The 144,179-nt window shown below is 32.5% G+C and overlaps 9 protein-coding genes and 4 pseudogenes across 18 annotated transcripts in view; 2 read left to right on the top strand and 11 right to left on the bottom strand.

The window, feature by feature from the left end:
• Positions 1-7,238, top strand: part of LOC100777077 (exocyst complex component SEC8) — a 28,787-nt gene extending 21,549 nt beyond the window's left edge. Inside the window, exons 21-27 of the mRNA XM_003555396.4 lie at positions 622-802; positions 907-984; positions 3,442-3,543; positions 3,662-3,736; positions 6,449-6,544; positions 6,629-6,678; positions 6,747-7,238. Coding sequence (XP_003555444.1) covers positions 622-802; positions 907-984; positions 3,442-3,543; positions 3,662-3,736; positions 6,449-6,544; positions 6,629-6,678; positions 6,747-6,834 — 670 coding nt within the window. The 3' untranslated portion in view covers positions 6,835-7,238. The remainder of the gene's footprint in view (positions 1-621; positions 803-906; positions 985-3,441; positions 3,544-3,661; positions 3,737-6,448; positions 6,545-6,628; positions 6,679-6,746) is intronic.
• Positions 7,239-12,632: 5,394 nt separating this feature from the next.
• Positions 12,633-16,662, bottom strand: LOC100777593 (putative ribosomal large subunit pseudouridine synthase SVR1, chloroplastic; annotated as a pseudogene).
• A 753-nt stretch (positions 16,663-17,415) lies between these two features.
• Positions 17,416-28,362, bottom strand: LOC100778131 (glycerol-3-phosphate dehydrogenase SDP6, mitochondrial). Its single transcript, XM_003555397.4, has 6 exons — positions 27,883-28,362; positions 25,743-26,216; positions 25,071-25,402; positions 24,508-24,668; positions 24,029-24,287; positions 17,416-17,899 (listed from the first exon to the last, which is right to left on the bottom strand). The coding sequence occupies exons 1-6, from the start codon at positions 28,241-28,243 to the stop codon at positions 17,600-17,602; spliced, it is 1,887 nt and encodes a 628-aa protein (XP_003555445.1). The 5' UTR covers positions 28,244-28,362; the 3' UTR covers positions 17,416-17,599.
• A 5,536-nt stretch (positions 28,363-33,898) lies between these two features.
• Positions 33,899-38,364, bottom strand: LOC100778516 (uncharacterized; annotated as a pseudogene).
• Positions 38,365-43,134: 4,770 nt separating this feature from the next.
• Positions 43,135-65,180, top strand: LOC100778670 (protein MOR1). 3 transcript variants are annotated; one of them, XM_006606205.3, is made up of 54 exons: positions 43,138-43,551; positions 43,751-43,856; positions 43,955-44,078; positions 45,363-45,442; positions 45,535-45,712; positions 45,810-45,874; positions 46,715-46,797; positions 46,907-46,992; positions 47,087-47,200; positions 48,560-48,679; positions 49,478-49,580; positions 50,047-50,183; positions 50,507-50,572; positions 50,665-50,782; positions 51,827-51,867; positions 52,189-52,260; positions 52,352-52,459; positions 52,557-52,662; positions 53,316-53,428; positions 53,517-53,604; positions 53,746-53,846; positions 54,604-54,711; positions 54,817-54,922; positions 54,999-55,078; positions 55,683-55,832; positions 55,961-56,036; positions 56,238-56,362; positions 56,457-56,567; positions 56,646-56,795; positions 56,905-56,979; positions 57,071-57,152; positions 57,244-57,353; positions 57,430-57,528; positions 57,620-57,694; positions 57,782-57,877; positions 57,964-58,065; positions 58,182-58,283; positions 58,451-58,633; positions 58,719-58,830; positions 59,090-59,166; positions 59,239-59,318; positions 60,250-60,309; positions 60,429-60,555; positions 60,702-60,824; positions 60,904-60,984; positions 61,076-61,234; positions 61,368-61,526; positions 62,120-62,217; positions 62,312-62,468; positions 62,551-62,667; positions 63,433-63,528; positions 63,873-63,944; positions 64,073-64,358; positions 64,450-65,180. In XM_006606205.3, exons 1-54 carry the CDS (start codon positions 43,392-43,394, stop codon positions 64,725-64,727), a joined length of 6,081 nt encoding a protein of 2,026 aa, XP_006606268.1. In that variant the 5' UTR covers positions 43,138-43,391; the 3' UTR covers positions 64,728-65,180. The 3 variants fall into 3 exon arrangements, with proteins under 3 accessions (XP_014628109.1, XP_014628108.1, XP_006606268.1); XM_014772623.3 differs by lacking the exons at positions 63,433-63,528; positions 63,873-63,944; positions 64,073-64,358; positions 64,450-65,180 and adding an exon at positions 62,978-63,396 and having other exon boundaries at positions 43,135-43,551; XM_014772622.3 differs by lacking the exons at positions 63,433-63,528; positions 63,873-63,944; positions 64,073-64,358; positions 64,450-65,180 and adding an exon at positions 63,191-63,395 and having other exon boundaries at positions 43,135-43,551.
• Positions 65,181-67,650: 2,470 nt separating this feature from the next.
• LOC100779576 (uncharacterized) lies at positions 67,651-71,012 on the bottom strand. Of its 2 annotated transcripts, none has more exons than XM_003556200.5 (8): positions 70,774-71,010; positions 70,491-70,564; positions 70,207-70,248; positions 69,626-69,667; positions 68,873-68,956; positions 68,255-68,342; positions 68,023-68,120; positions 67,651-67,938 (listed from the first exon to the last, which is right to left on the bottom strand). In XM_003556200.5, the coding sequence occupies exons 1-8, from the start codon at positions 70,937-70,939 to the stop codon at positions 67,921-67,923; spliced, it is 612 nt and encodes a 203-aa protein (XP_003556248.1). In that variant the 5' UTR covers positions 70,940-71,010; the 3' UTR covers positions 67,651-67,920. The 2 variants fall into 2 exon arrangements, 1 of the variants encoding a protein (XP_003556248.1); XR_420389.4 differs by having other exon boundaries at positions 67,887-67,938; positions 68,023-68,161; positions 70,774-71,012.
• Positions 71,013-72,189: 1,177 nt separating this feature from the next.
• Positions 72,190-76,644, bottom strand: LOC100306573 (uncharacterized). 4 transcript variants are annotated; one of them, XM_041013384.1, is made up of 5 exons: positions 76,431-76,644; positions 75,001-75,333; positions 74,335-74,422; positions 73,002-73,068; positions 72,190-72,593 (listed from the first exon to the last, which is right to left on the bottom strand). In XM_041013384.1, exons 2-5 carry the CDS (start codon positions 75,175-75,177, stop codon positions 72,584-72,586), a joined length of 342 nt encoding a protein of 113 aa, XP_040869318.1. In that variant the 5' UTR covers positions 75,178-75,333; positions 76,431-76,644; the 3' UTR covers positions 72,190-72,583. The 4 variants fall into 4 exon arrangements, with proteins under 4 accessions (XP_040869318.1, XP_006606269.1, XP_025983344.1 ...); XM_006606206.4 differs by having other exon boundaries at positions 75,015-75,333; positions 76,431-76,641; XM_026127559.2 differs by having other exon boundaries at positions 75,015-75,352; positions 76,431-76,641.
• Positions 76,645-85,119: 8,475 nt separating this feature from the next.
• LOC100780116 (probable cysteine protease RD19D) lies at positions 85,120-87,880 on the bottom strand (annotated as a pseudogene).
• A 1,717-nt stretch (positions 87,881-89,597) lies between these two features.
• On the bottom strand, positions 89,598-91,209 carry LOC121174310 (extensin-3). Of its 2 annotated transcripts, none has more exons than XM_041013382.1 (2): positions 90,150-91,209; positions 89,598-89,940 (listed from the first exon to the last, which is right to left on the bottom strand). In XM_041013382.1, the coding sequence occupies exon 1, from the start codon at positions 91,055-91,057 to the stop codon at positions 90,179-90,181; it is 879 nt and encodes a 292-aa protein (XP_040869316.1). In that variant the 5' UTR covers positions 91,058-91,209; the 3' UTR covers positions 89,598-89,940; positions 90,150-90,178. The 2 variants fall into 2 exon arrangements, with proteins under 2 accessions (XP_040869316.1, XP_040869317.1); XM_041013383.1 differs by having other exon boundaries at positions 90,179-91,099.
• Positions 91,210-96,773: 5,564 nt separating this feature from the next.
• On the bottom strand, positions 96,774-97,397 carry LOC113000732 (extensin-3-like; annotated as a pseudogene).
• Positions 97,398-110,286: 12,889 nt separating this feature from the next.
• Positions 110,287-114,953, bottom strand: LOC100780268 (protein indeterminate-domain 5, chloroplastic). Of its 3 annotated transcripts, none has more exons than XM_003555400.5 (5): positions 114,575-114,953; positions 114,413-114,448; positions 114,085-114,251; positions 113,263-113,662; positions 110,287-111,556 (listed from the first exon to the last, which is right to left on the bottom strand). In XM_003555400.5, the coding sequence occupies exons 3-5, from the start codon at positions 114,221-114,223 to the stop codon at positions 110,413-110,415; spliced, it is 1,683 nt and encodes a 560-aa protein (XP_003555448.1). In that variant the 5' UTR covers positions 114,224-114,251; positions 114,413-114,448; positions 114,575-114,953; the 3' UTR covers positions 110,287-110,412. The 3 variants fall into 3 exon arrangements, with proteins under 3 accessions (XP_003555448.1, XP_040869319.1, XP_014628357.1); XM_041013385.1 differs by having other exon boundaries at positions 114,085-114,294; positions 114,575-114,862; XM_014772871.3 differs by having other exon boundaries at positions 114,579-114,861.
• A 10,937-nt stretch (positions 114,954-125,890) lies between these two features.
• LOC100780809 (transcription factor WER) lies at positions 125,891-127,464 on the bottom strand. The gene is made up of 3 exons (XM_003555401.5): positions 127,294-127,464; positions 127,091-127,220; positions 125,891-126,771 (listed from the first exon to the last, which is right to left on the bottom strand). Exons 1-3 carry the CDS (start codon positions 127,427-127,429, stop codon positions 126,213-126,215), a joined length of 825 nt encoding a protein of 274 aa, XP_003555449.1. The 5' UTR covers positions 127,430-127,464; the 3' UTR covers positions 125,891-126,212.
• A 9,021-nt stretch (positions 127,465-136,485) lies between these two features.
• On the bottom strand, positions 136,486-138,225 carry MYB13 (transcription factor MYB13). The gene is made up of 3 exons (NM_001329089.2): positions 138,002-138,225; positions 137,775-137,904; positions 136,486-137,427 (listed from the first exon to the last, which is right to left on the bottom strand). The coding sequence occupies exons 1-3, from the start codon at positions 138,138-138,140 to the stop codon at positions 136,878-136,880; spliced, it is 819 nt and encodes a 272-aa protein (NP_001316018.1). The 5' UTR covers positions 138,141-138,225; the 3' UTR covers positions 136,486-136,877.
• Between the last annotated feature and the right edge of the window lie 5,954 nt (positions 138,226-144,179).

Consider the following 144,179-nt stretch of genomic DNA (forward strand, 5'->3'; position numbering starts at 1 on the left):
AATAAGAGGTATAAGCTGCTTTTCAAATACATTTACTTAATGTGGATGTTGTGTTAGCCAATGTAACACACACATTCAGAATACTGAGACCTTATTTTCTCCATTTCTTCTCCTCTGATTTCTGATAGATGCCACCTCATATATGCTGGGCCACAGCTCATGTGCGAAATGGGGGACAAAGAAATGTGAGAAGAAAGAGGTGGGTTCACATCGTTACAACCTTTCAGTGGGCAGCTGAGGCTGGGGAGCAGATTCAATTAGGAGTAGGATAAAAAGGAAAGGAGGGGGAGAAGAAAGAACTGAGTAGAGAGACCTGGGTGGGCGAGACCAAGGCCTCTTGAATGCCTTGGAACAACTATATTTCTTTTCCAAATTTCTGTTCAATATTTCCTCTGTAAATCCATGTTACTGATACTGATATTCCACCTATATCATGTTTGAATGATATAATGTAATCAGCATACATAACATTTTCTTTCCTTGATGAGCAGTATGTAGTTGGGTTTGTTTTACTGGTTTCATAAATGAGATAAATTGAGCATCATATGCTCAAGTAAGATCCCTCTCTTCAAAATATTAAAGCATTATTTGTGGTACTTTAAATTCTTTGTTAAATTGCAGGCTTGGACAGACAACTCAAAGAGCATCAAATCATGTTGGGGGAAAATACCATCACAGTCGTTCAGACAGTGCACCTACAAGGAGTCTAGCTTCATTTGCTCAAGATTATAGGAAACTGGCAATTGATTGCCTCAAGGTTTTACGCATAGAGATGCAATTGGAGACAGTATTCCATATGCAGGTTTGTCTCTCACTTGTGAGGTTATTTGTCTCTGTTGTTCAATTGAATACAAATTTGATAATTAAATGTGTCCAAACTTAACTGAGAATCACAATTTTGTGTAGGAAATGGCAAATACAGAATACTTGGATGACCAAGATGCTGAAGAGCCGGATGACTTCATCATTTCGCTCACTGCACAGGTGTGTCTTTCTATCTTTGTATGATTTGTCTTCATGAAGTTCTTAGTTGTATCCTGGGATGGATATGGAAATGAACCATTGGGAGTTACAAGAGTAATGTAATGTTGTAACTGGGCATGGTTTCTCATAGGTAATTTTCTGAGTTTCTGCACAGCCTTAGGATGTTTCATGATCATCCTGTTTTATACTCCTTCCTTTGAATTTTTCAAATTGATCTAATTTTGGGATAATTACAATTGATGAAATCCTATTTAACAAATTTTCCACTAGCACAAAATTAACCAAAGTCAGGATATACGGGGAAACTCAATTGGTATTCTGTTGACAATTAAACACTTTTTGCCCATGCATAATCCAGAATCAAGAAAGATGGTAAGGTTCTGGAAGAATATATTTTAAATGCTAAGAAGTAACTCATTGTGTTTTTTTTTTTTATCGGAAAATGTTAGTTTTGTTAGAAATGTCAATTGGGGGATTCAAACCTGTGACCTCTTCCCCCTCCCTTCTCCCTTCACCCTTCCCCAACCACTAGGCCAACCTTATATTCCCAAGAAGTAACCCATTGTACATTTCTAATAAAGCTCTTAAAATTTATTGCAAGTTTATTGAGCTGAAATTTGAACATGAAAGTGATAGCCATGTCAGTAGATGGTAGTGGATCTTGAGTGTATATTGCTATATACACCCAAGGTTTTTCCTTGCAGTGATTTGAGTTTTGAGGCTTGTAAATTCTAAATCCATTGATTCCTTCCATGAAACAGGAATTGTGGTTTGAGGTGTCTAAGATAGAGATATGGTTAATATTTAGTGCACATCAAAACATGTGACATCCCTTTTTCTATTAGAGGTCTGGAGAAGGGCTCTATTATTGATGGAAGCTTAATATTTAAACTTTAGGTTTGACATAGATCACTTAATTTGGCCACAACACCTATTGCAGTGCAACTTAGTTCATGAACTGGTGATGGATCCATGTCCATTTCACAGATTAAGATTTGACAATTTGTAAGTAAACATGACCAGTTTCTCTGAAGATTACACTAATACACGTTAGCCCTTTAGCATTTTTCCCACGGTTCCAAATTATGCTGCTTTAGCATTTCTCCCATGATCTACTTATTGCATTTATCACCATTCACCTCTAGATTGTCATATGTAAATAAGTAAAGAATAAAATGTAATTGAGAGAAACAACTAGACATGTTTCTATTATATACTAAATACTCTCAATACTAAATAACTTCTCTCTTGATAAATAAGATAATTTATATACGATGAATTTTATATATATATATATATAAATTGAGGATTTTGCACTTGCATCAGCACCTGCTTGGCCCGTCCTACACCATGACTTGATAGCCCAGGATAAGACAACCTGATAGATGCAGAGTGATTTACCTACCTCTTTCTAAACAAGAACAAGTCTACTTTTAGAATATATTAATTCAGCTGATTAGTGTATGATGACTAAAACAGAAGCTTATTTTTTTTCCCATTTCTTCTTTATCTAATATTGGTGTGATTGTTGAAATAGCTCTGTTGAAAGAGAAAAATAGATTCAGTAGACGATGAAACTGTGTTTGGAGCAGCTAAGATCATTACCAGGCCCATGGAATCAATCAAGTTTCAGCAGATATGGTGCTTGTTTATGATATGGGCAAACATGGAATAAGCTTTTCTGGGTGCTGGAGTTGTGTTTTTTTATTTTTTATTTGATGACTATGTTATCAGGAAGATAGATTCTCACAAATTAGGTTTAATGTTTTAGCATTTAAACAATTTGGATATGTTTTATGTTATTGTGAGATGTTCAAGCAGCTTAAATACAGCACATCCACAAAGTTGTTAAATTAAAGGGACTACAGATTAGAAGCTTCAGATTAAGGAGAGAAAATAGCCAAGGATCATATCCAGTGTTTGATTTTATCATGGGATCAAGAACATTGCATTCTGCTGAATGAATTTATAAATTTAATCATTATTTTTTAAAGAAGCTTTGCATTATGAATACTTTGTCAACTTGTCCTATGAGGTTTTCAGCATGAGATCCTAAAGGAATGTGGACTTCGAAATCTAATACTATATCATTGAGTAGCATATATGCATCAAGATAAGACAAGACCAAATGAAACCTTGACAACCTAGCCAGACTACATATTCCTTGACTAGGAAATGCAGGAATGACTAAAATACTGTTACAACACAAGGTGTTAAAGTTAAACTAAATAACTTGTAATAGCATCTTACTAAAGCTATTAATCCATAAATTCTAAATTATTTGATTTAGTACTGAAGACTATGAAATGTTAGTATCAACCCCAATTTTCTAAAGTAAACAGTCTACTACAATGTACTGATGAATTTCAGAAGGTTTGTTTTTCCTGTTTAGTGACTCAGATGTAGGATGTGCTTATGCAAGTCATACTGTATTTACCTTGTTAATGCAATCCCCAGATAACACGAAGAGATGAGGAAATGGCTCCTTTTATTTCAAATGCAAAGCGGAATTATATATTTGGTGGAATTTGTGGGGTTGCAGCAAATGCATCTGTTAAGGTGTGATTCTTTTTTGGAGTTTTTTCTTTAATGTTTGGAGCTGTATTTTCAGTTAAATCATTTCTATCACTTCCTTTCTTTCACTGCTAATGATAGAGTGCTCTTATTTACTTATTAGGCTTTGGCAGATATGAAATCCATAAATCTTTTTGGCGTTCAACAAATTTGTCGAAATGCTATTGCATTGGAACAGGTAATTAATGTTTCTCAGTGATATATATTGCCTGTTGCATATAACTTTTCCAGAATGTACAACTGTACTTTCAGAGAGAATTAGAACTTGGGAAAATGTAAAAAGCACATTGATAGAACTGGACCAGAACAGGGGAAAAATCGTTTTATTTGAATTAAAATGCTACAATACAAGGGTTACACACTCTCATGAATTCGAGGTCTCATCTCCCTCCTAGTATCTCCAATTTTCTGTCTAACCTCTAACTAACCCCTCCCAATGCTATTTATAGCCTCTTAACTAACTAACAATTGGTTATAACTAACTAACAGTTAGTTATCCTAGCATGACCAAGAATTCATAATGACCCTCATGAGTTCTGAAAGTTGTTTTCTGGATATCCTCTTCCTTCATTCGAATCTGATGATACCCAGAACGCAAATCTAGCTTGGAAAACCAATCAGTCCCCCAATTTCATCCAATAATTCATTTATAGTTTACACAGAATCTCCAACTCCCATCTTTTTTCTTAACTAAAGTAACTGGACTAGCATATGGACTAGTACTAGTTCTAATAATTCCAGCAGTTAGCATATCTCTTGCCATCTTTTCAGTTTCTTCTTCTGATAATGTGGGTATTTGTAGGGCTTTAAGTTGGGAATCTTGGTTCCCTCCTAGATAGTGATAGCATGATCTCTTTCCTGATGTGGTGGTAGCCCTTGAGGTTCCTGAAAAACCTGTTCAAACTGTGTCAGCAGTTGTACCACTAGGTCAGGAACTACTTCCACACACTTCTCTCCTTCCACCCTTTTTAATTCCACCATAAACCCTTGGTCAGACTCCAGCATGGTCCCCCTGATCATTTTCATGCTAATGGCAGCTTTTATCAACTCTGGTTCAACTCTCAATATGACTTTTCTGTTCTGCACTGGCACTGTTAATGTCAATTTCTCCAAATTGGCCTCAATTGCCCCCAATCCAGCCAGCCATTCCATTCCTAACACCAAATCCACACCACCCAATTCAAATAAGTAACAATTCTGTTTGAATTGTAAATCTTGCAATTCAATAGGCAAGGATCTACACACTCCTTGACACCTAACCTTGAGTCCATCTCCTACTTCTATAGAATATGGGTCTGTAGGGGTTACCTCCAATCTTATCTCCTTAACTAACTTCAGCGATATGAAGTTGAGTGGCTCCACAGTCAATTAGCACAATCACCCTTTTATTCTTAATTTTTCCTCACAATTTAAGAGATTTTCGGGTGGTAAAGCCTTCAATACTATGCAGGGATAATTGGTGAAACTCCCCCACCTCTTCTTCCTTATCCTCCTATTGCTGGCTCTTAGGATCTCCTTCCTCCTCTTCTTTCATAATCATCAATCTAAACTGTCTATTTTTGCACACATGTGTAGGATTATAATTCTCCTCGCATGGGAAACACTCTCCCTTCCTCATCTTTTCATTTACCTCCGCAGGAGACAAATTGTGGAACGTCCTTCTACCTATCCAACCACTTGTGCCTGTTCTTGCAGCATTCTGAAGGTCAGTCACCTTATTGTTTGCTGGCTGCCAATCACTTACCCACTTCTGCCCCAAATGAACATTTTTCTGCAAATTACTCCATTTACCATTACCCACAAGTAACTTCCCTAAAATTCTGTTCTTATCCTCCACTCTTTGGGCCTTAACCATGGCTTCCATCATGTTTTTTGGTTCATGAAGCCTTACTTCAATGCTAATCTCTTCCTTTAACCCCGTGAGGAACACTTCCACCAGAAATGGCTCCTCCAACCCTTTCACCAATCTAATGCACTTCTCAAATTGACCTATGAATCCCTGCACTGTCTATTCTTGTTGCAGTGCCAGCAGCACTTGAAAAGGATTTTCCAAGCTTGAAGCCTGAAACCTTTGGGTGACAGCAATCTTGAACCCATCCCAAGAATGATTTGGATTCCAAGATTCCCACCATTGGAACCAACCCAGAGCTTCCCCATCCATCGCGACCATTACCGCCTCCAGCTTGTCCTTTTCCCTAACCGCTCGTAACCGGAAATATCACTTGATCTTTGTCAACCAGCCCATTGGATCCTTACTGTCGAATATGGGCAATTCCAAATTCCTCCACCGATTGCTGTCATGTGCCACCATACCTTCATCTTCTCCGCTCTTGTCAACTACGTGCACATTCGTCTCAGGAGTTTTTTTCTCCCATGCCGCCGCCAACCTTTGGATCATCCCTTCAATCGAGCTCAGCTGCAATTCCACTGCTTCACGATTCTCCTCTATTGCTTTCTCCATAGCTTCCATGCATGTCTCCATTCTTGCGTTCGCCTTGGTCACCATTAACGATTCAACGCTCCAAGATCAGAGTTCTGATACCAGCTTATAGAACTGGACTAGAACAGGGGAAAAATCATTTTATTCTAATTAAAATGCTACAATACAAGGGTTACACACTCTGATGAATTTGAGGTCTCATCACCCTCCTACTATCTCCAATTTTCTGTCTAACCTCTAACTAACCCCTCCCAATGCTATTTATAGCCTCTTAACTAACTAACAATTGGTTATAACTAATTAACAGTTAGTTATCCTAGCTGTCCTACAACTGACAGCTCTCTAACTCTTCCAAGGGTATTTTCTAACATACACCTTTCCCCATCTATTTCCCCCTCTATCACACATAATGAGATTTGACAGCCATAACAATTTTGGATGGTGGTACAGGCATTGGCAGCTATTCCATCCATAAATAGTGAAGCAGTGCAACAGAGATTGGATCGAGTCCGCACCTACTATGAACTATTGAACATGCCATTTGAGGCAAGTCAACTCAACTAATGGCTTCCTCCGTGTTTGTAATTTTTGCCATGTCATCTTATCTTTATATTCCTATTCCTGTTGCAGGCTTTGGTTGCCTTCATTACAGAACATATACACTTGTTCACCCCTGCTGAGTAAGTATATGCAAATTTTAGTTGTCAATACCCTTTTATGGAATTATATTGACACAATATTTCTACAGGTATGCCAAGCTTCTTAACGTTCAGGTTCCAGGAAGGGAAGTTCCTCCTGATGCGCAAGATAGATTATCTGAAATATTATCCATGTAGAATGTTCTCTTTCGTTCCTATTCCAGAATTTTTGGACTGTTGGGGTGATTGCATCAATTATATTTCTGATTCATATTTCTGAAAAAATGATGATGCAACAAACCGATGCCGATGTCCGATCTTACAGCAAATTACAAGAGTAGACTACCAGTGAAAAGATGGTTTTGATTCTGCCCTTGGTGATAGCAATTCCATTTGCTCACTCAATTGTTGGTAATGTAATGGTGATGTCAATTTTGGTTGCCGTTGTTGCTTTCCTTTTGGGTTAAGTCGCTTGCTCGCTCTATTTTTTTGGGTTGAGTTTGGGTGTGATGAGCAATTTCATTGAAGTCAATATGAAGAACAACCTGAAATTCACATGTATATTTTTCACGCTAAACTTATTGTATATTTGCTTTCTTCAATTGTGTTGCCTGTGTAAATGAAATTTTGTCGAGGAGGGATTCCCTCTTGATTATTTTTATATCTGACTCGGATCTTCTTGAACTAATATTGAACTTTTAATAGCAATTAAAACACAACTAATATTCTATTATGGTCATGGAATTGGTGATCCATCATTAAAACCCCAAGTCTCAAATTCAAATGTGCATTTTCTTACCCTCGGTGATTTGGTAGGTTGTTGAATTTTGGGTGCTGTACTGAAAACAGTTAATGAAATTACCGAGCGACTGCTCTGCTTCGTTGCCACCCTAGCTAGGATTGCGGAGAATAAAATTTTAAACAACTTATCCTTTAAATAATAAAAGAAATAGTGAAAGATATAAAGGGAGAGATATTGTAGAAAATGTGTATTATTTGAATGAATAGAAATGAGAAAATTTGTTTTTCTTGGGTGAGTAGAAAGAAATAAAAAAATGTGTAAAGGCATTTTTATTTTTATATAGAGAAGAATAATGCGAGATAAAAAAAAAAGTAGTTGAGCCCCACACAACGTGAAGAGAAGTTTTGCTTTTACCACAAATTTTTATTATTGTGGATCTACGTGAAATTATTTTATTTTTATTTTTTGACAAATAAGTGAAATAAGAAGTTTCTATCTCCTTTCTTTCTGTTAATATGCGGATTAATCATTGAAAAAATGAGTTTAGTCTAACAAATAATATTTCTGGAAATATGTTTGATTAAACTGAAAAAAATAAACAATATTAAAAAAACCACTAAAAATTCAAGGAAAGAAATCTAGGAATTCAGTTTTGCTTAAACAAGTTAAGGCACTAAGAATGTAAAACTAATAACATATAATATACAGAGGAGGAAAAAAAATTATATACTGATATTGTATAATTTTTTATATAATTATCTAATTATAATTTATCACAGTAAATTTGTTAACTTTTAAAATAAATATCTTAAAATAATTTAAACGATAATGAACAGGCGCTCTAGGTTAAACTTGTATTATTTTACATACAGAGGCACTGAATCACCATTTACAACAATCTATTTATAATATATAAAAGCTGAACTATTTCATATTTTCATATTAACATTGTCACGTTAGCAAAAATGATGATGTGGAAGAAGAAGAGCATTCTTCTATTGAGTGATACTCACAATTTTCCAAAATCCTATACAATACATTTCAATTGAGTGATACTCACCTCCAAATGTCTCAGTCTTCTGCATTCCCTTCTACATACATCCTCTTCATCTCAAGGTTTTTCACATACAACTTCGTCCTCTCCTAGATCTTCAGCGCAGAAGAACCTTCTGAAATTCGACCGCTTCATTCATTCGCATTTCGCTTTCTTCAGATTTTCGTCAATATTAGAGATTCTACGTTCGCGATTATGATGACGATGATATAGCAACAGTATTTCGTGAACCATATCAGACGAATTTGGGGTTGTGCTAGCCTCTTCGCATCAAAGCCCGAATCGCACGACACTCCATGAAACATTGGTCAGACCCTCCGAATCGCACTCGATAAAAACTCGATCAAACGAATTTGGGGATGTGTAAGCATCTTCACATGAAAGACTGAATCACAGGACACTCCCCCAATCGTAGACACTCCATGAAACCTCGGTTAAACCCTCCGAATAGCGTGGCACTTGACGAAAACTCGGTCAAACAAACTTGGGGATGTGCAAGCATCTTCACATGAAAGACCGAATCGCAGGACACTCCCCCAATCGCATACTGCATTGTATATTGAGAGTCTCTCCACAATTGCATACTTCAAAGTTTTGGTCCTGCACACTGGCAAGACTTTTATATTGAGTTTTGTTGATTTTTATTTTCACTTTTTTGATATATTTATTTTTCTTATGCGTAGATTTTCCCATGGTAAAAAGTAATTTTGCTAAAAAATATTTAAAAGATTGATGCAAAGATATGAAAAGAGGGTAGACACTGCAAAAGCACAATATAACTTAGAAAGAAGGAGATAGCAGAGAGGTGCATCTAAATGATGGTATGTAAACAATTTATATTTCTTCATATGCAAATTATTTTTTGTATTAAATTGGAATTCAAATTCAAATTACTCATTGGAATTTAAATTCAAATCTAATAAACATAAGTGTTTGATTTCTATCCTCTTCTTTAATATTGACATTTTATAAGCCAGAAATCAAATGCACAAATAGGCACACACTTGTGTGAAAGTTGAACTATTAGTATTTTATATAATTTTAAGTGAATGTGAACTTTTGTTAGGCTTAATTAATAAGGTTGATGAATTTGTGTCTTCAAAATGTTCCTTTGTTTAAATAATCACATTGTCTCACTTTAGGGATACATATAGACATTTTAAAATATATTGTTAGTCATCGGTTGATAGCAACAAAACATGGTCCTAGAGAAAAATAATCATAAGAGTCAAAGGTATAACTCAAAGGCATCAGATCAACATCTGAAGGTGTATCACCCAGAAACTTAAAATACACTAATTTTAACAAATAAGTCATTATATATTTTTGTTAATTTATTTATCTCCATGTTTGTTAATGTATATGCATGCTTATTATATATGTTGCTTCATGAAATTTTATTTCACCTCTAAGAGTTCAAGGAGTTGGTTATGAGTATCACAATCTTTTTTCACTATTAAGACTCGCCTTCCTCTTTTAGAAGAGAAGTCTCTTAATACAGACTTGCAACTACAATCTACAAGGAAGTTTTTTTCTAACTCAACTTTATAGTTAAACAATGTTTTTCACAATTTATGAATAAATTTAAAATTAAATAAGATATGCTAAATTGTTCATTGCCGACAGGTAAAAAAAAGACCTCAAGGAATTGGTTATGAATATCACAATATTTTTCCAATATTAAGATATTTGACCAACGTGACAGAGGTCTTGGAGATGTTTGACCATTTGGTTAGGACACCTCTTTCAAGTAATTAATCTCCTCTCATTCTGTAGCTATTTGATATGGTTTAAATTATACTTTTTTATAATAATACAAATAAATTATTTAAATATTATTTAACTATAGTGAGCAACTGATTGTCAATTTTGTATCCCCTATTTTCATATAAGGTAATGTGTATTATATTATATTTTACCATGACAACCTAACCATGATTAGCATGACACAAAGCTTGCATAAATGTTACTTTTAAATGAATATACAATATCATGGGTGTGCTTGCTAATATGATATAATTTTAATATTTGGCATATGATACTTTATGAGTGGTTGATGTTCAACTGTTGGTTTGATCTATTGGTCTTCCACTGTCTTATTTCAAACGTGAATTTATGATTATTTTGTAACTTTGGCTATAATTTAATTTGGACTCAAGCATGTACTTTAATTGATTAGTGTGTAACAAAAATGTGTAGCAGTCACTTTGTTTATAATTAGTATTAATGCTATCATAACATTAGACCATGCTTGATCATGTTGTATGCAACTTAGTATCCATGATCCTTCTATTTCCTTTTTGTTTTTGTTCTAACAAAATATATATATGAAAACTAAAGCATTTTCCAGCGCATCCACCACCATGGTTATCAAGTTAATCACTTAGACTAGCCTGGACTTTGACTCAAGCGCCTACCGTAACTCCTGCTTCTTCTATAACTCCTACTTCGATTACGGCTTCTTGATGCATAAGGTGATCTACAGTATGATCAATCCCTATACTTTATGTCCCTTGGTGAGATTAACCTGAATCATAATAAAGGTGAGTGAGTATAAACACTCTAGATAATCAAAAATGAAATTTTAGCTAATGTAATAACAAACTTGTAATGTCGTCTTTGTCTTGGAGGAATAGTCTGGATTAGGTATCACCCAAAAACTTAAAATACGCTAATTTTAATAAATAAAGTCATTATATATTTTTGTTAATTTATTTATCTTCATATTTGTTAATGTATATGCATGCTTATTATATATGTTGCTTCATGAAATTTCATTTCACCTTCTTAATTTCATAAATTATAATAATAGGTCCAAATGTAGCAACACAACTTTGTCTCTTCCAACAAGTCAAAAGGTGCATCTTTATCATCCGATAAAAAAGATGATGAAATCTCACAAACTCATTTAAGAAAAAAGGCAAATAAAGAAGATGACAGAACTCAAAGTCCAAAGCTACAATTATCCAAGTCAAAAGATGTATCTTCATCATCAAAAGAAGAAGAAAGTCCATTAAAGAAAAATGTGAAAAAAAATTGTCATAAGCAAAAGCTCAAAGTTACCAGCATCCAAGAAGTCAAAAAGATGTATCTTCATCATTAAATGAAGTTTATTCAATCTCAGAAAGTCCATTAAAGAGAAAGACGAAAAAACAAATTGTTCTAACATCCTCTGAGGAGTCAATCTTACTTCAAAGTTTAAAAAGGAACATACCAAAGAAAACAAAATTCAACAACAGGTCGTCAGCAAAAGGAAATAAATACAAAAAGTATATTTAAACAAACAATTTTTGGAATTTTATTAACATAATTTTTATGTATTTTAACATTATGATTGACTATTTTTCTTTCATTATATATATTTCACATTATGTGTTTTAACATTATGTGCTTTATTATGTCAATTTCACTATATTTTTATATTACTCTTATAATATTTATGCATAATACTTATTTTTACCTTCACGTTACTCAACTTTAATTAAGTGGTCATACTCCAATTTTAAAATATTTCCTTATAAATATATGGATAAATACAAATTATCTTAATTTATATATAATTTTTTTAACTCATCTAACCGTCAATGATTTCAAATATCATTAATAATTATATTTTTAATTTTTATTTATCAATCAAATTATTTATTTAAATATTTTTTAAATTATTTATAAACCCCTGCATGACGCGGGTCTATGTCTAGTTTCAATAAAGATACGAGCAATCCCTGGGCATCACGTTCATAGGAAAAAAGTCATATCTCTTCTAAGCAGTGGTTTCAAATCTTCTCCCAGTTTTCACGTCAAACACTCCAGAAAGTAGTGTGCACTGCCACTATTCCAAATAATCTCCCAAGTAATGCACCAGGTATCAGAATTCAACAGCTCAAATCAAACAAGTGCTGACCAACACTTCGAAAATAGCTTCAGAGCTGTTCTGATCTGAATAAGAATGAGGAATGTTTCTAGCTCCAAAAATCTAAGAAGCAACTTTATTAGCTCTTCCACCCCAATGCGTTGAGATTCGTTGAATTTAACTCAATATACTTTCCTAACCTGAAATGCAACAGATGAAAAATATTTTAATCCACTTAATTACCAGGTAATTCAATTGAAACGTTATAGGAATTGTATTTGAATACTGCTATTACTACTAGATTTGAAGACTACTTCAAGAACTAAGGAAAATTAGAAGCATGGCAATTACCCGAGGTCTGGTGGAAGTCTAAACCCACCAATGCGTACTCGCTTTAATGAATGAATCTGAAAAACAGAAATAAGAAACCAATGCATGCAGTTAGCCATTTACCTGAAGGAGAAAATAAAAGCACTTAGCATGTTATTAATCTATAGATATCATACATGGAAACACTCCCGAAACTAAAATTCCCATAAACGCAAGCAGATACCACAAAAGACAAGGAGGAAGTAATCAATGTCAAGCCAAACCAAAAATCTTTAATCTGATCTTATTTTCCCGATGGATTTAACATAAGAATTTACTCAACATTACAAAACAGAAATAATGTCATACAACATGCAGAGAGGATTATATTCAATTAAGGTCAGAGAAGTATTCCATTTCCAACTGAGACAAATTATCAAAAGGCAAATCATGAAAGTGCTATCTAGTAACGAGAGTCAGCCTGATATATAAGCTTCCTCTGAAAGCATGATAATATGTTGAAGATATAACCATTTCAATAATATGTGATGTAATGAAAAATTATAATAGCATCACTAAATATCAATACAAGTTATGCCTACAAATACCAAAATTAAATAAACTCCTAAGAAATCTGAAGCAAAGAAGCAGTATCCAGTATGACTGGAATTGGGTTCACTAAATTTCATGATTTTATTGATTTTCACATATTGCATATGCCTAAGCATTAGTAGTTTTGGCCTTCTGGGGAAAGTTAAACAGAGTGCATGCATGATTTAAACTAACCTCAAGTCCAGCACTTTTGACGAGTTCACGAACTTCATGTTTCCTACCTTCATGAACCTATGAGAATCCAAATTAAAAGAAGCAACAAATGTCAGCTAGGTCTTCTCTTCATGATCGGATAAGTCTCATGCTCTAAAAAGTAGATAGAAAAAATTCAACAGACTAAAATGAAGTCATTTTGAGAAAATGACGATGTCAATATCCTGGCATTATTGCTTATATATATATATATATATACCAATACTCCCATGTGATATGTACAAATTCCCATTCAGGTCCAACAATATGTTCAGTGTTCACGTTCCAAAATATGATCAAACACTCAGAAACAAAAAAGGAAAACAGGATTTGTAATTGATGATTACTATGTCAAAGCCATTCATCTGAGAGTTCCCTTGCTCGGTTTTTATAAGATGGGCAAAAATTAAATCATTCAGTATTACCTGACTTAAAACACTTGAACTTATGAGTAAGATTAAAATGAGAGAAGATCATAATTTCTTATTACTTATTAGATAGAGAAAGCAAATTATGTTTCCTGCCTCTCCTAGAATCGACCCAAAGTAGTATTATATGAAGCACAGTCGATAGTTCCATACTTATTCTATACCATAGCCTACAACACTGTAATGTGCATTAAAAGGCATCTTCAACCATACACACCAAGAGATTGTGGTTTAAGTGAGATACTATGTTATCATCCGATAATGTGAGAATCACAAATTTACAACTAGTATTGAGTAGAGTAGTGTAACAGATATAGAAGATCAAAACAGATAAATAACCACAATGCGGATTCGAGCTCTTTGCATCTCTGGCTGATGTGGAAGTAACTCCACAACATCAGGTACACAATGGACACCCTCAACGGTTGTTCCCTCACTTATGGCTATTAAGTGCCTCTTGTGAACTAAACCATCGACTGTTGCAATGTATCTGATATAACAAATGAGATGTTTCAAAGAATGTGAGAATTTATTTGAAATTTGAATGAAGGACTTTCCTGGTCCCAGAAATAATAATAAAAACACCAAAAACAACATATAACATAAACCATACATTAAATCATTATACAATAAAGTGTTTGATTAGGATAGGATTGCCATGGGATAGGGAGAACATAATCATTTTCAATCATTTTGTGCAAGTAAACAGTAAAAAACTATGAAACACACAACAGCATCAAAATCATTTGAACCAAACTTCCCATACACAATGTGTTCACAACATCCCAAGAACCTTTAGAGAAGCATGAATTATTCCGTTGAGAACACACACCCAAACCAAACTCATTGACTCACTCTTTTGATAAATCCGATGAAGGATGTGAAAGCTTTTGAGCAAAATCTCCGGTAAAGTATAAAAAAGCATCATTGCATAAAGTATTAGATGAACAAATCATGTTTAAGATGTAATTTATCAATAGAATGGAGATAAAACTGCTATCACAGAAAATCATATACCATCATTAGTCACAATAATTAACCCAGTAGTAGCAACATCAAGGTGCCCTACAGTAAATTACCGTGGTGTGAGTACTCCTGGATGCTTTTTGCCCTGCAAAAAAAGAAAAAAAAATGTTTTTTATGTGAGAGACAAGACTTCATTAAAAGCAGAGAGAACTACAGACCTAGATCCTAAAAGAGATGGAAAATAATTTATCATCTCAAAAAGAGTTATCCAATTCCTTCACATAACTATTTCAGATCAAAGAATTAAAAAAAAAATCTACTATCAATCAAACATTAATTAATAAAGCTCAAAGTTTCACATACCCAATTCTTCAAGAAATCATCAAATAAACTAATCACAGATTTAGACTCATTCTCCCCTGACGAACATATATACCTGTGGAAATGCTATAGCATTTTCATCAGTTACAAATTTAGTTCATGCAATGTATACATACATTTAGGTCCTATCGGATAAACTTCTTCATAAGAACTTATAGGAGAAGAAATTAACAAAATAAAATGAATTGAGCTTTTTCTATAAGTTAAAATCAGCTGATACACTTGACTTTTTATAAAACTCTCTCATCTATCTTCTTCAAAAGTTGAAGTATATAAGCTGACCTTAGCTTATAAGAAAATCTCAATTCATTGTACCTTGTTATTTTCTTTTCCTGTTAGTACTCACTTACTTACAGAGACATTTATCCAAACAGAACCTTAACATACCCTTTGGGTTTGTTCAATGCCAGGTAAACCTTCTGAGGCTGCCTCTTCGGAAGCCGGCTCCCATTCACATAGATAACATCCTTCGCAGGATCAACTCTAGTCTTCAAAATGCAAAATAAATAAATTAAATTTAATACAAAGAAACCAAAAACCACGAAATTCACATTGGAGAAAATGAAATTAATTCAGTACAGGAAATAAACCAAACCTGAGGCGTATTACACACGGAACCATTCACCGTAACTTTCCCTTCGAATATAAGCTCTTCACAGCTTCTCCTCGACGCAACTGAAAACATTCACAGCAACAAACAACCAACCAACTCGTAATGGCAAATAACTAACTCCGTAACCGCCGTAACCAAAATTCCGTAACAAACTCACTTCCGGAGGCGGCGAGAACCTTGCTGAGGCGTGCCGCGGGGATTCCTTGATGTTTTGGTTGTAGAACCGCCGAGCCGCCTTGGAATGCTGCGGCGGCGCGGTGGCGCGAGCCTTTTGAGGTTTGGCGGCGGCGGTGGTTTTGGTTTGCTTATTGTCCTTTTTGGTTCCGGTTTGGGCGGTGGCGATGGCCTGGAGGAGGCTCAGGGAGGTTCGGATTGGAGCCTGAGGTTGCCATCCACGCCCCGGACGATCCACGGGATGAGGAGCGGCCCATCGGGATCGTTTGAGGCGTCGGGTTCGGGCTTGGGCTTGGGAGGAGCGAAGGAGATGGTGAATTCGATGGAGGAAGAGAAGGAACATGTGATGCGAGGGAGAGTGCGAAAGGGTGAAAAGTGTGTGTGGGATTTGGAGAAGCAGTGAAGTGAGAGTGCTGCAATGGCCGTTGTTGCACCCATAGCAAGTAAGAAGGATAAAGAGTGTCTCTATGTTTTTTCAGATATTTTCTAGTTATTATTTAAAAATAAAATAATAGTTTGTTTAAACGCCCCAAGTACCCCAGAAAACTCAATTGAGTTGATCCAATATTGCGCATGAAAAGCCAGAAAGCCAGCTACCAATCTCATTTCTCAATAGCTTTCCTAAAGTCCCTCAAGATGAGTAAACAACGTGCTATATATCTCTCCCATATTTATAACTTTAATTTAACCTCAAAAATTAGTTCATACGATAACCATGATTACTTTTAACTTATATACTTTATCATATCTCTAGTTGAGATAGAATCTAAATTTTTCCCAATATCTTTCATAATATGTCACTAGCTCTTAAGAGTCCTTGAATCTCCTCCAAATATCGATCCAAGAATGAGACAAAGAGCTCATGTTAGTTTTCAGTATCTTGATCGAAATACCAATCAATGGTATTCTTCGTAGAAATAACATTCTTGCTTATTTCGATAACACAGTTTGAGAATTACTAAATATAGGACTATAGGTATAAATTCTATTTTAAAGTTCATAGACAATGGTAGACAATAATTGTTTATATAAACTATTCTGTTGTAACTCAAAACTACATGTAGCACATCAAAATAACATTTTTTTTTGTTAAACAACCCATTAAATAACTCTCATTATAAATGTTGTAAATGAACTTACGTCTAGAGAAATTATTATTTTCCTCTGTTAGCAATCCAACATGTTATTGGCGCACTATCATATCAGGAGTGCCTACTTGTTCTACTGGTTTTCAAAAGACAGAAAAATAGATAAGTTGATTTTAATTTTTTAAAGAAGCTTAATATATTCTATTTTTTATTTATTTTCTTACAAGTATTTATAAGAAAATTTATGCAAACATCACCTAGTCCTTAATTAAATTATTTCACATAGACCGTAAATTAACAAAGAAAACATTTTATATCAAAAAGATAAAAAATTACTTGGGGTGATATTAGTGTTGGGTGAAACTGCTTCAGTTAAGGGAATTCTATTCTGTAAAACCCGTAATGTTAAAAGAACAAATAAATGTAAAGAATTACTTGGGGTGGGAGGGAAAAGCAAAAAAACAAAATACAAAGATCATTGGCAAAGTGGTAAACTAAAACATGGCCTTTGATTCCTTAATTTGATTGATGACTTAGGCAGAGGTACAAAGCTAACTGTGTTTCCCATCATGGAACTGAGCATTTTTGGAGGATTTAAAAGTCTTCAAAAACTCTGTAGCCTTCTCCAACTCTTCCTTCTGCTTTGAATTGTCCCACTTGTGCTCATTTGCCAATATTTCAATCACACGAGGCAATGCCTTTCGTGCTGCGTTAGTTTCAAGGAAAGCAAGACGAGTTCTCCTAGCAATGAAATCAATAGCAGATTCACAATATTCATTACGAGCACAGTACGCCACTTCTGCCTCCAGATAAGGGTAACCGTGGGCAAGTCGTTTACCCAAATTTTCATTCTAAACAGAAAAAAAAAAAAAAAAAACAGAATCAATTCTTAATACTTACGAAATACTGAAGCAGACTAGAACTCCTAGAACATGCATGAAGCCTCTTAACAGAGAAATATTGCCATCATACCAAAAAGATCCTTATTGTTAGATAATGCAATAACTAAAATGCACCATTAGGATCACGAGAGGATGTCTCACCATTTCACATATGCATAGACTGATGTATGTTTTGAGTAATAACAGAAGAACCAAAAGGAAAAAGAAACAAATAAGAAAACACCCCATGCTCATGTTCCAATCTCTGCTCTGGTGCAAGATTAAGAAATGCCGTCACATACAAGAGCATTTTTTGTTTTGGACCATAATCTTGAATTTATATTTATATACTACAGAAATCTCAGAGAGAGAGAGAGAGAAAATATCACTAACAGAGCGGGGTCAGGGAAAGGCTCATACCCTGACTTAGTCAACTTGCAGCCTCCAACAATTGGAGAAGAAATGGGATTGGCCTCATCCATTTTTGTTTTTCCCAATAAATCTCTAATGTAACTACACTGAGTCAGAATAAGAGCACCATTGGGCTGAGGTCTAACTTCAATTCCCAGAAAATAGTCAAGATTCCCCAGGTCTTTGAGTGAAAACTCAGTGTTGAGTTTGGTGACTAAAGACTTGATGAATATAGGATTGTTCCCGGTGACAATAATATCTACATACACAAGCATGTAGATAACAGTATTTTTGGAATCAGTGTAAACAAAAAGTGAGGGATCACACTTGCTGGACCTGAACTGAAACCGAAGAAGAGTGGCCTTTAGTTTATCAAACCAAGCTCGAGGAGCTTGTTTGACCCCATAAATTGTCCTCTTCAAGAACACCATTGAGAAAAGCATTATTGACATCTAACTACTGAAGACTCCACTTATGAGTTACAGCAAGAGAAAGAAGAATTCTGACAGTAACTGGTTTGATTACAGGAGAAAACGTCTCATTGTAGTCAAAACCAGGTTGCTGGTGAAAGCCTTTAGCCACTAGTCCGGCTTTGTATTTATAAACAGTGCCATTAGGATTTTCTGTGACTCGAAAAACCCATTTGCAACCCACAGGGGATCTATTTGAAGGAAGAGCAGTGAGAGACCAAATACCATTTTTCATCAAGGCCTCATACTCAGTTTTCATAGCTGCCAGCCATTGTAGATTAGAAAGAGCAGACTTTGTAGATCTGGGCTCAGCATGAACTAAAAGAAGAGTAGGCTGCAACCTGGGTTAAACTACACCAGCCTTGGCTTGAGTGCACATAGGATGAGTGTTATCAGGTCTGACATGAACTGCTGGAGCTGATTGAGAGTCAGCATCTGAAACAGAATTTGCTCCCACTGAAGTTGAACTAGCTGTTGAGGAATCATCATCCACTTGGCCTGCAGGAGTAGGGTTGTCAAGAGTGGGAGGAGTGACTCCTGTTGGAGGTGTAGACAGAACTGTTAGGGGCTGTTGAGAGGAAGAAACAGCAGCAGTAGTTGAGGATACTGAGTCTGGTTCTCCAAACAACCTAGGAAAAGGAAAGGTCAACTCATCAAATATCACATCCTTTGAAATATACATCCTGCCATCTTAAGCCATGCACTTGTAACCCTTGTGAGAGAGAGAATAGCCTAGAAAAGGGTACTCCTGAGACCTTGGTTGAAGCTTATTCTGATTGTAGGGGCGTAGGAGAGGATAGCAAGCACATCCAAACACTTTCAGGAACTTATAATCTGGGAGTCTGTTGAACAATTTCTGATAAGTCAGCTCCTGATTAATAGAGGATAATGGAAGGTGATTGATAAGATACAAAGCAGAAGTAACAGCATGGTCCCAGTACTCAAGAGACGACTTGAGATAACATAGTGAGGGCAGTTTCAACCATGTGTCAAGAAAGATGACTATTAGAAAGAGTACTTACATGAGATACACTAGGACTGATTCTATTTACACTAGGTGAAACAGAATCTAGAGAAGAAGTAGTTGGCACAGGTTCTGAGCCAGCAGCACAGATGGTATTGACAGTGAAAGAGGGCTGGAGTTGCTGTCTAGCCGGCTGAAGCAAATCAGGGAATAGATAGAGACCATCACAGCCTACCATCCCTTTAAGGAGCAACTCTTTAGAGACCTGAGATTTGACCAAACAGAATTCAGAATGAAACTCAAAAAATACAGAATTATCCGTACAGGATTAACTGACACTGATTAAATTTTTGGAAATGGAAGGAACAAACAGGAGGTTATGAAGAACAAGGGGAATTTTGGGATTAAAAGGAGATGAGAAGGAGGATAAACCTGAAGATTTGATATTCAAACCTTGACCATTACTATTAGAATGAATGTATAAAAATAACTGTTACAAACAGTTATTGCAGGACAGATAGACAGCTAACTAATTTTCTTTCACTAACAGAATTCTGTTAGTTAGTTGTTAGTTTAAAAGAATTCAGTTAGTTAGTTGTTAGTTTAACAGAATTCTGTTAGTTAGTTGTTAGTTAGTTTGTGATTAGCTTCAAGGTCTAGAAGTTTATAAATACCTCTTTTGTAACTGCATTAAAGACTAACTTTTTCAGAATCAATAATATCAGTTTTTCCTTTTTCTGTTCTCAATGTTTTCTCTTATTTTCTCTGTTCTCTCAGTTCTCTAAATCTGATATGGTATCAGAGCTTGTTTCTTCATAAAAGCTTTTCTCTTCATTTTATCGAGCTGCACCTTCACATCCATGACTTCCGCATCTCAAGGTTTCAGTTTGCATTCATTTCTGACAACGATAGCTGAGAAATTGGATGATTCCAACTATCTACACTGGCGACAACACGTCGAACCAGTCATTAAATCGCATAAGCTGCAGAGGTTTGTAGGAAGCAAGTGTGATCCCTCTTTGTTCATCTATACACATCAACAACACACTGTCTAGATTCTAGTTTATGTAGATGATATCATCATCACAGGAAGTTCTAACTCTCTCATTCAACAGCTAACTTCGAGATTGAATACAGCCTTTTCTCTTAAACAGCTAGGTCACTTAGACTATTTCTTGGGGCTGGAGATTAAGTATCTTCCTAACAGGTCTATTTTGATGTCTCAAAGCAAGTATGTCAGAGATCTACTTCATAAAACTCAAATGGCTGAGGCACACTCTATCTCTACTCCTATGGTTACAAACTGCAAACTGTCCAAACATGGAGCTGATCTATTTCATGATCCAACTCTCTATAGGTCAGTAGTGGGTGCCTAGTGGGTGCCTTGCAGTATGCTACCCTTACTAGACCTGAGATTAGTTATGCTGTTAATAAGGTTTGTCAATATATGGCTAATCCATTGGATTCTCATTGGGCTGTGATCAAAAGGATATTAAGATATCTCAAGGGTACTATATTTCATGGGTTATTCCTTCAACCTGCTTCTGTTTCAAAACCTATGGCACTCTATGCTTTCTGTGATGCTGATTGGGCATCAGATATTGATGACAGACGTTCCACATCAGGAGCAGCTATCTTTCTTGGCTCAAACTTGATATCCTGGTGGTCCAGGAAGCAAAAAGTCACGGCAAGAAGCTGAATATCGAAGTTTGGCCCAAACATCTACTGAATTAACCTGGATTCGAACCCTTCTAATAGAATTACATGTTTCTTTTCAAACTCCTGTGATTTACTGTGAAAATCAAAGTACAGTGTCCATAGCTCACAATCCAGTGTTCCATAGTAGAACAAAGCATATGGAAATTGATGTCTTTTTTGTAAGAGAACAAGTTTTGGCCAAACACTCTCAGTTGTGCATCTTCCTGCCTTAGATCAATGGGCAGATGTCTTAACCAAGCCACTTTCCTCAACAAGATTTGAAGCACTAAGGGACAAACTCAATGTGAAGCATTTTTCTGTAGAAAAACCTTCCCCTTGAGTTTGTGGGGGGTATTAGAATGAATGTATAAAAATAACTGTTACAAACAATTATTGCAGGACAGTTAGACAGCTAACTACTTTTCTTTCACTAACAGAATTCTGTTAGTTAGTTGTTAGTTAGTTGTTAGTTAGTTTAACATAATTCTGTTAGTTAGTTTGTGATTAGCTTCAAGGTCTAGAGGTTTATAAGTAACTGCATTAAAGACTAGCTTTTTCAGAATCAATAATATAAGTTTTTCCTTTTTCTGTTCTCAATGTTTTCTCTTATTTTCTCTGTTCTCTCAGTTCTCTAAATCTGATAATTACCAATTGTAATTTGATCTGGTTTGATGAATATTCTGAGAAAAAATTGTGATATCGTGAGAGGCCCCTGAATCAGGATACCAACTCGAAGAAGGGGCTGAAGGAACACTTGTCAAATTGGCTTAGGAAAATTAGTGTGCTGAGAGTCCTGATTGTACTGAGACTGATGAGACTGTTGTGTCTGATGGGAATTAGTGATTTGATTTTGACTTGGGTACTGGTTCTGATTGGAGTTAGCAGAGGTCTGAGACTGATTCTGATCAGGATATTGACTGGGATAATCCATAGGCTGAGTGGGAACATAATCATCATTGTGCCTATGATGACAGTAAGAAGCCTCATGACCATATTTATGACAGATTTGGCACCGGTTATGAGCAAATCGACCTCTGTCGCGGACACCACTGCGACCGCTTCGATTAAAATTTCGGCCGCTGCTGCCACCGCCACCATGGCCAGCGCCAACGTTAACGTACCTATTTCCACCATTGAAATACTTATAGTTCATGCCAGAGTGCGATGATGAACCAGAACCTTGAGTAACATAAGCCTGAGGATAAGAATCCTGGTGCACCGAATTGGGGCTAGAATTAGGTTTTGCTCCTTCATCGAGATTAATTGAAGCAACGGACGAGGCAAGTGATTTCTTGCAAGCGATTCAAGTCTCATGAACCAATAGAAGAGTCGCGACTTCACCAATAGACAGCGACTCAAACTTGCCACTCACAAAGGTGACGAGCGACTCAAACTCATCTAGTAAACCATCAAGAACGATGTCAACATGATCAGATTCAGACACATGCTCTCCAATCGACAAGAGAGAATCAATAATGGTTTGAATGCGAAACAAATAGTCAGAAATAGAACTATTGTTCAGAAAAATATTGCGTAAATCATTATGGAGCTGCCTCTTTGAGTGAAAGTGCGTGTGAAGCTGGTCCCAAAGATGCCACGCAGTTTTGCAACCAACAAGCCGCGGAAGTACCTCAGCAGAAATAGTGGACTGAAGCCATGACAAAAGGAGTTGATCCTGTCGCTCCCAAAGCAGAAACTCAGACAAAACAACACCTGCATCATGATTGGCAGCGGTGAGTTATCGAGGCGGAATCTGCGGTTCAATGAGAAGATGAAAAGGCCGATGTCCTTTGAGAACAGGTTCAACCTGTTGACACCAAAGGAGATAATTGGAATTGGTAAGCTTCTGTGAAATGGAGTGCGAAAACTCCTTCGTAGTGATAACCGCCGAAGAACCTAGCAGAGAGCCACCATTCCCAAGCAGAGGAGAGGGAGGAGGAGGAACAGAAGCGGAAGTGGAAGCCATGGAAATCGAAACAGAGCTCTATGATACCATATAGAAATCTTAGAGAGAGAAAATATCACTAACAGAATTGAGGTGAAGTGAGATATTATTCACCCCAAACAGAAACTGAGTACAATATAGTTTATATAGCAGTTACATAACTGTAACTGTCAACTAACTGAGTTATTTAGTGACAACTGCCAAACAGCTGTCCTAACTAACTGCCTAACAAACAGTCAACTAACATCACTGCCTAACTAATGTTAACCAACTATAGTTAGACTACCAGAGTGACATAACTGCCTAACAGCATGACTAAAAGAAAAGGAAGAGTTACACCAAGGAAGTATACTCCTATAGATACAGATAGTGTCGTATCCAGACAAAATCTGGCTCCATCTTTAAAATTCTGAAATACAAACTTAACAAAAATACAAAACAGCGCACTGTGTGCTTATTTAAATGTGAGTACTAGGAACTGAAAAGTTGATCAAATGACACCAAATCACAGCAGTTACTAATCACACATTCTATTTTACATTAAAATGCACTTGTATATGTTTGTTGCTCAACAAAACTAACAATAAGAAATATAAGTAATACAAGCAAACCTGAGCAATGGTAGCCACACGCTCGGCTAATGTTCCATATGCCTGAGACAAGTGCTTTGCAACAGCAGAATCCATTACCCCGGGAACAACTTTACCCCTATATGTACTTTTCATGCGCTTATACTGTTGAGCAAGAACTGTAAAAGAAGAAGGCTCCCACCCTTCACCACCAACAAGCCGGAGATTGTTGGTCACACATATACTGGTGGGGGTCAGCTTTCCAGACTTTATAGCTGCATTAACAGCATCTTCTGCCATGCTGAAAACACATTATAGTCAGAATAATACCAACGTTGCTGGAACGCTGATGAGAAAAAAAGGCAACAATGACTTAAACACTAGAAGTTAGAAAATAATTGAATATTACTCATTAGATAGAGTAATTAGATTACCAACATGATTAACAATATGCTTGGTTAGCAAAACAACATTTGAAAAAACTTCAGCAAAGCAACTTCAGCTGCCCATTAAATAATTACCTTCGATAGGTAGTCCACTTGCCACCAGTGATGGTGACCAAACCAGGGTAATCCTCCCAAACAACATGATCCCTTGAGATACTCTCAGTATTTTTGGCTGTTGGGTCCAATGCTAATGGCCGAATGCCACTCCAAGCAGAAAGAACATCAACACGGCGTACCTACCACCGCATTATTCATTCCCCATCAGCAAACAGTGTGGTATGGAAAATGCAATTATTAATTCTTTCAAAGAAGAAAAAAAAAAGACATGTAGATTGAGTGGATACTCACTAGTCACTAGCATCAATTTGCTTGCATATCAAAGGACAAGCCCCGTCAACGATAAAAGAAAAGGCAGGGGGTTCCCACAATTACCAAATTGAATTATTTAATTCTGAATCTAACATCAGAAATAAGAGAGAGGGAAAACACAATAACACCAAGCATAGCCTTTTCCTAGTAGGTGGGGACTTTATGAATCAAACATCATCATTGTGTTCTCTCCACACCAATTCTTCAGAAAATATAAGGGGGGAAAAAACGTGTAAAAATAGTAAGCTATATTGGCAGGAATAACATACTTTAACATTAAGGTAATCAGAGATGGCATCCAATATAAATTGTATTTCATCTTCATGTGGTTCTGGAAGATAAGTAATGCTAGTGCTAGAATCTGTAGTCCCAGCAACTGTTCTTCCCAGCCATGGCAGCATGAAAACAACACGTCCATCCTTAGTTTTAGGGACAATTAGGCCCATTCCTTCAGGAGAATAATAATCAGGGAGTATAATATGCACCCCACTGCTGGGAGAAATCATTTCCTGTGCATTTTTGTTGGCCATTTTCCTTATAGAGTCACAAAATGGCCCACCCGCATTCACAATTACCTTTGCATATGTATCAAACTCTTTGCCTGCAGCATGTAAAATAACAAATAAAGGTAGTTAACTATCAAGCAATAAATAACCAATATTTAATTTTGATTCCTAAAACTCACAGATTAAGATGTACTCCCCAAACTGTAACGTTCGTTTTACCATACATTCCACACAGATGTGGTTTAATCTAAACATCCACTGTAGGACAATAATGCTAGGGATTGCATGTGTATTACCTATAACATCCAAATCTGCTTAAACTACTGACATATATTATCCTAAATTTTCTGATGCACACACACACACACATAAAAAGGTAAAGAGTGAAAACCTTCAGTGTCTCTAGTAATAGATAGAAATAAAAGGATGTTTTACCAGTTAAATTGTCCCGAATTCGTGCACCAATTATCCGTTTTCCGTCATCGTCCTTCAGTAAGGACACAACTTCTGCATGGTTCAGCACTGCTGCACCAGCTAGAGCAGCAGTACAAGCCAATCCAACATTAAGCCGTGCATCATTCATCTGCCCATCATAATAAACAACTGTTCCCCTTAGGCTTCTATCATTTACCACCCTTGCCAGAGTGGGAAAGAGCTCAACAGACTCTTTTGTCGAATAATATCTTGATAAGTGCAACAGTTGTCTTCCGGCGACCAAATCATACATTTTCAAGCCCATCCAGTAGTACACTACTTCAAACCAGCTAAAACACGGTGTCATGCATGGCAATGCATGACATAGGTGTGGTGCATTTTCAATAACCTGTTTCCGCTCTTCAAGTGCATGAAGCACTAACTTGAATTGTCCATAGTCAAGGTTAAATACAGCTTTCTCCAGGTATCGAACGCCTAATAGTTCACAAAAACACCAACATATTAGATTTAGATAAAGTGTTTAGAAAAGTTAATCTAAAAAAAATAGAACAGTGCATAAATTTAATAAAACATTGCCCCAGAGAAATGAACTCTGGCAGTTCAGTGTCTACATTGTTAAGATACACACAGGCCTTCACAAATCTTGTGTCAAAAGTTAAAACTTGTAATCAAAGATGCTTCTCAAGCCTCTACGAAAAGGGAACCACAATCGTCTTTGACTTGGGTAACTTTAAAATCCCAGTGTGTTTCATTTTTTTTTAGTTTATCGAGTACATTTCATATTTTATCTTTCACTTGCAAAAACTAATTCAAAATCACAGTCAAAATTATCAATGGTGGATGGTAGCATATGGTGAGGCCAAAATTCTGCCATATAAACACTCCATTGCAGCCTAATATTCTGGCACCATAATGGGCCTCCCTTCACAAATTGCCTATGGCGGAGGGACTGAAAAACGCCACGTTATAGCGTTATGGAGGAGTTATAACGGTTATTTAACAATATTGATCACAGTTCTACCCAAATTTCCTTTCAAAGAACGACATCAATATCTGCATCTTCTGTTACAGCCATAGCATGTGCCTTTTTATCCGACCAATTTTTAAGTGAAGTATAACCTGTGTTAACTACAAAAGAAAATAATAACATGCTTAAGGATAACAACAACAAAAACAATATGGTATAATTATACTTAATTACATAATAAAAAATTCATCAAGAGAACAGAACGACTGACAGATCAACAAATGGAAGAACTCCAACTGAAAACCTATGCATAGGATGATCTCAAAATAGTTGCAGACAGTAGCCAACTTGATTCAGAAGAAAATTGATAAAGAATGATCTAAGTGTTCAGTTTTTACAATTTTTTAATGTCAATCATTTTGGCATCTCATCTCTTCTTTTTATTCTTAGTTCTTATCCATTCTCTTCCTTTCTTTTCCCATTTTCAAGGGCCTTAGAAGAATGAAGACATTTGATTATAGAAGCACCAATACTACGACAAGTCGACAACTACCAACTCTCTTAAAAGCTTATTCTGTTAGGTAGATCCCCATGCATGATTTACACGAAGCAAAGGAATAAGAGAAAAAAAATACTACTAATTATAAAAGCAACAGCGTTGAATTAGAAATCAGAACACCAATGTCCAATCTGGAATATACCACCCAGGTCAAACAGCTTGATGCTGTTCCACTTCCATGTGCATATGTTCAGTTTTATCATCTTCCTTTAAAAAACTCATTTTCCAATTCATTAATCATCAACATACATTATTCACAACCAAATGATGGTATAAAAAAAAAGACCAAAAAATAAACCACGTTAAACTCATAAACAAGGTTTCAAGAAACAGTTCGCCACACGCCGCCACGTCAAGGTTTATGGCAACCACGACTATGGCCGCATCAGTAATGCAATTCCCTGCAATGTCAAATATCAGAATGAAACGAAACCGCGACCACAATTTAAAACCTTCCTTCTAACAGAAGGTTCTAGATTCCAAACAGCAATTGCACACCGCGCAATTCGAAATCATTTGACAAAACAGAATAACGAAAATTCAATATACATCACTACTAAAGCATGAGTGACACAAAAATCAATACAAATCATAACTCATTTGCAGCAATGTACCTCCATGAAGGAGCTTCGTGGATCGCGACGAAGTTCCGGAGGCGAAATCCTCCCTCTCCACGAGCCCGACGCGGAGTCCTCGCGTGACGGCGTCGAGGGCGGTGCCGGAACCGGTGGCGCCGCCGCCGATGACGAGAACGTCGAGCGGATTCGACTTGCCGGCGGCCTTGAGCGCTGACTGCTGCGCCTCCCTGGCCGGCACGACGGCGCCGGGGTCGTGCACCTTCTTCCGGAGGGCCTCGAGGGGGGAGCCGCCTCCGTTGTCGCCGGCGGAGACGAGAGACGAGTGCAGGAAGAGGACGCTGCCGTACGCGCTGGCCGTGGCCGTGGCGACGGCGCCGAGTTTTCTGAGGCGCGTCATGTGTGCGGTGCGATGATGAAAAGCGCGGTGAGGAAACGGTGGTTAAGATTATTATTATTTATTAATTGAAGGAACAATAAAACGGTTTATGGAGTGGGGTTGGAAGTTGAAAGTGAGAGCGAAACGGTGACATGTGGGTTTGTACGTTTATTTTAAATATGGTCAAAATGTGGGAACTAAAGTGTAGGGTGGTGACAAGTGTCAGAAGCTTCACCAGCGATTATTTTTGTGTTTGAACTACGAAATAGGGAACGGTCAATGCCATTTTTTATGCTCGAAGGAATTATTTACAATTACGTGTCAAATACTACTATTCTAGTTTACATTTTTTATTTTTTACTTTTTACTACTAGACTCTAGCAGTGGATTTTGTCTTTTGTGTAATTCCGTATTCCATATCATTAATAAATGTGTATCTGTAAAAAAAAATGTGTTTATATTTGGGACAACTTATTTTTCTCCACTTAAGCTGTTTTTAAATTAAAAATTATACATATTTATACTTATCATCTTTAATAATTTTTAGCCTTAAATATATAATTTTAAAAAAACTTAAATATATTTTTAATTTCTTAAATTTTAGTTATTTTATTTTTAATTCTCTAAATTTAAAATTATTTTTTTAGTCCTTAAAATCTATAAAATGTTAATTTTAATATGTGAGTCAAATAGAAAATGAAACATTCACAATATGGGATAATTTTTTACTATTAGAATTTGATTTTTTTATTTTATATTTTAAAGTACTAAGACTATTAGAATCAAATCAATAAAATAATTAAAATTGTATTTAAAGAAGTTAATGACATTGTAATTTCATATCTTAAACTATAAAATAAAAAATCAAATTTTAATGCTCAAAAGTTGACACAAATTATAAATGTTTTATTTATCGATTGACTCATATTATGTATGAGGGTTAAAAAAATATTTTGTAAATTTTGTAGACTAAAAAAAATAACTTCAAATTTAAAGAAATAAAAAGAAAATAAATTTGAAAGACTAAAAATATATTTAAACTTAATTTTTAAAAACACAATTTTCTCTTAAAACTCAATAGTTTTTAAAACACATATTCTCTAATTATTATCAACTATACATATCATTACTAAAATAATCTTTTTTTTACAAAATAATTATTAAAGTAATTAATTTTTCACAAATTATCTCAAACACACTCCTAAGGAATTACTCTCTGTCCATATATCATTCCTTAGAAAAATGATAAGTTCCTTTTGTGTTCTTCCTCCGTTCTTCTTCCTTCGTGATCGTGTCGTTTGTGGTTTTGCTGCTACTGTTGTTCGTGGTGCATTCATGCTGCTGTTGTCACCGTGACTGTGTTGTGTTGTTGCTGCTTCTTCCTTCTTCTTCTCCTTCGAGATAAGTTATCCTTCTTCTTTTGTTGTTGTTGTTTGTTTGTGGTTGTTAATGCTTATTCTCCTTATTGATTGTATATTTCTTGGTGTTCACTGCATTTGTCTTCTCCTTCATTGGCGTTTTCTGCGTGTGTTCACTGCGTTTTTCTTGGTGTTCTGCAAAAATCATATACGAATTGGCGATCTGTATATGATTTTTTAAAAATATTGTGGTTTTTGTTAGTTAAAAGCCGTACGGATTGTCGTATGGCTTTTTTTTTTTAAAAAAAAAAATTATGCCATACGGATTGTGGTTTTTTTTTAAAAAAAAATTTGTTATACAAATTGCCATCCGTATAGTTTTTAAAAAAAAAATTGTCCCATATGATTTTTTTTTAAAAAAAAAATATGTTATACAGATTGGCAATCCGTATAGCTTTTCTTAAAAAAAATATCATACAAATTATCAATCCGTATGACTTTTTTTAAAAAAAAAATCTTGTCTTACGGATCAGCAATCCGTATGGCTCATACAGATTGCTAATCCGTAAGAGTTTTTTTAAAAAAAAACATTTTTTTGGAAAAAAATAGGAATAACAAAAAATATTTATATTCATTTTAGTTTGCTTATTATTGATTTTATGAATGATTTATTCATTTATTCAGTTTATCTAAGAAATGTTAGTAGAATTAGATTACAATTTAGATTAGATTAGATTAGATTTTTAAAACAAACATTAGATTTTAGAAAGAAAAATTAGATTAGAAACAGGAAACTGTTAGTAGAGCAAAAATACTAAAATATTATTTTGTCAAATATATTTCAGAATGTCACGCTCTCGTGCGTCGTCATCACGTTGGACCAACCTCGATGAGGAACTGGAACAGCTTCTTGCGAATGTGCCTAGTAAGAATTAACATATAGTGACTTGAATGTTAATTTTGTTTTGTGCTTAAATGTCTGTTAATTGCGTGATTATGTCAGAATTGACCATTGAAGAGCACGAAGAATGGAGGAAAATGGCAAACATGATGTAGAATGTCATAGCTCCACCAGAGGCTTTTTTCCAGACCGTTCACGTTAGGGACCAGGTCATGTTCATTTTGATTTAATTAACATTTGATTTTTCTATTATTTTGTGTAACTAACCAACCTTATTTTGTGATATGACATGTAGATTTTCGATGAAATTGGTAAGGTATATGTTGTCAAGTAGAATGACGTAGTGGACGGTGCATGACATTTGGTTGACCAAGACAGAAATTATCATAACGTTGTGTACAACAAAGATTTGGACCAACCAACCATTGTAGTAGGGTGGACAACACTATGAGATTTTTACCAGCTGACCGGAGATCATCTAGTATCCTTGCATCATTATGGGAATAATGCATTTTTTCTTACCATATTCAAGATCATTGCCTGCACAGATCATTCCCAAGGTGACACTCTTTATACCATCAAGTGTCAGGTTCTGTCACCTTCAAGGTTTATCTCACTGAGCAGAAAGTTACTTGTAGCAGTCTAGTAAGCAACTTCCTAATTTAGTTATCAGCATTTCTTTATTTTTCAAGTTTTAAATTTCATAACATAAATTGTTGACATAACATTTCTTTATTTGTCAGGACGTTCCAAGTAGCATGTATTATTTTCTTAAAGACAAAGGCTGGATGCATTTGCACTTGGAGAACGTTGTAGAATGTCGGCTCGTGTTCAATCATTTTAGGAAGACACTTAAAATTGGAGTCGGATGAAAACATTTTTACGAGACCTTGTCGTTAACTGCTGACATGAAAATAGTTTTTGAATTCATTGATCCCAATGTTAATTGTGTGCTCTATTGGTCGTGTTTATGAATAATTTAGGATTTTGAACATTTTAATTATTATGAACATTTTAATTATTATGAATATTTTAATTATATATTAGTTATTTTATAATAATTGTTTTATTGTGTCGATTCTAAATCTGTTTCAACAATGTTCTTATATATAATAGTTGTTTTGTCATGTATAATATTATCCCATTGTTTTTGAAAAAATTTGATCATGTTTTTGAAATAAATTATTTTTAATTAATGACTAAATGAATTTTTTTTATCATTGTTAAATTTAACCAATTACTAAATTAATCATTAAAATATTTTTTAAATTGTTTTCTTTTATCATTGCAAAATTTTGTAATTTGTATGGCCATAACTGAATTAAATTTGTCTAATTGATTTGTTTTAAGCAATAACTGAATTAAATTTGTCTAATTGATTTGTTTTAAGCAATAACTGAATTAAATTTTTCTAATTGAGATGCTTTAAGCAATAACTGAATTAAATTTGTTTAATTGATTTAATTTATCATTGTAAAATTTAAAAGAAAAAAATTAAAAATGATTTGGCCGTACAGATTGTCAATCCGTACATACGTCAATTTTTTTTTTGCACTCCTCTCCTTTTCCAAGGATGGAAATCAACCAAAATTCATCGTATACTTCTCACAAACGCACATACACCACTAGAAACCAAATACGCTTCTAAACCGTCCTTAACGGAAGCAACTTACACTAAGTCACATAAATTTTATGAAAAAAAAAAATGACAGTGCAGAAATAAAAAATTGAACCTGCTATTTACAACCGAAAATACCATAAGTGTGTGTTTGGATGGAGTAATTAAAGTGGGTAAAGTATTTTAACTGAGATATTAAAATGCCTTCTTATAAAATAATCTATTTGTGCAAGATATTTTAGAAGTAATTAAAATGTCATCATTTTTTAAAGAATTTTGAATAGACTAAATAGGGAGAATTTCAAATTCTCACAAAAAATAGAGGAATTAAAATTCCCCATCCACGGACACGCTGTCTCAGCCACTCATGCAGACATAGACGTAGGCGGAGTTGTCCTCTGGGTTCTTGCCGTCGGGGTAGAAGTATATCGCCCACTAGTATCCTCCTACCGTGAACATCTCGCTCGCGATGTGTTTTTCGACTCCGATCTCCTTCGCCAGCGAGTATCCCTTTATCACGAACTTATGCGACCCGTTCACCGTCTCTGTCACCGACCGCAAACTCGTTCGCGATGCCAGCACACCGCCGCCGCTGCCGTTGCTACTGCTCACGGTGTGCATCTCAATCAACCCAATCCGCGTGACCAGACCATGTATGTACGGGGTTTATCTGGAAACATGATTTTCTTTGCTTTTTTTTTTCCTTCTTTTTCGGGAAAGTGAAGAGAAATGGATCTGCTGTATAATAGTATAACTATATAATCCACGTATTATTTGTATTTTTCATCTTAGCGAGGTCGCTGACCAGTGAAACTATGAAGGAAACAATTAATTAATCTAAGTAATGATTTGAAATTTTGAAGTAATCCAAACACAAAATTTTTAAAATGAAAAAATTTAATTTTTTATCCAAACACAAAATTTTAGAAATGAAAGAATTTAAATTGAAGCATTTGAATTTAATTTTTTATCCAAACACAAAATTTTAGAAATGAAGGGTATTTTTAGCATTTTTGGAAATTGTGCGCAAGCAATTCCCTTGAAGGGTTCTCAATCTGTGATTTTGCACAAGCATTGCTTGTTTGATTCTCTTCTTTAAATTTAATTTTAAAAACTGTTTTATAAAATGATTTTACATTATTTAACTTTAACAACTGATTTCTAATATAAAAAATGACTGAAAGATGTGTTTTAAAAACTAAAATATTTTTCTAAGAGACCATAAAACTTGTTATGAGCGTAAAAAAATTGTGTTTGACATCCAAAACTTAACTCAAAATTACTTATAAATATGAAACCACTTTTATGCTAATTGATTATGAGTTTAAAGGTTATGTATTGATAATGTAAAATTATGTGTCTAATCATAATTTATGGTTAATAAAGTAATTATTATAAAATTAACCAGCTTACTGTATATTGATGAGTTGTGATTAGACAATGATCTACAACATTTTAAATTTTAAATATATAACCCTTTTTCTCATCAATTATTCGTATAAATCCTTCATTAGTACATACGACTGACAAAATGTATTATCATTAAACTACTAATAAACAACAGATGCGATGGCTCATGGCAACAGCAGGGCCCAGGGGGGAGGGAGAACCTAACAACTAGGTGTTAGCATAGCTTCTCATAAACAATGACATAACATCTTATAATGACGCAGAGTAGTACCAATTTGATACTTAGAACAGCAAATATGACGGAGAGTAGTACCAATTTTCATAATCAACAGTTATATTTGTACAGAAGCACCTGTCATCATAAAACTCAGCCTTCTATAAATAAAGCATTTAACTAATCTCCAAGTCTTATTTTCTCATCATTCTTGAAAAGCTCCTTTTCTCTCGGTTAACACGAGAAATAAATATTGAAGTTCCAGGTAGAAGGAATGCAATATCATACATGATCAAACCCCGTACAGTAACATGCTTGTTTAAACTTTAAAGAACATCTCTACAGAATTACAAAAAAAATAATTTTATTTATAATCACAATCAGAGAAAGTTGACGTTGTACAACAGCATGTACGGGATGAAGCATTTTATTGAAGTATAGCCAAAGCTAAGACCTTTTCTCATCACCTGTACCGCAATTATCATCAAGGTCCCCAGTTCCATCCAGCCACTCCGCTAGTTTAGCTTCTTTATTAGCTTTGAAATCTTTCTGATACTGACAAGAAATTAGTGCTAATATCAGTAAATCAGTCTGTTCATGCTGAGGCTCTTCTTCAACCTGGCTTGATACAGGCAACTCATCAGTTTCGGCAGCCTGAAAAGATGAAGTAACGCTTACAGATGTGACTGACAATGGCAAATTAGGGTTACATCGGTGGCTTCTCATCCATGGAATCTGTTGATCCCCTAGTATCAAGCTGTCGCCACTTGAAGCTGCTAGCCTTCTGTTTTGCTGACTTCAAAACATTTGAAAAATAGTTACTCCTTTTTTCATTGCCCTCCTGAGCATAAAATGCGGTATTACCCAAGAAACTAGCTCTTTCTGAATGAGAACTTGCTGCTGGACGGATTAACCCTCTTTTCGGTTGTTTTGTTTCCATAGTTATCAGAGATTTTTTAATCTCTGATCATCTTATCAGCTATGGGAAATCCACACTCTTTCATTGATTGAAGCATCGTGAAAGAGTCCTCCAAATCTTCTGTGTGCAAAGTTGTTTCATGAGACTTCTTAACAACATTTTTTTTAACTTTGATGATATTGGGTACTTCATTTTGAGCATGATGTTGGATAAGAAAAGCCCAACAGATGGTTCATTAACCACGTACTTGGTCATCTCTGCCATGCATTCACTTATCTCCACAAAACCATCAACAATGGAGAACTCATGCATCTTCCTGGAGTAAAATCATATTTCAACATTGGTGTTGTCCAAGAAAGAAAAAAATTAGATAACTAGGAATAAATAAAAGAGTGTGACAAGTTGAATCAATATCTGCTTATACATAAGGTTAATTTACACAACCACTACATGATACATTTCGTTCTGTGACCCAAATCCTATTGAGTTTGAAGCAGATTAATTAATAGTTTCAAAGAAATAGATCATACACACACAAATAGACGTACATTCTGAAAAGAAATATACTAGGTATATGTATATCTAATCACTACGAGTGGCATCAGACACAATATGTGTAATTTTTTTAAAAGCATGTGTTAACCATTGTATTTGACTGTTCAGTTATGACGAGAATGGAATTTTGAACTGAAAGGATTCAACAATTAGCGGAGTGATTCAGATTTCAGGCATAGGATAAGATAGTAATCTTTATTTAAGTTTGACCACAAAGATTTTAACTCACACCTAAATCATATATGAATGAATTCCATAAAAACATTGTCCCTCTCTAGCAATATTGAGCTGAAACCAATTGAAACATACCAATAATTGCTGCATCATTTATGTGAAGATTGAAGAAAATGGAGTAGTAAAGCTGAACCTGGTAATGGGACCCAACAGAAACATAAGGAAATATGACATATATGGGTAATTAAGGAGAAGAAAATTAAATGATGAGCTTTAATCCAAAAAGAAGGAATTATATGGAGGAGAAACATATATATATTAGCACCAAACGAGGAAATTGTGGTTGTGGTGCCAAAAGAAAGGGGATATAGGCTTGATTACATGTAGAGAGGATTTTTATATAATTATTGGACATGCACCAGAGAGGAATTGTATTTATAAAAGGATTCTAGAAATCCCAACAAAAATGCCAAATCAGAAGCTTCCTTGCCACCAAGGTTCTAATAGAACTGGAAATTCCAAGGGAAGTAGAAAACATGGAACCAGCAAATAAGGACATCATGCAAAGAGAAGACTGTCTCAATCAAACATCTTTTCTAGAAACAAAAATGGAACTGTCCCAATTGGCAGAGAAAGCGGATAAGAGGAACAAGGGTGTATGTGAGATATGAACTTCAAGAGACTTGTACAAAACTATTACACTGCTGTACCGACATTATTTTAGCATTTATCAAATATTCAAACTCAAGTAGCATTAACGACCAATGTACTTTTTCTCCATTTATCATGACTAACATGCCCTATTGGCATTAAATAGTAAATACCCTAAGTCCTAACAACTCCACATTAGATGAATTTAGCAGCTTAGGCAGTATACTAAGTTGAGACAGGAAAAACCATTGGCAGCTGAGAGCTCTTTTTTCTTAAAAAGAATAACCTATACTTCTTATCTCCAATATTATACAAAGGTCTACCAAGGTTAGAATTTTTAAAATGGTTTTACCGACTAGATTGAGTCACAGGACTCATGGCAAGTCAGCAACTTAGTAGCTTCTGTCAGTGGGTAGTTACAGGCTATGAGTAAACTATACTTTATAATTTTGAAAAGATTATGTGATGAATCCAATCAGAGTAAGGGATGTAGGATAAATTAAACAAATCCCCACCATTATTTTTAAGTAACAATTTTCCACTAAGGACAGAAGAAGAAACAAATTACATGAAAGAAGACAAGCAATCCAGTTGAAAAAGAGAACAAAAGATAATACAAGGAGAAACTCCAGCTCAATAAGTAAAAATAACTATGGCCATGGTCCTCTAAATATTAACTAGTAAGATTCACTTCAAGAAGCCCTGCAATGAATAGAATGGTGAATCAAGATGAAGAATTTTATCCCACGGCAAAGAAAATTTAAGCTACTTTTAAAACTTCTTGATATTTTGCCTGAAAATGCCAAACAAAGAAGTACTTCCCCCTATAAACCCAATTTCACTTTTTCTTCTCAAAACCTTTTAGTCTCTCAAGTATTGCAATTGTGTGATTTTAGTCCCTAGGTTCCAATTGTGCCAATTGGGTCCCTGAGGCATCGCAAATATGCGATTTTAGTCCCCATATTTCCATTGTGCCAATTAGATCCTGCACCACTATTGTGTGATTTTAGTCATTGTCATGAAACTAATTGTTTGGGACAAAAATCACACATTTGCAATACCCGGGGACTAAAATTGCACACTTGCAATGCCTGGGAGACACAATTGAAATCTGGGGATTGAACATTTGTGAAACCTGGTCGACCCAATTAGAACAATTGAAACATAAGGGACTAAAATCGCACAATCATGATTCTTGAGGGAACAAAAGTGCAATTAAGCAAAAGAAATGAATTTCCTAGTCCCTAATCACAAAATGAACGATACCCATAATTCTCTACTACACATTTACTCTCCAACCAAATACACCAATACAGAAAATGAATCAGATGCACAATTGTAATTTGTGAAAGTCAACAGATTCTGTATCCACAATGCAATTACCAACATGGAAGAGCAAGGATAAAAGAAAAACAAATTATTATCAAGAGCATCCAAAATTACATATAACAAGCACGGCCAGAGGAGATCCAACCATGACATGAGCAAAGCAAAACATAAAGGAAAGAAAAGGGGCAATGGGTGACTATTATGAGTCATCAAAATCAAATTTAGGTTTTAGAGATACTTCAGTACCTTATTGGTGTAGTAATGTCTTACAAGCATTTGAAAATGGAGGTGGCCCTTTGTTGCTGTTAAATTGGCAAATCAGCTTCTTACAAAGAAAGAAGGTAATTTCAAGAGAGAAAGAAGGGCCATTGATTGCATTTATTTGCACGGATGGTGATAGGAGTTGGGTAGGTTAGTGAAAAGTTAAGAGGCTTATTGTGACAATGAAAGGAGAAGCAGAAAGACAGAACTTAACCTACCCTGCTGCAGTGGCAGTGAAGCATTAGCAACAGCAGGAGGAGAGAGGCTTCTTGATATGCACGGTGCGTATCGTCAACATTCTGTCTCTCCTTTCTTTGTCTCTTCTCCGCTACCAATTTGAGTGGGAAGAATTCAACAATCAAAAAGAGCAAAGTAACCAAAAAAACAGACATAATTACAAAGCTTAGATTTTTAAAAGCCACTTGTTCTTGTCAATTTAGGATCTATAACGTATCTAACGTCCTCGCATGGCTTTCAGATTTGTTTTTGTTGTAACGTGTAGATCTAAAAATGGATCTAAATTATTATATTTTCGTGACTCGAAATGCACAATCTCAGAGCCCTCGCATCAGCGTCGTAATGCACAACCTTTTTCACGACTTCGTTCTTCGCCGGAGTTATCAGATCTGCGGCATGTTCTTGCTCATCTGAGATTCATAGCAGGGGTTAAAAAAATTCAATTTTTGTTCATGGATAGTGTTTTCTGGTTTGGGTGTGTAGAAAAATGAAAATCGAGTGATGAAAATTAAAAATCTAAGTCATTTATTCAATTTCCTTTTTTTTTTTTTACCAACGTTATTCCAGTGTAATATCCCCATGGTAGTCCATCCCTTATTTTAGCCACTAATTTTAAATGGTCCAAATCTAACGGATCATATTTGTTTCCCATCCTGCAACCCTTCCAAAACTACTCTGTCCCACCGTGCATACCCCAGGGGATGACGCACGCTAGCCAGCGTCACACATACAGATGATGTGGTCCTTGTCCTTTTCTCTTCTATATTATATGTTGTTGGTCCATAGTCCACCACCACACGCGATGCAACACTGACAGTGACACAAACATAAATTTTGTGTCTGCCTAATAAGTTTAGCTGCTTCTTTTCTTTTCTTTTTTTTTTAAAAAAAAAAAAGAGAAAAGATTGCTCTGTAATTCTCCATTCATGATTTTGGTTCTCATGTAATTCTTTTGGTTAAATTCATCAGTAAATGTCTGGAGTAGGAATTTTCAATACAAGTCTCCAAACTAAAAGGAAATTGTAATTAGGTCTTTGATATTGTAAAATTTCTGGAATTGAGTTTTTAGATTTTGTAAAACTGCTGCCAATTGGATTTTTTTTGTTATTTGAAGTTTTTATAAGATAACTCTACGGACTTAATTATAAAATTTTTACAAAATCAAGAACTGAATAACATTTTTTAAAAATTTGGAGACATAATATAAAAATTTAAATAGTTTAAAGACCTACTGATTAATTAAACCAATGTTTGTTTTAAAATTAATTTTTTACTACTTTGATTTTAAAAAATAATGTAATTATTATAATATTTTATTCATTTTATTCGATATATAAATATACACTGGTTTTTTCTTCTATTTTCTTCCCCTAAAAATCAAGTTTTCAGAAAAAGGGCATGTTGAGGGGCGGAGGGAATTGGAAAAAAAGATGATGAATGGATGCATTTGGTAAAAATTCGGGGTGTCAACAACAATAGTCGTATTTGAATCATCCTTCCGTAGGTTTTAAGTTCTTAAGTTGGGTCTTCTTAAACTCTAATCAGATCTTTTTCTACTTTGAATTTGAGTTTATTGGTGTTTATCTCCTTTTTATGCAAAAAATCTCCTTTATTTTTCTAGTTGTTGCCTTAATTATTATGCATTCTAACCCAATTAGTCTATTGCTCTCCTTAACTCTTCTTTATACTCATGAAGGTTTTCTTCTTTCTTTGTAATCCTAGTTTCTGTCTTTTAATATTTTTGAACTACAAAAAATAATGGTTAAAATATATATTTTTTTCTTTTATTTTTTTAATCCATAATTTTTTTCTTCTTATTAAAACAATGGAGACCTTTAGTTACCAAGTTTTCAAAAATCCAGAAATTGAATCCTACCATCCAATTTAATGTTTCGACCGTCGATTTTTTAATGTTGACTTCCAGGAACAATTTATCGTGACATGTGATTATTAGTTTTTTTTTTTCCGATGGTCATGATTTTATTAGTTTATTTTTTGGTGATCATGATTTTTTAATAAAAAATAGAAAATAAATATAAATTATATATTTTTACAACAATTATTTATTGAATTGAATCATGCCGTCATTAATAAATAAAATATTATATATAATTATTATATTGATATGTCACTTAAGAAATTATAAACATTAATAACTTATAGTGTGTCTGTGTCTGTCTTCTTTTAAAGGTAATGCAAAAGTAATTCTTTTCTTGTTTTGTAATTTTTGTATCCAGAAATGTATTTTTTCCATTCAACATGATTCTAACGCGTTTCGAAACATGTTATTAGTGGTCGACATACTAATTTAGATTAAATAATCAAATATCCTATTTTTTTGAAAATAGGGACTAGATATTTTTATTTTAAATAGGGAGTCAAATTTGCAAATTGGAAAAAAAAAAAAAGAAGACCAAGTTGTATTTTAGCAAAAGAATAAATCTTAAAAGCAATTCAAGTTTAGTTAATTAAACCGTGTATGTAAATTCCCGTACTACCTAAGATCCACAAGGCATCTTGTGACTACCAGTAACATGAGAAAGTGATACAACCAAGACAATGTGATTCCACTTAGTAGCAAAGTCTTGAATATAGAAAAATGTCATAAAATAACATAAATCTAATGAATAAGGACAAGTAATGAAGAATTATACACGAAATCACAAGGTTGTAATCAAACTTTACAAATAAAAAGATAACTCATAAATATCAAATGTTTTAAGTTGTTTTGAATCTTAAAAAGCATTTCCCGGTTTCTAAACCATTTCACAATAAATATCTCAAACTTCGAACGTCACATCTAAATCATTGATTTTGTGGCTCCATATCTATATCTAAATTCATGCAATAACAAGTACTTTAACATGGTTTATCTTGCTCTAATTATCCATGACAATACTCTGTTGCCCTCATTCTCACGTGCTTTCTTCTTTAATTTGTGTATTTCATGTATGGCTTCGGGGGGATGTTATTCTAAGGTGAGATTTTTCTTTCACTCGGAAAGTTATGGATTCAAGGCTTGTATGAATTTTGTCACGAAATAGTTGTTTATACTTTAAACGTAAAGGTTTCGTATTTAAATTATTGGTGGCATACAGTATAACAATGGTCACGTGGATTGACATGGTGGTTGGGAAGGGGACTTAAGGATGAAGGGATAACGAGAAAAATAAATAAAATTAAGGATTCAAATCTTCTCACTCACAAATGAGTTTACCTTCCAATTCTATTGTTTGATTATGATAATTAACAATACGAGAATAAATGACGACGTTATGACGGATGAGTCACCCACAGATGATTCAAACATATTTATCAAATATATGAATTATTTTTTGAGTTAATAATTTATGTATTCATAATGTAAATTTGTTTACATCATCGTCTAATAAAAACATTGTTATATTGTTGATTGTTTTATTTTTTAATTAATTATTTTAAAATTTATATTTATCATGTTATATTTTTATTGAAAAATAATATAAAATATTTTACATTAACAATACATAAAAATTAAATTCACAAAATTTAATTTTAACTTGTGTGTCCATGTAATTAAAAAATTTGTTAAACTTGTAAGCCAAATTTCCACATGATGTGAACATATGCTGATTAAGGATTAAATGTTCTCTTAGTCTTATATTTTACTTTATTTCTTATTTATTATAATTTAAAAATGTTTTTAATTTTTTTTATCTAGTTTTTGTCGTCAAAGATGAGTCATCATAATTGATGTGATTAATGGTTTGTTGCTTAAAAATAAACAAATATATAATTTATAGGATCATAAAAATTACTAAACAGGATGATCAATGAACACATAATTATTTTAATTTAATCAATAATATTGAGTTTTTAGTATAGAAATGTATTGAATCCTTAATGAATAACTTATTACCCATATTGGTCTTACAATATTTGTAAAGTTTGTCTATAGTAGACGATATATGTGTTTTAAAAAAATATTATCAATGTAAAAATTTTCATTTTTAACTAATAAATAATTATTGTAGGGGTGATTTTTAAGATAATTATTATAAAAATTAATAAATTTATTATAATTTGATGTCAGAGCATAACATATTTTCTTATATACTAATAATATAATTTTGTTTACACAATCATCTAATCATAATTTATCATGTGTGATAAGTCGATTAATTTTTTAAATAATTATTTTAATATAATTCAAACAATAATTTATGATTAAATGGTAATATAGAACTTAGAGCACAAATAATAAACTCTTTTACATAACCAAAATTTCTTTTATTTTAATTTATAATCTTTTATTTTTATCTTTGGATTGATTGAATTTCAATAGTTCTTTTAAAAAAATTGTCAATAGTTATAAATAAATTTATATCACTATTTAAGTTGTTCGTTGTAAATTTAAAATATAATTGTTATACTTAAAGGTTATTTATTATGAATTTTAACTATAATTTATTTTATATATTGAAAAATATTAATTTATGATTTTTTCATTATATAGAAGCAGCCATTTATTTTGTGTAAAGATATTAGTTTTAACTATTTTTTTGAGAATAAAAATATAAAGGAAGAAAACTTTTTTATATAAAAATGAAGTGTAAGAAAATAGAAAAGAAGAAGGTAAGATATAATTCCTAAAATTTGACTATTTGTTTGAAAAGATGAATGAAAAAAAGAAATGTTTTTATTGTGAGTTCAAAAAAATAAACTTTCCCCCAAAATTCACATAAAATGTAAGATTTATTTTAATTTCTTAAAATATGAAATAATGTTCTAATAATATAAAAAGTTAAAAATTAATAAATATGTTAATAATAGTAGAAAAAAATTAAGAAAAAAAAAATAAACGATTAATTTTAAAAACATTAAAAATAACTTATAAGTATAATATAACTTATTGACAAATTTAATATTATTAACTAAATTAATTTTTTTCAAGAGTATGAATTAGTTGAAAGAATATTATATATAAAAATGGAGGTAATATGAAATATTTTTTTAATTAATTAATTATTTTTCATAAATTCAAATAAATAATTTTTTCCATTTAAAAAGATATTTTTTATTTATTGTTTATTTTCTTTATTTCACTCTAATGCCAAACCTTAACCAACACAACAGTAACACAAATCTTGAATCTTTTTGAATTTGATGTAGTGTGATGTGACGTGTGACTTGTGAGGGAGATCTCAATTCAAAAATTGGCGTTGTGTCCACGCTCCCGAAAGTAACGTGGCTAAGAAAAACGTAAATACCAATATACCATCCCCGTCCCAAGTGACGAAAACCAAATATAAAAGAAAAATCCAAAAAACAAAAATCTCCTCCCCCCCTCTCTCTGTGTTGTGTTTTTTAAGCGAAGTTAAAAAGCCTTTTGCACCCTCATTCACCGTTTTTCTTCCCCCGCTTCCCTCTCGCCCTCACACGAAAAAACCAAAAATACAAAAAACCACCGAACACAAACACTCACACTCTCTCTCACTTCTTTCTCTCTCAAGAATTCGGCGGAGATCGATAGGGTCGGGACGCGCGGATTGTAGATTGCAAAATGTCGGAGGAAGAGAAGTTGCTGAAGGAGGCGAAGAAACTGCCATGGGAGGATCGCCTCTTCCACAAGAATTGGAAGGTGCGCAACGAGGCGAACATCGATTTGGCTTCGCTCTGCGACTCCATCACCGATCCCAAGGACTCTCGCATCCGCGAATTCGGTCGGTGTTTTTTTTTTTTTTTTTATAAATTTTCTCTTCGCCTAGGGTTTTCGCGTTTTCCGATTCGCTCCCTGATCTCCGTGTGGCGGATCTGGATGCGGTTTTCTTCCGAGTTGTTACTTGTTATGGTACATTTTCGTTTGGTGGATCTTGATTCGTGGTTTTGTTTTTCTGTTTTTTTCTTTTTTGAATTTGGCAGGTCATTTTTTCAGGAAGACGGTGACGGATTCGAATGCGCCGGTGCAAGAGAAGGCGCTCGATGCATTGATTGCGTACTTGCGAGCTGCCGATGCCGACGCCGCGAGGTGAGGATTTTGTTTCGTTGCCTTTCGAATTGGATTGCATGTTTTGTTTTGAGGAAGTTACCGTTCTTTAATGAATTTGAATTTGAATTTGGGAGTAGGTACGGGAAAGAGGTTTGTGATGCAGTTGTGGCGAAATGTCTGACAGGGAGGCCGAAGACGGTGGAGAAGGCTCAGGCAGTGTTTTTGCTATGGATTGAATTAGAGGCCGTGGATGCGTTTCTGGTACTGTTCTTTTGCGTATTTGGTTTCTTTGCTATTTAATGTCTTTGGTGATTGCTGAATAGTGATTGCTCATGCGTTTTGTTTCAGTAGTGAGGTTTGTACTGTTTATCTCGTTAATTTTAATTTATGTTGGCAGTGGTTGCGAACATAAAAAAAACTTCTAGCAGTTTAATTACAATGCCAGTTTTTGGTCTGTTTTTCCAGTTATGTGCATGCTGAATTGTATCATGGTTGTTTGCTGTTAGTTATATCATACATGGGCAGATAAAGTTAAATGCTGATAGGTATCAATATTGCCTCTTAGTTTGTTAGGCAGTGAAGAGATCAACTTTAATTTGCGTTCGCCTATATGATTCTTTCGAAATTTGTCTTTCTTTGGGGCCGCTGGGAATGGAAAACTCTCCCTCTATCACCCAATTATTAGTTTAGATTACAATGTTTAACACAAAGGGTTTTAGTTATAGTATTTTTAGAAATTATATTCTTGATGTTTTCTTTCACTTATGATTGAATGAATGATTTATCTCAGGTTTTTTCTTTTATTTATAGACCCTAGAAACTAGAAAGGCAAATATTTGCTGTCCTCGTCTTGAAGACAACAGAGGGATGGTTTAATCATCCATGGGTTACTTGTCCAGTTATCCCTGTCCTAAGAATGAGTGTTAGACGGTGTTTTGATATATGCAAGAAGTGTCAACTAATGATAGGAAAAACCTTTTTGATAAAAATATATATTTAGGGATCCATTTCTGCGTATGCTTTCATGGTTTGATCCTGCATACTATTTTTTATTTCAATTGTCCTTGTTTTCCATTTTCTTTATTACTGATTCAGAATATGCATTACGTGGAGAATTCTCTTTAGGTTTTATAAGTCAATAACAGTGCATCTACTAGTCATTTTTTTTCTTTCGTTTCTGTTTCTTCCTCAAGGCAGTTGGTAATGACTTTAGTATGCAAATGTTGGTAATATTTTAATTTTGAATCTTTATTAATTTCTATTAAAAGTATTTTATTAAGGGTATGGTACATGTAAAAAAGTGTCAATAATAATAAAAGCCTTTTTAATGCAACTATATATTTTATGGGTACATATATATGTTTTAATATTTAATATTTGCAATGTTCAATCCCCAAAACCATTGATTTCAAATAGGCTTGTTTTCCATTTTCTGTGTTTTTGGTTCAAAATGTGGCGAATTCTTTGGGGTTTACGCATCAATAACTAAATGTCTACTAGTCATTTCCTTTTCTGTTATTTTCTCAAGGTTTTTGGTTATTTTAGGATGCAATGGAGAAAGCGATAAAAAACAAAGTTGCTAAAGCGGTGGTACCTGCAATAGATGTTATGTTTCAAGCTTTAAGGTTTGGAATCTCTTTGATGCAACATATATAATACTTGTCTCTTTTTTTTTTTTTTATGAATCTTATACAATTATTATTTTTTATGCTGCTAGTGATTTTGGTGCAAAAATTGTGCCCCCAAAAAGAATTTTGAAGATGCTTCCAGAACTCTTTGATCATCAAGATCAAAATGTTCGTGCATCCTCTAAAGGGTTGACTCTTGAACTTTGCCGTTGGATTGGTAAAGATAGTGTAAAATCAATTTTGTTTGAGAAAATGAGAGACACAATGGTAAGCTAAATTAGTTGTCTATTTTTGTAGTTGTTCTGATTTGTTATGTTCTCCTCCATATGGAAATCTTAGAGTACCTTTTTCCCCATTTCTGTAGAAAAAAGAGCTAGAGGCAGAGCTTGTAAATGTTACAGGAACAGCAAAGCCAACCCGTAAAATAAGGTGGATGCTGATTTTGATGGTTTTGAATTTTCCCATCCCAAGTATTCAATACAAGGATCGGGTCTTTTGTATACTCACTGCAGCATGCATGTAGCTGCAACTTATGTGCATCCATATTCTTTTTACTTCTTCCTTTTATTTTGTAATTATTTTGAATTTGATCCCATTTATTGTTCTTAGTATTTTGAATTTGTCTTTTTTGTAAAAGTTGTCTGTTCGTGTTTTTATCCCTTAAATTGTTTTTGGAATGTTTGTTTGAAATTTCAGATTTGTGCATTCAGGTGTTATATTGCCTCCCCAAGTTCCCATTTTTCTGTTAACGTTCAGAACCTTGAAACAATTTCTAACTAAAGAGCTTAACCTATAGATATATTATTCTTTTTCCTTTTTGCAAGTGCTAATTGATTTGTTGAAGAGTGAATAACGGGGGACATAAGTTCAGAGGCCATATATGTGTGTGTGCATAAATTTTATACCATCATAAATATAGAGGTCATAGATGCTAAAATATTCCTCAAAGAAATTGAATAATTGAATGTTGGGAAAGTTAATATCATGAGCAAACAATTCAGAGAGGCATATTCAAGTCCTGCCAAGCATTTTTATAAATATAATGTTTTTTCTGAGGTCAAATGACATAATTCTAGGTGGTAGTTCCAGATTCCAACATGCTTAGTAAGGTTTTATTTTAGTAACAAAAGAAGGCATTAGCCACTGGACTGTGACCAACTTTTAGCAAACACAGCTGATGCTTACACCAGTCGTGTGAATCTTTCTTAGCTCAATATGTTGATGTAAATCAGTGTATGGACATTACCATTTTATTCTATCATGTCGTAGATCTGAGCAAGATAAGGAACCTGAACAGGAAGCTGTGTCAGAGGTTGTGGGTCCTGGCCCTTCTGAAGAATCTGGGAATGATGGTATGTAAGATTTAGTATCTGGAGTATGTTTTTCTTTTTCTCAGACATGTTAACATGTCTTTCCCTTGTAGTACTAATATTCTCATTTTTCAAATACTTTGATTATCAGCTCCTCAAGAAATCGACGAATATGAACTTGTTGATCCTGTTGATATATTGATTCCTTTGGAGAAGTCAGGATTTTGGGATGGAGTTGTTAGTTTTCTGCCCCATTTCTCGGATTGTACTCAGTAACTAATGCACCTTTATTTTAGCTATATGAGTTTGAATCTGTCTTGTTAATATTCAGAAAGCTACCAAATGGTCTGAACGGAAGGAGGCTGTTGCTGAGCTAACAAAGCTTGCATCAACTAAAAGAATTTCTCCTGGTGATTTCTCTGAAGTTTGTCGGACCTTAAAAAAGGTATATTATGTGCATGTTAGAAATGATGTGACTTGGCCTTGCCTTTTGTTAATAAAGCTCTGACATTGTTTAGATCTATATGTTTCCACTCAAATGTTGTGTCTGTTTAGACTTGGGATATATCTTGTGTTGATGATTAGGTGATGTTGATGAGTTATTTTTCTTATTGGCAAAATACCCTGGGTCTGGTTTGTTAGTTTTGCCACTGACATGACTTTAAAAGGATTAGAGCATAATAATTTTCCATTTAAGTCTTGTTACTGGGACATATTTTCTTTAATCTCGTTGTATTTAGGTAGTGTAGAGTTACTCCCTCTATTATTTTGTGCCCCTTTTCTTTCCAACTTCTTCCTGTTTATTGCTGGGCTATTTCTTCTGGAGCTTCTCCCTGTAAGGGTTATGTTTAGACATGCTTCTGGAGCTTCTCCCTGTAAGGGTTATATTTAGACTTGCTTATGTAAGTGTTTAGTTTAAGAAAGAAAGTGAAAGGAAAAGAATGAGAAAGGAAGAAAAAGAATGGAAAGTGAGATGATTTTATGAGTTATTTGCTAGGAATGAATTAATGAAAATGAAAGTAAACAAAGTTAAATTTATGTATAGAATGACATAAATATCCCCACTAAAGAAAAAGAAATATACAAAAATAATACTCCCTCCGTTCCTTTTTATGTGTAGAAACCAAGAAAGATAATAAATTTTCTTGATTATAATAAAATAGTCATGGGATTTCCTTTTTATCCCTTTTTCATCTCACTCCACAATAAATGCATGTGTAAAGATAATTAAATATTAGAAAACAATTAAGGGTATAATTAATAAAAAAATAATTAATGTGATCTTGAACTTTGCAAATGACAGATACATAGAAACAAAATTTTTCTGAAATTTCTACACTTAAAAAGAAACAGAGGGAGTACTATTTTAGTCATTTTACTTATAAGACAAGACTTCTCCTTTTCTATCCATTTTAAGAAGAAAGCTAGATATGTGGGCCCTGCATGTTTTTCAATCCTTCCTTCCCATTTTTAGGAACCAAAAGAAAACAGTTCATTTTCTTATCTTTCCTTCTCTCCCCATTCCTTCCTTCTCCTTTCTTGAGTACCAAACAGAGCATAAATGTATTTTATCCCAGTATCACACTATGATTATGACTATATTGTAAAGGAAAAAGGTTTGCTTATCCATGAAATTGGTTGTGGCACATTTTGTTCCTTTCTTACTCAGATGTTTAATTGTTTATGCGAATCATTGGCCATTTGCATGATCTTGAACATAGTTAACATTTTGTGTTTTGGTATCTTCTTTGTTACTGATGTATTTTAGGCTGACTAAAGTTTAACTAGTAGTTTTTGCTTGCAGCTTATTACAGATGTGAATATTGCTGTTGCAGTTGAAGCTGTCCAGGCTATTGGCAATCTTGCTCGTGGATTAAGAACTCATTTTTCTTCGAGTTCTCGTTTTTTATTGCCTGTTTTACTTGTAAGTACTATTCAGCAGCCACATGTCTAAGGGGTTAACAATTGAATGCATTTTACTGTGGGGTCTATTAACTTTATATGTCTTATTTGGTTATGTGTTACATGCAACAGTGTTAATTAACATGTCTTTCTTCCATGCAATCAAGTCATTCTCTGTTTTAAAATGGTTGGTCAACTGAAATGGGTTTGAGAGAGTATGGTATTTCTCATTTTGAACTGCTCATCACCTGCATTTCCCTTTTTGTTGTGGTGTTTTAGAAGCAATTGATTTTGGTTTTGAGAAAGTTGATTGTCTTCTGTATTGATTCTTGAATGCCTTTAGAGGTGTTGATATAGAGTTTAGGTGGGAAAGAGAAAGAAACAGAAAGTTAGTTAGAGGTAGTTACAATCCAGGTATTTATAGACTTCTATACAACTGAACTAACTATAACTAACTCTAACAGAAAGCTAACTAACTGATCCTATTGAGGTGTAGTTAGAAAAGCCCTTGTACTCCCTGAATTACTAACTAACACGAAATGGGTGCTGTTAGCAAAAGCTAACATCCCTTACAGTAGTATTCGTTACAGAATGGGTGCTGTTAACAAAGGCTAACAGTCCTTAGACAAAATACAAAACTGTTTTCACAGTTATACATTGACATATACTGATAGACAGAAATTCTTAACAGGAGAATTATGCTTCTAGTTTTCATGGAAATTCTTGTTAAGTAAATTGTGAATTGTTTTTGTGTCATAAAATAATAATTTACTGTTCTTCATATATTTCTTGCTTAATATCTTTCTTCTTGAATGAATAGGAAAAATTGAAGGAGAAAAAACCTGCTTTGGCTGAGGCATTGACGCAGACTCTTCAAGCGATGCACAAAGCTGGATGCATCAGCCTTATAGATATTGTTGAAGGCAGGTTCCCCTCCTTGTTTTTTTTACTGAATTTTATAGTAGTCTTCTATATCAAAGGATACAGGTTAAAGGATTTAATCACTGGATTTAAAGAATCTTAGAATCTACAGCATTCTTTTTTCTTATAGTCCCACCTTCCCATGGCGTTGCCCTGTTTGATGTTTTTCCTGGTGAAGTTTATTAGTTCCCAATCTGAAGATTATAATCCTACATCTCTAAGTCATTTCCCTTTGTATCCTCAGCAAGACATGATGCAAACTCCTTCTATGATTCCCTGCTGTTATTTGGTCATAGATTTATATTGGTTCTTTAATTACTTGTGTGAAACACTCATTGATTTTAATTTGCATTTCAAGTTTTTCTTTGTATTTCTCTGTACGTTTTCCCTAAATTTAATGTATCATTGCTTGTCATTAGTGTTTTATGTTTGCTTCTTGTTGAGTGTATTATATTTAATCTGTTGCAGATGTTAAGACAGCCACAAAAAACAAAGTCCCTCTTGTGCGATCGTTAACGTTGACCTGGGTGACTTTTTGTATTGAAACAAGTAACAAGGGTGTTATTATGAAGGTGCACAAGGATTATGTGCCAATCTGTATGGAGGTCAGTTTGTTCTTGCTGTTTAATTTTGTTTAGTAAACATGCTTTGTTTTTCCTGGTGGAATTTAAAAGCGATTTACTTTTTATTTAAATATCAGTTTGATCCCCTTCTTTCCTTGATGTTAGGACCACTCAGAACTTGATTCAATAAACTGTTGGGTTACAGTTGTGTTTATTTGCCCCATGTATAGTCTTCAAGTTCTGAGCTGTAGTTTATTATAGGATACTATTTATTTCAATTGTGTTTCTTTAAAAAGTACATTGTAGATGTTTGACTCGTGCTTATTTATTCACCTTTTGAAAATGCTAAAATTTGGATATTGCAGTGCCTAAATGACGGTACTCCTGAAGTCAGGGATGCTGCCTTTTCAGCATTGGCAGGAATAGCTAAGGTAAAACTTGTTACAACTACATCTGCTTGCGTGCTTGTGAATGTGCTTTTGCTGTTGAGATTTTGAGCATCATATTGTTCACTCTGTTATAGTCAGTTGGCATGAGACCTCTGGAGAGGTCGCTGGAGAAACTTGATGATGTTAGAAGAAAGAAGCTTTCGGAAATGATTTCAGGTTCTGAAGATGCTGTGCCTGGGGCTTCTTCTGCAGGTTTGTATTCTTTTTTAATAGAAAAATATTATTAGATGTGAAGGAGAGAATGAATTTTAGAACAAACTTTCCCCTGTAAGAAGAGGCTTAACAGATAGGGCTTGCTCAAGTACCTCAAGATAATCCCCCCCAGCACAGCAGCCCAAAGAAACTATCTATACCTTAGTGCCTTCCAATGAAATTTTTTTTTGAGCCTCTTCAATTGAGTTGGAATTTAAAACTTGAATTATACTGATTTATTATCATTATTTATTTGCACTCTGCCCTTCCCATCTTTGAGTACTGTGAAAATTTTGCCAATGATGTGCATTTTTCCAAATGTAGATACTCATCCATCTTTAACTATTTCAATCTGCGATGCACGTGGCTGATTCCTTTCTCAGTTTCTCAAATTAGGGGGTTGAGTTTTGCAGTTGGATTGAACTTCACCTACCTTCTTAAATCTTAACAACCTTGTTTGCATTTCAAATTTAGGCTTACTAGTGTATTTGCACATGCCTTTGAACTTCTTTAACTATTTCAATCTGTGATGCACATAGCCGATTTCTTTCTCAAAGTAGTGGGTGGAGTTTTGCAGCTGGATTGAATTTCACCTGCCTTCTTAAATGTTAACAACCTTATATGCTTTTCAAATTTAGGTTTACTGGTGTATGCGCCCATATCTTTGAACATATGTTGTTTCTCTATTGTGGCACCAACCTATTTAAAATTGGATCAGATTGACCATTGATTATAATAATTATCGGTCATAAATTTCCATTGATTTGGATACAACCCATTAAATCTGATCATGGTTAATCAGATAATAAAATTCCTACTATCATGCTGATCATTGCTTTTTGAATTATGCCTCAACCAGACATTGAATTTCTATAAATATGCTGGGCAACACTCAAATTGTCAGTTACACTGTTTTGAATTTTCCCAAATCTTGCATGAGCATGTTTCCACCTTAGTTTGATTGTCTCTCTAAATTGTGATTTGATTAATTTTAAATGTGTAAACTTGATTTTTTTATTCTGACACTTGATAATGATGTTCCAGCTTCTGTGCAAAATACACGTGTAAGTGCATCTTCTGCGGAGGTGGGTTTAATTTTCTTTAATTTAGTTTAGTTTGACTAATCTTCAGTTTCATTTCTTTAATGTGTTGCACATAGAGTTGGTTGACTATTTTTGTTGGATCATATGTAGTTTGTTAGTTCTCCTCTGTCAAGTTTCCCTTTCTTTCTTTGATCATTATCATTATCAAATGGGAATATGAATGCTACATTGCTAATGGATTTTGGACAGGAATTTGAGAACCATGTTAAAGATGGAGATAATAAAATTTATGAATGTTTTAATTTTAAAGTTGAAAGTATATATTGGAGACCAACATTTACTTTTCACTTGATTTGCATACAGTCCTCTGAAAGTGCATTTGTCAAAAGGTCAGCTGCAGGCATGCTTAGTGGAAAGAGACCTGTTCAGTCAGTTGTAAGATTGCATCTTCTTGCTTGTAAAATTAACATATGGTATTATTTTTTATGCATGCGAGTTGATATGTACAATAATTTGCACATTCCAGCCTGTTGCTAAGAAAGGGGGGGTTGTAAAGTCGGGGACAAACAAAAAAACAGATGGAGTTCCACAAGTGAAGGCTTCAAAATCTGTTGAACCACCTGAGGATGTTGAGGTAAATTGATATCTGTTTTTCTTCTCTGATCTGAATCTGCCATCACAGATTCTGTGAGAACTAATGATACAATCTTTGTGTATGTAACATTATGCAGCCTACTGAGATGAGTCTTGAAGAGATTGAAAGCCGAATAGGTTCTCTTATACAGTCGGATACTATCACTCAATTAAAAAGTGCTGTGTGGAAGGAGCGTCTAGAAGGTTGGTAGTCTCCTGTCTGTTGTGACTTAAATGAGGTGGATAGGTAGCCTGGTGGAGGATTTAACCTCCAAATCATGACTACATAGTCTACATGCCCAAGTCCATTTTTTGTTTGTTTATGCTTTTCTTTTGAATAGCTTGGCCAATCTTATAGGTACTTCTCAGGTCTTTTGATGAAGTTGTTTTCCAAGTTGGATACTAGAGAATGCTTATTGGGAAAAACCCAAGTCCCACATCGGCTAGAGATAGTGCCAAAATAGATATATAAGTGGGGGGCAACCCTCATCCTGTGAGTTAGCTTTTGGGGTTGAGTTAGGTCCAAATCCACATTCTAAGAATGCTGGTGCATTTGTTTATATGTATTTCAAGCTTGTTTTTCCTTGTATTGTAAATTGAGTTTTTATATTTTAGTGTATAGTATAATTGTTGCTTTTTTGGGGGTTCTTCTCGGTATATTGAAATTGGTCATTCCATATTCACACTTCAATAGAATTTTATCTTGGGATATATTTTGAAATTGGGCCTGCTAAACCCAGTGGTCAAATGTGATGGGGTTACAGATGATGAGATGTAGTCTGTTTTATTTCTAATTTTCCCGTGATGTCTTTTGGACATGCTTGACAAGTAAGGTTGCTGAAGTTAGATTTCTGCAGCCATTTCTTCACTGAAACAGCAAGTAGAAGGCTTACAGGACCTTGACCAATCAGTAGAAATTTTGATTCGTTTAGTCTGCACTTTACCTGGATGGAGTGAGAAAAATGTTCAGGTTCAAAGATATTTTCTTTTGGGTTTTAAAATGATTTGTAGGAAGGATATTATAAATGTGATCTAATGCTTGTAATTTTCTTGTTCAGGTTCAGCAGCAGGTTATTGAAGTTATCACTCATATAGGTTCAACTGCAACTAAATTTCCAAAGAAGTGTGTAGTACTTTGCCTTTCAGGTGGGTAATTTAGCTATTGCCAATAATAATCACTATCGTAAAATGGAATCTTTGTGATATGTTTACTATTTTTCTTGGTGTCAATGATATGCTTACTTTATGAATGACTAGTCTGATTTATATCTTGTTTCTCATTGGTAGGACTAAGTGAACGTGTAGCAGATATTAAGACACGTGCTCATGCTATGAAATGCCTGAGTACTTTGTCTGAAGCAGTCGGTCCAGGATTCATTTTTGAAAGAGTAAGTATGGTTGCCCTTTATTAGCAAATCTTCTAATTGTTAGGGATAACCGCACAAGTGCAACCTAGCTTGTGTTGTGAATCGTTAAAATCTATGCCCTGGGAAGGACATGCTTGATATTTTATTTTTGTTGGAAGAGTCATATGGTAAAATTATGATTATTTAGCTACTCATTTTGTGTTGTCACTGTTTTAAATAATTGAATTGCATTTCCACTGTTGAATGTCATTTTTTTGCACTGTTTTTGATTATCCATTGCTAACTATCTGAAGATTATGAGGTGGAAACTTGCCTCAAATCTATGTGGCTTTGAAAAAGATGGTTGGCATAACAAACATATTGTAGCATATACATTTTTATTTAATAAGTTTTTGGCTATTTATATAATCAGGTAAATTGTATATTTCATTGTAGAATCATAATTTCTTACTAAAATTAGTGAGTAAAAAAAATCTTTTTATGAAACTTGACAAAAAGTTCGTCAGGGTAAAAAATAATATAGCGGTAATATTTTTTTGGATATTCTGTGTTTGTGATTTTGTAGCATAATCAAAATAGTAATTGGGCTTAGCTGAATAAAAGTTCTAAAATAGGCTTTGTGTAAGTGTTTAAATTTTGTAGGTAATTCCTGCTATTAGGTTAATGCCTATGTTGGAATTCATATAAAATTCAGGTTGTACCTTTTGGCTGTATAATATTTTTGTTTATCTTTATGTATTATCAAATAATGTTTGAAAAACTCTAAATTTTACTGTAGCTTTACAAGATCTTGAAGGAGCATAAGAATCCTAAGGTTCTTAGTGAGGGAATTTTGTGGATGGTTTCTGCTGTTGAAGATTTTGGTGTCTCACATATAAAGCTTAAGGTGCATTATCTGAATTTACATATTTTTAAGATATTTTATTTTTGTATTTTTTATTACATTTTTTGTTGGAAGTTTCTATGGTTTAATGTAAATCCTGTTTTGCAGGATTTAATTGATTTTCTTAAAGAGATTGGGCTGCAGTCAAGTAATGCTGCTACTAGAAATGCATCAATTAAGTTCTTGGGTGTTCTGCATAGATTTGTTGGTCCAGGTCACTTTGCGTTAACTATCAAATTTTGATTTCTCTCAATTTGTTTTTCAAGGCTCTAAGGTTTTTCTCCTTGCAGACATTAAAGGGTTTCTTACTGATGTAAAACCTGCACTGCTCAGTGCCCTGGATACGGAGTATGAGAAGAATCCATTTGAGGTATGTTATGTTTGATGAGGTTAGTTCTATGCAGGGTTTTAAATAGTGGTGTAGCAGAGTGGAGCGGCTCCGGCCCACTATGGGGGCTTCTGTAGCGGAGCAGTTCATGTAGCGTCCATAGCGGGCGCTATGCGTTGATTCCAAAAAATCCCTCTGAATAGAGACATTAGGCTTTTCTGGAGGGCTATTTGTGGGATTTTAATTTCCTAAAATGATATCTGTAGATGTAGTGAAAATGATAAAGAAGACTTGGATTTAGAAGATGATGATGGCTGATGATATATAATTCCTATCTAGGAAGCTTGTATTTAACATTTGTTGGTATTTACTTGTATGTTTTGTGCAAGACGCCTAGACTTTTTGTTGTAAATTATGAATGTCATTAATTTTTGTCATTTTTGAGAATTTATATGCACACAGTATACATTATATAAACTATAAAAAATTTCAAAATATCAGCTATCCCGCTATATGCAATCCCACTATAGCATTTTTTGAGTCAGCCGTTACACTCTGCTATCCGAGATTTAAAACATTGGTTCTATGTAGTATCATGATTTCCTAATGCCGTCATTTTATTGTATTTTGTTTTCTCCTGCTTCAGGGAGCATCTGCAGTTACCAAGAGAACTGTCAGGGCATCAGACTCATCTTCGACTGCCGTTGCTGGGGGACTGGATAGCTTGCCTCGTGAAGACATCAGTGGAAAAATCACACCAACTCTTCTGAAGAGCTTGGAAAGCCCTGATTGGAAGGTTTGGTTGATAAGAGCTAGCAATTTGCTTTTAATTTTTGTATTTAAGGTTGCTTTGAGCTTTCAGTATTTGAGGAAGTATATTATTGTGCTATTGCTTTTAATGCTTCTGTGCATTACTTACTATAGGTTCGTATGGAGTCTGTTGATGCTGTAAACAAAATATTGGAAGAGGCTAATAAGCGCATTCAAGCAACTGGAACTGGTACTCCATTAGCATGTTGTTTTATTTTTTATTTTTTTTAACCATATGATCTCTCTCTACTCTCCCCTTTCATTAACTTCCTCCCGAAATGGATAAGTTGCATGTTTATCTTTTAGTAATTATTCTAGTTAATTATTTTGTTTATTGTAAAATTTGTCAGTCTTTGTATTTGTTAATTGTTCCTACCTGTTCTATTACCAGGTGAGTTGTTTGGGGCTCTTAGGGGACGACTTGTTGATAGCAACAAAAACATTGTCATGGCTTCCTTGACAACAATTGGCAATGTTGCATCTGCAATGGGGCAAGCTGTAGAGAAGGCAAGCAAGGTAAGAGGATTCTGTTCTGTTTTTGTATTTTTTTCCCATTTGGTACTGTTTTGCCGTTTTCTATTTGAATATTTCTTGAAATGGTTTGTTGCAGGGTATTCTGTCTGATGTATTGAAATGTCTTGGTGACAACAAGAAGCACATGAGAGAATGTGTGCTGAATACATTAGACGCTTGGCTGGCTGCTGTTCATCTGGATAAAATGGTCTGTGTTCTGTGCTGATCCTGTGTTCTGTCATTCTTTTGTCTTGGTATATGTGTCCTGAGCATGGTTTTACTGTAGGTTTCATATATTGCAATTGCTTTGATGGACTCTAAACTTGGCGCTGAAGGGCGTAAAGATCTTTTTGATTGGTTATCAAAGCAACTTTCTGAGTTAAGTAGTTTTGCTGAGGCTGCACAACTGCTGAAGCCTGCCTCTTCTGCAATGACAGTATGATCTGGTTACTCTGAATTCTGCTTTTTCATTTTTTATGCCATTTATCAAATTAGTTCTAATGCACACTATTCTTGGAACAAAATGTATGATGGCTTCTTCTTAGGATAAATCTTCCGATGTTCGCAAGGCATCAGAGGCTTGTATTAATGAGATACTGAGAGTTAGTGGACATGAAATGGTATGTGCATAAGAAAAATGCTGGTTTCTTCCCTTGTTTCCTTAATATTCTTGTAATATCAAGCATCTTGGAATTGTTTACTTATTTTTAGATTGAAAAGATGGTTAAAGATATTCATGGACCAGCACTGACACTAGTTCTTGAGAAGTTGAAACCATATGGAGCTTTTCAAGGCACGTTCTTTGGTTCATTCTTCTTTGCGAATTTTGGTGAATTTGTGCTAATATATCTTCTCTTAACTCCTCATATATTTTTGGTCTTTAGAGTCATTTGAGTCAGGTAGGGCAGTTTCAGTGGGTGCAACATCAAAAGCAAAGGCCGGGAAATCAACTGCCAATGGTGTTTCAAAACATGGAAATAGAGCTGTATCTTCTGTATGTTGATTTTTCTTTGATTATGTACTTTTAGATTTGTTTTGATTTCTAACTATTTGTTTCATCATCTCAAAAGAGAGTTGTGGCAACAAAGGGCACCAAGTCTGAATCAATATCTGTTCAAGATATAGCGGTCCAGTCTCAGGCCTTGTTAAATATCAAGGATTCAAATAAGGTATTGTTGGCTGAACTGGAGTAATACCAAACGTTGTTTAAAATCTTACAAATATGTGGTTGGACTGTCATTTGGATTGTCTTACATGCAGGAAGATCGAGAGAGAATGGTGGTTCGAAGGTTTAAGTTTGAGGATCCACGTATTGAGCAAATTCAAGATCTTGAGGTGGGAATGCTTGTTTGAGGAATAATCATGCATAACTTGAACTATCTATAACTATTGAATTATAATAAATGTGCCTGCAATTTGCAGAATGATATGATGAAGTATTTCAGAGAGGATTTACATAGGAGACTCTTAAGTGCAGATTTTAAGAAGCAAGTTGATGGACTTGAAATGCTGCAGAAGGTGTTGTTCTTTTAACATTTTGAATTACATTCTTTTGAAGCGTTGAGTGCACTAGAACTTGTATAAACTGCTATTGCACATTTCAGGCACTTCCATCCATTGCTAAGGAAGTTATAGAAGTTTTGGACATTCTTCTGAGGTGGTTTGTGTTACAGTTCTGCAAATCAAACACAACATGTCTATTGAAGGTTCAATTTATTTTTGTTTTTGTTGTGATTTCATTTCAGTTTTCTTCTTTTCCTTTCCTTCCTTGTTATGGAGATGTATGCTGTTAGTCTTAACTTTATTCAATTTAATTGCTTAGGTGCTGGAATTTCTTCCTGAACTTCTTGACACTTTGAAGGATGAGGGGTACTCTTTGACAGAATCTGAAGTGGCAGTGTTTCTTCCATGCTTAGTAGAGAAGGTTTGTATTAGCAACTATAATATTTGTGGCACCTGAGGATGTTATTTTTCCGGTGAATCTTTCTGATTTTTAGTTGATTTCAGCAAATTTTTGGTTTGACTAGTGTGTACTTCCTTGGGTGTTACAGATGAGGAAGTCACATTTAATTTCTTATTTTAATGTTGCAGTTAGGGCATAACATTGAGAAAGTACGAGAGAAAATGCGGGAGCTCACCAAACAATTTGTTGCCATATATTCTGCGTCTAAATGTTTCCCTTATATATTAGAGGGTTTGCGCTCGAAGAATAACCGAACTCGAATTGAATGTGCTGATCTTGTTGGATTTATTATTGATCATCATGGTGCAGAGGTATTGTTACTAATGCTTTATAATGAATTTTTTTTTTCTATTCAGTAGTTTCCTTGCATAATTACTCCTGGCATTATGTGGACAGATTAGTGGGCAGCTAAAATCATTGCAAATTGTTGCAAGTTTGACTGCAGAACGGGATGGTGAAACTAGGAAAGCTGCATTAAATGCACTAGCTACTGGTTATAAAATTCTAGGTATGCCATAAACTGTAAAACTCTTTCTGTTTTTCAATGAAGGAAACTTGTTCAAAAAAAGTACTTCTGTTGTATTTTGTTGAATTGGGTTGTATTTTTGCATTACTTTGTAAATTGCAAGAGGTCAATGTCCTTTTCTATGGATGAACTGATCCACTTTCTTTTCCCCTTGAGGAATTTAGATGCTAAATTTTGCTTACCTTTCTTCATTCCTCCTGGCCTGGCATAGTTATTTTCCTTCTTTAAACTTGCTATGCAGGTGAGGACATATGGAGATATGTTGGGAAGCTAACTGATGCTCAGAAGAGCATGTTAGATGATAGATTCAAGTGGAAGGTCAGTACATGCTTGTTTATTTATCCTTTTGATATACTGAAATCTTGAGATTTTGGCTGTGTAATTTACTAGGTCCGGGAGATGGAAAAGAAGAAGGAAGGAAAGCCTGGTGAAGCAAGGGCCAATTTAAGGCGCTCAGTCAGGGAAAATGGGTGTGTCTTTTCTTTCCAATTTGTTCTGTATTTATGCTTTGCAGTTAATGCATTAAAAATTTCCTTCTAATTTGTACTATGATCTTTTGATCCTGATTATCATATATAAAATGAAAACAAACATGACTGAATCCCTTTTTTTGACATTTGTTTACCGTTAGCATATTAACTAATTTTATCTTTTAAATAAGGATGTAAGCCCTATTTGATGTAAGCATGAAATAGTTTTTTTGACATTTTTCTTTCCTATTTGATGTAAGCATAAAATATCTTTTAACTGATGCCCTATTTGAAGATGCATTTTGATTGTTGAGATTTAAGAATTGTAGTATGAAATTTTTTTTTATTGAATTGGTAATGGAAAGAGAGTAATTTTTGAAAAAAGACTGAGCCAGTTACTAGATGTCTGGATGTGTGAATATGGAGAATTAAGTGTATATTATAAATTGTTCAATTTGTGATTTACGATGCTTAATTAGTAATTCCATCTGTCACTTGAGTGATTTATTGCACCTAAGTTGAAAATATTTTTTTTGTTCCTTCTCTCTTTTTTTTTTCTCTCTATAACTTCTCTTGTTTTGATGGCGCCATATATTGGGATGTCATTAAGGCTGGAGGTTGAACCTTAAAAATCCCTAAATAATACTTGGGTGCAGTTCTTTAGGTGCTTTTTAGTACTATTTGCTAATCAAAATTGGAGTTACACATTGGTCATTAGCACCAACCTACAATACGAATCCTTATTGTGCATTATTGACACAACTCTATTTTAAGTGGGGATCAATATCAAAAGCACTTGAAATGAATTGTACCTAAGTTTTTTGTCCAAATCTTTTTGCTTAGGTGAAGAGTTTGTTTTTTGTGTAGATTGTCAAATATAAAAAAAGTTTAATATAGATAATAGTGAATGTGTTATTACTTCCATTACCAGGTCTGATGTCGCAGAACAAAGTGGAGAAATGGCTAGATCTCTTACTGGTCCAATGTTGAGGTATGGTAAAGTTTTATTGAAATTCATTCATTTTTGGTCCTGATTAAAGTGAATTTTATCTCCCTAAATTGCATAACTCCCATTCTTTTATTATTCCTTATTATGCTTGTTGATGTCAGGAAAAATTATGCTCAACCTGATAGTAACATTGATAGACAGTTGATGCCCCATCCTATGACTGTTGCTAGTGGCCCCACAGATTGGAATGAAGCACTCGATATTATTTCTTTTGGTTCTCCTGAGCAGGTGACTAGAATGGCTGATAGTTAAAACTTACTAATTTTTCTGATTTGTATATAGATATATCTTGAGATTTTTCCCCTATTCTCTTTTTGGTTTTTGAAAATGGAGGTTGAACTTTGATTTTCAAAATGTTTTTTTTTTTGGTGCAGTCTGTTGATGGAATGAAAGTTGTTTGTCATGAGTTAGCTCAGGCCACTAGTGATCCTGAAGGAAGTGCTATGGATGAACTTGTGAAAGATGCAGATAGGCTAGTTTCATGCCTTGCAAATAAGGTGAGATAGTTTTCTAAAGTGCTTCCCTCATTTGGAGAAATATCTAAGTATTAACGTTTCTCCCATTATTTTGAAATAGGTTGCAAGAACTTTTGACTTCAGTTTGACTGGTGGTGCCTCATCACGATCTTGTAAATATGTGCTGAACACTCTCATGCAGGTAAATTTCCTCTTTTTTTTTTGTGGGGCATTTCGGTATCATCTGATGTCTTTAATAACTTTCTAATTGCTATTTTTTTTGTTCTTTACAGACTTTTCAGAATAAAAGATTAGCGCATGCAGTAAAGGAGAGCACACTTGACAGTCTCATTACTGAGCTTCTTCTGTGGCTCTTGGATGATAGGGTTCCTCATATGGATGATGGAAGCCAATTGTTGAAAGCTTTAAATGTGTTGATGCTTAAGATTTTGGTTAGGAAGTCTTTCTCTGCCCTCCCCCTCTATTTTCTGTTGAACTGAAACTTCAGGCATTTGGCAGATGTAGGATAATATGGAGAAAAACATTATGATGCAGCTATTTAGTAACTAGTGTTTGTCAATACAGGATAATGCTGATCGGACTTCATCCTTTGTTGTCTTAATCAATCTTTTACGGCCACTAGATTCATCCAGGTGGCCTTCACCAGCATTAAATGAGTCACTTGCTTCCAGAAATCAGAAGTTCTCTGATCTAGTCGTGAAATGCCTTATCAAGCTTACAAAGGTAACTTGTGCAGCCATCAGTAAAATCTTGAAGGATATAAGATAAAGATAAAATTAACTATTTTTATTTTTTAAAATATTATTGGACTGGATGTAATATATCCCATAAACCAATAGTTGCTGGATCAGAGATAATTGATTATTTGTGCTGGACTCAAATTTATCTATCTAATTGTGTTTATGTATGGGTGGCCTTTTGGTCATTTTCTGTATGATTTATGCTTATTGAAGGGATGATTTATCAGTTCACAACCAATGCAACAAATCGCTTTCTTATTACTCGTCCCACTCCCCTCCTCCTTTTTGCTTGTATTCCCATTCTCAAATTCAGGCACACTGTTTCTTATTTGCACACTGTTTACACAATTGCTATAATATTTAATGGATATGATAAATTAGAAGTTTAGTTGGTGGATGATTATAATAATGGGCCAGAATATATAACATATCTATTAGATATTCAATTAATTAATCCATTGTTAACTTTATTTTTCATTGTCAAGAAGCAGAGTTGAAATTGCCAAATTCTATCTTGATATGTTTTGTTCATTAAAATTTTGTTCAGTATTAACATTTATTTTTTTGTGCTTGCAGGTTCTTCAGAGCACTATCTATGATGTTGACCTTGATCGCATACTTCAAAGCATCCATTTGTACCTGCAAGACTTGGGAATGGAGGAAATTAGGAGAAGGTATATATAACTTTGTTGGATAGAGTTACTACTCTCCTTTTTTTAAAAAAAAAAAAACTCGAATCACTTATTTTCTATTGTTTTATTTGTATAGGGCTGGTGCTGATGACAAACCTTTACGAATGGTAAAAACTGTACTGCATGAACTTGTCAAGCTTCGTGGTGCAGCAATAAAGGGTCATCTTTCAATGGTTCCTATCGATGCTAAACCTCAACCCATCATCCTTGCCTACATTGAACTTAATCTTGAGGTATACATTGAAACAGATTAATTTATTTTAAGGTGGTAGTAGACTTATTTATACGGTATTTATTCTCACTTTTGTATTTTAGACTTTGGCTGCTGCAAGAATGTTGACTGCATCTGGTCCTGGGGGACAAAACCATTGGGGTGATTCAGCAACCAATAATTCAGCCTCGGGCACCCATTCAGCTGATGCCCAGTTAAAGGTATCATTATGCTTTATTTCTCCGTATTTTGGTGGGTACTACAGATATATCCATTGTTGTTAAACTCAAGATTCTACATAGGACTGTGACTTAGATCGTATAATCCTACCTAAAATTCAAAATTATATACACGTTAAAAAAGCAACATAAGAAAGAAAATAACCTCTAATTCACAACATTGAACAAACTTAAATTGAAAAATCATAATCACAATAATTCATAAGATCCAAATACAGTATTTAGAAAACACACAATTCAACATAAGTTCATAATATTTTCAAAAAACATAAGTAGAGCCAGTTGTTTACAGTTTGCAATTCGTTGAGCCAAAGAAGAGACACAGTTGGTGGTGCAGGCTGGAGGTGGGTTGGTTGCAGTTGCCATCAGCAGAGTGAACTTTGGATTGCAGATGAAGTGGAGGAGAGACGGAGTTGCAGATGAAGGAGAAAAGGAAATTTAGGGTTTTTAAAAACTGGGTCAAAAGGTGCTCTGACCAGGAAACCTTTGTCTGCTTGCCTTGCAGGGATCGATGGTCCCATTAACTCTACGCTAATCTCACTCACCAACGATCCCACAAGCAGTCACCACAGAAGAGGCTAAACTCAGGATCTTACAATCCTATGATTTAATTTGCAATCCTAATAACAATTGATACATAATTTATTTTGTTTTTATTTGTGTTATTATTTACTAATATTCTATTTTACTGCAACTTCAAAGGCTATTTGCCCTTGACTCTGTTTCTGTCCTCAAATTAAATTTCAGCAAGAGCTGGCTGCTATATTTAAGAAGATTGGGGAGAAGCAAACTTGCACAATTGGTCTATATGAACTATATCGTATTACCCAATTGTACCCAAAGGTAAGAATTAATGGTGTATTTGATTGGGGGAAAAGAAAATAAAAGGGAAAGGAAACACATAGTGATGTATTTTCTTGTTTGGTTGGTAAGAAAGTGGAAGGAAAAGGGAGAGAAAAATTGACTTCTAGAAACAAATTAAAATTTTTCCTTCCTTGCACTTTTCCTTTAATTTCTAAATTTTCTCTCCTTCCTTGATTTTCTTCCACCGCATGGAACACAAACACATCCTAAGTATTTATTTCAAGTTTCATGTTAATATTTAGATAAGATGTAAGGATTTTAATAAAACCTTAAGCCTGTATCATTTTTGCTCATTTGATTAAGGTTCTGGTGCTTTATCTTAGGTTGACATATTTGCTCAGCTTCAAAATGCTAGTGAGGCATTTCGCACCTACATTAGAGATGGTCTTGCTCAGGTTGAGTTAATTTACTTGTACTAACACATGTTCTTAATTGGATTTTGCATTTTGTATTTCTACCAGCGATTGGGAGTAGTAGAATTGAGTATTTGACAATTGGCAATTGATTTTTGACATTTTTGCAGATGGAGAAGAATGCTGCAGCTGGAAGAACTCCTTCAAGTTTACCGATGCCTACCCCTCCACCGGCATCTTTAAATATATCTTCTCCGGATTTTGCACCTCTCTCACCTGTAAACACAAATCCACTGGGTGATGCTAAATTAAATGTGAAACCTGATCCGACAAATTTTAATTTACCCCCATCATCATACAATGAGGAGAATAGGGCCGTGAATGCCATTACTTCTAGAGCATTAAATTCTGACTATACATTAGGTGACCAAAGAAATGATAGATTTATGACAGGAGGTATGGTAACATAATTCTATTTGTTTTTTATACCTATTTTTAAGTTTAAAATAAAGAATGTTGACTTGGAGAAGTTGCATATGAACTGCAGTAACCAGTGGAACATTGGATGCAATCAGAGAGAGGATGAAGAGCATGCAATTAGCAGCTGCTGCTGGGAGTACAGAATCTGGTGGTAGGCACTTAACAAGTGCAAATGACAACTTGAATCATGGACTTCCTCCTCCTAGCCAGATTCCTCATGCATCAGAGCATGTTGGTACTGAGAATACAATGCACGGTGGGGTACTTCCTATGGATGAGAAAGCATTGTCTGGGCTTCAAGCACGGATGGAAAGATTGAAAAGTGGATCTCTTGAACCTCTGTAAAGGTAAAGAGAAAAAATTCCTTACTATAGTCAGAGACATTATTCCCATTGATGCAGTGGCATACAAGCATGTCGTGGTCATAATTTTCAATACGGGTGGGTATAGATGAGAAATATGTATAATAATCAATCGAAGCTATTATCGCCTGCAAACTATGGAACTGTGACGTTGCAGAGCGTCGGAGGATTAGTTGCTGTCCGGTTATCACACTTGCAATTATTTCACCTCATGATTTGCCCTCTTGGCCGTTGTATATTGTAGTGGAGCTGTGTCTTTGTAACATGAATTATGTAGGTGCGTCAATTAAATGCAATTTTACAAAGTCATTTGTTAGTGATGCTGAGCAGCTGTGCTTGGTGTTGTCACATTAGCTTGTTTCAGGAAATTTTGACAGTGGTATTTCAATTTTTATCATGCAAATCTTTATAGGACACCATGTTCAATGTCCTGGAATTTGGTCTTCCATGATTTGGCTTGGCATATTTTCACTTCAGAAATCAATATATTCCCTCAATACTGTATCTAGTTGAAGATAATTAGTAAGTCTGAGTTATACATCTCAAACACACTTGTTACTAAAGGTACCGCTTATTGTGATGGTGTACAAGTGTTAATGAGATTTCATTTGATATGTTAACTTCGCAACCGTACCGCTTATATTCTAGGAGTTATTGTATTCGTGCACCTTAAAATGGGGTGGATTGGTGTGGAAATAAAAATATGAGGAAAAGGGAAAAGATAAGAGAGAAAATGTAATGAACTGAGGTGGAAGTGGGATGGAATAGAAAGTTGATGAATAAGTAGTTTTTTTTCATATTTTAATCAAATAAAGATAGACAATTGAGTTATGTTGAGAAACGAGGGATTTGTTGTAGCTTTTTTTGTGTGGTAATCAACCCATTGCTAATATTTTCATCAAATATATTCAGATAATTTCTTAATTTGATGCACAAAAAATAGTACTAAAATCAATTATGAGATACTTAAATCAATATTTGATTTAAATGATAAAATTATTTAGAGTCTTGAAATTTTCTTTACGTTAATTTGTTTCTTTAAATATTTACCTTATAAAATACATTTTAAAGTCAAATAAAACACGTTCTTTAAAATTTATGAAAATTATTATTGTATCAATTCACTGTATACAGACATAAAAATAATTATTTTATGTCTTTCAATATAAATATTTACAAAACTAAATGTCAGTTAAATCTTCGAATTGCTATATTAGTATTTTAGTGTAAAAAAAGTATAAATGGGAAAGACTTTTTCCATTTACAAGCTAGCGTTAGAGTTTAAATTATAAATTTTGCTTGTATATATATTATAATTTTTTTATTACATTATGACAACCATATTATATATATATATATAGCAAGATATACTGTCAAATAAATTTAATTATTTTACAAAATGATATGCTAATATTTAGATAAAAAAATCAATTAAATATTATTTTTGACAATTTTAACATGACGTATAATAGAGTCAAAAGTATGAATATTAAAAATAGTTTTCAACTTTTTTTTTACATTTTTAATCAAACTTCTTTAGAATTTTCAAACTTTTAATCAAGAAAGAAATTCAATTTTGTCATTTTTTTGTCCGCTAATCATTATTATCAAAGTAAATATCACGTTTACGTAATTAAATTATCCTAACAATATGTTTTTAGTTAGAATTCATTCTGGATATGATTCATGAATTAAGGAAGGCCACTGGCACTATCTTACTAGGTGACATTCTTTTACTATTGTTATCTTGGTGCCGTTCTGTTACGACGCTTCAATTCCTTAAACAAATTAAATTAAAAATTAATTTTGTTATCTTAGCGCTGTTATGTTTGTTCTTTGTTTTCCCTACTTTCAGTTGTTTGATATTTGTTTCATCTTCGGGTTTTAACTAGAATTGAGCTGTCGTGATGTTGAAGTCTACTTTCCCGGTATGCTGGTATGTTGTTTTAATGCTTTTTTTAGCACTTTCTTTAAACCGTTTCATCCTTGTCCAATTTTTAATAGAAATGTTTTTGGTTGTATAATGCGAATGTTTGTTGATGAAAGTGTGCAAGGAGTGAGATTTAAGAATGTCTAGAGATCAGATTGGTTAGGGGACAGTAGGATTAACATTAAGACAAAATCTAAAATAACTAAATCTATATTCACAGTTAAAGATATGAACTCTTGGTTTCGATCCTGTTAGTAAGAAGTAAAATGAACCTGCTATAGAAGAGAAATTTGTGTTATATGATGGCTTTGTTCAAGATGGGGTTTGTGTCCAAGATAATAAACCCTCTGTAGAAAAAAGTATTCAAGCTTCCTATCCTTCTCACGCTAGGCAATATGGTAATAATTTAAATTTCTTTACTAAGGATCCGTTTGATAGAAAGGAAAGAATTACGATGGATTGAAATAAAAAGGTGAAAGTAAAAGGTGAGAAATAAGATGAAAATAAAAAGTATTGCTTGACGAACACTTATAGGTAAGGATCCTTAAAAGACTATAATAGAATGATTCGTAATGATTTTGATTGGAAAACTTATTGTGCAATTTGGACCCTAAAAGTAGTTATATAATATTTGTTCTATTCTATATTTAAGATTTGAAAGATATGAAAATATATCATAAATAATAGTAAAAATAACCCATGTATTGTTGAATAAATGAAAAGGTAGATCTCTGATGAATAAACTATATGATAAAGGAATAAGGATTAAATTTAATTAGTTGAGTACGTAGAACATACAATATAAAAAAAGGGATTTGAATTTTGATTTACCACATGGCAGGGAACCAACTTTTTCTATTTGACTCAACTCATTCATGTAGTTTGGAAAATCAACCAAAAATTGCCTAAAATGATTTTACCTTTGAGTCTCAACTTTCATCGCCTCTTTACGAGTTTTAGAATTTAAAATATGCAATTAACGAAAGAATAAGATTGCTTCCATGTTTTCAAGTAGGCAGTAACAAAAGAATAATCCAGTTAAGTACCTAAGCAAACAGTTAGGAACAATCAGTTGCTAACTTGTGTTACAAATGACAGCATTTCATATACTTAAAATCCTAAGTAGATTGGAATTTATATTTTATAATGCAGTTTGATGCCCGGATACTGTGAAAAATTGTTGGTTTCAATCAGATCAGATCTCTTTTCCAATCGCTCCACCTGGATTCAGTGGGAATTTAAATCTTCATAACTGCTCCCCAGTCTGCAGCCATAAAAGATGTTATTTCCTATAATCATAAGCTCATTGAAAATGATATAAGGATTGGTTCAGGAAACAAATACATACCAACATCTCATGGTCTCCCATTATTTCTTCTATCAACTCCTCCAGTGGTTTATTAGCACTGTTGGGAACAAGCGCCGCAAATGCAGCTGGTTTTAGTTCTGCATAACATAAACTCCAAACTGTAGTGAACATGTGAAATCTGCCAAGACTCAGAAAGATCAAGAAAGAAAGATTTCATCATCTTCAACAGATTCTAAGGGCATAATTCAGGATGTGGTCATATGTTTGCTACCAGTTTCAGGGAAAGAATCTATGAACATCATCATCTCCTCTCCACTTAAACCAGATAAGAAACATATCCGAGGAAGTGACTTGGCTATCTGCAAGGCACAAAATACTGAACATGCAGAGATTTGAATATAATTCAGAAGTTAAGGAAAATGGTTGTCATATGACTGAATGAAATATCAATATTTGTATATCACCTTACTCCTTCAGCAAAGATAAGTATTGTTTGTGAAATGCTGAAAGTGCCCAGGTGCATTAGAAGCATCTTTATTAAAACATATATTGCTGTAAGGTTCAAGATTCTTGTGCTCACAAAATTAGAGGTGAAAGGTGTGAATTCTATACATCTTTTATATTATAAAATCCTACAATATTGTCTACATAACAATTCATACAAAGAAATGATATATATATATATATATATATATATATATATATATATATATATATATATATATATATATGTATGTATGTATGAAACGCCAGGCTGCAACTACAATGGTTAATCTTATTGTTAACGCATTCTTTTCAGCTATTTATTATCACTATTAGTACAAATGAGTGGATTAAGAGAACAGATGTTAGATGAAAGTAATATCAATAGCCGCTCAAAACATTCTACCTTAACCTCTTCTAAACTGGGTTGGGTTGTATGCATTGCCTCCCAAAGCGAACGTGTAATCATGTCTTCAGTACAATAGATGACCTGAAACACAAAACATTCATTTTCACTGTTTTTGCAATGTCGCTTCCTTAATTGGTTGTGCTATGTGATTTACTCAAATTCCTAGTAATTTTTTTGATGGTGGTGTTTTCTAGGAAACATAATCTTGAAGCAATGGTCTGTTGAGAACTAAGAGATTGGGTCATCTATGTCAAAGAAGGCCGGCATGGATTCTATCAATTAGTTATGACTTGGAAACAATATTCGTCCTCATTCTGATTTGATGATGAAGCCCTCAAAATATACTTTACTTTCATTCTCAAATGACGCATTCTCTATGTTGTTTACTCAGATCTAATAAAACTAATAGGTATCAGGCCGAAGCTGAACACATGCAAAAGCCATCCTGTTATGCAGCATATGTAAGAAAAAGTTGTCTTTTACTAGTTATTGATCCATAATACTGTCCAACAAAAATACAGGCTAAAAATTGTTTTTTTTTTTTTTTATAAATATACTGTGTAAGCAAAGTTACAAGAGCAACTGGCTATTATTCATAATTTTGTAGATTTCTTGTGGACAACAGTATTACTCCTATAAGGAGTGATATCTTAGTCTAAAAGCAAGATATGTCTGGTGGAAACAATAATAAAATACACCCCCCCCTCTTTATTAGAGGATATTTACTCCAGACAAGAAATGAGACGTTACCTTCAGGAATTCACCATCCAACTCTTTCAAAAGCTGTTGAATCTGCTCAAGATCAGGATGCACATTATACTATTAAAGGCATATTTGGAAAGATTATTAAAAAAATATAAGGCCTAGACAGTTGAATGCTAATACATCTAAACTACAATATTTCAGCAAAAAGAAATTTAAAGTACAATATCACTGGATAATCATCATAAGCTGCTTGGCTATATTAGTATAGTAATTTACTGTAACATTAATTAACATTACAGGGTAACCTTCATGCTCTAATTGTAACATTCACAGGATTTTCAGTAGTAGTAAAAATGGCAAGAAAAGCTACCGTCGATAATCTGGGTTTGGGCCATCAAATTGAAAGCACAAACAATAATCAGACCAAAGGTTGGTTAGAAATTCGAGTACACCGAATGACCACTACTAATAGAAGGAGGGACAGAGGAGAGATCAAGCACAGGAAACAGCACAAGACATTGTAAATGCTTTGTTTTAAGGTAAAATCTTTTAAGGCATATGAAGCTACCACATTATTTCTTTACAAGGACTATTATATCCTATTTAACGGATCAAGGTAAGATCACCTTCAGAGCTTCATCTGCTTCAAAGCCCAACAACAATAAGGCCTGCAAAATGAAAGAAACTTTTGTGTTTGACTACATATGAACTCAGAGCAAAATTACCATGTTTCTGACCCTAGTCAAGATAGAATGAAATGAACATCCACAAAAACTCACCCAAATTAAATTTTCAAAGCTAATAACTATGAAGTGAAGACTAATATCAGCCATCTATGGAAGTGATGTGTCAAATTACAACAAGTGATAGAAAACATGTTATTCAATCATCAAAACTAACCATGACTTACAGGTGGACCATATATAGGATCCTCCTCATTCAAAGGAACAAATTTTGAGTCTTCAACCAACTCATTAGGAAGTCCTGCACCATGGAAAAAAATTATTTAAATAAAAGCAAGTAACACCCATGAATAATTTTTTTTTATTTCATTTTTATTTATAGAAATTTCACTAGTAAGCCCAGCAACTCCAAATCCAAATTTAGCATCACTTATGAATAGGTGGTGTTGACATACTGAAGTTGATTTGGAAAAATGGGTATGAAGATGATGATAAGATTGAAAAATTCACCTTCAGAGGATGCTCCATGAATGTAGTTGAACTTAGAAGAAGAAGAGTTGGAGTTGAAAGAGGAAGAATAAGACACTGAAACCGGAAAACATGAAGGAGGAGTCATTCGCCCGTGACAGCGCAACCACCAATTTGCTGAGAATCCAATGGCAGTAGCAGATGACATGATTTTGCTGCACCAATTCTCTGTTTTTCTTCTACTATGCAGATAATGATACGTTTGTATTGTTATAGTGATATGAAAATCACGTCATAAAATGATTGATGTACGTGTAAAAGGTTATAACGTGTAAAAGGGTTTTACTTAAAATCATCTTAACCTACATATAAATTAAAATCTAATAATAATAATAATAATAATAATAATAATAATAATAATAATAATCTATATTCTATATTAATAACAGGTTAAAAATATTTTTTGATCTATTATCTTATTATTAAACATTTATGAAAACCCTTTATTTTTTACTTTTTATCATATCATTAAAATCATTGCACTTAATATTATTTAAACAAATTAAAAATATATATTTCAATTAAAAAATATTATTTATTTGAATTAGATATAGTAATCGCTCATATCATGCAAAATTAATTATGTTAACATTTTCGTTATTTAATTTTAATTACAAAATTCTTAAATAGTTTGCCATTTACTATACATATATTTTTGGACATAAAATATTAACACTTCCAAACCACTGTACAATTTTTAAATTTTAAATAATTTAAACTAATATAAATTTATTTTGTATATTGAATTTAGATTAGTATACATAGTATATTAAAATTAATATGCTATTCTGTATAAAATATTTGATAGAATAGCATTTAGTTTTTTTTATCGGCATAAATAGTATTTTAGTAGGATGGGACACTTCATCTTAGATTTCTTTTTCGTTCTTTAACAAGCTGTCTTGACTCTTGACTAGGATGGTTATGTGTCGGTTTGATTCCGATTTGAGAAAAAAAAATATTAAATTAAATTTAAAGTGAATTTACTTGTTCTGTAAAAAAAAAAAAAGTGAATTAACTTGTGTTTAAAAACTTTTGCGACAAATAATAAAGCTTAATATAAACTTTTCAATTTTATCCATGAGAGTTACTTTTCCTAAAGTCAAAAGTGATCCAACGTTTATCTAAACGTGTAAAAATTGCAAAACCCCGGTGACGGTGAGAGGCTCTAAGTCTAAACGATTATAGAAAGAACCAATTCGGATACAAATAAACTATTAGTACTCTCGTGTGATGACTATGCCAAAGAAAGAAAGAAAATAAAAATCTGTGACTGAAGACTTAAAGAGAACTGAGCAGTGATTTGAGACTTAAGAGAACTCAACAAAAGAGTTGTTATACTCCACGTAAGGGTCTCTCACGCAACCAAGAATCTAAGCTTCTACATGACACATCTCAAGCCAAAATTAATTATGAAGTTTTCCATTTATGAATGTATAAGTAGCACTGATCAAAACATCTATTTAGGACATGGATATGAACTTGTACGTTTGCTGATGGAAGCAGATACAAATAGACTAGATATATGAATATAAAACAATGAAATTTGCTATTAGATAAATGGTGGAAAATATAACCATTAACCCTGAAGATTGTTTCTACATATAAAAGGATTTCAAGCTAATGTCTCCCTCTACAATCATGATCAGTGAGTGGACACCTACAAGAGCAATGGAATGCGTTGCAGATTAAAGGCTTTACACAGTTCTTGTTTCTGTTGCCATTTAACTAAAACTTTCAACAATTTAGTCAAAGAAGCCTTCATCTTCAAGCCAAATATCGACTAAGAAATCTACCATCTCCTGCATGAGTCACCAACCCATCAAATTTATTTCAGTACATGGTGGAAGTTTTTTGGCTTCTAATGAATAATTATAAAATGCTGTTATGTTGGAGTTCTTTGAAAGACAACAACATTAAAAATTCCCTCAGAATGTAGTATTAGGTAAAGCTACAATACAAGTGCACAAGTATAATTGTTGATGCAGGTGTAAATTGGTTAACAGAAACTGAGAAATTGAAGTATTGAATCACTCCAGAACAATCAAAACACTGATGTGGCAAGAAAAGGGTTAACTTAACTGTTAACACTAGTTCGTGCTTCAAGATTTATATTTTATAAGTAGATTTTTACATTATGAGATCCATATGAAAACATACATTTTCATGCATTAGATAGATTCTTTAAGGTAAGCATTTCAGAATCTTACAGGTAAGGGTATTGGCTCTGCAAAAGGTTCGTTAGTTGACAGCAGCTCTTCATATGATGTTGACCAGCTGAAATAAAAATGTTCAAAATTGTTAGTTTCCATAAGAAACTATGCCAAACGAATGCACATAACTGTTGAAAGCATATATGACAGGAATTTATGAACCAATTGGTAATAAATCACAGATTTAGCCGTGAAAAATATCCCTAAACTACAATCTCTCCTGAAAGATAATCAAACAAAAATACTAACAAAGATAAGCCATCATTTCATTTATGCTCCTAATTAAGTAATCTACAACTAATGTGGCAACTGAAAACATGCATGCATAAATTAATACTCAGTTTTCACCTTGGTTGTACCAAGAATTTGGCTCTTTTTGCCAAGTTGCATCAGACTTAATGATACCAGTGGATCAAGTCAGATTGCTTAAAATGGACCAATAAAACATTAAAATTGTAACATGAGAATTCACATGAAATCCAAACTTAGAATTTAAAGCCGACACTTTTTTTATTTGTTTTACCTTGGAAACTTTCATTTCTTTTTTTTTTTGTTTGTTTACAAATATATATATATATATATATATATATATATACATATATATATATATATATATATATATATATATATATATATATATATAATTTCTCTTCAATACTTGTTATAGATTTTCTTATTCTTAGAAACTTCACGAGTCATGGAAATTGTTTCTTCTAGAATTAGTATTACTAGTTATTGCATTCTAACAATGGGTGATACTGATATCAGTCAAATTCAATTGATTTTGAAGCTTACAACCACTTTAGTAATTTAATAATTATTACATATGTGGAATAGATATTTAAAATTTATGTACAAGTCATAGTTACCGTCAACTCATGAGTTAAAGTAAATAAAAATGAATAAACATGTGTGTGACTTATTAAAAGGATCATGCTTATAGACCAGAAAAAGGGATCATGATTAAATGAGTTCTTTTGATGCCAGAAACAGCACAGGCGATTTTAATTCATTGGACAGGATTGCTTATCAGGTGAGGAATAGGATTCAGCATAAAACTGATATAAAAGATAACAGGCAAGAGAACAATGATTTCACATGTCTTGAAGAATGGAGAAACTTCAGTTCTGCTCATAAGACTGTAACTATCTATAAGAAACTAGAAAAAATGTATGAAAAGAACCCTTCTAAACCATTATCTTATCTCATTTCTTGTTTTTTTTCTCATAAAAATCTAAGATAAAACACTTTCTAAACCTTTCATCAAGACTATAATAACAATGATTGATCCTACTGTGAATGACAAAAAGGGTGTTGGTTTTAGTTATACCTAATAATTGGATCCTTAGCTGTTCTTGGTGGATGTTGAGACTTATCACCAACCCATTTTTTTCTATCCTCATGCCAAGCAATTGCAGCTGCAAATATATTAATTCGTATAAGGTTTTAAATAACAGAAGAAAAATTAAATAATGAACAGAAAAATTATGATAAAGCTAGTATGATTTCATTCTTTGTTTCTCTAATTCTGTCAGCAAGTTAGATATTTGAAGCATATTCTCTCTGACTACATAATTGGACTCCTCAAATATATAGATCCAAAAGTTATTTACATTTGCTGAAAGTTTAAATAGGATATCATTACATGTCAAAAGTACCCACAGTACATTTTTCTTGAATTGATCTAGGAAGCGTTTGGAAAAGCTTATACAGAGCTCATTTGAGTCTACAAAAGTGACTGGTGATCTTTTCATGAGATTGTTTTAGCTTATTTCAACAAGTTTGTGAAACTTATCAAAATAATCTCTTTTGATCTTATTAAGTTTTAAAATCAAGCTAATGACTCAGCTCTTATTGAATAAATGCCTAACTAAGTTGCTTAACCAAACTGGCAAACACACTGTTAGTGTCCCAAAGAGCATTTTCTTGAGCTACTTCATTATCAGTTAACACAATTAGGTATATTCCAAAGCTTTTATTGATTATTAGAGCTTACAGTGACAAGCTCACCATGATTAACAAAAGTAGAAGTTTGCTTCAGATTTTGCTTTCCATTGGAATGAGAACTTCTGTGGGCCTTTTCTCTGGATCTCTTCACTTCATCTGCAGGTTTAGAATGCTTCAAAGTTTGTTTCTGATTTGAATGGGAACTTTCAGCACAGAACTCCATCATATCCAAATTAAATGACCATTCCCCACAATAATTATACAATAAATATTAATGCTTGTTTCCTTCTAAAGACTAGAAGTATCTCCAAGCTTCCTTACAATTATTGCTACTTGAATGTCACAGGATTCGAAAAGAACTGACGCTCATCTATCATTGTTGCTGCATGATGAGGAAACAGCTTCAAAAGGAAAAATATTGGCACAGTGTAATTTGTGTTTGTTGTGCAACACTAATTAATAAAACTGCCAAAAGGAAAAAATTCAACAAGGTTTGTACAATTGGAAATAAAAAAAAGGATGAAAAGTAAATTTCATGAATTATTCACAAATCACAACAACATTCATAAATGACCAGATGGCAGAATGTGGGGTCTCACAAGTTCAAACTCCAGGCTATAACAAATGCATGCTGACATTCATTTTTGGTTATTTTAGGTACAGGAATACTAACTCCTACAGTAAGAGCAACCTGAAATCTGAATTATAGTGAACGTAGCTATTACCCCACTTCCTGATACCGTATAAAAACTTGACACGTGCTAATGAGTCTGGATATAGAGAAATCCTCATTGTCAAAGCATATAATTTCACCTAGATCTATTAAATGGAGAGACCCTAATTATCTAAAACCCTACCATGCATTCCTCCAATATAATATCATCAAATGAAAATTTTAAACATTAATCCAGTCCACTCCCCTTCCAGATCTGAGATAAATACAGCAGGTGAAGGCTTATAAAAAAAATACAGCAGGTGAAGAACACAGATATGCTACTTCTAGATCTCAAATCTTCCTCACTTAAAACACCCAACATTGCTTTTTATATCAACAAAAAGGAAAAAGAATTTAAGACCAATCAAGAACCTTAGATTTTGTCTAATTCCCTCTCTGCAAATCATTTTTCACATCATCACAGTATACAGCTCAAGACCTCTGTCAGTTTCAAATGTATAATTAATATAACACAGTTTCATTCAGAAAGCAATAAAAAGTAGCAAGCAAGCATGCATGCAAAGAACATAAAAAAACCCAAAGCAAACAACAAATAGATTAAGAGATTCATAATAATTCCAAGTAAGAGACAAAACCCATCAACATTGGCCATCAGACCATCATCAATGAACAATGCATTCAGCAAAAGCAAATACAAAACCGAGATCTGAATCAGAGAACCGGCAAATGAAACTTGAGACAAAACATAAAAAAACTCTAAATTTCTCTGTAATGTCTTGATAAAAGAAGGAACTGGGCCATACCCTTATGGTGCTTTGAGTCACGGTAGGTGGTGGGTGGTGGCTGAGCAAAGAGATTAATTGCAACTGAAATAGAAACAAAGGATTTCAAGGTACGATTTTGAAACGTGGGTCTGAGTCATTACAAGCATTCAGTTGAAACAATAACTAAAATTGTCATTTTCTCAGCTTTCTACGTTTTCAATTTCTGCTTGTGGACGTGTATGTCTGTGGCGACTTGCCACCAGTTATATTTTTTATACCGGTTTGCTGATCTATTTTATTTTTGGCTTAATTAACTTTTTTCTACTTAGAATATATGTCATTTTTTTAAAAATTACTTCACATTCATTTTTTCCCCTCATATACCTGAAAAAATTACTTCACAGTCATGACATCCGTTAAATGATGACATGACTCACAGTTTCACGTCGTCACGTGTATTCACTTATCACGTCAGTGCTTCTTTTTATCATATTTTTCATTTTTTTAAATATTTAATAAATGAAATTTAAATGAAGTGCACTCCCTCATCTTCACTTTTTCTAAGGCGAAACCAATCCTCTACCTTACAGGCTTGTTTTCAACCCCGACATCATCGTCAGCAGCTCTGACATCATTTTCTACATCGTGGGTGACCCCTCCAATGTCTTCTCCATCCTCTCCGTGTAAGGTAGGCATTTGTTGATGGATGAAATAATGAACGCAAAGGGTGGGGCATTATCTTCGTCTTCATCATGTCTTATGATGGTTAAGTGCAAATGTGAGGTATTCGCTATTATATTCACGTTGTGTAGTATGAACCATTTAGGGAGAAGGCCTTGGAGATTTCCGCACTGGAATGTAAGAAAATGTCAACTTTGTCTTTTGTTTTGGATTTTACTCTATTTAATTGGTATTGTATTGTAGAAATCCAATTCTTATAGATTTTTTCAATGGGTTGATGATACTGAGGCTGGTGGCAATAATGTTTCCATAGAGAGGAGTGAGTTGATCTACTATGTTCATGAAAATGAAGAGTTGAAGCTGAAACTTGGTTCATTAATGGAGTAAGCTAAAGCAAATGCAAAAGAAATAACAGAATTCAAGAAAAAAATTGTTGCACAAGAAGAAGAATGTTGTGCATCCGCAACTAAAGTTGTGCACTTGAAGAATAAAATTGGAAGGAAAAAGAAAATTGTTGTTGTTGAAAGGAACATGGTCAAGGTGTTAGGTTTTGTAGTTGTAGTTCTATGGGTTTTCATTTTTTTACTAAGCATTGTAATTACAATGAATGTTGGTGATTATAAAATAAAATGAGTTGGAGCTAAAGTTGTTCATTTCTTTGGGTAGTTGTGTTTTAAAATTTCATAGGTTGGTAGGATGTAAAACTTGGTAAGTAATTATGTTATTTCATGTAGTTGGATGTTTCTAATGAAATTAATTTATGATCTGTTAATGTGATCTTTTGTACTGGCTTAATAAGGTAAACAAAGTTAGGTCTTTGAAGCAAAAAGAAATTGAGGTAGTCGAGGCAATTATACAAAAATGGTTTGTTTTGCAGGTACCTTTTTTGGAATAGATAAATAATTATAGGTATTAAAATGAAAATGTTTCATTTTACAAGTACTTAGATATTTAAAAAATTAATTTGGGGTAGTAAAGTTAATAATTATTAAATTGTTTACTTGCAATAAAATGAAGATTTCATTCATGGACTTAATGTGGCAATATAAATATAAGAGAACAAATACCAATATAATGATAATTGTGGTCTACAAATAAATAATGCATGTAGTTTAAAATTAACACATTCATTATCGTTGTGTGCCTATTTGTAGGTAGGTCCTCACCTGCAGCTTGATTTGCATCCTCACCTGCACCTTGATTTGCATCTTGAGTTGCACCTTCACCTGCACCTTGATTTGCATCCTGAGCTCCATTAAGTTCCACATTTTCTTCTTCAAGTACTGTTGGAGGTGGCAATGGACACCTCCTCGAATTATGACCTATTGCCCGACATCTAGTGCCTTTATATGCAACTGGATCCCTTGTTAGTCTAGTCCTGTTAGGGTCCTCATCAGGCTCTCTCCTTCTCAATTTCTTTGGTCTACTAAGACCCTTTTTGTATTTTAGTGGTTGAATGTCATCTGGCCATATATCCATACCATTGATTGATACCACCTTATGGCCATAACAAACACCATATATTTCCCTTGAGTAATATTTATTCACATAATCCACTACCTTAAAATTTTTGAATTGTATAGCAGCCACTGCATGTTTGCAAGGCATTCCAACCAACAAAAAAATCTTAATAATTTTTACAACATATACAACAATCCAAGAGTATAATTTTTTTACCTTCCGTTGATCACTAATAAACACCCATTTGTTGGTTTCAACACTACCAATATCCTCAAATAGCAAATTTAGAAACCATCTTCATGTTTCCTTAGTCTCTGTTTCTACAACAACAAAGGAAATTGGCATGTACTGGTCATTGGGATCTCTACCAACAACAATCAGCAGTTGTCCTCCAAACTTTGACTTCAGATGGCATCCATCAACACCAATCAAGGGTCTGCAGGCCTTTTTGAATGCAAATTTTGGGCCTTCTAAGCACATATAAAAACTACCAAATCTTGGTAGCATTTCAATGGATGGTCTCTCCACTCAAATCAAACATGAATTATTTGGGCATTTATCCTTTAGTTCAGCAGCGTATGACTAGAGTTGGGAATACTGTTGAACAAAATCACCATCAACAACCTATTTCGCTAGTTGTTTGGCCCTCCATGCCCTGGAGCATGCTATTCCAATTGAGTAGTTAGTCCTTATGTCATCAATAATGTCCTTTATAGACATGTCAACATATGTTCCAGGTAGACTTAGCACTTTTATTGCTAAATACCCTAGCACAAGTGTGTTTAGGCTGTAAGGTATTAAGCCTATATGTGTCAGTCTGACCTACCTTACTCATATATACCAAATAGTCAGTGCAACGCTTACACCTTGCTCTTGCTCGTCTCTTATCATTCAAATCAAACTTGATTTCTCTCCCAATTAAATTAAAACATTGTATTCCAGTATAGCTTCTTTGAACTCCTTCAAAAAAGCAAACTCCAATCCCAACCTCCATTTAAATTCCTTACAAAGCAACTCGAGGTTGAAGCTTTCATACTTTTTCTTCAAAACATCTTCACCTAAATCATCACTGCATAACTGTTCATTAACATAACCATCTTCAATATCTTCTTCAGGCAAATTGGGTGGCACCAAAAAACTTCCACTTACATTCAATAAATTATGTTCAGCCTTCTTACTCCTACCAGCAGGCTTGTTTCCTACTCCATCACCCTTGCTACCCCTATCTGTAGGCTTTTTACCCCTACCAGCATCCTGCTTACCCCTACCACTAGGCTTTTTTACCTCCACCATCAACCATCTTGCCATCAACATCTTTGTTGACCTGCCTAAAATGTGCATCACTCTGCACTTCACTTGGTAGGTTTAAGTTTTCATCTATGTTGAAGTAATCATCATATACTTCAATTACTTCAACATGTACATGTTGCCTGCTAGGTATATCATCATTTTTATCAACAAAAACACTAACACAAGTATCATCACTTTAATCACCATCCTCCTTCACATTACCCACCTCTTTTAAAAGTCTTCCTCTTTATTCATTTATTTTTCATTCCACCAATTTTTGGAACAGGTAGATGAAAATCATCATCTATATCAATTGCCCTTTCCTCCTCAGACTCATCTAACTTTACATTCTTCAGTGATTCTGAACTACTATCTTCAGAAAAATTGTCATCCACAACCCCCTTATTACCACCAGCACATTCCACAAACAACTCCACTTCACAACTGTTAATAATCGCATAATTAGACAGCTCCAATGCATAACTGTCCATGGTTATCTCATTGTAATAACCATCACCACCTTTCCACCATAGCCTCATTGGTTGATCACCGTATCCAAATTCTTCTTTTAAAATTCCAATTGCTTCAAAGAATGACCACTTGTTAGCATCTATATCAATGACACTTACGAAATTACTAGTCCCAACATATTGCATCATAGGGTGTCTTTCAAAGAAACCACCATGATGCATTTTCAATTTGAAATTGATGCCTACAACACATATAAAAACAATGTTTAACTCCATTAAAACCTAATCAAACCCGATTAAACCATAAACTAACCTTACACAAAACCCAAAATCATTTGGTGTGAGAAACTTCCAAAAATCGAAAAAAACAAAAATGCAATTTTAAAATTTTTGGAGGACCACAAAAAGTAGAAGGTCATGGGAGACAAAGGGACCACTAACAAATAAAAAGCAAATAAACAATACCATAAAACAACATTACCTGGTACAATTTGAAGACGACTCCTCTTTCGTTTTTGAAGACAACAGGGACCACTAAACAACACCAATGCCACAACACGTACACGTGAACGTACGTCAATGAAGATGAAAAATCAACTCACGTTTCTGAAAGAAAACCACTAACAAATGGAGCATTATGATGAAACCACTCCGCGAGCCATGTTGTCACTTAACGGATGCCGCTTAATAGTAGGTGCTAAAATGAAACGTAATTTTTTTTCAGGTATCTAGGAAAAAAAATGAATATGAGAGATTCATGATAAATTCTCACCATGTTTTCTAAATTTTTGACATAGTTGTTCTTTTAGTTTCACATTATCATTATTTTGTAAATTTGATTCTTATTTTTTTTTAATTTAATTTCTTATTATTTAAATTATATAATTTTGATATATTTATTAACTTGATATTTACCATTAAGCAGAAATACAGAGTATTAAATTAATAAATAAACTAAAAAAAGAAAAATTCGCAAAATTACAATAACATAAGGAAAAAAGTGAAATTAAGCCTACTTTTTTTTCTTTGCATTACTCATTTTCTTGCATGCTTTTATCTCCTGTTTTATTTCTCTCTTAAATTACAAAATTTATTATAAATAATTAGAACTATCCCTTTTGATTTGCTTTTGTTTTCATTTGCTAGAGTATGGATAAACGTTGCTGTTGTACAACACTTGTACGTGTAATACCAATATGACTACAATACCCACCACCAAACCAGTCACAACAGCAATGTGGACAAGAATAAAAACGATATTTGAGGGGCTTTTAGTCATTTGAGGTCATAATGAGGCAACTATTTCACAGCTTGTAAGAGCCACACACGTTTCATGTCTTTACATTTTTAGAAGTAAAAACAAATATATTGAAAATGACAATTTATATTACTTTAATATTTCTGAATTTGTGTGTATTTAATATAATTTGAGTTTATCAGTTTTATAAAAAAATAATTTTAATTTATTCTTTAAATTTATTAATTTCTCTATAATTTAGTCACTAAATTTAATAATATCTTCACAAAACTAGTTTTTAAATTTATATAACAAAACATATTTTATTTGGGAATTAATAAATTTAGAAATTATATTATATAAGGTAAAATTTTGAAGAAGAAAAATCAACATACATTATTTTATGTGACCCTCAACTTATCAATTACTAAAATTATTGCATCAGAAAAGTTAGCAAAATCCTTATTGATTTTTCAAAAAAAAAAAATCTTAAAAAGATTTTAAGAATTTAAAATATTCAAAATCTTGATGTTCAAGTGAGAGGGTTAATAGGAAAAGAATCAAATTAATATTAATATATTGATACAATTAAGCCTTAAGGAGCCAGATATGTTCAAGTGACCACAGAAGAAAATGCAACCAAGAGTGTTTTGTTTATCGTACAAGTGATTATGAGAAAAGCTGCATCTAGTAGTTACTAACAATATGAGAAACCAACAAATCATAAAGGAGTCAAGAAAGATGATATAGCTTTCTCAGTAAATTAAAGAGTGTTCCCATTCACAGATTGACAAATTAACATACACATTGGGGCTTGTGTCATTAGATACATGTCTGACAGTCCAACTCTTGTATGTGTCTAGGCCTTGCTTGGGTACTCTTACTCACCATAAGGTTCCTTCGTTAATAAATTTAGGTTTAAATGCATTTTATTCCTTGTAATGGAATGTTTTTTCGCTTTTTGTCCTTAAATTATTTTTTTAGTTCTTCTAAATTATTTTTGTTTTATTTTTAATCTTTAAAGTACTTTAGATAATATTTTTAACAGTAAAAAAAATATTATAAGAATGAAAAATAAAATAAACATAATTTATAAAAATTTAAAAGAAATTACATGAACTAAAAGAAAAAAAATATTAAATTACAAATATTAAAAAAAATATTTAAGGCATAAATTTATTTTCTTCTTTTTTTTTAATTTTTAAGAAAATATTTTTGCATTATTTAAAATTCCTAATTACTGATGATATGTACAAGTACAATATCTAATTCAAGAACGTGGATATCGGTTGCATTCTCCACCGGAGCAACTATTGAAGACCACTGACATAGAGCGTGGTGAAAATTAGTTGTTCTCGTCGTATTATAACTATTATTATGGTTCAGTTAGATTTTTACTAAAATATTATTTTAATAAAATTTATATATTTTTCCATCATTTATATTAAATTACATTAAAAAATTTGTCAAAATTTTATCTATTTTAAATCAAACATATTTTAAAAATTAATCTGAAAAAAAATATTGTATAAGTTTTGTATACATAAACATGAAATTCAAGTATTATACTCATGCATATTGTTACAAGAAATAATCGAATTTGCAACAATTTTTTGTATCAACAATTAAGTTGTTGACAAAGATAGATATTTAGTAACACATTTCATTGTCGTTAGGATAAAATTTACCTTTTGACAACATAAGTATCTTGAGTAAAACTATGCTTATCCCAATAACAAAACTTGTTGCCATCAATATTGTTGCGAAAAATGTTTTTCTATGCCAATGTGTTTATTGTCGTTGAAAAAAGTACAATTTAATGCTAACAACATTCAGAGTCACTAAAAAAGTTATTTTTCTATGACAATACATGTGCTGTTGTTGGGTGAAACTTATTAGTATTAGTGGAAAAACTGGATTGGATTTTGGTTCTATGTTGGGAATTTTTTGGACTTTCCCATACTTGTATAGTTACATGCATACCTTGTGCTTTTTGTATTTTTGTCAATTAAAAAAATGTCTACATATATTTGGTTTCAGACTTGGGTACCAAAATCTGTTTGGGAGGTTGATAGGCATTATCTCCTTGTGTGTTGTATTGTTTGGGATTAGGCTATATATTAATAAGTCTGGATGGTTAAAGGGGCAAAGCTTTAGTTCTTTGACGCTTGTATTTTTTATTTTATTTTAAATAGTATCATATCTTAAAGTTCTTGGTATATTCATGGGAGAATAGGTAATAATGGGTAGTTGAGCTTTATGTTCTTAGTGTTGGTTAGGCAAGGGACATTGACTGTATTGAAATATTTTGTGTTCTTTTAATTATCAGTAAATGTTTTTAAAACAAGGTACTTGTACTACTAAAATACAACTTTACTTTGCTAATAAAAAAATCAAACTAACTGACATTTTTTTAATAGGCAAGGGACATAAAGAAGGCTCTGGATGTTTTCTTATGTTCAACTTGATCCTGAAAATGGAAAAGCTTAGAGTACAATAGTATTTTCTTGTATAGAGTTATTTCTTTATTGTATTAAAAATAGGAAACAACTTAGTTTCTTTTAGTGTATTTATGGTTTTTATTTTGAATCTTCATACATTTTACTATTTAAAGACACATTTTCTATTTTGGTCTCAATTTATCAATTATATACATGTTAGTTTTTATTCGTGAAAACTACAACTTAAAATTTTACTCATTATAATAATTTATGATATTTTTTTAACAACAATATTGTCATTTGTGTTTAAATAATATATAATTATCATTCAAATAAAATTTAATATTTATATTAAATTTTGCAACGATATAGAAGGTTAATAAATGACTATTTATATATGGCAGCAACTTTTGTTAAGAAAAAATATAACAGTAATTAATTTCGATAACAAAAGATTTTATTTTAATAACTTTAGTTGTCGCGAAAAGCTAGATACCATACCATAGATTGTTAAGAACTATAATTGATGACAAATAATTTTTTTGGTAACGACAATAGTCATTAAGACATGTAAAATACAACAATAACTTCAATGGTAGTTACAAATTACTTATGGCAACAACAATTGAACAACAATGGGATAAAATGATAGGCATAAGTACTATAAACGATATATAATGTCGCTGCATAAAACTTTTAGCAAGAAACCTTTTCACAGCCGACTTGCAATGAAAATTTTTTAAATTTTGTCACAACGACATTTTAGATATCTCAACAATAAATGCTGCTCCAAATAGCCTTTTTTTTTTCTTGTAGTGGTTTGATTTGTATTCAAAAACACAAAGCCTCTTTTTTTCTTTTGTAGACAAATTGTAAATCAAACTAAATCAATCAGTTTTGAAAAAAAAATCATCTAAATAAATAAAAAAAATCAACTTAATTCGATTTTTATTTTTATTTTATATCTGAATTTAAACACCCCTATCGACATCATTGGTATGGATTGGAGGTCGATCTTTTACCATCGTTGTTTATCCACCGTAACATTTTGCACACCATCTTAAAATTACACCTTTCCATCAGTTACCAATATTCCAAAATTTGTAACCTGCAGAAAATGTCATAGCTCTTTAACACGATTTGCTCTATTTTCATCCTGGAAAGATCTTATTATGTATAGCTAGTGCACCTTATACACCATTTCTGCAACATAAAATACTATATCTTCACGCTACAGAACATGTGCAAGTCAAAGAGGAGATGCAAACTTATAAAAACTCACACAAGACTTATTGTACCAAAATATTATCCCGAATTAATTAAATTAACAACAACCGTGACATAAGCGAAATAGCTATATCACCTTGTGTTGGTTCATGTTAATTCGGTAAGATCTTTTGGTACATACATGATATACATCACCTAGAATGAAAAATTATATATTTAGATTTGCTAAAGTGCATAACAGAAGTAGCTAGTAGCTAGCTAATAGGAAGCATAATTCTTTGTAGGTGTTTGTGGTTGAGCCACCATGGCAGCAGAAACCATAGTGTTTATTCCACACATGCCATGACCTCTGCAGAGCTTGTAATAGCCATCTTCTCCCCATTTCTTCCCCCATGAATTCTTGATGATCCAGTATGGTTTGTTGCCAAGCCTGAGAATTGAGAAGCCTTTTGCACCGTATCCCACAAGTAACACACCATGGTTCAGCCTTTTCTTGCTGCATATGAGAGGGCATGAGACACCACCAATGTATGTTTGCATGAAAATTGCATTCACGCCCACTGCACATTAAAGTTCATGAATAATGTTAATTTATACAAAAAACAAAAACAAAAACATTGGGACATTCATTATTAATTAGGGAAAGGGGACTTACTAGCAAGTGGACCATTTTTGACTAAATATGCGGCAATTTGGTTCTCATCTACAGGGATATTGGTAAAATTTGTGATCCTAACTGTTATTTTCTCAGGATCAAACTTGCATTCACCTCTCTCCCCAGTGTAGGGATATGAAGACTCCTCCTCCAACCCACCAGACTCGAGCAAATAATTGTAGGCATTTGTCATAAGACCTCCATTACAGCCATTGTCACATGAAGTCTTTTCTGTTATTTCACACTTTGAAAAATAAACTGAACAGGAAGAAATCGGGAAAAAGTATTAACAAGAATAGAAAATGCAAAATTGATCTATGTAAAGAAAAATCGAAATGAATCAGGATGCATAGAGTTTGGGAAATTTATTTATATTTTTTTTCTATGAATTTAACAGCAACATACCTTATTGTCACAGTCAAGGAGCTGTTGTTCACTGAGACTGACGAGCTTTCCGGTGGCAAGAAAATTGGCTCCTTCTATAGATCCTGTGGTGCTGAAAGCCCAGCATGACCCACATCTACCCTGTATCCAAATTATTATGCACAAAACTAAACATCCCAACCATTTTTTTAAAATAGTATGAAAAATTCATAAGGCAGTCGAATTACATTCTTCTCATAATTAATTAGCTAGGGAAATAATTGAATTTTAATTTTTTTTTCTATACCTTTTCCTCTTACATCTCTCTTCCTTCTACCTATATATCTAGGTTACACTCTTATTATTAATTAGGTGCAAGAGCATGACAAACATTACCGAGAACAATATTTTCATTTAGAAAAAGAAAAATTGTTATTACCTAGCTGACGCCATCACGTCAATAAATATAAATGTTTTAAAAGACCGGTGATGAAAGGACAAAATTTAAGCTGCAATTCTTTTAGAGTTTAATGCTTATATTATGATTAGATGACTTGTAAAAAATTTATACTATTGCATAACCTTTTTTCTCATTCTTTTAAGAGCTTTTAGTTTATTTTTATGAACTGGGATTAAAACTTAAAAACGACTTTAACATAATACAGAAAATAGTGCATGCAACTCTTATCACGACGTGTACGATAATTTAAGGATCCTTAAAGATAACTACCTATGGATAATAAGTTCATGATCTTTTACCATAAGTAAGTTCAAGGCCGACTCAACATATTTTTGGTAACTTAATTTAAGGTGGGATCTTACAAAATAATTAGGAACCTCAGAAAAATAAAAGTGTTTTTTCTGATAGAATTCCAACTCCATTCACCAACGAAAAAATACACCTTAATAATCACCGCACGCATTAAATGAATAAATAATTAAAAAAACTATATATAAATATTAAAATTGAATGACTTTTTGGAGCCTAATTCATGAACTTGGACGGCCTTAGTCTTGTACCAGCCAGAATACCATAAAAATCATAACAAGATCAATTTTAAATTTGTTAAAACTTAAAAGTGCGATTAAAAAATAAAAATCACAGCAACCATTGAACGAAGTTAAGCTCTTAACATAACTCATGCTGATATGCATGCACCTGTATCTTAACTTCGGTGACAGCTCCTTTCTCTCTCCAATCAAAATTCTCCGGCAGTCCCTCAACCTCCAAAGGCGGCGCCACACCGCCGGCGGTATTAGTCGACGGAGCCGGTGTAGAGCTTCTCAAACTCGACCTCGGTGAGATCGGAGAACTGCGTGACACCGTGGACGGCGGTGGGGTCCAGCGCCTGGTGCTCCGCCGCTCTGAGCATGTTCTGGGAGAAAATCCCCAAACGGCGCAAGTACTCCTCTCTTGTGGAGTAGCTCCTCCCGTAATTCTCCATGAAAACCTTGAACTTCTTCTCCGTGCGCAGAAGCTCGTTGTCCCCGACTTTTAACTTTCTCGCTATGTCGTGAACCGTGGTGCTCTCGTGAGCAGAGGATAGGGTTAGAGCGAAGAGGAAGAGTGAAACACGTGCTAAGCACGTGATGGAATGGTCTCGCTTTGCCTCCATTTCTGTGCTTGCTAGCTACCTCTTTCTGCTACTGCTTTCACTCTTCTTCTTCTTCCTCGCTTTTAATGGCGTTTTCTTGTATGTTACGATTGTAATGACCATTCTAGCCTTCGAGAGGTGCGGTAGGATACTACAAATGGCGGTGTAGCAGCGGGGTTTGACTGTAAATTCCACGTGCATGGTTAGGTGGCAGCATGTAATAGTGAAGCTCAACATGCAACGTCACACGAGGGTTGAGTACGGATGAAAGACTATATATACTGCTTCTTTTTTAAAATATATGAAAATAAATATAAGATTATTAGTTATTTGGAATTTTAATTAGAGATCTAAGCACAAATTACTATAAGATGAAGGTGTAAAATAATTTTATACGTGCATAACTTATTTTTCCTTTTAATTATTTATTTAAAAATACGTAAAATTAAGTAATACTACCATGAGAATTTAACTTTTTGCTTTACTCGTATAGTATTTTTATAACCATTAAAGCGAGGGTTTTTTATTACTCCCCAATACAACTGCAATGTATCTCTACAAATTTTAATTTTTGAGCCGGTTGCAAAACTAATCCTCACATAAAATCAATTAAAGTTAGGGAATGAAGATTTAAAAAATAAATAATATTAACTTCGAAGAGTGTATTTCAAGATGATGACCTCAATGTAACTTCCTTCTTATTTCTTCTTTTACATGAATCCAAGGACATGTCCCCAGTAATATTCTTATTCAATAAATTTGTCTTGCAAACAAAATACTTGGAAATTTCTCAAAAAAACTTAAACTGTTCAATGCAGAGTCTGTGAAAAGTTTATGTTATTATATACATGTCTGAATACGGAATTTGACAATGGCTAAGTTTAGTGAGAACATATGCTGGCTCTGTAAAATGATTGGAGTGAGCGAAAGTTATGATCTTTTTCAAACGTAGGGATCACTCTAGTTGATGGTGAAACGATAAGAATGCTATTGGATGTAAAGACAAGGGTGACTTTTTTTTTTTTACGATCGAAGTTATTAGTACAGAGGTTAATTACCCTTGGTACAAAAACCTGACAGCAAGACTAGACTATACATGAAATTCTAACACATTTGAACCGCCTAACTTGACTGAACACCATGATGAATATTTGAAAATGAATTCTTACTAATTAACAGACTTCAATAATTTTTTTATGTTGGTTTGATTCTCTGAAATATCAAATGTGTACATCAACCGATCAACATTTTAAAACACGCACACCGATTAAGGTTAAACAGCGTATCTAATAAAAAACTTTAGCAACACATTTTTTTACATTTTTAAATATATTCTTTATTATTTACCACAATTTATAATTTTATAATTCAAAAAAGATCAAATTTTTTAAATATTACTTTTATTTAATAAATATTAATCATTTTCATTTTAAATAAATTTAACTAATAATAAGTTTGTTTTAAAAAATTATTATCATAATCTATTTATAACACTCCTCAACCGGGAATCCGGGGTGGCAGTGTAAATAATGGAGAATTTCTTCTGTTAAGAAACCACGAGATACTTTTGAAAAAGAAAAATATTTTTTCTCACCAACTACTTCCTTGCAAATTTTTTTTAATTACATCTATCATGTATGTAGTATTATTTTATGTTTATTCCTAATTTCGTAATTTCTCTTAAAACATGCTTCCGAATCCGAAATTAATTAACTAATGTTATACAAGGCTCACTTCTAAATATAGTATGCTTAAAAAAGAATAGTAATTAGCACCAAACAACAAATGGACGTAAATTGTTATTATATTTAGACGATTATATAAAAAAGCTCGATTAGATACAGGAACAAATCTATTCCCACTAGCAATGAGAGGGAATAATTTATTTGACTGACTCAGCTTGATAAAGCGGACTTTGAAAATTACAATGCATGCAGACAACTGCAAACACATGTAGAACACAGTGCCTTACAACTGTCTAATAAAACAAAAGCACAATAACTATTTAATTTTAACTAGATAGAGTCCTCTAAATAATAATCAAACATTTATACTTCTTTGTGGATCTGCAAGCTGCAGATGCATCTTCCCACTCCATGACTTTCATTTTCACACTTTCTGTATGCATCCTACACAAACACGTATATAATCTGTCAGTTCACGTCCGATCCCTTAATAAAATACACTTAAAAAAAACTTTACATGAAATGAAATGAAGACTAAAATATTTTTAATAGTAAAAGAATGTTTCATAACATGAATATTGGTTTCAAATGTAAGATGTTAATCAACAATCAAATACTAATTAATGTATGTGTATGAAAGATGAATTAATTACCATGTGGGGGTGTGAAGAGAAAGTGCTACCTAGTAGTGGTAAGGTGGAGGGGGTGATTTGTAGTAGTAGTGTGGTGGAGGTGGAGAGTGGACTGGGGGAGGAGGAGACTTGTACTTGTAAGGCTTCTCGTATGGTGGTGGTGGAGGAGAGTGGTAAACTGGGGTGGGAACATGGGGAGGGTAGGTGTGAACTGGTGGTGGAGGTGATGGATATTTGTAGGGCTTCTTTGGTGGGGGTGGAGGAGAGTGGTACACTGGGTGAGGGTGAGGGTAGGGTTTCTTCACTGGAGGAGGAGGAGATGGGTACTTGTAGGGCTTCTTAGGGGGTGGTGGTGGAGAGTGGTAGACTGGGTGTGGGTGAGGGTAGGGCTTCTTCACTGGAGGTGGGGGAGATGGGTATTTGTAGGGCTTCTTTGGTGGGGGTGGTGGAGAGTGGTAGACTGGGTGTGGGTGTGGGTAAGGTTTCTTGACTGGAGGTGGTGGTGATGGGTATTTGTAGGGCTTCTTAGGTGGAGGTGGAGGGGAGTGGTACACTGGGTGTGGGTGAGGGTAGGGTTTGTGGACAGGTGGTGGGGGAGATGGGTACTTGTAGGGCTTCTTAGGAGGGGGTGGTGGAGGAGAGTGGTAAACTGGGTGTGGGTGAGGGTAGGGGTGTGGGTGTGGGTGTGGGTGGGGGTGAGGCTGGGGGTAAGGGTGCTTCACTGGAGGTGGTGGTGATGGGTAGTGGTAAGGAGCCTTTGGTGGAGGTGGTGAAGGAACTGGAGGAGGAGGAGATGGATAGCGGTAAGGCTTTTTGGGTGGTGGAGGAGAGGAGTAGATGTAGTTGTTTGCTGAGATTTCAGATGGGAGGCTGAAAAGGATTATGGCTAATGCAAGAGTGATAGAAGCAGAGGCCATTAGTGACCCCATTTTCCCCCAAGAATGTTTGGTTTTGGTTATGCTCTTAAGGGACCTAGTGCACCTCCTTTTATAGTTGTTTCTTTACCGTTTAACTCCAATTAATCAATAACTAGGAAATTAGTAAGTTTAGTTTACTTTTCACTTCGAGACTCACCTTCTTGGAAACACGATGCTATGTAGTAGTACTGTCTTTGAATTATTGGCTTGGTATTTGACTTTTTTTATTAGAACAATGAGACACGAAACCCTTTTCTTTGGAACACAGATTTGGAATGGATTATCATATTTGTACACCCCATATTTTATAGACTTTATTAATTAACATTCATTTTTTATTATATTATATTTTTCTCTTCTATACATTATCTCTCTCAATAGTTGGTGTTAAATAAGTTGTTGGAACCAGTTCGTTTTGAAGCTAGGCCCGGTAAAAATTAATAGTTAAATATGGTTAAAACTTAAAACAAGCGTTTGAATTAATGGTTGTCATAAATCTTGAATTACAATGTGTACACGTAAGAAAAAAGTAAAAGAAATAAGAGCAGCTTTAGGCATTGTTCCGCAAGCATTTAAGCTTCACAAGCAATCTTGTCTAATAAACATTCCCTGCAGACGTTTTAACTATTTTTCTCTTTAAGTACCGGTGGCTTAGTGAAGCACCGATGCTATTTGTTTTTAAGATATTAAAAAAGATAAAAAAAAATAGAAATGATTATAAAAATGAAAGTGAGCGTTACATATAATTTTTTTGGATTTCATTGGAAGCACTCAAAGAGAATTATTCTGTAAAAATTAAGTGTTTAAAGGTACTTATACGTAAAAGAATAAAAATGAGTAATGTATCATATAGGTTTCATTTTAATTATCTGAAGTGAGTTGCTGAGATAAAGATGCACTAACCGTGCTGCTGCAAGCTAGTCCGGACTGCTGACACTAGCTTTATTTTTCTTTGCGGTGGTGGAAGAAAAGACAAGAATCTGATTTAATTATTATATTGTTTCTAACATTGAAACATCACTATGCTAAACATGCAATGCATGATTTTAGGTATTTGTCTTCGCAAATTATTTAGTCCTATAGACTTTTTCTCTTAAATGATTTTTTAAATTTTTTTATAAAATATTTATATTTATTTTTTATTTATTTGTGTCTTCGCGATTTATTATTGAAACATCACTCGGCTACATGCATGATTTTGGGTATTTGTCTTCGCCAAATTATTTATTCCTATATATTTTTCTTAAATGATTTTTTAATTTTATAAAATAGGTATTTCTTATTTTATCTAGTTGTTGCTTTATTGTTATTTTATTTTACTTTCTAACGTTAATTTTTTATTAAATAGTGATGGGATTAATATAAATTGAAAAACTAGTTTAATATCATTTAAATAATAAGAATTAAAATGAAAATTTTACAATATAAGAAGAATTTATATAAAAATCTAGAAGTTTATAAAATTTAAAATAATTAGATGACTGAATTGAGTGGCACTTGAGAAAAACATATAAAAATAATGATATTATTTAAAAGAAATTTATATAAAAATTAAGATATCATTTTTTCCCCGTCTTGATATAGTGATATCTAATTCCAGAATCTTGTACGGCTGTCTAAAGTGGTACGTGAAATAGGGGGCACATTAAACGATTTTTCATCTCTCCTCCCAGACATTCATTATTGATTAAGTATTTATTAAACTATGTATTTAGTAAAAAAATATTTCAAAATATTTTTATTTTTATTATTTTTATAATACTAATGATATAAATTATAAAAATAAAATATAAATTAATAATAATAAGAATAATGTTATAAATTGTTATTTTTTAATTTAGATAAAATAATCTAGTTAGGACGACAATTATAATACGATAAAAAAAAATTTGTATAGATGTTTTTGTTTTAAGATTTATCCCGTATTTATTATCATCTAAAAATTTTTGTACCAGATTTATATTGTTAGATAAATTTTTCTAGTGTTAACAATAGATATCAAATTTAACTTATACGGTAGTGCCTATTAAAATATAAATAAATTTGTCATAAAGATTTAAGTTGATTAAATAAAAATATTAAATTATTATAAATTTCTTCATATTATCTTTCCTATGAAAAAAAATTCAAGTTGTTAATTAATTGTGGCTGCAGAGAGGTCTTAATTACCTCTTTTTATGCGTCAAACTTATCATTACTTAGATTATAATAATAGAACACTAATCTTTTAATATAAATATTACAGATTTATATTAATAGTATGATACATTATATTAATAGATAACTTTGTTAATGTAAAAATTGATTATTAATTAATTATATTGGTAGTGTAATACATTTTATTGTAAGCAATGCACACATTGCAAATATCATGTGCTTCTACCATTGTAGGTAGCGTTGGAAGAGTGATCACAGAATTCTTGTTTAAACTTAAAAAATAATTTTAAAATAAGTACTTTTTTATATAAGTGTTTTTTTTAAAATAAAATATAATTTATTTCTTAAAATAAATAGAAAATTATTTTTTAAGCAGAAATAATTGAAACAAATAGACTAAAAAATAAAAAATTATTTATTTAAATAAACACTTATTTCAAAAAATAAATTAAAAAAAATTATCTCATAGATAAAACACTTATTATCCACTAAACTGACTAAAGCACGTAATTTATAAATTCAGTTAAAAATACCTTGTGATGGTTGACATGTTTGGTTATTTTTTAGTTTTAGCGACAGTAACTTTGGTCTAAAAGTAGTAATTGTACTACTTTTTGATAAATAGAAATCAAATATGTAATACTCACATATTCTATTTAATAAATTAAGTTAATTTTTTTTCATTGTACGAATTTACATACAAACAATACAATGTTAAAAGATAATAAATAAAGTTTTGAATTCGATTTTACACCTATAGATACTGTGTTATTCCTAAATTAACTGTGAATGCAAATACTTAATTATTAGTGAAGCTTGTAATGAACTTTAGTTTAACCTCTCATCTTTATCGAGAAAATTGTACAACATAATAAAATTGTGCATCATATAAAAGGGGAAGTGGGAAGGCATCAACTTGGGAGATGATATACCAGACAATAATCTAAAGTGGAAAAACATTTAAAAATGGCAGCTGAATTTTCGTTGCCAGCTCAATGCAATGCAAGTCGATATTCACCTTTTTATATTTAATGACACTGTCCGAACGTTATAAGAAACGAGATAAATATAAAGGCTTTCAATAAGATTCTACAAATTTAAATAAAATCTCAGCTAATTTTTTTATTGGCCAAATATTAAGTTATTAAATCTGACCTATTTGATTAGCCTTTTTTATTTATTTTTTCACATTATCAATTATTGGAAGAAAATAAGTGTATTTTATGCTCCATTCCCGAAAGCACCGTTTCACGTGCCTATTGTGCACTTGTACTTATAGCTTACTGGAGTAGGCGAAGACTGATGAGTTATCCAATGTATTAATATCTGTTTTTAATTTTCCTTTTTTCTTGGGGACATGAAATTGAAAGGGAAAAAAAATGATCAGACCTGTGATGTGACTTGATCTTTTTGTGAAGGGATGAGAGAATAATGAACAGCCCGGTAGAACAGTGAATGAAATATCCTAAACTCACATATTTAAGCCACTCGAAATTTTAAAAAAAATCAAATTAAATTTAAAAAATATTTGTAGGCTTGATTAACTTTTGATTCCAATAAAATAAGAAAATTTTTATTTTAGACTTGTAAAGATTTTTGTTTGATTTTAATTCTTTAAATTCTTTTTTAGTTATAAATAGAATGACTTAATAATGACCATCATAATCCATTGTACTTTCATGTCATCAATAATCTAATAGAATGTAAAATTTTTATGTTTTAAATTCTCATCCCTTCAAAATAACTAATTACGTTAAATTCATTGATGAGAAATTTAAAAATATAACTATATAAAAGAAATAAACATTATTAATTGATAAAAAAGATTAAAACAAAATAAAAAAAATCTTTTAGAGAACTCAAAATTTAAAAAATATCTTATTTTATAGCGGCAAAAAGGTTATTTAAGGAATATTTATTAATTTATAAGACTTGATCATTTTAATATTTTTTTTCTTAGGTTTAAATAATCTGTTTGTCCTATCAAATATGAATTTTTAATTTTAGTCATTTAAAATTTTTTGTTTTGATTTTAGTATTTTAAATATTTTTTATTAATAAATGTTAATTTATTAGAATGTTAACAATGTTAATTATTAACTTGTCATGTTATAAAAAAAATTAAAAATGATATGATTTATTGATACTATTTTTTACTTATTTTTGCTTTTCTCTCTATCTCTCTACAAACAAAGGTTACCTATCATTTTATTATTTATCTATTTTTACTCTTTTTTTCCTTCTATTTCCATCTATTCTACTTTTCTCCATTCTACCGAACACAACATAATTGATGTTAGAAAGGCAACGTCCAATAGTTGAGTGCTAGAGGTAAGCGAAAAAGGTTAAAATGGAAGCTGAAACATTTTAACCTTTCTTAAGTGTGATTTAACACCGTGTGTTTTTCTTTTTTAATCAGCGATTTCACACACTGGTAGGAAGGATTAAATTGCTTGTGATAGCCACATAAATTTTGTAATTTCGGCTACCATTTAAATGTAATCCAAAGCATGAAGGATCTCATAAATAGTAGTATTGTGCTTTCAATTTGTCATGGTGACTTCCTTAATTATAATTGGAGTTTTTAATTAATTCTGTCAAAAAAAAAAGTTTGGAGTTTTTAATTGTTATTCTTAATTGGTAATTCGAGGCTGGTCTTCTGTACGGGTTTTATCTTTTGGTTAAGATGGGTTATATTTGCTTGGTGTGTGTTGTCGATCGGTTTAATTTATGTTGTTTGGGTGGATGTTGTTTTGTTTAAGACATTAAATATCGAATACTCCTTTTATTAACTTTTAATCTACAAATAAATGTTTTTATTGATAAGAAATTTAACTTAACAATGAGTTATTAAAAGTTTATCTCTAATAAGGATTAATTAATTAGTTGTAAACTAATTTGATTGATATATCCTTAAAAAATTTAAAACAAAATATTGTCATAACAAAAATATTATTCAAAAAACAAATAAGAAAGAGAATATTTTATGAAAAATTTATTTTACGAATCCTTTCATCAGTTATCCACCGTGTTTTCCGTTAAATATAAAGTTAATTTATTTTTTCAATTTTTAACTTAAGATGTGCAACATGTCATTCATACATTTTCGTGCAAATGAGCTCATATTAAGAGTTGTCATTTACTATGGATATATAAAGAGACTGAACATCCGGTTGACATTCATTATTTTCTTTTTATATCAAGTTACCAATTTTATCGATAATTTGTCTTTTTTTTATACTTAACAGTCAAACACTAATCATGATATTTTAACCAAGAAGTGGATTAGACTTTAGAGAAGAGATATTTTACCATAATGATGATGGAAAAGTATTTTTTCACACCGCAACAGGGTGATCGATGAACGTAGATTCGAGAAAGAGAGACAAAAAAGAAAAGAAAGAGAGAAATAAAGAAAAATAATATGATGAATTATGTGATGAAAATGTAAAAGGGAGGTAAAAAACAGAGAGTGTAAAAGCATATATATCAAGCGTTACGTTCAAAATTTCAATGTTAACGTAGGTTATGAAAGATTAATTACCATGCAGTGTGAAACAAAAAGCACTATCTAGTAGTGGTAAGGTGGAGGAGATGATTTATAATTATAGCAGTGGTGCAAGTGGTGGAGGAGGAGGAGACTTGTGGTAGACTGGTGAGGGGAAGGGGAAGGGTACTTTTTGTGCACTGGAGGTGGAGGAGATGCGTATTTGTATGGTTTCTTATGTGGTGGTGGTGTAGATGGGTACTTGTAGGGTTTCTTTTTAGGTAGTGGTGGTGAGTGATAGATTGGGTGTGGGGGAGGGTGCTTGTGCACTGGTGGTGGTGGAGATGGGTACTTAGCTTGTATGTTTTCTTTTTTGGGGGTGGTGGTGAGTGATAGACTTGGTGTGGGTGAGGGGCAGAGTACTTCTGCACTGGTGGTGGTGATGGTGGTGATGTGTACTTGTATGGTTTCTTAGGTGGTGGTGGGGATGGGTACTTGTAGGGCTTCTTTGGAGGTGGTGGAAGAGAGTGGTACTTATAAGGGGGATGGAGATGGATGATGATAAGGCTTCTTGGGTGGTGGAGGAGAGGGGTAGTGGTTTGCTGAAATTTCAAATGGGAGACTGAAAAAGATTATGGCCAATGCAAGAGTGAGAGAAGCAGAGGCCATTAGAGACCCCATTTTCCCACAAGTTTACATTGGAGTTGGTTTTGGTTATGATCATAATTAAGAAAGCTAGGCAACCCCATTTTATAGTTTGTTTCTATACCATTAATATAATTTAGCATTAACCAACCATCTTGATAAGTTTACTCTTTCTCTGAGGCTTACCTATACATGCATGCATGATATTGTATAAGATAACGTAGCTTGGAATTACTATTTGTTATTGGTTTTAGGAGCAATGTGCGTCCCAAAGCGTTTCTGGAACGTGGATTTGGATTGATATTTGATAGGCTGCATGCTTAATTAAGAAGAGAATAGGAGTATCTAGGGCTAGAAATATGACAGCACGTTGTTTAATTTTCTTTACCTCCAAGAAAAGAGCAGATCGAATATATTATATTTAATTATCAATGATTTGTGTGGTTTGATTCTAAGTTTGTAGAATTGAGCTGATAAAAAAAAAGTTTCTAGAGTTGGCATATTTCATTCCCGATTTTTTTTTTTTTTTATCGTTTTCTTTTGACACCTAATTCTGAAATCTTGTACGGATTTTCGCCTAAAGTTATGTGTGATTTGTGGGGCACTAAAACGACTCTTAATCTCTCTAATCAAGAAAATATTTGATAGTTATGAGAAACCACTCTATGGTACATTCACAGTTGTTGCTTCCGCGGTGATGGCTTCGGAGGGTGTGTATCGGTGTGATAAGGCTAAGGTGATGGCTTCATGCATGTATTTTTGCCCATTAGGGGGTGTAAACGGGTATAATCATAGGTCCAGTGATTTTTTGTTTTTGGGTATACGTGTACATAAACCTCTTGGCTATATATAGGTTAAGTTGCATTTATATCAAGTAAATGCACCGTAACCTTTTGGCTTTTTGCAATTGGTACATCCTGTACCGTTGTTCATTTTATATATTTATATAGTTAGTTTGCTTCTTAATTAAAAAAAAAAAAACAGTTGTTGCTTCCGCTGCCATTGCACTATATATGCAGTTATCAGGAAAACATACAAATGACTTCTTGTACTACTTCTTCTTCGTAGCTTTTACTTTAAAAATTAGTAGATTTTGCACTTAAAATGAAGATAAACTCAAAGCAACTGTCGGTGATAAATTCTTCCTGGTGAAATTTTTAAAGTGAACTGGTAATTGCATGTCTTCAAATTGTTACTATAAAGTAATATATTGGTCATTGAACAAATTAAATAAGAATAAATTTTTTCATATCTAGACTGTTTTACACAAGAAACTCTATGTATAAATTTTACTCACTCTTGCTATACAACATGTAATATTGAATTCACAAAGATCATTAATTATAGACTCAACTATACAAAAATTTATTCTAATAAATTATGTATTGTATATCAGTTCTGAAGTCAGATTAAGATCAAACGGGTCCTTTTCCTTCTTTTTTTTTTTTTAAGTAATTCAATTTTTAACTTTGAGAGGTGATTTTATTTTAAAGTCAAATTAAGTGTGTACGTCTTCGGCCTATTAGATTTCAACCGCTGAGTAAAGTTTCATTGACATTTTTTTGTTTAGACCTGTAATAAAAAAATTTATAATGCATATGTTAGGAAATTCTACAGGAAATTTTACACCGCTTGTCTCAATTATCAAAATACAACTTACATATTTGTTTAAAAAAATTATTTAATGTGAATTGATTTTAAACTGAAATCTAAGAGGATATAAAGTTTATTATTCATCTTGATTTTTGTCTATTCTAATCTAATGGACTCACCTGCTTCTGGCAATCATATGTGAAGAAGGAATGTTAGAAAGTGGCATATCCCAAGATGGAATCTAACACATGCAACACTATTATTTTTTACTCAAAGGAAAATGATGTTACAGTGAGTCTCACTGTTTGCAATTAATAAACATTCGTTGAATCTTGAATGTAGTAAAACTGACTTTTGGCACCCATCCAAGATACTTCGGGATGAACTTTTCCGGGCTCTCAAGTGCCACTCCATTCTAAAATTGACATAAGGAATTTAAAACATCCAAATCAATGCAATTAATTAAATGTAATACCACTATGAAATCTATCTTTGTCATACAACATCAATAAATTAACAGCACGCATACGAGAACGAAAGGTATGACAAGGAGACCTGATTTAAATTTGTCACATTTTTTCTTCTTCTCATGTTTTTTTATTAAATAATCACAATTTAATTTACCAATCGAAACCATGGTATGGGGTAAACCCAGAGGACTCCACAAGATCAACGTGAGATCTGTTCAGCAATCAGCACCTAATTAGCTTTAAGGTCAACACAAGCAGTCCCATCGTGAAGCACATGGGCTGTGTCTGATGTCTTTTTTGTTAGAAAAAAAGAAAATCCCCGTGGGCTTAGAGATAAGAATAATGATAATTCAAAATACCGAAAATAAATTTAACGATGAGAAAAACTAAGTAGCAAATGAAAATGCCTATAATCTTCGTCTCTATTGTAGCCTATACTTAATTATTAATATGTTATTACTCTTAAATTATATCATGCATATTGTTTTCGTATTCATGAGTATGAATGAACTATATCATCTATATATGTATTCTTGATTGAAAGTCTAAAGTAAACATAGGCATCAACTTGAGCTCTTAGTTGTCGCCTACGACGTCGTAGGTCGTATCTCTCGATGCATGAATGGGTCTAACTTGTCTTCATTTAGAGAAATTAAATACATTCTTAACAGGTCATTTAAAACAACTTAAACGGTTTAAAATCAATCTACATGTAATATCTTTTTTTTACATTAATTATATTCAATTCTCATGGAGTCCTTAAATTCCTATATTCAATTCAAACTAAAATAGGTAAAATAACTTAAACTTGCTTTCTATGTTTTGGGATGTTGAAAGTACCTTCCGTTTAAGACAAAACTAGATTAGCACTCGTGCTTTTCACAATAAAAAAAAAACAGTAAAAAGCAAGGGAGAAAGAAAAAAAAAGTTGAAATAATGAAAAAAACTTGAGCTCATAATGCATCATATAATATGACTCGTGGCAAGAGGTAGACATATTTTATAAAAATATACATATTTTAACTAGTCTTAGATGATTGGTTAGCTCAATGAAACCTGGCTATGCAAAATTATATCAAGTTATAGATTTAATTAATTAGATTGGATAGTTGTGGAAATAGCCGATAAGTGAGGTCTAAATGAGATAAGTATTCAGTAGGTCTTTTTTGTCAACACATATAAAGTCTTTTGCTTTATAAAAATTAATAGTAAATATTTTTTGTTTGTAAGCCTAAAATTTATATTTTGGTTATTTTATTTTTGAATCGGTCGTGCTTGTGGAGATTCTGGACAAGTTGGTTAGCCAAAAATATGCCATAAACATTTTTTGAAAACTTTGTAATAAGCTTAAAAGTATACGCATCAAATAAATGTTCCTTGTAATTAAAATTTTAGAACACGATAAAAGCATAACTGGGGAAATTAATGGGAAGGTATCAATTAGCCATCTTACTAGTATTAGATTTTGGATTTTGAACAACTCAATTTGCTTTTTAGAAAGACAGAAACAAACATCGGAAACGCTGAAGATTTGTTCCCCTCTTTGAAAACGAGTTTAATAAAACGAATTAGTGGTATAGAAGCCCCTGATCTAAAGGGGAAAATCAATTTATAAAAGAGATTTGTGCTTTGGAAGCCAGCTAAAGCATGTCGGTTGATTTTAAAAGGAGATCAAAGCATGTCGGTATTGACATTTAAAATAATCATTATATTTCTGTATAATATCAAACCTACAATTGGTCATTTGCATGTGAGACAGACTGGGACCCTTTTCATGATCACGAGCCCTCATCAATATTCTTCTCATAAAATACTGGAGTTGGTGGTGACTAATCTAATAACAATGTAATGTAATGTAATCTCTTTCTTTTTTGTTTTTACTCGTTCCAAAGGAAATGAAAAGAAAATAAGGAATATTTGAGACTACAAATTGCAATGCAACTTGATCCCTTTCTTATGAATAGGTAAAGAATAATGACGAGATAAAGTATACTCTTGAAATAGTAAATATCAAAAACAAATTTGGAAAACCGGTACATATGAAGAATTAAAAGTAAACATTTTAAAAAAATATAATTACGTATTAATAAGATTTTATTTTTAATACATTCTCACTATAATTTTTTTTATATTATCAACCAATAAAATATTTTCTTAAATATTTAAATTAATTTATGATTAAATGATAATGTAAAAAAAAATACACTTCCATGTATTCTAATTAAATTTTATTAATAAATAATAAATTTATAAATATTTTATATGAAAAATCAGAATATATATATATATATATATATATATATATATATAGACATCTCGAGCATTAGACACTAGATCTACCAACCTACTTAGACGAAGTGCTAAGGAAATATTTTAAAATCAAGATTGGCTTAATATAGCAAAACTAATTAATGATTCTTTGTATAGTTTACTCTTGGTCCATATATTTCATCGTGCTGTGCAGACACAAGTTCTTAAAAGCTTGAATCGCGGTGTCCGCTAGATGGGTCAAATTAAGGCTACGCATCTAGCAGCAAAAAAATAAAAAATAAAAAATTAAGGCTGCGCATCTTAAAACCTTGAATAGTGTCCTTACATCTATCTAATGTAGACAAATAATTTGCTAATTTGTAAGTCATGTTCGTAAAAGATTAAGTCACCCATAAATTATTAATATTATATCACATCAAATAATTCTCTATCAATTTTTTTTTTACAACATCAAATTTTACTATTTAAAAGGTTACTCAATTGTATATTTTAATTTGATTATATTACTGAGGTAAATAATATGATAAGTGGAAAACCTTAAAGTAGTATCAAAGTCTATTTTAATTCATTAAGGTTACCCACTTGTTATACTTCACCTCACTACTTTTTTGACATTATGCATAAATAATATGATAAGTGGTTGATTAATGAATCTAAAATAGAATTTAATATTATCTTTGAATATAAATTTAAGTTTAACTTAATTTTATAAAATCTATTTGTAAGGTTAATATTACCTCCCATTTATATAGTTTAATTTAGTTATACATTTCATACAATGAGTTAGTTAGTGCAAACATCTTATATAATTTTAGCAGAATAAAAAAATCCCCAGTTCTCCGCAAAATTAGGGGGGAGGGGATTGGTGGCTGGGAATGGACATCTTGAATTCAATGCTCAAATCAATACAGGATTAAAAAAAAATAGAGATAAGAAAAATGAATAACAAAATCAGTGCAAATAAATCACACTTAAAAGAAAAGGCAAAATCCCTAAAATCAATTGAGGCAGACAACTTCTTTATTTTTGTTTGACCTAGTCATAGTGCTCCTAGAGTGATGATGACAATTTTCATTTATACCATGTTAATTTTTTTATAAAGTTAAAATATACAGGTTTACCCTAGCCTTAATTGTGTAAAAATTTTCAAAGCTTCCAAAACTCAAGCTAATTTGTTACTTGTGAAACAAAACCTCAACCCCTGTTACTGGTTTGTTAAACAAGCCTTTTTTTTTAAGAAAAAAAAATCAACGTTTGTAGAAATTAATAAAATATTCCTCCATAATAAATAGAAGACATTTTTTTCCTGCACTTCCAATATTATATTTTATACCTCCCATTATATTTTAGAATGAATTTTCTAAAATGCAATAGTGAGTGTGCAGGATGCAATAGCCTAAATACAGAAACCCACATTCAACGCTCGCAAAATATTCTTATACAAGTAATAAAAAATACAGATCTCTCCATATCTAGTTTTGAATGGTCCAACTCCAAATACTCCTTGCAAGATCCCTCCTAAGTCCTAATTCCTAACGCCGTGTGTCTTCCCACATATCTTTTATATATATATATATATATATATATATATATATATATAAACTGGCTTAGTTTGGGCCTAAATATGGATAAACTATATATTTTCCTAAAAGGGCCTTAGCATTGGACTTAAATTTCACATTCCAAATTTCTTTTATTTCATCCTGCTACAGAAATTAGAGTTTCGTTTCATCCACTTTCTTTGTAATGTTTTTTCTCGAGGCTTTGTTTGGATTTCTATTCAGTTTCAAATACATTATTCGATTCCCATTCGATTCGTTCCCTTTAAACCAATACCAATTGTGTTTCATTTGTTATATCTTTTTCCCTGTAGCTTCTTGTAGATACTGATTTTGTATAATATTTGAGCAATTCAAACTAATTAAAAGTTGTATAAAAAAGAAACTTTTTTGTTTTGTGGGTTCGTGTTTTCTTGTGAATTAAATTAGGGGATGAGTTTGTAGACCTGTAACGGTCTGGTGGCTATGATAACAGTTATTAATGGACATGTAACGGACTGATCATATACATTGTTACATTCAGAATTCTTATGGGTTTTTCAGGTGAATTGTGTATGAGTTTTATGGTTTTGTCCCTTCTTTTTCAATTGGTATTGTTAACACATCTCTTTTTTTTTTTTTCCCGAGTATATGTCTTGAATCAAGTTTTGTCTTAGTTTTTCACGCTGAAGATTTGAGCATACAAGTTACCCTGGTCATAGTAATGCCTTATTCATACCGATCTAACCATTGATTATAAAATGTTTAAATGCTTTTGAATATAAAATCGTCTTTAGTATTAGGGGTATGTGTTTAAATAGGAAATGTCTGTGGCTGAAGGTGTCGTCGTGCATGTTAAATTGCTTTTGTAGTTTAATTTTCTGTTTTGGTATAATATATCATGTGGTTGCTTGGTCTTTTCTTCTCATCTGGTGATGCAATTTGCAAAAATCTTAGGATTCCTTTCTACACAGAAGATGTTTTTGTGGATGAGAATGAATTTTCGGTGCTGACGACTTTGATTCTGCTTGATTTATTCCATGACTAATTGTGGTATATGCTAAAAGATTAAAGTTGGGATAAATTTTTTCATATCCATTTATTTAAATATATTTCTGAAATTTTTTCTGACTCATTTGGTGTGCAATTGTTTTAGCATTTCTGTTAGGACAGTTTGCTTGGATGCAATGGAATTATGACGGCGTTTAAAAGATTCTAATTAATAAGGAAATTTTTTAAATATAACATGTGCTTTTTGAAAAGTACTATTTTTTCTGTTAAATTCTATACACCATATTGTTCCTTAAAGATGCTGCAACGATCTGTTCCATTGCGTGTGCTTTTTCTTGCATTAGAACTAGAAACTCTGCATCTTGCATTTTTACATGAAACGTTTGCCCACTGCATAGTTGGAATAAGATTTTCTGATGCTTCACAATTCACATGATGGGTTCGACTCTGCTTTGCTTCTTGTTTATCCTAAGAAGCAAATGATTTACAGAGGCATGCATGTCTTGCCATATAATTAGGTACGGGGGTCTCATTATTTGAAGAAATCATGGTCGTACTTTTTACCTCCTTTTAAATTCTTATAAATTAGTTTATTAAATTAAAGGTGCCAATAAGTGTTGTTAATTGTTATCTGGCAGCATGTATATATTCTTACCTGGATTATCCTACTTTTCTTGGTACTTAATTACTTATTATTTCAATGCAACCAACTGTCTTTACTCCCTTGAATATTAGATTCTAGGAAATGTGTAATGGATCAACCTGCATTCGTATAAGAGTTCGGTATTGTTAGATAATGAAAGGGTCATATTTGTTTCTTACAGTCCTGATAAAACTAAATTCGATACTTGATGATATCTAGGACTGTGTTTAGCAAAGGCCAAAGGCATAATCTTATGTTTTTCGTTTTTATAATAAAAAAAACCTTATTTCATACCCTTGTCTCTCTCCGTATATAGAATAGACCTTGAATGATATGAATGTCTTAATCAACGGGAATGCATTGTATTTAAGGTTGTATCAAATTGAGGTTATGTGCAGAATTTGTACCTATGATTCATTGCATTTAAGGTTGTCGCAAATTAAGGTTATGTGCAGAATTGGTACATATGATTCATGCATCTAGATGAAATTGGATTGAAGTTTCTATAAATAACGTGAAGATCTCCTCATCCTTACAAATAAAAAGGCGATACTTGTTTACATAATCCTTTCACTATATTTTTTTTATTCCCTTGTTTTTTACTCACATTATTTCAGGCAATGAAAGACAAAAAAAAAACATATTAATTCCCTGGATGGGGTGTAAAGAAAGAGATAAAAAAATAAAATAAAACATATTTTTAAAAGAAAAAGTCATGATAGATAATGATTATAGAAAAGAAAGAGGTAAAAAAAATGTAAGATGATTGTAAAAATTAGAATATGAAAAAAAATAAATTATATGGCTGAGGTTGAAATAGGCAGCCTAGTGATAAATACACTATATTTTTTTTGTTACCTACATTGTCAAACCATCGACCCCCCCGCCCCAAAAAAAAAAAGGAACAAACAAACCTTCCTTTTAATTGATTACCATTCCCAACTTGCTATCCTTTGTCTAACTATGCTAGGATATCTATACTTGGTGGTCCATTTGAATGTCTTTATTTGGAAGCCTGCACATCATAGCAACAATAATTAAGCTTTCTCTATTAAGGCAGATTAATAACATAAATGAAACTTGCAATGTTTTACTATATGAATTATGTTTATTTATAAATCATTTATCTCTAAATCCCTTTATAATGGTTTTGCCAATATTTTTAGGTCAGTATGGACTCCTTTTGAGCTTGTCATGTAATCCATGGTCTACAATTACTACACATCTGCATCAGCTACCAACTACTAATATATAAGGTCTTTCTTGCCTACAAATATGAATCTAAGCTAATTATATACATCTCTTACACTCTTCAATTTTGGCATAAGAGTGTTGGTGCAGGTGATTGCAAGTTCCATTCTTCATCGAATGTCGTCCTTGCTTGTCGAAATCCTCACTAGAATCCTCTTTGCATCCACCATGTTCGAAAACACAACCGAACATAAGTGTAGTGTGACAGAGATAACAAAAGTGATCACTTAAACTAAAGAAAATAACAAATACTTGTAAAATTATAATTATCAACAAACCTTGTTGTTTTCTACTTTAAAAACCAAAATTGTTGTGCTCTAACACTCTTTCTTTAATCACAATTGCTTAACTCGAAACTGATGCAATCCTACCCCGTAAGAGCATTGGATAAAAGACTCCAAGAAGATTGGGCCAGAGATGCAAGAGAAGGCCTTAGGGTTCTCATGAGCCTTAGGGTAAATTTCGGTCTCATGGGCTAAGTATGAGTCCGCTTATCTTTATACATATTAGATTAAGGTTTCATTATTTTTGAGCCTTGTGTTTAGGGCTCCATAATATAGGTAAGGTACTCTAGAAATGTAGGATTTTTCAGTTCTTGTATTTTAGGACACCTAGACTAATTTTTGTATTAGGGGTAGTTTTGTAATTTCACATGCATTAAATGAATATTTGATGTGTGTGGTTGGAAATAAATTTAATTGAATTGGGAGAAGCCCAATCCAATTAAATTTTAGAGGGGAAGGTGAGCATTTGCTTGCTACACCTCATTGTCACATCATATAGTCACACTTTGTGCATGTTCATCATGCTTTACATGTTTCATGACACCTAAGCACACTTAATGAAAAATCTTGGATTTGATCTTGCATTAGTGGGCTGAACCATAACTAAAATTCACTAATCATAATTAGTGAAATTTTGGTTCCAAAATTTGACTTCACAAATTCAATTTCAAATTCAAGTGAAATTTGAATAAAAATTCAATTTTTTCTCCAATTTTGTGTGACACTTTGGCTATAAATAGAGGTCATGCGTGTGCATTTTTTTAACTTTGATCATTTGATAGTTACGCTTCAAAGTTCAGACCTCTTTTGACGCACAAAATTTCGTGCTCCCTCTCTCCTTCTCCCTTCATTCTTCTTCTCCTACTTTCAAGCTCTTATCCATGGCTTTCTATGGTGGGAAACTTCTTCTTGACTCATCTTCTTCTTGAAATAGCGTCTCCAATTATCTTTTTCATTCTTCATTTCGCTGTCATTAATATTCAAGAAGTAAATGACTCCATTGATAAAGAAGATTTAAGGTCTACAAGCTCCCATGACTTAGTTCCATGTGATTATGAGCAGAATAATTGGATACTAGAATATTCATCCTCACACTCGTATTCATTAAAATTTGTAGATAATTATTTGCATCCGAACTCGTAATTATCTACCCATCACGAGACATTAATTTGTACAAGTATTCACTATGTACATTATCCATTAAATGAAATCTCCAAGTACCTTCAAATAGTTATGTGTATATTCGACGTCTTGTTTTTTGCTTTTGCAGAAGTGTGGTTCCCTTATGCCCTTTAATTTGGCTTTTTAGTTCTTTTATCTTTAATTTGTGGCCTTACCTCATGAGTAGTGTCATCCTCGTATTTGATGCTAATACATCTAATTCTACACCTTTTTCTCGCCATTCTTGGGTACGAGATATATTTGTAGATTAAATTCTGATGCTTAATTCATATCTGCATCGTCTTAATTTAGTATATCACTATTATGTTTATTCATTATTCATTTGGTCATTATTAGATCTTTAGCTTTTGGGTCCACATGTGATTTGAGAAATTTGGACCTTAGAAATAAAAAAAAAATTGGAGTATCAAAGTGATATAACCACTATCTTTGCAGAATTTGGCTAGCTTGCATATTTAAAAAAAAATAATGAAAAAACCAAAATTTACTATGAAACTTTAAAACTTTTACTCCTTCAAAATAATATTGACAATATCAACAACATCAAACAAATTAGAAGAATTAGATGGGTTTCTCAAAAATGAAAATTCACTATCTTCTGGCTGCAACAGAAAAAAAAAATAATAGATTTTTTTTATCGGCCAATAAAAGTGTATTAATACTTGGTACAAGTGGTAAATAATAATAATAATAATAATAATAATTATTTGGTTAATCTATTAGGTCAGGTAATCCTGTGTAAAATTTTGATGCTTAACCCAACTCCAATTTATTGCTTGTATTTTTTTAAAAGAAAATTAATAAAGGTTTCATGCTTACATCACTTGACGTGCAAATGGACAAACAAATAGAGGACTTTGATATGCAAGCTAGTCAGTCTTCAATTCATGAATGATTGAGTTCAATGCAACGCGGCAGAGAAAACTATGGTTATCTACTTTGTATAACAAACCACATATGATTCCCAATATCAAATAAACATAGACATTGAATGTTTGAATTTTTTTTCCAAAAGCAATAATTATTTTTAATTTTTTTTATTAATAGTTAACAAAAATAATTATTTTCAAAATTAAATAAAAGGTTAAACATACCAAAACTAAATCCGTCTGAAAATCTATACCAACTACCAAGCATATTATTAAGACTCAAGGAACCAGTGGCGATTCTTAGTTACTATATTAATAGTGTGCGGTGAGTCATGAAATTTTGAAGATTTTGGAAATGTATCAATATTATAAAAAGTTATAAATCTCCTTTGCTGAATAAATCTATAACAAGGATTTTTAAAAGCACATTTGATTTGATAACGTACGGGTGAAAAGAGGATTTGTTCGAACTTGGAACCTTTTTTTCTTAACTTTGAATGAATTATCCGAAAAAATTAAAGAAAAATAGATCGGAAGTGGTACACTATATAAAGACGAAATGAGATGACTGGGTTTGATAGTCACGGACGAGTAATTCCCACACGAGGAAGCAAATGACATTGTGTGCGACAAAAGTGTCACAATATCTTTACTAATAATTACAATAACGAACATTTGCAGAGACTATATACTGTTTCTGTTGGATGCTGAGCACACTGTAATATATGCTCAGCCATCACACCACAACCTCACCCTCATTCATTAACGCCATAAAAATCTTCCACCAACTGAATAATGACGTGAGACCTAACCCTAACCAGCAACCACGGCACTGCCCTAGCTACAATACATGCTACCATGCAACCGTTTTAGACTTTAGAGAGAGAGAGTCAAAAACACTGTAATAAAATTAGTTCCAAAAGTGGTCAACATGGTCAGGAATATTTAAAAATGAAAGGCTATAAAAAGGGGTCATCTTTAAGCTAAGGAATATCAACAAAAGCACATGCAAATTTGCAGGGTCTGTATCAAGTTGCAGTGTTGGTAATGGAGTTAGTAAGTTAGTAACCATTTTTTAATTAATATTTTAACCTGTGCGCTGTGTGGGATATATAAGTATTTATAACTAAAATTTATAATAAATATATTTGAATATATAAATTATATTTTAGATTTATGATAAATCATTTCATTGTAATATAAGATTATTTTTAACTATTTTTTTTTTAAAAAACTATCGATAATTTGAAATTATGTGATCAGAGATTAATTAGTTTTACACTTGAATTGTATCAAAGCACATGTTTCTAATTAAAATAATAAAATAGTTTGACGTCAGGTAAATAATATTTTATATGCACAAAAATTCATAATTATTTAATTTTTTAGATCTGTATGTGCCGTCAAGTTTGTATGACTCTTGGTATGTCCTGTACATAGTCTTTTAATAAGGTTTTCTTGAAAAGTAAGGAATTAGGTATGCAATTCAAAATTCCTTGTGCATTATTTTCAAGTTTGTGTAGCCTTAGTCGGTATTATATACGTTATAGAAAACAATGATGAAACTGAAATGAAAACAGGTTTTGTCGCTTCCATTGGAATATAGCCAATATGTGAAGATTCTCAGCAAGAGAGTCAGCATCCTCGTCTGTTGAGCATTTGTACACAACCTGGCTGGCTTTACCGTATGCTTTTTCCTGTCTCAAATTAAACTTTATCCCACACTCTCATGAAATTCAATGGAACAGTAATTTTTTTTACTTGTCTATCACTGTCAAATAATGTGAGTGAATTAAGGGTATGGGGAAGTGCATGCTCAAGAAAAACATAGGAATTGCAATTTTTAGAATCGAAATCATAGTTAATATACCGATTAGAGTTCTTTTGGGGAAAAGATAACAAAATAAGCCAAAGAACAGTTTTAAACAAGTTCATACATACGTAACAAGGATTTTCTTGAGTTTCCTTATTGCAACGTTGACTTTCCAAAGTGACGATTTGGCTGTGCTGACTTTAGGTCATGGTCCAAGGAACTCATAGTACCTATGTCATGTTGTTGTTGTTCTCTTTGTGAAAATCCACCACTACTCATGTTTCTCATCATTCCTCCAACACCCAAAAAGTCTAAGGTCAACTTATCAGAACCTCCAAAGTTTACACTAAGATTCTGAGGCAACTTATTGTTGGACTCATCCACGTTGTGAAACCCACAAAGGTTGTTTTCGTTCCCTTGCATGCTCCCAAACAAGGACGTGTTTCCGTTGGCAATAGAGTTCATCAACCCTTGAAGATTGTGGTGGTGATCATTTTCAGCTTTGCAACCATTGTTAGTACACATTCCTCTGAGTAAGGAAGAACAGTTGGTGGTTGTGGTTGTGGTTGAACCCATTTGAGCAGCTTGTTGAAGCAACGCAGTGGCAGACATATGAGGGGACGACACATTTTCCATCGAATTGCCAAAGATAGAAGAAAAACTCGATCCAACATGAGGGGATGACACGTTTTCTATTGAATTGCCATAGAGTGTTGTTGTTGTTGTTGTTCCTTGGTCACCACCACTTATGTTGTTGAATTGATCAGGGATTATGGTGCCAGTGCTAATATTGCTACTTGGGAAGAAACTTAGGTTGAAAAGATTGGAATTATTAGGAGCAGCAACTGAAGAAGAATCGGAGTTGTTTGTGTTGCCTTGGAGATCTTGGAGTTGCATTAGGCCCTGTAGTTGCTTGGTTGAGAACAATGGTCCATGTTGTGAATGGTGTTCTTCAAATAATGATTGATTTGTGTTGTTATTCATGAAGAAAGCTGAGGAAGGCATTGATTGTGGTGAGTGTCCAAATGAAGACTGGTTTAGAGGTGGAATCAAGTGTTCAAACTTTGTTGCTGCTGCACCAACATTGTTGCCAAGGAGAAAAATGCTGTTAGTAGTGGCGGTTTGGTTCTGCTTTTGAACTTGTGAAAGTTGGTTACCCACTTGGGATAGGCTTAAACTAGTCGTGTGGTTTGTGCCAAACAAATGAGTCCCCAGAGAGTTTAAGCCACTCGGGAATCTTGCACTCTCTTGTGCTAGCGCATCACAAAAGGCCCTATGAGTGATGAAACTGTCACGCCTGCATAAAAAATATTTGATGAAATAAAAGTATATGTCAATTAATTAACTACATGCTACATTGATAAAAAAATGTAGCCATACAAATTGACATTAGCCAGGGAAATAATAGAAAGGTGAATTTATCAGGTCAAGTATTAAGACTTACATTATTTTAAGTATGTTCCTAAGAGAATAAAATATGGTAATCAAAATGTTCCTAATTAGCAAGGTATATTAGCTAGTACAACCTAACGACGACTATGTCACCACATCATAACCTAAATTCTAAAATAAAACCATGTATTTATTTTTATAAAGTATATGGATAACCTAACGACCGTCCAACCTAACGAATTTTGGAACTACAGAAGTTTCAGATATATCAATTATTTAACCAACCAAATCCAAAGGTAGTCAAATGTAAAAAAAAAAAAATTATAAACATAATGAAAAATACATTTTCTTTGTAACTGGAACTGCTATTTTGATAAAATAAAAAACAATAGAAACAGAGGCCCAGGGGATTGTCTTGCCAAAATATGAAACACACCAGAAATCCAAATCGACATGCCTCTTAAAGGCGTCTCTTTGATCAATAAAAGAGAACTATTTGCAACTTTGATGAAAGTCAATTATCATAAGCCCAAATATGGGGCCAGTGATCAATAAATGTAAACAACCTCAATACTTGTCTATTTTCTACGATGAGGATTCGTTTCAAGACAACCGTACCATCAAAGAATTGCTAGGCTTTAAAAAAATCAATGAGAAGCGTAAACAAATAGATACAGGCCAATTAATGCTGAGAATATGTTTCAGTAATTACATAAAATAAATAGGGTGCCAGTGGTGACAATTATTCGCCCTGGACCCATTGCAACAAAAAATAACTGAATATATATATATATATATATATATATATATATATTTGAACCGCTACAATGTAGCCAAGCCGAAAGAGAACAAAACACAGCATCTCCAACTCATGTGAGAACAAACCCAGTATCACTATGCCCGTTACCTTTACAATGTAGCTTAATTACACGTGAATGGGAATAAGGGTGGTGGCACTGTTCCCTAGGACCAAAGTTGAAACTTGCTTGTTTTTTCTTCTTAAAACATTTCAATTTTTTGTGCCCCATTTTAACAGTGTACTCACGTGCGAGCAGTCTCCTGCCATATACCTCCACTAACACCCAAACACAAACTAATTACAGGGAAATGGAGAAAACTCTTGTTCACATTTTAACTTCTCTTTGGATTATATACTTATGCTACATTGCTACAATTTTTCTTAAATTTTTTCCAACTTATTACATACATGGTTGAATTAACTTAATCCATGCTTGTTATAACTTTATTTTAAAAATTCTCTAAGAAAACTAATAAAAAAATAAGTATTTCTCTAAAACACTTAATAAGTTTTCATTTAGAAATGCTTGTAATAAATTAAACGAGTCAAGCTTAATTAAAAGCTTTTAGTAGTGTAAAAAAATAAAAATAGAAAGCACCAAACCATAAAGAAACCCTAATTTTTTTCATAAACTGGATGGCATTGGCATGTACATATACATATATTGGTGAAGAATATATATATATATATATATATATATATATATATATATATATATATATATATATATATATATATATATATAAAGTTCAAGTGCAGGACAAGCGAGGTAGTATTAACTAAGACAAAAACAAAAAGGGTTGTTATGTTACCTAGAGAAGAGAGTGCCACAGTCACATCTGTATTCTCTAGTGCCACAAGTCTTAGAATGTGCTTTCCAATCAGATTGAACAGCATATTTCTTTGAGCACTTTTCACACTTCCATTTCTTCTCACCGTGCTTGCGATAGTAGTGCTTCTTGATCCCAGTGAGGTCTCCCAAAGCCCTTGAAGGATCATGATGGACGCAGGTGGGCTCGGGACACAGATAAACCTTTCTTTTTGGCTCTTTTGTTGTACTCTTCTGCTTTAGCTTCCAAGGCAGGTTGTGTCCTCTTCTGTGAAGCTGTAGGTTTTGCTCCCTTTGGAACCCTTTATTGCACACCTCACATATAAACCTGTTTGTTGCCATTAGGGTCTTGGGAGATAGTTTTATGACCTCCGCATCTGGATCTATTACCCCATCAAAAAAATGACGACAAACAACAAATTATTATAAAAAAAAAAAAAAACTCTTTGCTTCAATCAATTGCACATATATGCACAAAGGAACATAAGAACTAATCTTCCCTTTTTAACCTTCTTTTGGAACCACGTAGGCATTTTAATAGTAATAAAAAAATGCAAGTTTAAAAGAAAAAATCATTAAAAAAGTTTAAACTAGAAGTCTCATCTCATGCGCTGCTTTTGAGAAACTTGGAGGAAAGCAATCCAACCATTAAAGAAGTCAAGAGCCCTAACTCATATAATTCATGATTTAGGGTTTCATTGAGTTTGTTCTTGAGAAAATGCAAAAAGTAAAAAAAAATTGGCAAAGGGTGTGTATATGTGTGTGTGTGGTTTAATAAGTAATGAAATTCAACTAAGCTACTTGCATGGTGTTCCAGGTTGATTCCTCCGTTTCTTTTGAGGCGCTGTGGTTGGAGAAACTGTGGAGGGTTGATGGTGTGTTGTAATCTGAGGGCTTTCTTCTCTGATTCCCAAAAATGGAGTGGATGAGGAAGCTGCCGTCATAATTGTTCTGCGAATCTGGAACTAATTGCTGAACCAAAAGTAAAACCAATCAAATATATCCGAATATCTTTCTGCTGAAAGAGAAAAAAACTCAATCGCATGTCTCCTTGTCTCATGGAAAGAATAAACAAAAAAGAAATTAAGGGAAGAAAAAGAAACTACAACACAGAATGAAGAAGAAAAAAAGACCTGAAAGTTTGTTTGATTTTTTCCCTGCTTTCTTGTCTGTCAGAAAACAAAAAGAAAAAAAAAAACTCAGATTTTGAAACATTAAAGGTACCAAGAGGAAAGTATCTTAGGAGACAGAAGCAATCAGGAGACGAAGAGAAGAAAACAATTCACTCTGAATACCTACTTATCTTCTGGCTAGCTATTGTTTTCTAATGCATAAATTTTAGCTACTGCTACTACTACTCCCCTCTTGTTATTTCTCAATCATTTGGTGTCATCAAGACAGAATAATAATAATAATACTTAATAACACGCTAGCTTGTCCACCAAAAAGGCATATATGTATCTCTTTTGATCTCTGTGTCTCTACTTTTTCCCTCTCTCCATCGTTGTGCATTTTTTGTAAAGGAAAATAAATAAATAAATAAGGGTGGTAATAAAGTTAATTGCCAGTGAAGTGAGGGAGGTAATTTATGTCCCTGTTATACTGCACTTGCACGGGCTACTGTGTCCTTAGCAGATGATGGTTTGGGGCCACCGACCCTCTTAGGCCTCACCCTCCCCTTATCTCTCCTTCTCTTATTTCGTATCTTTTTACCAACAACCAGACAACTTTCGTCATTTTTTAGCCCACAAATAATTGGTTTTATTTATTTATCATTAATTATTGTTATGATGTCCTACAATACTTTCTTTACCATGGTTTTTATAAAAAAAAATTAATTGGAACTATTACAATTTTGCATGCACTATTGTTCAATTATATATGGATTACTGTAAAATTGAAAAAAAAATGTTTGGATTAGTTGGAAAAAAAAATATTGCAGCCGAAATCTTGTGGTGGTCTAGAGGTAAAAGACTTGAAACTCTTGAACCTGAGCTTGTAAGCTAAATGAAGATAGCATTTTTTGGTAGATACTAAAAGTGTTTGGTGTTCACTTCTATCTTATAAGTATGGTAATTTAAGTTGTTTGCCTGAAGATTGAGTCATCTTGGTTAATTAGCTTATTGTTCATTTTGGTGGCCGGAGATATTTACTCGAAAAGGATGCTACTCGGTTTACTCAATGTGTATATGGTGGGGGGAACAAATAAGTTTTTGAAATGATTGTTTGCAGATTAGCAATACTGTTTACAAAATGACAAGTGTACCATTCGTATAGTATCTACCAAGTAAATCAGGATCGTAACCACATGACTCACGCCATATCAAGTAAAATTGTGCAAAATTCAATAACTAAGGCAAAAAATTAATAAATGAATATTCAAAGATAATTTGATTCAAGTAAGTTTTTGAAATGATGTTATAGATTGACAATACTAGCTCGAAACATATTTTTTTTCTCGTAACTTGTACTAAGTCTATGTTAATAATAATGATGCTTGTGTAGTTGAAATGAGAGAGTGGTCTAATAATATTTGGGGTTGAAGAGAACATTATACAAGAAACAAATCATTTAGTGTTGGCCAAAAATTGTTACTATATCTCAAAAGTCTGCAAATTTGAACTTAATGACAACTTTGTGTCAACCTTGAGGCAAATACTATGATGCTCAAAGAAAAATATTTGCATCTACATTCTGATCAACGTTAAGTTATGTGGATCAAAAAATCAATCATATCTTCATTTGAAGCTAAATTTTTAAAAAAATGTGATGGTCTTAGCCGACGCAAATAACATCGACCATAGCCAACTCTACATAACCTACCACTAAAATCACTCACCCAACTCAAATTCTCATCCCCCACCTCCCCCAGCTTTAGCTTTAGAAAACAAAAAGACATACAAGAAAATGACTTATTTTTTGTCGGAGAAAATGAAAAAAGATTAAAATAATAAACCTCTAAGGTACTAGGTGGATGTATTGTAACAAAGAAAATACTTTTCAAATTAAATGATTTTGTATTATCTAATAGAAAAACAAACCCTGACAACAATAGCAAGAAGAACTCCTCATGCTTCACATGACTTTCGTTCCTCATAAAATGCTTCATCAATAAAGTATGATCTCGACTAAATATTTGAAAAAGAATTTAATTAATTTTAGCACCGCAATAATTTCTTGTTATATTTCTTTGTTTCTTGTTATATTAATGTCACCACTCAAAAGCGGTCACATTAATACAAAATATTTCACAATTTGTTCGCTCCATTCTAATTGATTAAATCGCATGCATAATTAATTCAACATGCCTTCCAAATATCTCACAAGTTTATTGAAACAGTTATTGAAATGGTTAAGATATTGGGAAGGTCTATTGAATTAATTATGAGATTCAATTATTTGAAATGAGAGGAAGAAACTATGAAATGTTTTTGTAATAACATAGTGGATCAATAATCACTAAAAAAACACAGTGGGTTAGTTTAAGTAAGGAGTTAGTTTAGAAAAAAAATTGAAAATTATTGTAGCTTGTCTATATATTTTTTTCCTGTATCAATGAATATTTATCTATAAAAACATTTAAAATTATTATTTTTATAATAAATAATTTTAAAACTATATTTAAAGTGATTTTTAATTAATTAATAGTGTAAAATTATTTTTTATTAATAATATATAAAAGCTAAACTCTTTTATGAATGTTAAATTAGCTATATTTAAAAAAAATGATATGTTAAATTAAATTTATTTAACAAAATATTAAATTGTTTTTAAATTCTATAAAAAATATAAACTCAATCTAAAAATTAGAACTTTTATTTTAAAAGCTGAATCAATAAAGTTTAATATGGATTGAGTTTTTTTTTTTTTCCGTTCATCACAAGTATCTTTTATAAGAGACAATGTTATTAAGTCTTGTAGAACAACTATGGATGACAAACTCTTCATCTCTAATGTGAAATATTCTCTTTCTTTAGTGTTTAATATAATTGTATACTTAAGAATTCGAACTTAATATTGGTTGTCAGGAGTTCAATTGTCAACACGGGAGAAACCTAGGTTTGATTCCCATAAAATATACTTTTGGTGAGGAATAGATAACTTTAAATATGATTAAACTCTAATAAAAAAATTAGTTCATAATCAGTCTAAATGATTAAAATTTATAAAAATACTTAGAAAACCTAAGGTCCTAATTACGATGATACCAAATAATAAAAAAATATCACTTGCCAGTATAGAATAACACCTTGTTAGTGATCTAGCACTCGCTGGTAATATATAAAGATCCATTAAAAAAGATAACTTTACTAAATATTATTCTTGGAATAATATGATCTTTTGTCATTTTAAAAAATATAAATCCTTTTATTTCCTTTTCAAATTATCAAAATATTTGAGGAAGGTAAAAATATATGGAAATTAAAGGGGTTTTAATTTTATTTCGTTTTATTTTTTAATTTCAAAACTAAATGAAATAATAATAATAAAACCTCTGCTCTATCAAACCTAATGCATTGAACATGCTCTTACACACATATTGATGAACATGTTCTTGCATACATAATTAAGTTGTCGGACACAATTTTGTTTTTGATTGAAGGATAATAAAAAAATAGAACTCACCCCAATAAATTTTGGTGTATTAGGATAACCATTTGCAAAGTTAATTTTTAATATTTTAATTTTGTTAAATTATATTCAATTATTTAATTTTTTTTCTTAAGAGTAAGGATAAAATTAAATGAAATTTTTTAATTACTTGTCTTAAACCATCTCCAACGATGTAATGACTATAATATTTTTTTAATTGATAAACATTTATTGTTAGTAAGAGAATTGAACCTGAGACTTTTTACCTTTATTCTTTTTTAACCATCCAACCAATTTCATACGACAACAATATTTTTGCAAAATAGCGTGGGCCAGTTACCATACTCTTACAAAAATTTCTAGCACAAGAAAGAACGTAGAGCACACATGATGCGAATATGTGAATTGACATTCGAATGAAACATGACGGGGTCACCTGTAGTCCTGTGGACCATGTTCCGTGTGGCTTTCGTTTGGATAGAAGCTTAAAATTGAGATACATGGTGTGGGGGTAAGTACCTAGATAAGGACCCTCTCTTAAGAGAGAAAATAGATTAATAATAATAAGTCTTTAGGAAATTTGGCATTATCTACATTTCAAGTACTCAATATAGGGTTTTATTTCCATTACTTGAACTCAAAGGTATTCTTTTCACGTTATTGTGCAAATCAGCTACAGCGCAAGTGGGACAAATTAATGAAAATGAATATTCAGTATGAAGACAAAGAACGGTTAGCATCAGTTTATACCATGTATTCTCATTCTCCTATGGCAGAACAAGCAATAAGGTACGCATTCCAGGCTTGCTACTAGCCCACTATAATTATCCAAGATGCATGTCAAGAAAAAGTAGAATTCAAATTTATTATATATAAAAAAAATCCTAGCAAAGATAGGCGCATGCTTCGGTGGGAAAGTAAAGTTATTAATGTTTGGCGCACAAAGATAGGCAACCCGATTGTTGGCTGTTAGATTAATGATCTTTATATTGAATGACTGGATTCGGTCAGTGCAACCTTTTGCACCAGTTAATTAGTTTTTAATAGTCATAGAATATTTTACTTTTATACGCCTTCTTTATTATTAATTATTTTATTACAAAATGTTCCCAGAAATATTAGTCTTATTTTCCTTTGGTTAAGAATTTTATTTTATTTAATTATGATTTTTTGATATTGGTTGGTTGTGGGAGTTTGTGTCATTGTAGGGAGGAAAATAGTTTCTGAGAGTATTTGGTGAGGCTGGTGAGGGTGGTCGGGGAGGAGGTTGTAAAGGATAATGCCAAAGGATCAGACATCGACCTTCGAGTTGTCGTAGTCGACACCGCAGAGGATCTCCGGCACGGTGAAGGCGGGGGGCCATAGGCAATGTGGAGGAGCTTGTCGTGGAAGTGCTCAGTGAAGGCAGAGAGGCCGAAGTCGAAGACCTTGAGGTCGCCGATGGCATCCAGGAGTAGGTTTTGAGGCTTGAGGTAACGGTGGGCGACGCTGTGGCGGTGGCACCCAAGAGTAGGTTTTCCGACACATAGAATAATGACCACGGTAGCATAATAAAAAACAGCAACAACCAAACAAGAACAAGCACAAAACTAAAAGGGCTGAACTCCCAAGACGACACCCAAAATCATATTAGTTGTTATTCATGAGTTAGTTTTGTATTGAAAATTTGCAAGGAAATAGCAATGTGCCTCCAATTTATGGTTCTTTTTGTGAAAATTGTACATATTTTCTTTCTTATGTGATTTTTTAAAGTAAAAACTCCATTTTTGTGACCTAATGTTGAATCCAACTCAGTTTGTAGGCCAAAGTATAGAAGGTGCAAAAAGCTGCTGACGACTCACTTAGCGAGGCAGATTGGCTAAGCGAGACTCATCCGCTTAGCAAGGCATCCAACTCGCTTAGTGGATGGAAAATCCTAGAAGAGGATAAGTGAGAGATCTGCACGCTTAGCACGCAGCCAGCCTGTCCAACAAAGACGTTGTCTCTTCATGCGCTCACTCTCACTTAGCGGAATTTTACTTACTCTCGCACAACGAGGCAGGCTCGCTAAGCGAGCTTTCGAGAGCTAAAAAGTCCAAGAGTCTTCAAAACACTGAAGTTGGAGGAAATGAGAAAGGGAACTGGTCAAGAGCCACAAGGAGAGTCTAGCTATGTGAAAAACAGAGAGAATTAGGGCTGAGAGGCTGGAGAAGACATTCTCCATCATCTTCTTCCATTTTCTTTCACCAAAAATATTTTCCTTCTTGTATTTTGAAGCTTAGCTTGTAATGGAAGGCTAGAACCGCTTTGTTCGGGAGTAACTATTGAAACTCTTGATGTAATGCTCTTACTGCCTATTTAATATTATTTTCTGGTGTTCTTTGCTTCTATCTATGCTTATTTTACATGCTTGTGGCTTGATCACCCATTTTTATGTGTAGTTAGACTTTTTAGTATTGGAAAATGCTTTAAAACCTTAGAACTTGATAAAGCAAGCTAGAAATATGTATGTCTAGGAAGGGAGTGCAGTGATCTACTATATTTTACACTGTATGTTTAGTGCAACTCTGTTAGAGCGAGTTTGTTAAGGAATCAAGAACAACAGCTAAAAGAGTTAAGCTCATTCATGTAAGGAATCATGGTCTGAGTATTTTCTCGGTGTAAGAACACTAGAATAATGTTAAATAGAGAAAAACTTTTTATACGACAAGAGAAATTTCAGTAGGAAACTTCCCAACGCTTTTATCTTGATTGTTGTCACATTTTATAGCTTTGAGTATTTTACTTTTATTCAAGTAGTTCAATAGTGCAGAAACTTAATCTACCACTCAATATTTCATTATATTTCAAGCTTTAAAAGTGTTTACACACTAAATATACATAGTTTAGGTGAAACAAATTTCTTGTGAATACGATACTCGGTCTTACCGTTTTATACTACTTGTGCGAATCGGTACACTTGCTGACCATATTCGAACAAGTTTTTGGCATCGTTGCCAAGGAATTTCTTTCCACTTAGATAGTATAATTCAGTTTGAAAACATTTATCCTTTATTCTTTGGTTGTTTCTTGTGAATAGTTAGAATTTAAGTTTTTATCTCTTGACTTGGTTAACTGTTGCTCTATTTAGTTGCTTCTTGTATGCGAGGTAATTCTTCAGCAGGAGATCTAGCTCCATTAGATTTGGAGATTGAAGCCACTTGCAGGAGAAACAATGCAAAAAGGAGGAGGAAGGCTTTATAGGACAGAACAGTCAACCCAAGTGCCGAGAGAACTCATTCATCTGAATCATCATCATCATTTCTAGCAAACTTTAGGGAATCCGAAGTTGGTGCATCAGAAGCTCACATTATGGCAAATGATCAACCACAGAGGGTGACTCTCGAGGATTATTCCAGCTCCACCGTGCCGCAATTTTTCACAAGTATTACGCAGCCGGAAGTCCAAGCACACAATATTTCTTATCCACACTCCTTGATTTAGTTGATTCAAGGAAATCTTTTCCATGGCCTGCCTAATGAAAATCCTTAAACACACCTAGCAACCTATATAGAGATTTGTAACACAGTGAAAATAGCTAGGGTGCCCGAAGATGCAATAAGACTAAGCTTGTTTTCATTCTCTCTAGTGGGTGAAGCTAAGAGATGGTTGCATTCTTTCAAGGGAAACAATTTGAAGACATGGGAGGAAGTAGTAGAAAGATTCTTGAAGAAGTATTTTTCCTGAATCTAAGACAGTTGAAGGCAAAGCAGAAATTTCCTCATTCCATCAATTTCCGGATAAGTCTTTGAGTGAAGCACTAAAACGCTTTCGTGGCTTGCTGCGGAAGACACTGACTCATGGATTCACTGAGCTTATTTAGCTGAATATATTCATTGATGGTTTGAAGCCACAGTCCAAGCAATTGTTAGATACTTCTACCGGAGGGAAGATTAAGTTGAAGACTCCAGAGGAAGCAATGAAACTTATTGAGAATATGACAGCAAGTGATCATGCTATTTTGCGTGATAGAACACACATACCCACCAAAAGAAGCATGTTGGAACTCTCTTCACAAGATACATTGTTGGCACAGAACAAGCTGTTAGCTAAACAACTTGAATCACTCGCAGAGACACTCAACAAATTGCCAACATAGCTACAAGCGACTTAGCCTTCTCATTCAGTTGTTATGCAAGTTGGAGGCTGCAATATTTGTGGAGGAGCTCATGAATCTGGCTATTGTATACCCCAAGATGATGATGCTAAAGAGGTCAACTACATGGGGAACCAAAACAGACAGGGGTTTCACTCAAGTAGTTTTTCAGGTTACCAGCAAGGAGGGAACTTCAATCAAAATCAAGGGCGAGGATGGAGATCACATCCAGGCAATCAAATCATCACCTTTGATTTCCTATAACTTGAAAGACGCCTCTATTTCAACTCAATCAACAAGACGAAGTCCTATAAATGTGACAATAAACCCTCTTCAACGAAATTAATCTTCAAAACAGGACCCTATAAAGACAACATAGAACTTATCTTTCTACCTGAAAGGGCAAAATAGTATTTAAAGTTCGTAAAGGAAATTCTTATCTTTTTATTAAAGTAATAACAAAATTATCTTTCTATGTTAACTTAAATAAAATATTAAAAATTTTAAATACCGACTTACTTGAGATACTTAATTTGTATTTCTTTGACCACAAAATATAAAGAATTTAGGTGACCATCTGGGCCATTTTTTTAACATTTTAGACTCAATAAATCATGAAAGTAATTAATCTCTGTCTAATAATTTTAACAAATAATATAAAGTTTAACAAATTTTAGCAAACAATACTAAAATATACACCCCTGTCCTGATTAATTGGCCGGGTTAATAATTAATTAGGTTAAAATAACTATCATTTTATAGTTTTTGTTGACAAAGTTTTAAGTAGCCATGTAAAATAGAATGGGACGGAAACAAATAGATGGATTCTATTTTATTCATATATTAATAAAAGGAATAAAATTAAAAAGTGATTTTTTTTTTGTGAAAAAAGAGCTAAGAAACAAAATAAAATATTCCATTCGGCTTCCACTCGTCAAACCTTGCCTCAAGCTCTAGACAGTTGGCAAGTACTTAATTAAGCATGAATTAGAAAAGGGATAATAACCCTTCAACTGCCTTTTTCGTATAACTTTTTTACAGGATATCTGAATGAACTTTATTATGCTACTAGATCATTTCATACACACATGAACCCTATTACAGTATGTTATATACTAGATTATTTCACACACACGGGGTTAAGTAAGTTTAAGTTTCCTTTAGGTTTTTTAAAGGGTTTCTATTAGGTTAAAATACTCTTTTTGTCACTTTTTCTATTAACCGTGTTAATTTCAACAAAACGTGACAAATATCATTCTAATTTGTCATGTATTATCAAAATAATCAAGTTTATGGCAGTCACGTGTTCGATTATCCAATCAATCAAGTTAGAGAATCTATGGAGCTCAAACATGGGTAGTATATAGATGATTGAGCAAACTCTCTGGATTTAACTCGGCCTAATTCACAGATAGAGTTTGATAGGATTCACAGGTAAGGAAACTATATATCTTGACCAAAAAGGAAACAAGGTAGCTGACTGCTGACTAACTATGAGTAGATGTAGCATGAACATGATGATGTTAATTAAGGATCGGATTTTTATTTAGAGGGTTGCTCACATTTATTGTTTGGGTGCGCTCAGAATGCAATGGAACACAGTAGAAAACAATAGTTTTAACCGATCATGAATTGCAATTCTGTTCATTGCAATTAACAAAGCAACAGGTCCATTAGATATGAAAAGGTCTACTAGGCCCACATCAATGTTGACTAATTAAGCAGAAATGTTTCTGATGGGAATTACTATCCACACCTACTCATTTAACATTTAGACCCCTCCATTGTGCAAAAGACAAAAGTACCCTTATATGATATAGTGCATATTTGTAATAAAATTTACAAACTTAAATTTGGATTAAACTTAAGTTTGCAAAAGTATCCCAAGTCTTACTTCTTCCAAATTGAGTTTTCAAGTAAAAATTTACTCTCAAATGTACATTTGTAATTTTTTTAGTGAAAATGAGAACAGACCTATACATCTAACCCCCACCCATTTTTTTTCTTCTTTTTTTTCTATCTTCCTCTCTGTATGACTTTTCCTTTGGACATATTTGAAGCTCCAATCCTTCCATTCAGTGTAATTGCGTCTTCAACTACACCCATTGGTAGAGCTATCAAAATGGATCCAAACCCATGGGCAAACCCCGCCCACCACAGGTTCAAGATGTGTTGGGCCAAAAAAGGGGAAAATACAATTGATTGTAAGACTTGATCACACTCACCTACTACTTGGCTCACCCGGGTTGAACTTGTGATGACCGAATTGACCCACTTAACCCACCTAAAAAAATAACCTATTTGTATTTCATAATATTATTTTAAGACTTTAAAATGTTTTATTCATTTAACTAAAAAGATTAAAACTCACCTAAAAGTATTTTAATATTATTCAACATTATTTTATTTATTTTTTTGTTCAAGATTATTTTTAAAGTTTTTGTTATTATAGTTATAGACTTCTAGCTTGTGATAATGTCTTTTGGTGTGTGGATAATGGAAGATTTAATTCAACTAATATTTTTTTAATGTATTCAAATTTATTTTTCTAAAAATTATTTTTTTGTTGATTTTTTTTTAAAAAAATGTATATTTTTTTTTTATTTTAGGTGGATTGGTGGACGAACCCATTTAATTCACAACTCGTGATGGGCCAGACTAAGTCACTTTTTTCTTAAATAAACTTTTAAGTGGATCAGGTTGGGCTAACTCATTTAAGGGGTGGATTGATGTGGGTCAGACCCAACGAATTGGACCAGCTTGTGTTGACAGCTCTACCCACTACAGGTCTAGGGCAGTTATCTCTTGTGCAATTTATGAAGCTTCTTCTTCTTTGGCGTGTGTTTCCATTTTTTGAGTGTTGTTGACTTGATTTCTTTTCTTTCGTGTTTGCATATTTGATGGAAACTTATTTTTGTTGTGCTTAAGTGCACAAAAAACTTATTTTTGTTAACTACATGAGATAAATAAAAACAAAAAAAAAATCCATTTTGTACTAACCTAAGTACTAAACAAAAACTTGTTAAAGTGTCTTACAAAAATTATAAATGATTTTTCTTCTAATATTGTTCAAACCTTATTTATTAAAGGAAAAAAATACCTTAATTTTTTTTTGTCACCAAGAAGATATTGGTGCAAAGTATTCACCAACTTTGCTAACAAGTAATTTCTGTTGGAAAATTTGTCTAACCATCTTCAGTGAAATTATTTTTCTAAATCATATTATTTTCATCTACAAAGCTAGAGAATATCGAATTCAAAATCATATAGACTAATGACTTGTTAAAAAAATCCCTTACTTAACACTATACTAGATCAACCATCAATGAAAATTGTATAAATATTAATGTTAGTAACCTTTGTTTTAATAGCCTAAAATAAAGGATTGAGTTACTTTATGCTTAAGTTGGCCCAGGTTTCATAGATATGTTTTCCAGAAAGATGAAATTGTAACGATGGCCATCTTTTAATTTGACACTAGCTATTTCATTAGAGTGGCAGAGTAATAAATGAATGGGAGTATCAAAATATTATTTGGCTAGGGTAAATAAAAATTTAGAAAGACAAAATAAGGTACATTCACTCTTAATTTAAATTGAAGTATTTTGTTGTCTTAACCCGTCATGTGTCTTTATTTTCTTATTCTACACACATTTTCATTTTAAAAAAAATTAAATCCATAAAAAAATTTAATTCTTTTTCACTCTCAAACTTCAAATACATGAATATTTTTTAAAGACCCATGCATATAAAGAAATCAAGGGAATTTACATAAGCTCCGTAGCTCCCTCCTTATAACTAGAGTAACGCATGGTAGTTTTCATAATTTTCATGGAATAGTTCACCCAAATTGCAACATAACCCTGCAGGTAGCATAATTCTCTCTAATAACACACAACTCATATAATATACCTTCATCAAAATCATACTAGCCACAGCAAACGTCACATAACCATCAAAATTCTATTATAAGTTCATTTTTTTTTTTTTTGTTAATTTAACATCCTCAACCATTTCATTCAAGTTCAGTTTTTTAAAAGGAGACTATTTAGCCACAATACTTTAAGGGATTTTAGACCTGTTCTTGATTCAAAATTAAAATTTCATCTTAGTACCAACATTTCATGTCAACCTTAATTGCACATGATACTAAAATGAAATTCTAATTTTGATTAAAGAACAATACTAAAAACACTTTAAGGTAATGTGCCTAAATTTTAAACACTTTAAAAGGAAGAAAAACCCATATCTTGATCTTGTGGAAAATAGGGGTCATTCTTCCAATTCTCATACCATGCTTCTTCACCCAACGAATCATCAAGCCTGCAAGTCTCATCTTCAAAAATATGTTGGGGTATTTCGACACAAGCATATCCATTAAAACGAAAATCATCCTCATACGACATTAACAAGTCACTGATGTCAAATTCTTGGAGGACACCTGTTAAGCAATGATTATAGTCATCTAGTTGCATGGATGCAGAAGAAGGGTTATGATTGTCCCAGCTCGTTGTAATCAAATTCGTTGTGTTGACTGAATCATTGACTGGCATCATAACCTTGGTACACCTCATTGGGTGAGGGGATTTTGTAGGATCAAGAACATTACCAAAGGAATTTTTTGAGCAACCCGGAGATTCAATTCTTAATTTGATAGGAATGTTATCGTTATGGCTAGGAATTTTGTCATGCTTGTGCTCTGCCTTCTTTCTCAAATAAGTATTCCAATAGTTCTTAATTTCATTGTCTGTTCGCCCTGGTAAGCGTCCCGCAATTAGAGACCATCTATACATCAAACAAATATAAATTAGTTACATATTCATTAACACATTTTTTAATATGCCGTGTTGAGCAATCAAGAGAATAAACACATTAGAGATTTTATACTAATGGATCATAAACAAATCATATAAGTGAGAATAACACTTATAAACCAGAGTTTTGATTTTGAATTAAAGTGTGATGTCAAATTGATTTATGTGATTTGCTCGTGGTCTATTAGTGTAAAATCTCTATGGTATTTATCCCCTTGATTGCTCAACAATGACCAACAAAAGAAAAGAGAAAAAGTAAATGCATGTATAATATAAATAGATAGATATACCTATTCCCTAAGAGCTTATGCAGTCTAATAATGAGATCTTCTTCATCCGAAGAAATGTTTCCTCTCTTGATATCTGGCTTGAGATAATTCAGCCATCGGAGTCTACAACTCTTCCCACATCTTTTCAAGCCTATACTTGGAACACCAAAAACAAAAGGAAGTGAAATTAGGAAACAGAATAATTTTGAAAATAACATATATACCTGCTCTTTTGGAAAGCTCTCTCCATTTTCCTTCTCCATGGACTTGAACGTAGTTCATAAGAATTTTGTCTTCTTCAGCAGACCAAGGACCTCTGTTCATAGCATATTGATTGTCACAGTTGGCCTTTCTTCCCATCTTCTCAATTTCTCTGCCTCTCTGTCTCTCTATTCTTGGATTCTGAAAGGTGTTGTGCATGCTCCTTAAATACTTGCTCACTTTTCTTTTAATTAATTATTTAAAAATATTTAATTTCTGTGGCAGATTAATCAACTAAATAACGATCACGATGATAACAGTTCTTTACTTGTTTAGTCCATTCAAATGGGACCGGTAGAGCCATAGTGGTGTTGTTCTTTTCCTTAAAGGAGAAAAGCAATTTAAACTATGAATATGATTTTTGCTTCTGTTATGATTCACCCTATTACGTCCCCAAAATTTCTGTAAATATCAAATTAAGTTTATACTTCCCTTTATAACATTAATACTCCACTCACTGTTGGGATTCATCACTGCAGGAATATAATAAGTATACTTAAATGTTGAAGAGGTGGCATTTCAATAAGATAAAAAGTAGTCAGTAGTGCGACAAAATTATGACAAACAGATACCGAATAAAGGATCGTGCATGAAGCCTTGAAGGAGGCAAACTTAGTGGCTCAAAAACCAGAACAAATCCTACTCAAAAAGCTGTTATAATACAGAGCATGGTTTATGTAAATGGGTTTCATTCGTCCCTTTATGTATGGTGAAGGTCATTTGTAATTATAAAGCCATCAACCGAGTGCATGGGAGGGGCAAAATCTTGTAAGGGAAATATGTTATCATGTACTGTTGCGCTTGTGTTTTGTTAAACTCATCCCACCAATAATGGATCTAAGACCGGGACAAAAATATACATTCAAATTAAATAGGATAAGAAATATGATAGTTATTATGGTATATGGGAGGAATGCTAATCACACTTTCTTTCAAAATTTTGTTCATGATTAGTTAGAAATTATTAATTTTGATAAATTTTGTTTCTCATTTGATATAAATAAGAAGCGAATAATTAAATGAGAATAAAACCTATCAAAAATAACAATTTTTAATAAATTTTAATCAATTATAAAGAAAATATCATTAATATTTTTCTTATATATATATATATATATTGACATAACAATAATAAATTACGATATAAAAAAATAAATATCTTATCTTATTTTATCCTATTGAGTCAATTGAAAAAAAAAAGATAAAACTAATTTTTTGAATTAAATACTTCGCACTATTATTGATAAGAATCAATATACTATATTTAAAGTATAATTTTTACTATTTATTGGAAAGCCCTTGTTGGGATTTGTAAAAAGAAAAGGTAATTAAAAATATGATAATTTATTAAAAGTGATCAACTAAATTTTTTAGTAAAATTGACTAGCTAATCAATTTTACACCGATTATAAAAAACAACAGCACATGTGAGTAGAAAAATTACCAACTAAATTATATTTTATTTTCTCATATAATTAGTCTCACGTCTTTCGATAGCGGATTATGAGTCACAATTAAAGTTAGAGAAAAAATAATATAATAAAACCCATAAATATTTGCAATTTTTCTTTTTTAATTTTTTTTTCTAAAAACCTAAATCCAGGTTGTCACCATTCGTTGAAAAGGGCGAGACTCAGTGGTCGGATTCCGGCCACCGCACACAGTAGCAATCCCTTTTTCCCTCCTCTTTGATATCTTAAGTTCTCCAGCATTCCCTCAAAGCCACTCTCATGATGCTATGCCAATATTGCATGTTTCTCTTTCATTGTTGTGCAACTCTCTCTGCTTCCTTCACCTAATCTCCAACTCTCCTTCCTTTCCTCTCTTACAAGTAGCAATTCCTGCTCATGCATGCTCAACAAAATTCCCTTTCACTTCCGTGAAGCGAATCTTGCATCAACGCCCTTACAAATTACTCCACAATCAACCGACGTCGGTCACTATTCAACGACATCATTTACGATAAACTGTATATGTTATGTAATTAATTAATAAATTGATACGTAATAATTAGAAATATTTTAATGACTAAACTTTAGAAAAAGGGAAAATGAGTAAATTAATCTATCCCAATAAAAGTTTAATTATTTAATAATATAACAAAAAACTGGTATAAAAGATCATGGGTCACACATCTTAACCATCCAATACTATGTTAATATATTCAGTGGACAGTAATACGTGATGCAAAATGGATCAGATTTTTCACTGGTCCACCGTAGAATCTTCCCCAAAACAAATATAGCCTAGATCCATATAAACTCAAACTAAAGTATTTTCTTTGGTTTGTATGTTGTTTTCCTTTGAATTTTAACCAACCAAGTCCAACGACCCTTGTTTCCATTAGTGGTAGGAATTTTATTTTTATTTTATTTTTTACATTTAAGGGGTGTAGGCACTTGAGAGAGATAGAAAAAGAGGAGAGATAAGTCATTAACAAGATTAATTATATGATGTAACCCAAAAAAAAATATTAATGAAGTGTTTAATTTTGTGTGTTAAAATATTATCATTTTTTTCTTATTTTGATCCCACATTCAAAACTCTTTCTTAATTAACATCGTCGTATGTATTTATTAGTTATATATATATATATATATATGATTAAAAATGTAAGATGATAATAAATTAATTTTAAAAGATAAAAATTTAAATATAGTATGATGACCTAATAACACGTCATATTGTGAATTACTAGTATTGTTTTTTTTTTAATTTTCTTGGCAAATCTCAAAAAGAAAATTGAAAAAGACGGAAAACAAAAAGGGCAAAGATCTTGGTAGCCAGCCAGCCTCGTGGTGCCTCTGCTCTGCGCAGGAGGGATCCTAGACCCAAACTTTGAGATATCATCATCATTTCCAGTCCGGTTCAAGATAATGTAAATGTTAACTTTCTTAATGATGTTACTTTAGTGATTATTTTCTTTTTGACAGGAATCACTTTAGTGATTTCTCTTTAGCATTATGCACTGAAGTTTTTATGCGATTCGAATTGTTTTTTTATAGACTAATTAGTTTTTATATAATTTAAATTTATTTTTTAATTAATTATGTTATTGGTTTATTTAATTTTTAAAATTTCACGAATTATTCTATTTAAGTAAATATAATAATATTTTATTATAGTATTGAATTTTTAACATAATATTTTGAAGTATATTTATTGATGAATATATATTAGCTCGAGTATTCAGTATATATATATATATATATATATATATATATATATATATATATATATATATATATATATATATATATTAGCTCGAGTATTGATAAAGCTTGGATGAATGTCGCCCACTGCATGGCTGCACTTGCATTGTGTCCCGGGGAAATGTAGCAAAGGTTCAAAAGTACAGCTAATGTATATAATGGCCTGTTCAACGAATATCATCATATTTTGAGTTGATTTCACATTCATTTTTTGCAAAAAAGAAAAAGAAAAACAAGAAGAGATTGTCACACTGTCTAACTGAGGTCATCCATATTCAAATTCAAAAGCAATTAGTTAGTTATTAAAACATGTGATTCTATCCCAAAAAAGAAGGAAATAATTTAAATCAAAGACAGGAAATTAATAAAAATGATTAAACAAAAATATACTTAGGTAATAGCATCAATAAAAAAAAAAAAAGTTGATGAAGTTCTGGTTGCCTGATCAAAGTAAAACTATGGATAAAATATCACATAAGGATGGTTTCCTCGATAATATCATATATACATATAGAGAACTAAGAAGATACACTTAAGTTTAAAATATTTGGTTTCCTCTTTACTTTCTTTTTTAATAATTTTTTTGGTATTTAAAATTTGTTAAAGAAATTAACTCAGTTATTATTGACATGACTTTTTAATACCTAAGCTTCAAAGTTCCTTACATCCAAACCTTAAAAAAATGGGGGAGGGGGTGTCCTTCCAATCAGTTAGCTGCCAATATTCTCTCTCAGTCGATTTTTTTAAGAATAAACGTACGTATGAAAATTTAATAATGATTAATACCTTTTCATTTATGGCTAAATTTAGTTTTTAGTTTTCAAATTATATATGGTTCATGCAAAAATTAAATTCTTAAAATTTATGTATGATGGTTAAAAAAAATCGATAAATGGTGTGATTGTGCTATACTATTTAATTAACAGTGGTGCGGTAAGCGATCATTGCAGCTCTGTACGTATATGCATGTGCAGTTAAATGCAGACTATTGGAATTGTGAAATACGTGTTTGCTGTGAAAGCTGATGCGCCATTGTCGTGAAAGTACAAGCAATGATCGATATCTTTATTAAATTTGAATATCAAAGCTACACATGATACGAGAAATGAAAACCTGCAATAATACAGTTACTGCTGTTCTGATTGATTAAATAAGGAAAAAAATATGTTTGTAGTATTGTGATGAAATCTTATTTTTAATCTCTTATAATTTTATATCATTTAATTTAATTTTACTATTTAAAAAAATGTAAGAATAAATTCGAAATAACTTGTTACATTTATATTACTGTTCAATGTGTTACATATTAATAAATTTTTTAAAGAAAACAAAATAATTTTTTCACGTTAAACAAAAGTTAATATCCTTCGTTAGAATTCTATGTGAAATGATTAAAAATATTTTTTTATAAAATAGATGACTAAACTGGATAACAAGAAACTCTGAGGATTAAAAATAATATTTAATAAAAATATATTTTTCCATAAACCCAAAAATGGTTCTTCCCTAGATATTTTGACCTGACATAATTCAACCATCGTAGTCTGCAAGACTGCAACTCTTCCACGTTGTTCAAACCTACAGAAGGAATACCAAACAATATAGAATGGAAAACGCGGGAAAATTTGTTTGTACATATAGAAACGTAATGATAAATGTTATTTGTGCTTTTAGCCAAATCATTATATATACTACTTCTGGCCGGAAAGCTCTAATTCTATTCCCCCATGAACACATGAACGTAAAAACTTCGTGAGGATTTTTTTTCTTCTTCTCAGCAGATTAAGAACGTACCACTGTTCATCATTTTGTTTTGTCACTTCTGTTATGGCCTTGAATTTCTCCCTATCTTCCTACGAATGAACACGTGTATAAAGTTTTTTAAGAAAAAAGCAAGTGGTCGTTTAGATTAATATTTCACGGAAAACAAAGGCAGTTAATTAGACAAAATTAATCAATTAAACACATTCGTCTCTTTTTGTCCAATTCAGTGTTTCTCTATTTTTTTTTTTTATTGTTTGCACAATATAATTTCAATGCTAGTTGAATGAATTATATGTAGCGTGACTTCTTTTTTTTTGCTACATGAGAAAAATAAACACAAAACTAAAGCAAAACTAAGACAGACGACAAGTTGTCTCTGCTCGAGAACTTCATTCGGAGGTATCTTCCAACTAGCATCATCATGTCCATCGAACTTGTTTCCCATTTAGCCAACTTATCAGCTTAGCGTGACTTCCTAATTTGTTTAAACTTATTTATTGAAATAAGTATTTATTTTAATAAAATAAGTAATTTTATATTTTTTTAAAAGTATGTTTGTTTTAAAAATTAATCTTATGTTTATTTAAAAAAGAAAATCCTATATATTTCTTAAAAAGCATTTATTTTAAAATTGTTTTTTTTTAATTTAAATAAGCTCACTCTTTGTCCAACCCTGATTTTTTAACACCCTAATTATGTACCATAATTGACACTCAATTCACACATATATATATATATATATATATATATATATATATATATATATATATATATATATATATATATATATATATATATAACACATGAACACATGAATGTATAATTTTAATAGTTATTACACCATTTTTATAACTTGATATATAATGTAATTTTTATTGATCTAACAGTTGAATTATATATACATATTATTAAGATTGTTTGTGTCAAATTTTATCAAAATTAAACAATAACAAGAAGGTAATTAAATGATCTATATTTTAGTATATTTAGAAATGTTTATAGTACGTCGATTTTAATCTATATGAATGAGGTAACAAATGATTTTAATATATATATATATATATATATATATATATATAAAATTATTTACTGTCACATTCATATAGACTAAAAACATAGAAACACGTTTGGTGATGAAACGTGTATAATTTAAATGACAAGTAATCTAAAACATGATCAATTATATAAATATAAGAATTATATACTTAAATAGATAAATTTTATCATAAATAATCAAGATAAAAACATAAAAACTTAGGTCCTGTTTTGGGGTGATTTCTCATTTTAGTTTTGAAATTTTTATAATTCAAAATATGTTTTAGTTTTGAGTTTCAATATATTTTTTGTTTTTAATTTTTAAAAAGATGTTACAAATTGAAGATAATTAAAATGAGTTAACTATTTTATCTTATCCCACTCTATTATAAAATAATGGTTGTGGTAGAGGTAACAGGATAGGAGTGGTGACGATGACATTAGTGACATTAGTGGTGGTGCCGATGGAATGGTGGTGACGATGATGGTCACAGAATGGTGACAATACTAGCGGTGAAATGGTGATGACAATGCTTTAAAACCTAAATGTTTTGGCTGGTCAAACAAGTTTGATCGTGACTCAAAGGTCTGATTGGGTCAAGTTGCTTATTAGATTGATCATACATTGAACCTGTTGCAACCCAGTACGACTCGATCGAATTTGTGATTAAATGTGTGGTCATTGATTCGAGCAAGGCATGCCCAAGGGAGGAAACACGTTATGTCATGTGGGTCAATTAAGGTTGGGTATAAAATTTTAACTTTGTTTGATAAAGATCGGGTCATGCGGGACAATTAGTGACCCACTAGTTCGATCAATCACCCAAGGACCCCATGCCTTGACTAGGTCAATCACCAGTTTGGTTTTTTAAATTATGGGTGGTGGTGGGGTAGAATAGTGACAACGACGATGACAATGATGATGGAGGTGACATAATAGTAGCGGTAGTAATAGTTGAATGATGGTTGTGGCAACGATAGTGTGGTGGTGTGTCAGCAATAACACTGGCCATTAGACATGGCAATGAGGCGGGACGAGGATGAGTATTGTCTCCCCAGTTCCTGACACTGACTCCTAAGCATAACATATCCTCGTAATAGTCCCCAAAACCCAAGGGGTTAAAATCTATTACCTTATCCTCGTACCCGTTGGGTATCGGGTACTCCCATCCCCAGTTCAGATTTGTAAAATAAGTTTTTTTTTTGTAAAAAATTATATTAAAAATCTAATTTTAGAAAAAATAAATTGATTGTTACACAATTATTTTTAACTACTTATATACCAATAAATTCATTGTAGCACATTTGTCTACAAAAATCATCAAGAAAAGAATCTTAAATTATATAAAAATTCTAAAATAAAATTAACAATTAATAAATAAATTTTTAATAATTTCATCATTGGGGTAGGTATGAGTATGGGTACAGGGTAGGTAGTGACATCCCTATCCCCGACCCCGATCCCGACCCTGATTAAAAAGTTGGGTAATCCCCGAGTTCGAACCCGTATCTGATCAATTCGGGTATTTCTTGTCAAAGTCGGGACGGGTTCAGATGGATATCCATGGGTACGAATTTCATTGTCATGTCTACTAGCAATGGGAGTAGCGATAATAGTGATGGAATGATGGTGGCAACAATACAACGGTGTTGGGATGGAATGATGGTAGCGAGACCATGCCTGCTCTGCTGCGCTCTTCTGACATCTGCAACTGTTTCGCCAATGCTGCTGGCGAAACACCCTCCACGTCAGCCGATATGTCGCCAATGCGAGTGGCAGGATGCATGTAAAAATAGACCTCATATGTAAATAGTTTAAGAAGAGACCCTATTTCGTAAATTATTTGTAAAAGTGACCATGTTAGGTCAATTTACCCTCATAATCATTCAAACGGAACCTTAAGTTATGCTAGTTGAGTTTTTTAAAAAGTTAAATAACTTTCTTTTAACCATCCCGTGTCATTTAAGTAACATTTGATATTAATATTCTGTAGTACACTAAAATTATTCCTCGTATTTTCATACAAAAATTATTTTCTCACTATATAACTATATGTTTATTTTTTAAACATACGAAAAAACACAGTATGATACTATTTACTTCAGTAAAAAAAACCCAAGCCCAAAGATAACTGAACAAAAAGTAGGCCCAAGTCAGCAAATAAAAAACCCAAGAAACACTTAACACCTTTAATACGTACGTGCAGGCGCAGGCGACACTGTATAGTGTATGAGATGAGGGAATTATATCGATCGTAAGAAGTCTAGTATCTTGTGTATCTAAAAGTGAAAGAGTTGCAAAATAAGAAAGTATTGTAGATTAGTTGATTGAATAATCTTTGTGATTTGTTATAAATTTTTGATATTTATCTTCGATTCTAACGATCTAATAAAGAAAAGAGTTGCAAAATAAACTAGGAAGATAAAAACATATTTGTCATTTACTTGATTTAAAGTATTTCTTTAACTAAGTCAATTATCAAATAAAGATTTATTTGGTTAAAATAAATTTGAAGTAAAATTATTTATATTTAACTATTTTTTATTTCTAGTGAAGTTGATCAGTATTATAATTTTTCAATTCAAAATAAATATTGCATACACACTTAGTTAGCTAGATTTATTTTTATAAACAAATTAATTAAGATTTTATTTAATAAATACTTATTAGGATGTATAAGTTGATTTTATATCTGAAGGAAAAATAAGATCAAACTATATATATATATATATATATATATATATATATATATATATATATATATATATAAGTTATTTTCATAATTAAGTTATCATATTGAGCTTACTGAAATAGGCAAAAACAATTTATGAACATATCATAAATTATTTTGATAAACTTTCTCAAATACTTACTCAAGTACTTATGTTACAAGGCAAGCCCAAGTATAAACTATTAATAAGCTTTGGGGCCTGAATTTGAATTAAAAAGTCAATTGTAAAACCCATGTGCCTTTATGTACTTTACACACATTCTTACTTTTAAGATATTAAATCCATAAAAAATAAAGATTATATTCCTTTAATTCTTCTCACTACAAAACTACAAGTACAATAATATATATATATATATATATATATATATATATATATATATATATATATATATATACATAAGCTTTGTAACACCTTAAAACTGTAGAGTAACATTTGGTAGTTTTCATAACTCTCATGCAACAATTCACCCAAATTGCAATATAACTCTCATAGCATAATCAATTCTGTCTAATGACACACAACTCATCACACTAGTCACACCAAAGGTCAAATAACCATCAAAACTCATTTTAACATCCTCAACCATGCATCCATCATGTATAAAATATTTAAACGAGAAAATTTAGATATAATACTCTACGTACGATATTGCAATCAAAGTTAAAACTTTACCTCAAAACCATGGCTAATATTATTATCAACCTTTATAAATATATGAATTATTGAGGTATGTTTTAGTTTTGATTGAATAATCGTACTAAAACCACCTAAGTACTATATTTAAGGTTTGTCATCAACTTTTAAAATAAAGAAAAACCTACATCATAGTCTAGTGGAAAATAGTCATCAATCTTCCAATTATCATACCGTGTTTCACCCACCGCATTAATAACCTTGTAGGCTTCATCTCCAAAATGTTGGGGTACTTCGACACAAGCATATTCATTAAAACGACAATCCTCGTATGGCATTAATACGTCACTAATATCAAAGTGTTTGAGGAAACCTTCTGAGCAATGACCATGGCCATCTTGTGGGGTCGATGCAAAAGGGTTTTTATCCCAACTTGTTGTAAAATCATTGACTGTTCGCGTTGGCATCATAACCTCGGTGCAGCTCATTGACTTAATCGTCACTGGGTGAGAGGATTTTGTAGGATCAATAACAATACCCAATGAATTTTTTGAGCACCGTGGAGATTCAATTCTTAATTTGATGGGAATGTTGTTATGACCAGGAAGGTTGTTATAGTTGTGGTTTTGCTCTACCTTCTTTCTCAAATAAGTATTCCAATAGTTCTTGATTTCATGATCTGTTCGCCCGGGTAATCGTCCTGCAATAAGAGACCACCTGTAAAGTAATATATAAAATCAGTATACATGCGAAGAGAAATAAATATTAGATATATATTTTTTAAGAGTTTAATGACTATATATATATACTATTAATGTATAAAAAAAATTAAACTATTAACTAGTATTAACATAACTCTTAAAAAGATAATTATTATAAAAATTAATTATTATAAAAATCAATCAAGGAAGAGTTTTTGAAATGATTAAATGATACTATAAAAAAATTTTAGACTATAAATGTATAGCTTATTTATTGTATTCTTTTTTCTCGTATATTCTTGTGTCCTGAAAAAAAAAAGGAAAAATCAAGTAAATGCATGTATAATATAAATAGATATATACCTATTCCCTAAGAGGCTATGTAGCCTGATGATGAGATCTTCTTCATCCGAAGAAATGTTTCCTCTCTTGATATCTGGCTTGAGATAATTCAACCATCGGAGTCTGCAACTCTTCCCAAGTCGTTTTAAACCTACATTCACAAGGAACACAACAAACTCATGCAATGAAAAATGGAAAGAAAGAGTAAATAAATAATTATCAAGCTAATAACCAAATAATATATATACCAGCTCTTTTGGAAAGCTCTCTCCAATTTCCTTCTCCATGGACTTGAACGTAGTTGATGAGTATTTGGTCTTCCTCAGCAGACCAAGGACCTCTGTTCACGGCATCTTGGTTGTCACAACTCCTGCCCTTTCTTTTCATCTTAATTTGCTCTCTCTCACTCTCTCTCTCTACTTGGGTTCTGCAGAAAGGTGTTGTGTGTCTATTCTTTAATTTAATTGGGTTCTCACGTGTGTTTGTGGATATGAAAATGCTCCCTTAATAAATAAATAAATACTTGTTCACATTTCTTTTTCAATTAATTAAATAAATAAATTTATTTCTGTGGTTGGTGAATCGGCTATGTCTCGATCAAGAGGGCAGTATGTCCTTTAAAATGCATGAGACTGGTAGACGGTAGTGGCTAGGGTAAGTGGCGCACGTTCTTTACCCCCAAAAGAGAACAGTGATTTAAAATAAAGTTTCATTTTGATGTAACATCAAGTCTAAGATTATATATTATTTTTTGAAAGAATTATGTTATAAAATTATTAAACCCCCTTGACATTGTTATATAGGATGTTACATTGTTATTCAATTGTTATATATGATAAAATTATTAACCTTTTTCAGTAATTATTTAAAAAAATCATATTTAAAGTGAGTGATCTCTAATTAATTACCAACCAATATCTATCAGAATTCCTTTACTTGTTCTACACCTTGGATCCGTTGATTGTGTTATGACCAAAGTCCAAAAAAGAAATACACTAATAAGTAATAATACATCCAAATTTAAACCCATAATAAATTTCTAAAGATATGCAATATCCTTTTACACAAATTCAGTCTATGTTTTTACACACACGTACCGTGGGATGGGAACACCGCTAATAAATCTATAATGTTCAAGAGGCATGCATGGCAACTGGAAAGTCATTCTAAATCAATGTGTAAGAAAGTACGATAAAAATTATGACGAACAGAAATCGAGGTAAGGGATTAGGCATCAGATCAAACCTCAAATGAAGCCATTTTGATGGCTTAAAAACCAGCATATCCTGCTATCGTTACTAGCACAATTATTATAAAGTACTCCATGCCAATATCTGATTTTACAGCATTTCAAGAATCAACAATAATCTATGGAGGATAGCATTACTCGCTACTATATGATCTAGAAGTATATATGATTTCAATGAACGGTAAAATTTATATTGAAGAATGAAAACCATGTGGTAAAAGTATAAAACCCTTTGTCTGGTTCGAAAAAAAAAACAAAACAGGATGAAGAGAATTTGAAAGAAGAATAAAATGGAATAACGTTTCGGAAATACAATAAGGAAAATATATACATTATAAAGATAAATTTCCTTATCTATTTATCTATTCACCATTATGTTATAAAGAGAAATCTAGCTATCTATTTTGTGAACTTTTTATCATGATCTATGTAATTTGTAGCCAGCCTTGTGGTGCCTCCCACGCAAAAAGGGGTCCCAGACCCAAACTTCGAGAATGAATGAATATCATCATTCCCAGTCCGAGATCAGTTAAGTAGAGTATTTGAAGGACCTGTCAAATCAAACTGTTTCAAATTTGGAAAAAGAAAAAAGAAAAAAAATGAAAGAATTATTAGTTGAAAAAAAAAGCAAAAAAGGAGGAAATTAAAAAATTGGGATATAATCACAAGTGGCCAAACTAAATTAAATAAAATTCGATTTAAACGTAGGCACGAGAGACAGAATTGTGTCATTAAAAAAAATTGTCATCTTTTCTTATTTTTTTAATGATGTTTCCTTTTTAATTTTTATGGTCCATTCTATCGTTATTGTGCGTGAGATGTATTTTCTTCAACAGTTTTTAATTAACAAGAAGGTAGATTTTCTTGTAGTTGTAGTGATTAATAGAATAGATAAAACATATTGGTGGTGAATGTAAAGGTCTTTTAATTTTTCATCTAGTCATAAAGTGTGTTTTAAGATAAGTTTATTAATTTTTATAGTAATTATTTTAAAAATTATATTAAAGTTGATTTTTATTAATTGAAAATATAAAAATCACAGTCATAAAAAATTTCCTGAAATTAGAGATTATTGATTTGGAATGCAAGGTCAACAAAAAAAGTTAAATGCACATTATTGTTTATTTAATTATAAATTACATTAAAAAATCAATAAATAGTATTCTCTTCTTTTTAATTAGTTTAACTGTCTAAGGACTTGATGAGCGGCTGATGAAGAATGGTAGATGATACCTATAGGTTGGGAAATTGGTGATATTTTTTTGGGTCAAATTCCACGTGAGCCAAACAGTTAATTATGAGCTAACTTATGAACAGTAACACCATGTATTTGAAAGTGAAAAAAAAAAAAAAAGTATTTTTAAGTTATGTTAGTGGAACTACGAAAGCAGTGAGTCTCCCACTTCTACACTGCATGACTGCATTCACACTCCCCATAATTTCGTGTCCCCTAGATGTGTAGCAAAACAGAGGCTCAAAAGCAAATTCTAATCATGTTCACACCACCAAAGAACTATCATCTTTTAACGTCTTTATATAAGGTAATTCGTGACTTATACATTCATTCAATCAATATCATTTCATTTTCATACGCTTTTAGTATTCTTTAATTTTCGAAAGAAAAAAAAAAGTGATAATCACTATTGTCTTCTCTATTTCAATTCAGAAGTAATTAGTTCGGAATTAAAACTAGTTGGGGGATTAAAACGTTACAGAAACAAACATTTACTTGGGCTATATTTCATAAAAGTAATTCCCAAGTTAGTTAGAAGCTGAAAACATAATTGATAATTATTAATTTATTAATTTACTGAATTATAAATATTTATTAAATTTATCTATTGAACTTATAAATGTAACACCACAAGAAATATAGGAATTAGGATCGGTCAAAAGCTTATATATACTAACTAATGGAAGTATTATATACTAAATGCGAGACTTAGCGTCGGCTTTGTGGTTATAAGAGGGTAAGACAATAATTATTTTATATGTTAACGTAAAGGTATAAGTTTAATAGTTGTTAAAATGGATATTATAAGGTTCTAATACTTTTTTTATGCGTAATCAACTTTCAGGTTTATATCTAAGTTAGAGATCTTTAGGTAATTTTCATATGTCTCTTTATTTGATTTGTATTTGGTTGCGAGAATTGTAATTCTAAAACATAAATTATATATTTAAAGATATTTATTTATCAGGAAGTTTTAATATATTATAGTTTACATATTTAAAATACTTTATTTATTATTATTTTAATCATATAAATAAATATTTATCTTGTGTAATATATAAGCTAAAATACAAGTCAATTAAAATACTTGCAAACTTTTTTTCCATTATTTGCACAGTATAATTTTTATTCTAAGCAATCTTTTCTATAAATAATAGTAAAATAAAAATTGTTAAACCGTACAAGAATAGGCCCAAGAAAGTGAATCAATAAGCCGAAGAAAGCAGAAAATGAACTTCTAACACAAACAAACAAAGCCAATCAGTCCAAATGAACGAACTCAACGAAGATCCACCCAAACGTTGCAACCTGAACAATGCTTAAAGCAAGACCCAAAATAAAAACAATCCCGAACCGAACATGCTTTAGAAGACCAAAATTATACGCCAGTTCCAAACTATTTGATACTTCATTTATATATAGCAAAATTAACATAATATATTCCCCTTATTTATATTTTAGTTCTTAAGTTTTAGGTTGCATTCAATGTTAATCTCCTAAATTTTTTAAAAATAAAATTATTTTAATCCCTCACATTTGAAAGAGTATATTTTTAATCCCTAAGCATTAAGTTTGTGACACTAAAATGATTTTCAAATTATTTTTAGTCTGTAAACAATACATTTTTGAAAGACTAAAATCATTTTTCAAAATTGAAAGACTCTTTTCTTTTAAAAAAAAAAATAGGAAATCAAAACCAAATTCACTCTAACTCTAAGTTTTAGGGATTAAAACATAATTAAGACTATATACTTTAAAAATATATAAAAATATGAATCAATTGATTATACTCTTATTCTTCGTGGGTTTTGATAAAATTTGATACAATTATTCAAAGTAATATATATATATATATATATATATATATATATATATATATATATATATATATATATATATATATATATAATCCAATAATTAGATTGCTAAAAAAACATTTTATATAAAATTATTATTAATATAATAACTGATATAACTTATATCGTTGGTTAAATTTCATCCCTCCCTAGTATTAAAAGGAGAGGAATAGTTTATTTCCACACTTCTCAATAAAAATGAACTGGTGCTCAATACATGCCTAAGAATGATTTTTAGATGATACATTTTGACTGAATTTTAAATAAACGTAGGCATGTTATATACTCATCTCAACATTTTTTATGATCCCAACCTTAAAGCAAACGACGTCTTTTTTTCCTATGAAATGACTAAAATAAATGACATTTTATAAAGTTAAGAATTAATATATTTATAAAAATAAAAAATTAAATGACTAACAAAAATTGAAAAAAATATTTTCTTTTAATTGTCGACGATAAAAAAAATCAGATCCAAAAATTTTAGAAAATAAATTCGAGAGTTTACTCAAACATGAGTCAGCAGCACTAATTATATAAGAACCAGATTGCGAAAAAAAAAAGGAAAGAATTTAGAACCATGAACAAATGAATGGCACTATCTGTCGAATTATGTGAAATAAATTTTGATACCGAACCAAACGGTCCACAAGAAAATTTAACTCAGTTAAACATAATATGTGTGAAGTTGTAAATTATGTTATATCTTCTTTTATTTTTGCAAATGAAAAAAATTAATTCAAATAGGCCGTGTTTTGATTGGTTTGCCGCTATGTTTGCTCTGAATGAGGTCAATTTCATGCAACGGTGGGAAGAAATACAAGTGTCGGATATGATGAAACAATTTAACAGTAACAATGAAAGGAGAAAGGGTTGTAATTGTAATATCTTTTATTCGATTTATTTTTAATATATTTTTTATGTTGTATAAAGTTTTATATTGATCTTAATTAATAGTAAAGATTGAGATCAATTTGTTTAGTAAAGCGAGTATTAAATAATTTCATCTACTAAGATCGAATATTAAAAACGAATATGGAATTTATTATTTATTGTAGTCAGGAGGCGCTTTATTTTATTTTTTTAATCTAATTAGTCTAAAGCGAATCACCTCACTAGGGGGTATTGTGAATTTATTTCATTCTTTAACTATTTAATTAACTTTGTAAAAAAACTATTTAAAATTAACGACTCATCCTAATTCATGTTTAAGATTTTCAAAACTTTTTAGATTTCCACTTTGACTTTGAAAGCAGAATTTTGTCCGACAATTTGCTTTTCTTTATTAATCTTTGTATTATAACTATATTTTTTGAAGGTCACTTTTGAATACTTGACATCGAAACATTTAAAAATCAGAGCAAAATTTAAATAATTTATCTTTGTCACCATATTGTTAATATGGAATATTCATTAATGAATTTCACTCGGTACACTGACATGACATGTTCATAAAATTTAAATGTCCTTTATTAGTGCAACAGTTTATGAGTAAAAGTGTTGTATTAAAAAACTGAATTTTTTTAGGTTTAAATATATTTTAAATTTTTTTATGAATGATTAATTTTTGTTTTAAGTCTAATAAATTTTATCATTATAATGAATCTTCAATACATGAAAAATTTTATTTTAAATTTTTGTTGGCAGTTAAGTGATAATGTAACATTTGATATATATTACAAAAATTTATTTATAAGATATCATATCATTATTTAACTGATGGTGACTCAAAATTAAAAAAAAATTAATATATCAAAATTCAATATAATGAAAATTTTTATTAAGAACTAAAAAAAAATAAAATCATAGGACTTAGATTTTATTGTATTTTTAGACCATTAATGTGTAGCTGCGGTCAAATTGTGGTTTATATGTGTGCACGAGGTGTGTGTCTCGGTTCTCATTATATGAAGTAGGACTGGATATCTCCAAGTGCACCACCAACGTTGGCATTTGGCCATTTGCAATTCATGCTCATCTCTCCTTTGACCACTTTTCATCTGCGCATTGCCTTGCGTCATCTTTACTTCTAGAACCGGTACTGCTCCTGTTCAAGCAAGGATCCTCAACTTGTTTCAACGGAGGCC

The sequence above is a fragment of the Glycine max genome, chromosome 20, assembly GCF_000004515.6.
Source record: "Glycine max cultivar Williams 82 chromosome 20, Glycine_max_v4.0, whole genome shotgun sequence".
NCBI lineage: Eukaryota > Viridiplantae > Streptophyta > Magnoliopsida > Fabales > Fabaceae > Glycine > Glycine max.

Excerpts from the sequence above, each read along its gene's own strand:
- LOC100778131 (XM_003555397.4), bottom strand. The coding sequence starts at position 28,243 with ATGACGCGCCTCAGAAAACTCGGCGCCGTCGCCACGGCCACGGCCAGC. Across the intron at positions 24,669-25,070 it reads CTGATTACCTTAATGTTAAA|GTACGCCGTGTTGATGTTCT; the intron begins GTATGTTATTCC and ends ATGCGGTGGTAG. Across the intron at positions 24,288-24,507 it reads AAGTGGACTACCTATCGAAG|CATGGCAGAAGATGCTGTTA; the intron begins GTAATTATTTAA and ends ATGTGTTTTCAG.
- LOC100778670 (XM_006606205.3), top strand. The coding sequence starts at position 43,392 with ATGTCGGAGGAAGAGAAGTTGCTGAAGGAGGCGAAGAAACTGCCATGG. Across the intron at positions 58,066-58,181 it reads ACACAACATGTCTATTGAAG|GTGCTGGAATTTCTTCCTGA; the intron begins GTTCAATTTATT and ends TTAATTGCTTAG. Across the intron at positions 60,825-60,903 it reads TTTCATGCCTTGCAAATAAG|GTTGCAAGAACTTTTGACTT; the intron begins GTGAGATAGTTT and ends ATTTTGAAATAG.
- LOC100779576 (XM_003556200.5), bottom strand. The coding sequence starts at position 70,939 with ATGTCATCTGCTACTGCCATTGGATTCTCAGCAAATTGGTGGTTGCGC. Across the intron at positions 70,249-70,490 it reads ATCCTATATATGGTCCACCT|GCCTTATTGTTGTTGGGCTT; the intron begins GTAAGTCATGGT and ends TTCATTTTGCAG. Across the intron at positions 69,668-70,206 it reads AAGCAGATGAAGCTCTGAAG|ATTCAACAGCTTTTGAAAGA; the intron begins GTGATCTTACCT and ends GATCTTGAGCAG.
- LOC100306573 (XM_006606206.4), bottom strand. The coding sequence starts at position 75,177 with ATGATGGAGTTCTGTGCTGAAAGTTCCCATTCAAATCAGAAACAAACT. Across the intron at positions 74,423-75,014 it reads TTCTACTTTTGTTAATCATG|CTGCAATTGCTTGGCATGAG; the intron begins GTGAGCTTGTCA and ends ATATATTTGCAG. Across the intron at positions 72,594-73,001 it reads CAGAGCCAATACCCTTACCT|GAGATGGTAGATTTCTTAGT; the intron begins GTAAGATTCTGA and ends TGACTCATGCAG.
- LOC121174310 (XM_041013382.1), bottom strand. The coding sequence starts at position 91,057 with ATGGGGTCACTAATGGCCTCTGCTTCTATCACTCTTGCATTAGCCATA.
- LOC100780268 (XM_003555400.5), bottom strand. The coding sequence starts at position 114,223 with ATGACGGCAGCTTCCTCATCCACTCCATTTTTGGGAATCAGAGAAGAA. Across the intron at positions 113,663-114,084 it reads GAATCAACCTGGAACACCAT|ATCCAGATGCGGAGGTCATA; the intron begins GCAAGTAGCTTA and ends ATGGGGTAATAG. Across the intron at positions 111,557-113,262 it reads TGTGGCACTCTCTTCTCTAG|GCGTGACAGTTTCATCACTC; the intron begins GTAACATAACAA and ends TTTTTTATGCAG.
- LOC100780809 (XM_003555401.5), bottom strand. The coding sequence starts at position 127,429 with ATGGGAAGAAAGGCCAACTGTGACAATCAATATGCTATGAACAGAGGT. Across the intron at positions 127,221-127,293 it reads AGAGCTTTCCAAAAGAGCAG|GCTTGAAAAGATGTGGGAAG; the intron begins GTATATATGTTA and ends TTCCAAGTATAG. Across the intron at positions 126,772-127,090 it reads CATAAGCTCTTAGGGAATAG|ATGGTCTCTAATTGCGGGAC; the intron begins GTATATCTATCT and ends TTTGATGTATAG.
- MYB13 (NM_001329089.2), bottom strand. The coding sequence starts at position 138,140 with ATGAAAAGAAAGGGCAGGAGTTGTGACAACCAAGATGCCGTGAACAGA. Across the intron at positions 137,905-138,001 it reads AGAGCTTTCCAAAAGAGCTG|GTTTAAAACGACTTGGGAAG; the intron begins GTATATATATTA and ends TTGTGAATGTAG. Across the intron at positions 137,428-137,774 it reads CATAGCCTCTTAGGGAATAG|GTGGTCTCTTATTGCAGGAC; the intron begins GTATATATCTAT and ends ATTACTTTACAG.